Here is a 144,179-nt window from a genome sequence, read left to right as displayed (position 1 = left end):
AGGAATGGAAATGGGATTCCTATTCTGTCCAACCAAAAAGTTGGAATCGGAATAGCCCATTCTGATTTCGAGAGTATCACTATTTTGAACCTTGCTAAAACTGGATCTAGTCAGTGGGTTTAGTGGAGGCAACTGGCAAGTGGCAAGGATGCAAGCTAGAGGTGTAAATTGGGTTATTCTGCCCGTGGCCTGGCACGATGGCATGTGGGCTGTGTTGGGCTGGGGGTTTCAGGTCCATGGGCTGCCATGGCATGGTGTTGTGCTTCCTACGGGCCCGCAGCAGGCCGAACACGGCCCACTTGTGGGTCTGACTATTCAGTCCAAACAGACAGCCCATTGTAAAAATGCCAATAAAACCCATCACAATGAATAACGAAAGTTGCTTATGTTCACAAAAAAGTGGGGAATGAAAGGGATTAAAGGAGTTTGTGACTTTGTGTATGAAAGCAGGATTTTTTTTCCTCTATAAGAGAGCAATCTTTGCAGCCTACATATTTGATGAGGGGTGATTTGGCCCAACCTAGTAAGTAAAGGACACGTGGACGCGGCCTACCAGTAGGATGACAACTCAGCGTGAAGTGCCATGTCAATAGATAGGGGAGCTCGGGTGCTCAGTCGCCTTGGAGCCAAAACCAGTTCGGTACCCGTATATGCCGAGGTGCTAAGTAATTGATTCTAAAAGCTTCTTAGCAGACTCTGAACTACCCGGGATCACGTTGCGTAATCGTAGGCCTTATCTTCTCCCCGTCTGAATCGAAAGGAAACGATAAACCTCATTAATTGATACGTTACTCCCCTACCAAAGCGGAACGAATCCCAACATCACGGGCCAAAGATTCCAGGAACATTTCGAGAGACCTACGGCATCCCAACATCACTAGCTTACTAGCATATAGACTTTTAGCTTGTGCAACCCAGTACTGACTTAAGCATTGGAGCGACCTCCTCGGGTTAGCCACCTCGGATTCTCTGATCCTCTGTCTTGTAGCTTGGTTCAGATTGCTATACGACTAAGGTCCATGTCATCTTCTAACTAGGAGCTTATAGATCGTGCACAATCAATTGGCGCCGTCTGTGGGAAATGATCGAAAGTTTAAGTACTACATCTCATTAACCATCGCATTCTTTCTCAATGGCATCATCCAGCAACACTAGTAAGGTCACTGACATGAAAGTGACTTGGGGGCAAGATCACCAAACGTCACTCCCTCAAGGCCTCTCAGTGACCATCAGGCAGCTCACCATCCCCCTGATTGCTTCGAGGATCCCCTCTCCGTCAGTGCCATAGTCAACTCAATAGATAAATGTCCCATTGCCCCAGGTGAACACCACCTTTTCGGAGCCTTCTGTGATCCCTCCCAGGGTTGGGCATTCTCAGTTCGACGATCTCATTCAGAGCATCAGGTCTATGCAGATCTAGATGCAACAGATTCATTAACTCCAACAATTCCAGTAGTACTATTTCTACCAACAATATCAACAGCGGTTTCCATCACTGCAGCCAAGCCAGTAGCAGTTTTCACCGCAACCAATAGGTTAGTATCAAGCATAGAACCAGAACCAGAATCAACATAGGGCCCACCAGAATGTCCACCAATCTCCCCATCGGGTTGAGGGAACCTTGCAGGTACCGGTCCCTCCTAGGGGTCAGACCCCACCTCGGGGTAGGACGGATAGGAAACACACTCCCCCAGTTTCTCAAAGGGGGAACCCGAAGGACAGGCCCAAAGTTAGCCCTTGAGAGGAACAGTCAGCAACAACTTTCATGGTTGGAGAACAACGGATCACGATGCGATGATCGCCAGCTTAGGGCCCGAGGTGCGGGCTCAATACAAGACCCCTCGGTACCCCACAGCAGCTAGCGCTAGTCTCAAGACCAAGAAGAAGCAGTAGCAAGGGACCTTGATCCACTTTGCAATAGTGATCAGGAGTGAGAGCTGACCAGAATTGAAGTGCCTGACCATACAGAAGTTAGCAACACCAATGCTAAGCCAATAAAGCAACAACGACGGTGTCACAAGACTCTCCATTCCTCGGCCAGGAACGGCCCGCCGGCGAAGAACAACCAACCGTTGGAGTAGAGCAAGAAAAGGGAAGAGGTAAGCTCGGTAACTACATGAGTGGCTCCAACTTTGTTGAACTAGTCGTCTCCCCTATTCCCTGAGCTACTAGCGGTCTCGATGCCGAAAGACTTCAAGGTACCTCCGTTAAACAAGTACAATGGGTCCTAAGACCCCAGCGACCATGTAGACGTGTTCCAATCTCAAATGTATCTCGTCTGTGCAGACGAAGCGTGTATGTGTGTGGCTTTCTCCACCACTTTCAAAGGATTAGACTAGGCTTGGTACAGGAACCTTGCACTGGGCTCCACCAGAAGTTGGGGACAATTCGTAGATATGTTTACAGCCCACTTCATCACTAGTAAGAGGTGCCCGAAGTCACAAGAGGGCTTTCTGAATGTGGTGCAAAGGGAAGGCAAGTCGATCTTGATCTACATCAAATGTTTCAATGAAACATGCTTACAGATGCCAGAGCTCAACTCGACAGTGTGCCTCACCGTAGCTTAGAAAGGAGTTACACACAAGGAGTTTAGGTGGTACATCGAAGTGAATCGGTCGGAGACTATTACAAAGTTTCTCGCGTTAGCCGAGAGATTCATAAGCACTGAAGAAGAGCTCAGCCAGAAACTGGAAAGCCAGCAAGGTGAGAAGAGGAAGAGAGAAGAAGAAGGTATGAGCAACGACAAACACAAAAGGAAGAAGAGCAAGTCACCAAGGAGAAGAAGTAAGTCACGTCGTTCAAGGAGTAAGTCCCCCTCCCGATGCTAAAGGTCGGGTCAACAATCCAGGACCCCCTTGTAGAGAGAACCAACTATACTCCCCTCATCGTGATGCTAGGAGAGATCCTGATGGCAATTAAGGACTCCTCCTTTCTCAAGTGGCCACCCAGTCTATGGGGAGGTCCAACGACCAGGAACCCGAACGTCTACTGTCACTTTCATCAAGACCATGGTCACAACACAGAGAACTGCTAGAACCTTTGCGATGAGATCGAAGAGCTCATTTGCCGCGGATACCTAAAGAACTACATCTTATGTGAAGAGAAAGGACAAGGGGACCAGCAGGGAAAACATAGGAGAGACGCTCTAGAGTCAAGCAGATAGAACGAGCAACCACATTGGCAGCTACCAGAAGAAAGACTGATTTGCGGGGTGATCAACATGATCATTGACGGGTCCATTATAGTGAGGTGTACTACAACAGCAGGGAAGACCTCAGTCAAAGAACTGAAGCACGAAGCAGAAAATTCACCAAAACAACCTTGGATGGAAGAGCCTATCTATTTCACTGAGGACAATGCGCGTGGGATACAGTACCCCCATGACGATGCTCTTGTGGTGAAGCTCGTCATTAATGACTTTGAAGTGAAATGGATTCTGATGAACTCAGGCAGTTCGATCAACATTCTATTTAAAGGGACTTTCGATAGGCTACAGCTGAAGCAAAGTGACTTGGAGCTAGCAAACACACCCTTAGTGGGTTCAGTGACGAAGAAGTCATACCCCTTGGTCGAATCATGGTACCAGTAGAGGCAGGAATGTGGCCGAAGATAGTGCAATTCGAGCATACATTTCTGGTGGTCACGACTTCGTCCCCCTACAATGTGATCATAGGTCGGCCCATCTAGCACATTTTACGTGCAATAGTATCGACATACTACCTAACGATTAAGTTCCTAACGGATTATGGAGTAGAGGTTGTCTAAGGCGATCAGCTCAAGTCGCACAAGTGCTACATGGCTACATTGAAAGGAAAGGCAAAACTGGCAAAAGATGTCGAGTTAGAACATCCAGCGGACTACACCGAGGAGCGAGCTACCCCAATGGAGGAGGCATTTCACATACTAGTTTCCAAGACCAAGTAGACGAAGACTCTCCAGATTGGCGCCCTGATAAGCGAACCGCTCCAAACACAACTAGTATGTTTCCTACTTAATAATTTAGATGTGTTTGCCTGGTCCATGGTAGAAATGTCCGACATCGACCATAGTGTGATTTCTCACAATTTAAATGTGGACCATTTAGTCAGGCCATTTAGACAAAGAAAACGCAACTTTGCCCTGGAGCGGCGAAGGGTAGTCGATGAGGAGGTCAAGAAGCTTCTCACCGTAGACTTTGTCAGAGAGGTCCATTACCTGAGCTGGGTGGCCAACCCCATGCTAGTGAAGAAGGCCAACAGAAAGTGGCGCATGTGCGTCAACTACAATGACCTGAATACAGCCTGCCCAAAGGACTGCTTCCCCCTTCACAGAATAGACCGCTTGGTAGATGCGACCTCGGGGCACAAGTTGCTGAGCTTAATGGACGCTTACTCTGGTTGCAACCAAATTAGGATGGACATAGATGACCAGGACAAGACTACCTTTGTAACCGAGTTAGGGTTGTTCTGTTATTTAGTCATTCCCTTTCATTTAAAAAATGCTAGAGCAACTTTCCAACGATTTGTAAATAAAATTTTCATAACATTGATTGGCAATAAGATTGAGTGTTATGTTGACAACATGGTCATGAAGACCTAGTTTTCCAGCTCTTTAATTGATGACTTAAATTCAGTTTTTCAAATTCTAAGGAAATTTAACATGAAACTTAATCCAAAAAAGTGTATCTTTGGGGTCACATCGGGCAAATTCCTCAGTTACATAGTGAATTGATGTGGAAATGAAGCCAACCCTGATTAGATTAAGGCCATTTTAGATATGACACCACCCCAAAAAATAAAGGAGGTATATAAAACATCAGTCAACGTGGGACTCCTAGTCCCCATCAGTAGCTCCAGTAGGTGGGTCGGTCTCCATGTGGTCGTCGGCTACAGCGTCTCCATCTCCCTCTTCCACTATCTCTTCGCCAAGGAGGTTGTCGTCACTCTCCTCCTCGGAGTGTGGGTCATTAGTAGCCTCCCTAGCCATCTCCTTAGTAACCTTGGAAGTGGTGATAGTGCTGAGGTCGAGCTTGGGGAACTCTGATAATCCTACATTTTGATGCCTAAAGGGCTTCAATTCAAGGGTATTTTTAGCCTTAGAGTAGTCAAAGTGCACCATTTTTCTAGTTAAAATCATTTATGTGACCTTTGAGGGTTTCTGTGAAAATTATGTAGAAAACTGGGAAGTTTTCATGGCTGAAGTGTAGTTTTTGGGAAGCTGGTGTGAAGTCCAACTGAGAGAGGGGGTGTTTTTGTAAAGAACTGAGAATAGGAGGGTGCCTCCTATTTGCTAAACCCAGTTGGCCCCCATCCTTCTGTATTACCATGCTCCCCTCTCCTTAGAAAACCCTAGGGAGCCTTTTAACCTAATCTTTTCTCCTTAGCTAACCCTAACCGCCGTAGATGTGAAATCTCCACCATCCACTCCTTCTAATCTCCACCATCCATTTTAGGACTCTCCTTTGTAGCTTTTAAAACCTAGGGCCCCACCTATTCTGCTAATCCTCACCATTCAGCTCCCCACCATTAAATCTCAGCCACTCCCTCCATCTTATATCTCAGCCATTCAATCTAGGGCACCACCTATTCTTTTAATCTTAACCCTTCAACTCTAGATGTTCTAATCCACACCCTTCATTTCTGGGTGCCCAAATCTCAGTCCTACATTATATTGGGCACCCTTTCCTTCCATTCTTAGTCATAGGGTCACCCCAAAACCATCTTAGCCATCCATTAGAAACCTTAGGGCGTCCCTAACTTTGCTAAATCCCATCTGTCGCCCCCATCTTTTTCCCTATTTCCAGTTGTGTCCACCATTCTCTATAAAAAGGGTCATAGGGGCCCTGTAGAAGGAGTTGGTCAATTCACCCAAGTAAGAAGGAAAGTTGATCTTGAGAAGTTGAAGGGTAGAGGAAGAGGAGGACGCCCAAGCAAGAGGAAGGGTTCCTACTTGCAGTTTGCCAACACCACTACTGCCACTCTGGACTTGAATCCCAACCATTTTTTCTTTAGTTTTAAAATTACTTTCTATTCTTTAATTTCCAGTTTCTTTTTTCTTTCTGCAAATTTTACTTTTATTATATTTAATATATACTTTATTTCTTTTCTGCAGATCTAAAATTCGGCCAGGTAAGACGGAAGGCCTAGCTCAAGAAGTTCGAGGATCAATGACGAGATCCAGAGACTACTACCTCATGCACTTTCATTCCATTATTTAGTGTATGACATTCTAGAGCATGCATCATATAGGTTTACTTATTTTTTGAAATTATTATTGTTAGTTGTGAATGTGTTAGGTGTTCTTTTTAGTATTTTCATTGTTCCTTTTTCTTAGTTGCTTGCTTTATTCTTTTAGGTTTAATTGTTGAATTGCATCTTAGAAATAGTTGTTCATGCATTGTAGTTAGTTGCATTTTGTTGTGTTTATTTTGTCTTTCTGTTAATTCATGTAAAGGCATCTAACCTAGATAAGATAAGGTGGGGATTTCATCACCCTTCCTTGGCCCAAAATCACCACCATTCACGTACGGTTCACCCTAACCCTAATTTAAAATTTAGATAGAAAGATCCTTTAGCGAAGCCTCACATTTGGTTCAAAGGTGTGTTGAATTTTAGGAGAGCTTGAAATTATTTTCCATAATCGGCGGTTGGTGTCTAAGGAAAGGGGTTAAGCGGCTAAGCCTAAGCGGGTTTTGTGGTTACTTAATTAGGCCCTTGCGAGAGCAAGGGAATTCTCCCACAACCCCACCTCTTACCTGGCTAACCAAAGGAAGTGGTATAATTCCAAGTGAACCTAAAAGGATTCACATTGGTTGAACCATTAGTTTAGGAAACCCTAGGTCGTGTGGTTGATTTGCTTGCATTTAAAAAAAAATCAAATTTGTATTTAAATTTCAGGAATTTAAGTTTCAAAATCTAAATTTGAATTTAAATTTCAAATTTCAAATAAAAAAAACATAAAAATTTAAGAAAAATGAAAATAAAAAGTTTAAAAATTTACAATTGAGTTTAAATTGCAAAATTTAAATTTCAAAATCTAAATTTGAAATTAAAATTCAAAATTTAATTTTTAAATTTCAAAAAAAAAAAGAAGAGAAAGGGGGTTAAAACAAAATAAGAGAAAATGAATTCAATGGTTGGAGTTTGTGGAATGAGAAACTACTTCCAACCTGAGCCACAAATTGATTGGAACCACGTGTCTCGACAACTAGACAAGATTAATGGTATGGACCAAAGATTTGACAAAGTCCTTGCACATCATCAACAATGTGGCCCATACCCAACCTTGTCATCCTATCCATCATGTTCCATCCGTGCAAGCTCGGCCCACCATGTCAGTCAGTGCCTTGCGGCGGGCCCATGTCAACCAGTCCATCCAAACCAAATACATGTGGCCAACAGTTTTTTCCAACCCAAGGCTAACCTGTTCTCTAGTCCATATAACCCTAGGTGGGAAAATCAGCCCAATTTCAATTATAGGGCCCAAATCCAAGAAAACCCCCTACCAGATATGCACTCTTAGTGGTCTGAAGCACAGACCCACTACGAGTACACTGATTACCATGGGACTCAACCGGCTCAACCATGTCAAACCTATACATAGTCCCAATACAACCTATCTAACTCCATGGCCCACCAATTTCAGAGGCCACAAATGCAAAGACAATTCTAGCAGATGCATCCTAGGAACCAACCGGCTCAACCTTATTAGGCTTACCCACAACACCTTCAAGCAAAATAGTAGATGACCAATTCATGCTTTTTCAGCAGTTGGTCCTAAATCAGCACTAGTCCATTGATAGATTAGAGAGCGAAATAGGACAGTTAGCCGAAGCCAAGGCGAGGAGAGAAGTAGGAAAAATACCGAGTGAACCGGTTGCAACTCCTAGAAATCAGCCACCAGGTTTTCCTCCACAATAAATTCAGCTACCTCCTAAGAACCCTCAGTGTGAAAATACCAAGGCCATTACAACCTTAAGGAGTGGAAGGATTTTGGAAGACCCATGTGAGAAAAAGAGAGTTAATGAAAGGGAGCAGGAAGACCCTAATTTGGGGGGAGAAGAAGGAAATGAAACTTTAGAAGAAGAGCCTATAGTAAACCAACCCGTAGTTCCCTTTCCAGCCGCACTCACAGTTGGGCTAGTGGTAAAGAACAAAGAAACTCACAATGAGGAGAGCTGGGAAATCCATATAAACATCCCTCCCCTCAATGCGATCCAACATGTCCCGGCCTATGCCAAGTTCTTGAAAGAGCTGTGTACTCAAATGATGAACCCACAATCAGCCCCACAAAAATTGATGGTCTCGGTAGATGTTAGTGCAGCTCTCCTAAATCAACTCCCCCAGAATATGAAAGACCTTAGCGCTCCTCTAATAAGTTGTGTCATCACTGGAATCAACTTTGATCGGGCACTAGTGGATTTTAGGGCCAACATAACTCTGCTTCCATCCATTTATGATAGGTTCAAGATTGGCGAGTTAAAATAAACCCTAAGAATTCTACAACTCGTTGATTGGTCAGTCAACACTCCTTGAAGTGTTATGAGGATGTCATGGTCAGGGTAGAGGTTTTTCACTTCCCATTGGATTTTATCCTAAACATGACCTCAATCGAGGAATTGGACCATATTCCGATAATCTTAAGGTGTCTGTTTCTAGCAATGGCCAATACAAACATCAACCGTAAATCGGGAGAAATGAACACTTTATTAGGGAAGCAGAAAGTCCAGTTAAACGTTTGTAGTGCCCCTAAGTATCCAAACCTAGGGGAAGATGAGTTCAAGGTAGATATAGTGGATAACATTTTAAATGAGCTATTTACCCCTTGGTTAGCCCAGTTTGAAACCTGTCTGTCAAAAGATGAAAGTGAATTAGAGAGTGTAGATGGAAAAAGTGCTTGAATTTGTCCAGCTGAAGACATTAAACTTAGCGCTGATTGGGAGGCAACCCAACATAATTTTCCATTACTTTTAGGATTAGAAATATTTTTTTTTATTTTCTTGATTCAAGACTAGGTGGCATACCTTGAACCCCTCAAGAAACCCTATTCATTGTTCCTGTTGGCCCAAATCCTCTTTGCATTAGTCTAGTCATGCCATTGGCGACAATGGCATTTAAGTTGGGGGGTGAGGAAAGAGAGAAAAAAAATGAGAAGCTAAGCCTTTAAATATGTAGAATTAAAATTTCACTAAAAATTTTAAATTTTTTTCCATTAAAAGAGATTCCCAAACAGAAAGGTTAAAGAAACTAATAAAAGAATATTAAATTTTGTAGAAGTTGGTAGCAAATGATAGGAGTAAAAATTGGTCTTATTTGAATATTGTCGAAACCGTTTAAAAATTGGAATGTACTTCCAAGTTTGCCCCTGTAAGAGAGAGAGAGAGAGAGAGAGAGAGAGAGAGAGAGAGAGAGAGAGAGAGAGAATAAAATGTCAATGGACACCCTAGACTTAGTAACTAGGTCTCTTCACCTAAGTCAAGTGATGAGATTCGTGTCAAACAGAAAAGGGAAAGCCAAAGACACTTACCTAACACTTAGAAACCGAGTCTCTTCACCTAAGGCAAGTGTCAAGATTTGCGTAAAACGGTGGAAGGAAACAAAAAATTAGTATGCATATCAAGTTTAGGGGTAGAAATCCATTGTCAAAAATGATAAGAAGAATACCTATCTGATTTTAAATCAATCTCATTTTATCAAGACAGTCTACAAATGGAAGGGTAAATAAGATTTTTAAGCCATGTTTCTGTAATATTCAAAATAAGACAGTTTTACCCCTAAAACCCAATGCCGATCTATATAAAGTTTGAGAATGTTTGAATCAAGATGCTTGATTAATTTTGTTAGGGATGACCTTGTAATTGGAAAGATCTATATACTCGGTGTAATTTTAAGGCTGCATTTTTAAGGGACTAGCAATGGTTAAGTTGGGGGTGTGATAACCCTACATTTTGATGCCTTAAGGGCAACAATTCAGGAGTATTTTCGGCCTTAGAGTAGTCAAAGTACACCATTTTTCCAGTTAAAATCAATTATGTGACGTCTAAGGGTCTTTGTGCAAATTATGTAGAAAATTAGGAAGTTTTTATGGCTAAAGTGTAGTTTTTGGGAAGCTGGTGTAAAGTCTAGCTGAGAGAGGGGTGTTTATGTAAAGAACTAAGAACAAGAGGGTGCCTACAATCTGCTAAACCCAGTTTGTGCCCATCCTACTGTATTACCATGCTCTCCTCTCCTTAGCAAACCCTAGGGAGCCATTTTAACCTAATATTTTCCTCCCTAGCTAACCTTAGCCGCCCCAGATGTGAAATCTCCACCATCCATTTTAGGGCTCTTCTTTGTAGCTTCTAAACCCTAGGGCGCCACCTATTTTGCTAATCCTCACCCCTCGGCTCCCTACCATTAAATCTCAGCCACTCCCTCCATCTTATATCTCAACTATTCAATCTAGGGCACCATCTATTCTTTTAATCTTAACCTTTCAACCCTAGGTGTTCTAATCTACACCCTCCATTTCTAGGCGCCCAAATCTCAACCCTACATAATATTGGGCGCCCTCTCCTTCCATTCTCAGCAGTAGGATCACCCCAAAACCATCTTATCCATCCATTAGAATCCCTAGGGCATCCCTAACTTTGCTAAATCCTAGTTGCCACCCCCATCTTTCTCCCTATTTCCAGTTGTGTCCACCTTTCTCTATAAAATGGGTCCCAGGGGCCTTGTAGAAGGGGTTGGTCAATTCACCAAAGTAAGAAGGAAGGCTGATCTTGAATAGTCCAACCATTTTTTTCTTCAGTTTTAAAATTATTTTTTGTTCTTTAATTTCCAGTTTATTTTTCCTTCTAGCAAGTTTTACTTTTATTAGATTTAATTTATACTTTATTTCTTTTTTGCAGATATGAAATTTGGCCAGGTAAGATGGAAAGCCTAGCTCGAGAAGTTTGATGGTCAATGGCGAGATCTGGAGACTGCTACCTCTGATTGAATTGCAGATTTCTTCTTTTTAATTTATGTTGTTTATTTATTTCTATTATTTATTTTATTTCCAGCAGTGTTCGAGCTCCATTTTTATTTAATTCCAATTTAATCAATGGAAGTTTTGTGATTTTGCAAATTTCCTTTGCATTCTTTTATCCGAATTAAGGTTTGTAATAATTTTTTTCCTTCGCTTCCCTATGGATACAACCCATTCTACCATTTACTACATATATAGTTGCTATGAGAAACGAAAAAAATTTATAAATATTAAAACTGGTGTTTCGAAGTATTTAATGATGCGCTTCCAGACACACCAAACTGATGTCGTGTCCACCACCTGCTGACACAGCTTGAGCCTTAGCGTCCTTGATCACATCCTTGAAGATCTCCATGCACTCCTTCACGAGCTCTTCGAGGTTCTCTTTTTCCGTCCAGAGGGCCTCCCTTTCCTTCTCCTCCCTATAACACAATTAGCTCCTTTTGAGCTTACGCATCCTTCTCCAGCTTATGAATCTCACCGCGAGGTAAGTCCAGTTCGCGCTGAACACTTCAGAAGGTTTCTCCATCTTGGAGGGCCCGCTTCAATGGCACCTTGGATTGATAAGCAAGAGCATGGATTGCAGAGTTCACCTGCCAAGGAAGAAACAAATTCTAAGTACCAAGAAAGAGCAATAGAGAGTATAGTCCAAAGATTAGGTATGTACCACCATGTAGTGAGTTGTCGCTCTGGCCTCGAGCTGAGCCACCGGTAGGTCGGCCCAATGCACGACCTCCTCGGCGAAGACCGAGTCCTTACTCTTGAGGAGATCAAACTTCAGAGTCAAAATGCTTTGAGCTGCCCGAGAAGTGTCATCTCTTGAAGGGGTGGCTGCCTCGGGTAGGTGAGACAGAGAAGCCCTACCTTGGTCTTCCAAGACCAAGTCAATAACCGAAGGGTGCTCGAAAACCGGAGGATGCTTAGGGGCGGAAGTGGCGGCCTAATGGAGATGGGCCTTTTTGGAGGCCTTCCTCTTCTTCCCCTTCTTCATGCTACCGAAGAGCTCCACAGCATGGATGTCAACCATGGCTCCTACAAAAAGTAACGAACAGATTAATTCCCAAGATCAAGATAAACTGTGAAGAAGAAAACAAGTATGACAATCAAGGTGGCGACCTAGCAGGAGGACTTAGCCGGGCTTATATGAGCTTTTCTTCGGTCATGAAGTTTTCGAACTTCAACCCAAGCTTCTCCCAAGATCAGACTTCCTCCTTTGTCCGGTCCTAAATGGCAGGTCTCCAGTGGGATGGAAATGGCCACCCCGCAGCATTATGAACTATGAAGTAGTGCCTCTTCTAGGCCGAGACTTAATTGGGAAGGTCATGCAAAAATTTTGTAACTAGGACGAGGAGATGTGTAGTAGCTTTGCCTATGCTCGGGGAGAACATAGGCGGAGTTCTTTTTTATAGAACAGATCGACAAGAAAATTTCAAGGTTCAAAGGTCGGTTGTAGTCATGGAAAAGGGAGATGGTACCTACAATATTGCGGCTCGAGTTGGGGTCGAGCTGATCTATGGCAATGTCAAATAATTTGACGATCTCGATTATGAAAGGGTGAAGCGGGAATCGCAGCCCATCTCCAAGTTGCTCCTCAAACACCACAATCTCGTCATGACCATGATCCCAAGGAAAACTACCTAAGGGAATGTTGTATATGAGGTTATCGGGCAGCTTGTACCGAGCTACCAGGGACAAAATCTTGTCAGCCGTCATCGTAGAAGGGCCGAAGCTATCCAGTCCCCGAGCCTGACGCAAAGTGGAGGCCCCCTTGCCGGAAGCCTCGCGCTTCTACCGAGGTGTGTCCACATTGGGCGGGTTGGAATTTGCACCCTACACTGAGGCATCCACCTCGACAGGGTGAGACTCTGCGGCCTGCGCCAAGGTGCCCACCTCGGCCACTCTCATAAAAAAGTCTATACAAACTAACACTAGACATACTGAACTAAAGGAAGAGGGCAATAGGAAATGGAAACAAGAAGAGACGAACTCACCAAGAAGACTGAAGGAAGCGAGAAGACCTCGGATGCAAAGGCAACTGACACCAACCTAGAAGACTGAAGCGCGACCTCAACACACTTGAGCATGCAGTTTATGGCGAGAAAAATGGGCCCCTTTGGCCCCTATTTATAGCCACCACGATCAGTGTTCAATAGTCGAGATATGCACGATCCAACAACTCCTGTGAAAACCGGTTGCACGTCACCTGAGGTCGAAACTGGTTGAGCACGCGTTTTGATGTATGTAGAGTTTATAAATGGTGTGATGTCTATTTGTACCTAGTAGGCGATCTGGGTCATTTTCGATCGAGCCAAGCGGCCGCGCAGGTCCAACCAATGAGCCACCCTTTCTACCATTTGGAAATCATGCCAAATCCACCTGGGTTCTTCATGAACTCCCTGCACCGGGTTGGGGCCCCTGGCACGGGGTGCGTGGGGCAATTGATGAGGGGTGATTTGGCTCGACCTAGTAAGTAAAGGACACGTAGATGCGGCCTACCAACAGGACGACGACTCAGCGCGAAGTGCCATGTCAGCAGATAGGGGAGCTTGGGTGCTCGGTCGCCTTGGAGCCAAAATCACTTCGGTACCCATTTATGCCGAGGTGCTACGTAATCGATTCTAGAATCTTCTCAGCAAACTCTGAACTACCCGGGATCACGTTGCGTAACCGTAGGCCTTATCTTCTTCCCGCCCGAATCGGAGGGAAACAATAAACATCATTAATTGATACATTACTCCCCTACCAAAGCGGAATGGATCCCAACATCACGGGCTGATGATTCTGGGAACGTTTCGAGAGACCTACGACATCCCAGCTATATAAGGGCATCAACCTCCAAGACTCAGGTAGCTTACTAGTGAGCCACCCCGGGTTCTTTGATCCTTTGTCTTGTGACTTGGTTCAGCTCGCTACATGACTAAGGTCCAGCTAGGAGCTTACAGATCGTGCACAATCAATATTGATCTCCAATTTTAGATACACACTTTTCTTTTTTAATTTATTTTCAAAATTGATCTCCTATCCTTCCTTTGTAGTTTGTATTGACTAGGAGAGTGTTTGGTACTATGGTCGTTTGTTCAATAATGTTTTGTATTATATTTATCTTGAAAAATGAGAAATTGGTTGATAAATGTTTATTTCAGGTTATTTGACAATTAGGTGAACAGTGAATGAACGGTTAAGTGATGGGAGAAACATTAAAATGATGTTCTCAAATGGTTGGTTCTCGCACAAATAAAAAAAAATGTTTTTTTTAATAAGCAGTCTAATTAAGTTTGCGTTTGTAAATGATGCTAATATGTGTAAATGCAAATATGTAGAGTGCAAAACGGTTCATATAAATTGTAAAGTTGGGTTAGTTTTATATTGACAAATTTACATTTTTACCAAAAAGATTTTTAGCTTAATGGGTGCAAACATGGATTCTAATAAAAAACATAGGCTTGAATGCAAATTTACTTTTACATCTTATTATCAATATAAGTATACATTGAAAAATATATTTTCTATCATTTATCAATACATAAATGTAATATTACCAAATACAGACAAAAATAAACCAAAATACAAATTTAGCCTGAACCACGATTTACACCCCATTTATATCATTATCAAACGCAGCCTAAATATCATTTATAGCATTTCGGAATAAATGTGAAGTGGGACAAATTTTCAAATAAAAGGCTAGATAATCAGAACACATTGTAGATCTTCGGTAATAGAGTCTTCAATAAGTAATTAATAACTTCCGGATCTCTAGTCAAGATAGCATTATTTTTGTTAATGATGCTTCTGTCTGTCAGTCTGTGTTCTCATTGATGCAAGACCAGAAGGTCCAAAACATGCTAACTTCATTTACTTTTTGCGTCAAATATGACTGCGTTTGGAGTGGAGGTCACGTCCAAAGGTTGTCGTGGTTTGTGAACTACAGTTTTTATTTTGTCTACTGGAATATAAAACGTTTGGCTTTACCCTGCACTTTCACCTAACTTGTATATTGACTAGGTCAAGACTTGAGTGTAAGAAAAGAGTCCAATTTCATTGGCTGTGGAAACAATTGGTCTTTGTCCAATCATACTTAATTCATGGACATAAGGGCACCTTGTTTTTAAGCAAATATAGATCACGGATATGCTACAACAGTTCACTACCAACACAGCTAACATGATTTATGGCCACTTATTAGCACAAGTCTGCAATTCATCGTTCATCATAAAATAGCCATAGATCATGTTAGGAGTTGTGTTGGTAGTAGGGGTGAGCAAATGGGTAGGTTCTATATAGAACTGAATGGAACCTATTTCAAATTAGTCTTGAACTGATCTTACCTAATTTGTTATAGGGTAGGGTCTGGTTCCAAATTCTTAGAACCGATCCCTACTTAGGCTGGTTCTAGGGCCTAAAGGTTTACCCTATTGGAACTGACCTGATGAATCGACCTTGGTTGGACTTGGTAGAACTGATCTTGGTGGAACCTGCCTTGGACCAAACTTGTTTTGAAATAAACCCCAAAATACTTTTGGGATGTGAAGATTTAAACCCAAACACTCATGGTTACAAATGCCATGGTGTCACTTGGCTATTGAGTTACTTAATTATTTAATCATTTGTTTTCATTTTAATATTTGAATATATACAATAAGTAATGTAAAAGGTAATATTTACAAAATTTAAATGTAAATTATAAGTTTTGAACCATATAATGATAATCTACATATTAAGTTACTCAATTTGATCAATAAAGATAATATAAGTTTTAAACTATATATTATCTTTATTGGAAACCACATTTTTAAAGAACATGTTTCCTTTTTCTTTATTATTATTATTATTATTTTCTTTTGAAGAGTGAGTAAAAAAAGAACAGGTTCCACAGATAGACCTAAACGGATCCTGGATCCATCGTACCAAGGGCAGAACCAACTTTCATAGGGTAAGTTTCATTTCCAAAATCTTGGAACCAACCCCTATAGGGTAGATTCTAGGTTTTGCCATGAAACTGAACCAAACCAACCCATGCTCACATGTTCACCCCAAGTTCGGTAGTATGTTGTTGGAAGTAGATTGGTACTTGCAAATATATGCCATGTGGGATGCTAGCTGTTTTGCTTGATAAAAAAAAATAAAAAAACAAGAGAGAAATAAAAAATTGGGAGAAATGCAAAGTAGGAAAGTTCTTAACTTTCTGATTCTCGTCCTTATGCCAAACCAGACACAGCTTAAGGGAGGAAAGTTATCTTTTTAAAATGATTATACTGTTTCAATCACCTATTATTCTTTGTCTTTTAAGTAGCAAAACGCGTTAATTGGATTCAATACTGGATGGACATCTTTTTAATACAGTTGCAGTAGAACCCTTCTGTTAGAATCCTATAAGGATAAAAATGTCCAAAATATGGTTGCAATTACTTTTGACTAAAATGTTTATTTTCTAAATTTTCTCTTTATATCAATTGCTATACCAAACACTTTCAATCTCTTTTATGAAATTTATTTATTTTTCAAATTTGCCCCTTTATATCAATTACTCAGGCAAAACTGCATTTTTAAAGTTTGTATTGTTTTTTATACTCAGTAAAAACTAGCCTCAATCTGTATGGGTATTTTGGACATTTTTCCGTGTATATTGTTAGAGGATTTTAACAAAGGAATTTACTTGAAACTGTGTCAAAAAGTTGGGTGTAGAATTTCAGCAACTGTCAGATACTTTAAGAGAGAGGTTTCACCAATTTACCCCTTTTTTCTTGCTAAAAATTAATATTCTCTTCTTCAAAACTGTATTTACACTTCAGGCCTTCAATTATGTGTATTGACCAATTGGGTGTCTGTCAATGTCAATCATCAGAATTCTTATAAATGGTCAGAATTGCAGCAACTACCATCTCAATAACCTAGCTTTGTTATTCTCGAAGTCCCAATGAAGCTCCAGCTTCCATTAATGATTTCAACAATCCTATTTAAGTCATCTACTGTGTATGTCATTCTTGCCTTGTTTACAAACTTCGTAGTTTCAGAGTGTTCCACTTCCACCATAGCCACCTTAGGAAACCAGAGAGACAAGCAAGCTTTGCTTGAGTTCAAGCATCAGACAACAGATCCCAAGGGAGTACTGAGTTCATGGAACGACTCCCTCCATTTCTGTCAGTGGCGAGGGGTCACATGTGGTCGCCGGCATCAGCGAGTTGTCATATTGAATCTAGAGGGCCACCACTTGACTGGAACCATATCTCCTCATATAGGTAATCTCACATTTCTTCGTTACATCTATCTCCAAAACAATAGTTTATACGGTTCAATCCCCCAGGAGCTCGGCCGTTTGTTCCGTCTGCAGTATATCAGTCTATCCAACAACACTCTGGGAGGAGAAATTCCCAGCAATCTGTCACAGTGCAGCAATCTTAGAGTGCTGAGGTTACTGAACAACAATCTGAGTGGAAATATTCCAATTGAACTGGGATTTCTGCCCAAGCTTTTTCATATCAACCTTAGCAAAAACCAGTTGACAGGACGAATCCCAGCTTCCTTTGGCAACCTCTCATCACTTGAAGATCTATTTCTTTCATATAATCGCTTAGAAGGAAGCATCCCAGAAGAACTAGGCCACTTGACAAGCTTAACAAGTCTAGTAGTTGGTGCAAACAATTTGTCTGGTGTGTTCCCCTACTCACTGTACAACCTTTCATATCTCAGTGTCATAAGCATTCCATTCAATCAAATCCATGGGAGATTTCCAGTAGACATGGGTCTTAGGCTTCCAAACCTCAGACAAATCCAGGTTGCATATACCCTTTTCACTGGACAAATCCCAGCTTCTCTGACCAATATTTCAGGACTCGAAATATTTACTGTCACCGGTAACAGCTTCGTAGGACCAATTCCTCAGAACTTTGGGGCTCTGCAGAATCTTTGGTTGTTTGCAATTGCTAATAATCGATTCGGAACAGGGAAAGATGACGATTTGAGTTTCCTCTCTTCTTTGACAAACTGTAGTAGCTTAGAGGTTTTAGACATATCCACTAATGGGTTTGGAGGTACGTTTCCAAGCTCTATAGCCAACCTCTCAACCACACTTGAATATCTGTATCTGGGAAGAAACCAAATATCTGGAACCATTCCTCTGGGGATTGAAAATCTTATCAACTTAACTTTACTGTCCATGGGGGAAAACTTATTATCAGGCAGTATTCCATCTAGTATTGAAAAACTTGAGAAGCTGCAAGCATTGGACATGCATGGCAACAGACTCTCTGGAGAGATACCATCCTCCTTGGGCAATCTCACATTTTTGTATGAACTTTTCTTAAACCATAATGAACTGACTGGAAGCATTCCTTCTAGCTTTGGAAATTGCAAATCTTTAAAACAAGTAGATCTTGGTTCTAACAATCTTTCTGGCCCCATTCCAAGAGAAGTCTTTGATCTTTCTTCCCTATCCTACTACCTCGATCATAATTCTCTATCTGGTTCCTTGCCGTCTGAGGTGGGTAACTTGCAGAGTATCTTGGTATTGGACTTCTCAGCAAACAAATTGTCTGGTGAAATCCCTTCAACAATTGGTGATTGTCTGAGTTTGGAAGACCTATATATGAACAATAACTTGTTTGATGGAACAATTCCTACACCTCTAAGTTCATTAAAGGATATTGAAGAGATTGATCTTTCACACAACAATCTATCAGGCCAAATTCCGAAGAATCTGATCGAACTTGGGGGTTTGCAGAGTCTGGATCTATCTTTCAACAATCTAGAGGGTGAGGTACCAACCAAAGGAGTATTTAGAAATTCAAGTGCAATTTCATTGCAAGGAAACAATAAGCTTTGTGGGGGAATTCCTGTACTACACTTGCCCATCTGCTCCACTCACAAGAAAAGAAAGAAGTCTGCCATGTCCAAAGTATTAATTGCCATAATTGTTGGTTTTCCATGTTTTCTGTTGATTTGCTGTCTGCTTGCTCTCTATTGGATAAGAAAATCTAGAGCAAAACCTTCATCAACATCTCCATCAGTGGGCGACCAATATCCAAAAGTTTCTTACAAAGAGCTCCTTCAATCTACTGGCGAATTCTCTGAAGCTAATTTGATTGGTTCGGGTAGCTTTGGCTTTGTATACAAAGGAATTCTTAGTGAAGATGAAAAAGTTGTTGCAGTGAAGGTGCTCAACCTTCAACACCCAAAAGCTTCAAAGAGCTTCATCGCTGAATGCAATGCACTGAGGAGCATTCGCCATCGGAACCTTGTTCGGATCTTAACTTCATGCTCGAGTCTGGATTCGAAGGGCAATGATTTCAAAGCTTTGGTATATGAATTCATGCCCAACGGGAGCTTGGAGGAGTGGTTGCATCCAAATAGGGATGACCATGAGAACGAAGCCTGCAGAAACTTGAACATTCTTCAGAGGCTTAACATTGCGATAGATGTGGCATCTGCTTTGGATTATCTTCATCATCATTGCCAAACGCCAATTGTTCATTGTGACTTGAAGCCAAGTAATGTTCTTCTGGACAAGGATATGACTGCTCATGTTGGTGATTTTGGTCTAGCGAGGCTACTTTTACGGGCCACAAAGGACTCTTCCCGGAACCAGACCAGCTCATTTGGATTAAAAGGAACCATTGGCTATGCAGCTCCAGGTAACACTTTACCTCTGATTTTCTTTCCTTGCTTCCTAAATATAAGTTTTCCTCTTTTAATTATTTCTTTCAACTGCCTGCTTATTTTGTATTTAGTAGCGAATCATCCAATTTGCGCAGTTTATTTAAGAGGGGAACTGAAATTTTACATAATAAACTGAAGAACATGTTCTCAATTAAATTAAAATGAGAAATTTGACTTGCTTTAGAACATGGGTTGGGTCCAAACATATGATCCACACATAGAACGATTGGGACGGTCAATAGGTGAACCCACACAGGTGGGACAATAAGCATGACCCACATACAGTTTTGAAAGAAAACTGCAGGACCCATATGAGGGACGACCAACATGTAAGAGTGAGACCCACGAGTCCGGATCTTTTCCCCAGTTCTCACAACATGTCCTATGCCCTGGCTGTACATCGAAAATATCTCCCATTTTTATATTACCAATATAGGGTGGGATGTGGCTGAGGGTGATGGCTGCACAAAGTGAATTATTGGAACCCTTTTGCCCGTCAAAATAGGTGAGATAGAACCCTGGTGAGAGACGAATCTTTAGGTGGGGCCCACATAAGGCACTATTGGTGTCAACTCATTTCTGTTTTTTCTCCTGTAGCGAAGGCAAATAAGAGGTGAGTGGAAACTGAACGGTGGCCACTCAGCAATTTTTTTATTAGATAGGTGCGATGACATTATAGCCTTGGAAATTATATTTTATATATGTAAATTGTAATAAAATGGTAAAACTGATATATTTAAGGCAAATTGCAAGTTAATTTTACCAAGGGACCAACAATCGGGTCTTAATCTTTGTGGCCTACTGAAGTTGAGATAATTACTTAGAAGTCGATCAGCATCCATTGAGGCAGAGGATCAAACACAATGAACTATACAGGGCTGTAAAAAATGTATATTTTAAGCAAAACCCAAGAAAGTTTATGAGATGGATGTGCGATGTGGTGTTCCCTATTCTCAGGCACTTCAAACATCGAGTCGAATTGTAAGAAAGTGGTTATCAATGTTTGGGTAGTTTGACTTGGGGTGAGCACTCCGATGCTTAAGTTAACGATTTGGTAGTTATTTGCAAGAGAACTAGAGAATTGAGAGAGGTAATTTGTGCATACCTTGTGAAGTTGGAGGTGAGGTCTTTATTTAGGTGAGTTATCATGAGTCTCATTAAACGCGTCCCGGATCTCTGGCCCGTCTGATTCGGAGGTGGTTTCACGCTTGAAAGTGGGTAACGTTTATTCAATCCTGCCCGAAGTGGGTGGGGCGATAACTGGGTCTTCTGACAAACTGTCGTAACATTGGGGAATTTGGAGGCAACAACCTACTTAAGGGGGAAGCCTCTTGACAAGTCAGGTAGGTTGATAATTGGAGTCGGGTTGGATCAGTGGAAGCAAGTTGCCTCTTACGCCGACCTGAGGTCTTGCCTGGCTGTTTGCAGTTTGGTCTACCGAAGTGATGTTGAGGTTGTTGATGTGGTTGTGAAGTGTCTGAAGTACTCCTAGGGTCTGCTTATGTGGTGCCCAGATCTCACTCTACTATTTTGCCATGCTACATGTCATGATATCATTGGAGGACCAAATTACCCCTCATCAATTGCCCCCCAGTCCCGAGTCCGGTGAGAGAGTAGTCTTAACTCGAGGTGATTTGGTCTGAGTTTCATCCTTGATCATAGTCCATCCAATGGCTTGGGATCGGGTTGGTTCGACCAATTCGGCCTAGGCATGAGGTAGCATACCGAGGACGCACGAATGCCACGCAACCATTATGTCATGCGGATGTCAAAAGTGTGATAAACTGATTTCACCTCGGAATACGAACTATCACATCCTTGTGAACCATTGGATCCAACCGATCTCAACCGTCCATAGTTCAATTTAACTATCTATAAATAGGACCCTCAGGGGCCCACTTCACTCATCCCTAACCTTGGAGTTATGGTGCATAGTGAGGTCACAGAGCTCGGCGCTGTTGAAGTCGTTGGTGAGATTAGTCTTTTCATTCTAGGTGAGTCATCTCCCCCTTGATCCATTCTTTGCTTTTATCATGTCGAGTGTCGAGTCCGGGGAAGAGAGGGGTCCATCCTACCAAGCCGAGGAGGGGTCCTCGGTCTAGGAACGACGAGGTTCCAAGAAGGGAGCCTCATCCTCCCATCGTCAACCCAAAAGTAAATCTGAGTTTGGTTCCACTGAGCTGGCTACTTGAATGTTTACGAGCTTGTAGACCGGTATAGGATACCAGACCAGTAAAAAATGTACATTGTGTCTTGGGATATTATTTAAAATTCATGATATTGTAAGCAAAACCCAAAAAAAAAAAAAAAACTAATAAAATTTTATGAGATGGACTATGATGATGTGCGATTTGGTGCTCCTTGCTAGCAGATAGCTCAGATGCAGGACTAAGTAGGTTGCTTGGTCGAGCTACAAGAAAGTGGTTATTAGAGTGTCTGGGTAGCTTGACCTAAGGTGGGCACTCCAGTGCTTAAGTTAGCGAATTGGTAGTTATTTGCAAGAAAGCAAGAGAGCTAGAGAATTGAGAGAGCTAAATCGCACGTACCTTGTGATGTTGGAGGAGAGGCGTTTATATAGGCGAGTTACCGTGAGCCTCATGAAATGCGTGACTCAGGGTGGGCACTCTGGGTAGGAAGAAAGTGGTTAACAGAGTGTTTGGGTAGCTTGACCTGGGGTGGGCACTCCGATACTTAAGTTAGCGAGTTGGTAGTTATTTGCAAAATAGCAAGAAATCTTGATAATTAAGAGAGCTAAACCGCACGTACCTTGTGAGGTTGAAGGTGAGGCGTTTATATAGGTGAGCTGCTATGAGCCTCATGAAACGCGTCCGGGATTTTTGGCCCATTTGGTTCGGAAGTGGTTTTAAACCTTGAGGTGGACTCCGTGTAAACAAGTAATGGTTATCCAATCTCGCCTGAAGTGGGTGGGGCAATAACTAGCTCTTCTGATGTGGTGTCATGATCTTAGGGAATTCGGAGGTGATAGCCCCCTTAAGGGGGAGGTCACTTGGCATGTTAGGTAGGTCGCTAAACAGAGTTGGGTTAGATCGGTGGAAGTAGGTCATCGATGCGGTTATGAAGTGCTAGAAGTGCTCCTAGGGTTTGCTTATGTTGTGCCCAGATGTCACTCTATTATTCTACAATGCCACATGTCGTGATATCATTGGAGGACCAAATTACCCCTCATCAGACTGAACTCTAAAGTTTTCATTAGTTTTTTGAAATCTTCAAAGATACCCTTTTTGTCACATTTCCCTATGATTTTCGTTAATTCACCATTAGTGATTATTAACAGAAGTTATTCACATAAGCATTTGAGTATTTTACAAGACCGAAATATTCTTGAAGCTTATTAATACTTTTCATAAAAAAATTACCTTTAACTTGAGCCTGGGCCCACACTAGTCAGGGGAAATTTTGTCACAGAAATATTTAATAAAGGTGACTGATCATTCAAGGGTAGTTTGGTTACATAAAGTGGTCAAATGCATACGTAGGCAACTTCCATTAACAAAAAGTGAGATTTAGGTGGGGTTTGATAAATCTGAAAACTCATATCTGAGAAGTTAAAAAGATATTAAAAGTGTCTGAAATCTGAAAAGAGGCATAGATGCTTTTCTACTTTTTAGAGGATCTGAATCCATAAGTTTATTTGTGTTGGATCAACCATTTACCATTTGAAATTTACTGATTTTACTATTTTACCCCTAAAACATACTAGTTGAAAATGTTGAGTTCAATTTGTATTATCTCATAAAAAATAATTTTCAACCTCAAAATAATATTGAAACAATATAAATAAAAAATAATAAATTAGTAATTTACACAAATAAAAATTAAAATAATTTTTAAAAATTAATGAAAAAAATAAAAAATAATAGTTTATAAAAATAATTCATAATTTATAAATAATACAAGTAAATTTAATAAAAAATAATTAATGTTTAATAAAAAATTAAAATAATTAATAAAAATACTTAATAATTAATAATTAATAAAAATATTATTATTATTCACCAAACCACCACTGATGCATCTTGTAGTGGTGGTGGGAAGACAGGAGAGAGAGAGAGAGAGAGAGAAACTTGAGCATGCGAGATGATAGGGGTAGTGTGCATCATTTCCAAAATATTGTAAGGGTAGCTTCGACCTTGCATTGGCTTTGAAACGCATTTGAGCACATTAAGAGCTAGCCCAAGGTCTACAATTTTTAGATCTGAAAATATGATTCAGATTAAATTTAAGAATAGAAACCAAACAAGTTTTTGGATCTCAAAAACAATGTTTTCAGATTTACACATTTGAAAAGTGCAATCAAAAGAAACCTTAGACAATAAAACTCATTGACAAGGGCTCTATGAAAATTTTAAACAGACATGATGAATTTAAGAGAAATAAAAAAAAAATATGGTAAGTTTTGCATAATATCCTTTATTTTATCTTATTGTATTTTATATTATATTTTCACAGGATATAGGCCTATTTAAAATATAAAACCATCAATTTTTAAAAGTTCCTAAGTTTAAGTGTTCACATAGGCCCCATATGGCATGATACATCTCAATATCTCAATCTGGGACAAATCGATTGAAACATTGAGCCTTTGATACAAGCCAGACTGCTTGATTTGAAGAATTTTAACTACATTGGGTTTGGGTTAGTGTTTGGACCCATTTTGAAAATTGAACAAATGCCCAATCTGACCCGACGCAAGTTGCAACCCTCCACACGATGGCCACTTGCCTCAAGTGCACCTTACTCTGTTTTTACTACTGAACCTTTTGTAATGTGTATTATTTATCAATAAATAAATAAATAATAAAATAAAAATAATTGGCCCTTTTCCATAAAATGTTCAGACCATCTAATTAATAGGGTGTTGTCGAACACCTCCTTGAATCAAACGAAAAATTTGAGACATGAGCCGGGTGATAACTTTTGCGATTATTTCCTTGGGAACCTCAATTAATCATGGACATTTCAACAATTTTGTTAAAAAATCAAAACAATTTCCTGCTATTCAGTTTAATGGGTTGTATAACTATTGAAGCTGAAATTGGGTTGATCACTATACTCTCAAATATTGTAATATCTGATTATTTTAAAGAGCACAATAAGGCAAAAACTCAACTCACAATTTTCTTTTTTCCTTTTTCACATAATCTCGTTATTTCTGTCATAGTTCTCATAACTAATGAGAGGTGTATAAATCTCAGAATATGGTACAAATGGTGAGGTATCAACTTATGGAGATGTCTACAGCTATGGAATCCTTTTGCTAGAGATGTTCACAGGAAAAAGACCCACACATGAGATGTTCAAAGATGATTTAAACTTCCATAAATTTGCAAAAATGGCTTTGCCTGAACAAGTGATGGAGATTTTAGACCCAATACTCCAAGAAGAAGATGAAACAAATGAGGAAGCTAGAATCAACTTTGAGGATCTGAGTCACAAAAAGGAGACAATGCAAGAGTTTATGACTTCATTAATAAGAATCGGAGTCGAATGCTCAGCAGAACAGCCTAGAGAACGAATTGACATGAGCCATGTTGTTAGAGAATTGAATTTGATCAGAGAAAAGTTTCTCGGCATTGGAGTTGGGGTTCACCAAGCAAGATGAAGGAATATTAACAACAGGTCCCGTTATAATAACATTGTTTTTGTTGATATGATAGTTGTTTTCTTTTAAAAAACAAAATTGTGAGGGCTTAGGAATAGGGGTGTCCATGAAAAACCGAAAAATTGAACTGAATTGAGAAAATCAAATCACAAAATGTGGTTAATCGAATCGGTTGGTTCGGTTTTGGTTTGAATTTTTGAAAAATCAAAGGACTGGTTTATTTTTTGGTTAACCTATAAAAAACCGATAGTTAATTGAACCGACATGTATATATATTTATATGTATATTTTATATATATTTTTAATATATGTCACATATCTTCTATGTATTTTATATAAATATATACTTATATTATATTTATAATAATCTATTTATAAATATATTATATATTTTTAAAATATTTATAATATGTTATATATCATTTATTATTTATAATATAATATTATACATATATTTATATAATATATATTATAAATATAAAAAACCAAAGAACCAAATCGGTCAAAAACCGAAATTGGTGGACCAGTTAACCGGTGGTACCGGTTCAGTTTTGGTTTAGCAAAATAAAAAAACCAGTGCCACTGGTTCATTTTACAAAAAGGGGCCATGGTTTGGTTAACCGAACTGTGGACACCCCCTACTTAGGAATTTACTGTAGCATAAAGCGTGGGTTGGTTATCCCCCGCCCCCCTAGTCCTAATCACCTGCCAATAATATATATTCCAACAATCCATCAAGAATGTGATATACCAAACTCTATTTATTGGTCAGTTGTTTTTCCGATATCATATCTTTTCCGTATTATAGTCGAACCTTTTTCCATATCTAGATCTAACAAATTGTGGGTTGGTTATCCTTTCCCCCTAGTCCAATTCGCCTGCCAATAATATACATTCCAACAATCTACCAACATGATCGAACACCACACATCTCATACATAGCAGGTTCCACTTTTATGGTAAATCTAAAAAAAAAAATCTAATTGTGGCTTCTAATTCTTTCTGTAATATGGAAACGTGACAAATAATTAGGCCCAGGGCCACATAAACCTTTGACCCATTACCCATATAGATGAAATAGACCACATAAAGATTTTAGAATTGTATCTACATCAGATCGGGACATCTAGTAATTTAAGGAGCCAATTTAGCTGAGCTAGGCCTTCTAAAAAAATTAGCTGAGTTATGTTCAAGACTTCAAGTGATTAATATTTTTCTATTTAAAAAGGATTCATTGTCATAAACATAAACCGAATTCCCCATCAACTGATTTTTCTTGCATCCTGTATAACATTTTCTTTGTTGAATATGACCATTGCATTTGATGTTACAGTAGACTCTCTTCTCATTCAATGTTTTATTTTCTGATTTTCTCTTAAATAAAAACCAACAACTAAGAGATGGACTATTATATAATTTGTGTAACAACTAAGAGAGGGTCTGCTGAATTAATCTGTATATAATAGAGTTAAAGGCCAATGACCTAATCCCTAGATCATAGAGAAATCTTATGAGTATACTAATATAAATTAATCCCCAGAATTTAATTCCCAAGAACCAACAACGAAATAACACAATAAATCAATGAATTAAAATGAACAAAAGCGTAATTAACCAAATAAATAAACACAGGTATGTATTCGACTCACACAAGCATCTGATACGCTCAAGTTATCTAACAAGAGGGAGAAGGATCTAGAATAAGGAGAAGAGAGAGAGAGAGAGTTTGTTTGTAGAAAAGCCAATGCCAACTCCATTCATTCCGGCTATATTTATAGCCTTATGGTGCTACAAACTGGGAGTAGAAATAGGAACTACTGCCCCTTAATCTTAGGAGCTTATCAACAAAAAAACAGAATGCACTTATCTAGGAATAGAAATTGAAGACTTATCTAATGCACTTATCTAGGAAACAGAATGCACTTATCTAGGAGTAGAATTGAAGACTTATCTATTCTAACAGAATTAAAACTGAATGGATAAGGCTTATCCCAATTAAGAGCTAACATGACCGGGTCTTCTGCTGCTATCCACTTTGACCGGGTCTTCGGCTGCTGCATGCATGCACGTATCATTCTCCTCCCCCCCTGAAGGACCCTTGTCCGCAAGGAAGTCGGGATAAGCTTTTCTGAAGCGCCATTCATTCTCCCAGGTTGCATCCTCAGCTGGCGCCCCAATCCATTTGACCAAGACTTCGGATTTTGGGCGGTATTTGCCCTTGTGAATAATACGGCGATCCAGGATTGCTTCCGGTTGGGGTAGGATGGTCGAAGTATCCGAGATTGGAGGAAGCTGAGTGGAAGTAGGGGTGATGGGTCCCAAGTGCTTCCGCAACAAACTGACATGAAACACATTGTGGATTTGAGAGCCGGGGGGCAAGGCTAAGCGGTAGGCTACTGGACCAATCTTCTCAATGATTGGGTACGACCCAAAATAACGTGGGGCGAGCTTCATGGAACGCCGAAACGCCATCGAGGTCTGCCGGTAAGGCTGTAGCTTCACATACACAAAGTCACCTGCTACGAACGAGACTTCTCGTCGGTGCTGGTCCGCTTGACATTTCATCCGGTTCCGGGCTACCTGGAGGTTATGTTGTAGCTCGCGTAGGATGATGTCCCGGTCACGCAAGTATTCGTCAACTGCCCCTACTCGAGCTGTACCCGGTACATAGGTCAGGAGACTAGGGGGTGGGATTCTGTAGACTGCTTCGAAGGGTGTCATTTTGGTGGAAGAGTGAGTGGAGGTGTTGTAGCTGTATTCTGCCCAAGGAACCCACTCTACCCATTTTCGCGGCTGGTCACCTGCAAAGCACCGTAGATATTGCTCCAACGTCCGGTTAACAACTTCGGTTTGCCCATCGGTTTGGGGGTGGTAACTGGAGCTCATACACAATTTCGTCCCATGCATCTGAAAAAAAGTGTCTGCCAGAATGAGCTGATGAATACCTTGTCACGGTCGCTAACAATGGATGTTGGTACTCCGTGTAGGCGGACAACGTTGGCAACAAATGCCTTCGCGACTGTGGTGGCAGTGAATGGGTGTTTTAAGGGAATGAAGTGGACATATTTTGTCAACCGATCCACAATTACCATGATAACCGTGTACCCATTGGAGGAAGGCAATCCTTCGATGAAGTCCATGGAGATGTCTGTCCACATTTGAGTAGGAATTGGTAATGGCTGAAGCAATCCCGTTGGTCTCATGCAATCTGTTTTGAAGCACTGACATACGTCACATTGTTGCAAGAACTCCTTCACCGTCCGACGCATGTGGGGCCAAAGGAAGTTGTGCTTGATGCGAGAGAGGGTCTTATGAAACCCAAAGTGTCCCCCTACAGGGGATGAGTGGCAGTCCGCCACCACCTTTGAAATCAAGGTGGAGGTGGGGCTCAAATAAATCTTGTCCCCCTTGAACCATACCCCATCCCGTTGAAGCAACTTGTGGGAGGGTCGCTTTTTCATCAATTCCCCATAAAATGTGTCTTGTTTGACCTCTTCTTGTAGCATCGGCCACCAGTCTGCGTGTGGTATAGAGATGGAAAGAAACTGAAATTCAGCCATACGTGACAAGGAATCCGCACCTTGGTTCTCAGCCCCTTTTTTATACTCGATCTCATAGTCGTAGCCCAGTATCTTTGGCAGCCACCGCATTTGTGCCGGTGTGGTTATCCTCTGCTTGAGTAAATATTTAAGACTTTTTTGGTCGGTGCGGACTGTGAATGGTTTCCCAAGCAGATATGGGCGCCTTTTCTTAACGGCTTTGACAATAGCTAACATCTCCTTCTCATAGGTGGATAATGCCAAGGCTGAACCTTTCAATGCTTCACTGAAGTAGGCCACCGGTCGGTTTTGCTGGATGAGGATGGCGCCAATCCCGTTTCCACTCGCATCGCATTCAATCACAAACCGTTGGGAGAAATCTGGTAGACGTAGGATTGGCGGTGAAGTGAGTGCCTTCTTCAATTGCTGAAAGGCCAGCTCTGCTGCCTCGTTCCATTGAAATCCCCCTTTGGTCAACAGTTGGGTTAAGGGAGCTGCAATGCTTCCGAAGTCGTGGATGAACTTCCGGTAATATCTTGCTAACCCGAGGAAGCCACGGACCCCCTTTGCTGATGTCGATGTAGGCCATGCGAGAACAACTTGTATTTTGGCTGGATCAATGGACACGCCTTGTTCTGAAATCACATGACCCAAGTACTCGACATGCGAAACCCTAAATTGACATTTTGACATTTTTGCAAATAATTTGTTAGAGGATAATACAGTTAGAACAACTCTCAAATGAGATAGGTGGTCTTCCCATGATTTAGAATAAACCAGAATGTCGTCGAAGAAGACCAAAATAAATTTCCGGAGGTATGGGCGGAAGAGGTCGTTCATGAGGCTTTGAAAAGTTGCAGGTGCATTCATCAAGCCGAACGGCATCACTAAGAACTCGTAATGCCCTTCATGTGTTCGGAAAGCCGTTTTAGGAATGTCTTCTTCTTGCACTCGAATCTGATGGTATCCCGACCGTAGATCTAGTTTGGAGTAAAATTTGGTGCCGTAGAGCTCATCTAATAATTCATCAATCACGGGAATGGGATACTTGTTTTTAATAGTGATTTCGTTCAGTGCTCGGTAATCCACACAAAACCGCCAAGCTCCATCAGCCTTCTTCACTAGCAAAACCGGCGATGAGAATGGGCTATTGCTTGGTCTTATCAGCCCTGTCTGCAAAAGCTCCTTCACCATCTTCTCTATTTCGGTCTTCTGGTAATATGGGTATCGATATGGCCTCACACTCACCGGTCCTTTGTCGGGAAGCAGTGCAATCCGGTGGTCATGTGGTCGTTTAGGAGGTAGGCTTGTGGGCGGCTCAAACACATGGGAAAATTCGGTGAGAAGGTGGTCCATCTTGGGTGGAAGAAAACCTGGTTGGCCGCTGCTATGTGAAGGAACTATTTGAAAAAAAATCCCGTACCTTGTAACCCATTGCATTCCTTGTTGGTTAAGGCTTCGATGCTGGCTCATCCTAATCCTTGGAAGGTGCAAGAGAGTCCCTCCTTTTTGAACGTCAAGGTTAGTTGTTTGTAATCCATCTCGACGGGTCCAAGCGTCTCTAGCCACTGTACTCCCAACACCAACTGGCATGCTGTGACGGGAAGAACATAATAGTCAGCGGTAACGGGGTGTCCTTGAATGGCGAGGGTGAGAGATCGGCACTGCCCCATACACTCGATCTTTTCACGGTTGGCCACCATAACTTGAAATTTCTTGTCTCGGTTCAATGGCAACCCGAGCTTGGAGACGATGGCTTGGTCAATGAAGTTGTGGGTGCTGCCGCCATCAATTAATATGATCACGTTCTTGTTTTTCAGTTTCCCAAGAACACGTATGGTTTGCGGGTGCTCAGCTCCTGCAATAGCGTGGAAGGAGATTTCAGGGATGGCTTCTTGGTTTTCCTCCTCTGATTCGACAGTCTCCGCGTCCGCCGGTTCCGGATCCTCAATCATGAACAGTTGTGGATGTGCACAACGGTGGCCGGAGGTGAACTTCTCATCACAGTAGTAACACAGCCCCTTCTCACGACGTTCTCGCGCCTCCTGGTTGGTGAGTCACCGGAATGTTGAGGAAGGAGCACTGGAAACCTGGTTCGCGCGCGAGCTTGGTGGAGGCCCAAGTACACCGGCCATGGGGTTGGGCGACGCCTTCTGGGTTGTCATGGCTGATGGGGATCCAATTGGTTGGCTAGCTCTCCGCTGTAAGTGATTTCATTCCTCAATTAACCGGGCCACTCCAATCGCCTCTATCAAAGTTCGAGGCTGCTTGATCTTCACATCTAAACGAACGTCATCACGAAGTCCTGCAATGAAACAGCCAATGAGAAAGCTCTCGGGCAGGCCGTCAACTTGGTGAGAGAGCCTCTCGAAGGCTTCTTGATAAGCCGTCACAGTGGTGGTTTGCTTTAGGTGGGTTAATGCCTCTGATGGGTCCTCGTAGTCGGTGGGGCCGAACCGTTGTAACACCGCTTTGGAGAGTTCTTCCCATGTGAGCGGTCCGCGATGCTTGGTCAACCACCTGTGCCACTATAAGGCGATGCCTTCCAAATGGAAGGAAGCTAGCTGCACCTGTTGGTCTGGAACAATATTTTGAAATTCAAAATACTGCTCCGCCTTGTAAATCCAACCGCTCGGATCATCCCCATTAAATTTTGGGAATGACAGCTTGACGTGTTGATGAGGGTGGTCATGGGTGGAGCTTGAACGGGAAGTATGGGGCTGTGAGGATTCTTCATGGGCGAAGGGGTTGGTCTCGGGAGTGGTATTGGGAGTGGTTCGTGAGGCTCGAAGGGCTTGGAGTTCAGTTAACACTGCTTGCAAGACAGTGTTCATTTGGTCGAAGCTCGACTCATGCCGTGCTAAGGTTTCATTGACCTCATTGCGGAACTCCGCGTTCGTCTTTCCACGGGTGTCCATGGTCGAACCGGCTCTGATACCAATGATACGCTCAAGTTATCTAACAAGAGGGAGAAGGATCTAGAATAAGGAGAAGAGAGAGAGAGAGAGTTTGTTTGTAGAAAAGCCAATGCCAACTCCATTCATTCCGACTATATTTATAGCCTTACGGTGCTACAAACTGGGAGTAGAAATAGGAACTACTGCCCCTTAATCTTAGGAGCTTATCAACAAAAAAATAGAATGCACTTATCTAGGAACAGAAATTGAAGACTTATCTAATGCACTTATCTAGGAAACAGAATGCACTTATCTAGGAACAGAATTGAAGACTTATCTATTCTAACAGAATTAAAACTGAATGGATAAGGCTTATCCCAATTAAGAGCTAACATGACCGGGTCTTCTGCTGCTATCCACTTTGACCGGGTCTTCGGCTGCTGCATGCATGCACGTATCAGCATCACTGCGAAAATAATCTACTGGAGTCACAGAAACAGGAATGGAGTACTAGGAGCGAAACACTATGTAGTCGAGTGAACTCTCTGGCTTCAATGCAATTGCTCTGCCTTCAAATCTTCTTTTGAATCGGTTTGTGGCTGGCTTTCAAGGCAACCTCTATTCGCGTTTTCAAATCGACTTCTGTTCTGAAGCAATCGAGTTTTCAAATTGACTAAAGTTCTGAAGCAATCCAGTTTTCAAATGGACTTCTGTTCTGGCTTTCAAGGCAACCTCTGCTCTGAAGCAATCGAGTTCTCAAGGCAACCTCTATTTGTGGCTGGCTTCATAATTCTCTAAATCGATGGAGATCATCCGTGGTTGTGGCTTCCTTTGAATCGGTGGAGAAATTGGCGAAGAAGAAATCGATGGAGAAATTGGCAAAGAAGAAAGAAATAACACGCGAAGAAGAAGAAGATGATGTGTTGCTCATTGTGACACTAGCAAGTGCACTAGCCGTTCAAGTAATAAAGTAGAGAGTGAAGTATCGTTCCCACGAGGATTTAGGAAACAATTACCAATACTAAATTTAGCACTTCTTATCTGATCAACAAATAAATCAAAACTCTAATGAAAGCTAAGAAATCCTAAATTAAAATCTATCTAAATCATTGGCCCAATTGCCTTCAATTCAGGTTAGAAGAGTAAGCAGTAAATGTCAATCTCAGAATTCAGCAATCTATCAATTTGGATCATTCGAATGAATCATGATTGAGCCTTGGTTTGGTGAAACCCTAAGGTCATGAACAGCCTCTCTCAAGCGCATGTTCATCCTATGCATGAGTGACGGTTCTTCTATCTCTAGCAAGAATCTAATCCCCATGCATGCATTTCTTCAAACACTTCTAAGGCATCAATTCAAATCTGAATTGATCACCAACTGAATTGTGCAAGTTATCTCTAACCTTGCACTCAATTCAGTTCTTGAATAGTAGATCTGAATTCCTAGAGTCTCTCTCAAGCACTCTAGGAATTCCAAGCTATAGATTAATTCGCCCAATCTGAAAATTGCAGATCTGAATTCTGTTTCAAGCAATTCAGATCTTGCAATCTCAGATCTGAGAATTCAGATCTGAGTTTTGAAGGTTAGTTGGCCGAATTAATCTACAATCACACCCTTATTCAAGAAACTTCAAATACAATGCATGACCATTTGAATGAATCAAAAAGAATTAGATTGCTGAACTGAAATTTTACAAGCTGAAATACATCAAGGAAGAATGGAAACAAGGAGAAAGAAGAAAGAACATATAACTAAGAAACTGAATTCAAATCAAAAGAGATTGAAACTACAAATGATTTATTACAGAAGATCTTTGAATCACAAACTCTCAATTCGAACTCACCTTCTTCTTCTAGCTTGCTTGTCTTGAACTTCCTTCAGCCCTTCTTCTTCTTCTTCCTTGCGCCTAGCCTTCTTCTCTTCTCTCAAGGTGGCCGAACCTCTAAGAGTGGGAGAGCCTTCCTCTCAAGCAATTGAACAACTTCTCCCCTCCTAGAGGCCTCCTTATATAGTTTTTCAAGGGGGCTCTTGCCCCTTCTTGAAGCCTCTAGAATGGGGTGTATTACACCCCTCATGAACCTTCTAGAGTGCTCCCTCCTTCTCTTCAAGAAACTCCTAGAAGTTGCCGCCCCTAGCTCCCTTTGGGCTGCTATTTGGGCTACAACTTTGCTTGCTTTTGAGCTCATGTGGGCTACACTCTAGGCTGTTATTTGGGCTAAAAATGGGCCTTCCTTGCTGGGCCGAATTCTCCTCATAGCTAGGCTTTATTTTCTTGGGTTTTCTCAAAGAATTCACTTGCTCGTTTTGGGCCGAAGTGCTATCTCTTGCTTCCACGACCGGGCTGGACTGAAATTGGTCTTTTTGAACCTTCTTTTCTTGCCTTTTTCCTTCCTTTTCTTGGATTGATTATCCCTGAACCTATTCTTAGCATTAAGCTAAATTAAGGCAAAAATTAATAAAACCGGCATAAAAATCCATGCTAAAGTCCTCAAAAATTATAGATAAATTGTAAGTTCATCAGAAGATAATGGCGGTATTCCTGTGACTCTAAGAAATTGGCGAGGGTTTCATCGTTTGATATTAACGAATGCCTTCTTTGGCGCGAGCCGTTTTTGCGGGATCCCCGCTAAAGATTTTTTAATTTTTTTATTGTTTTGAAATAAGAAATGCCGGGAGGTTACGTGACCGTTTTAGTTCAACTGTGACCGCCGGTGAAAACCAAATTTCTTGTAGTGCTTCTACTACTTTTTTTTCATAAAAATAATCTCGCTATTAGAATTTTTGTGCCTTGTTTTGTAACTACTAATGATTAGATGGTTCTTATAGTTTCGGTCTGAAGCCTTTGAGCAATATTTTGCCCATTTTACAGTATAAATGTTGTTTTCCTCACTCACCATTTCTATCAAACAAATAAGCTAAGTTTTTTTTTTTTTTTTTCTTCTCTCTATTTATAGATGAATAATTTCGGCAAGAATATTTACAACCATTTTATAGAGATTTATTTTTTTTCCTCCATCATTTCATAGAGATTAAACAGAGAAAGAGCAAGTTGTTACATGCCTAATTTTGATAAGGAAGGAGGTAAATCCAATTAACTTGTATTGTTAAACATGACCACATATACCAATCAAATGGGATCTAAGCTAAGATTTTGATTGTTTGTAAGCAAAGGCTAGAGAGATTGACATCTAATTGCAAATATCTCCCATACATCTACATTAATTAAATTCTTTGAGAGATGTTCTCAATTTTCAGTTGGATACCCATGCTTTCTGAGTGTTTGCAGAGTTTTTTTCTTTCAGGATGTACCTCGTTACTTCCATGGCACATCTTCAATCATTCGGACCATAGGTTTGTAGTGATAACGGCCTAGACCCAAAATGTTCTACCATATGCATCGTTGGCTTCTCGGAAGAGTAGTATAGCATCTGTATAAAGCGAATGAGTTAGGAATTCATGGGAATTACGAATTCTAAAGCCCTTTAAGTCAATAGCATAGAGAGTAAGGGTGTCCAAAATTAATTTGGACGGATTGGATGGACCAACGAGACATTTTGGATTGGACCTATCTCGTCTAAAATATTTATTAGATTGGATTGGACCTAGTCCATTTGTAACAAATTTATATTGAATTGGATTGGATTAAGCCAATATCTGGTCTATTAATATAAGATAAGAATATATGTATCAATGTTTGGACGGTCCAAACATTGAATTGGACCAGTCCAAATCATTCATTGGATTGGATTGGATTGGGTCGGTTTACTGAGATTTTTTCAACCGATCCGACTTGGTTGGGTTACCTGAAATTGAAACCAAAATCGACCCTATGTTAAGCAAAACCGACCTGGTCGATTTGAGTCAGGTTGGGTCAGTTTCGGCTTTAAATTCAACCATGGTAATAAATTGATAGATTGGATATAGTAGTATCATCATTCATTTCAATGTACTTTTTTGAACTGTTCATAAGAAGACCCAACCCGATTAAATCGATCAATTTGGACCGATTCAATCTGAATCGGCTGGGTTTTCTTTAGCACCAGTTGGTTTCGGATTGTAAAATATCATAAACCGACCTGAACCGAACCGACTTAATAGTTAGTAGTTAGTAGTTAGTTCCTAGTTAGTATTTACAACCTACGTAGTTCTTACTTAAATAAGTTGTCTCTATCCTAGTTATAACCTAATTTAATTTCTACTCTTCTAGTTAGGAATGACATTAATGGCAAGTATTGTAAGACAATTTGGCAAAGAATTTTTTTGGAAAAGTTTAAAGAAAATAATCAAAGGATGCTAATTTTTATGGTCTTTTACCCAAATAGGCAACCAATTACAATTAGAATTAGGTGTCATTTTTTATTTAGATTAGAAGGTTTCTTGAAATATACAAATTTCAGTCTTATTTCTCTAATACAGTTTGACTTTCTATTTTCTTGATAACTTCTATTCTAACTTAATCCCTCCCCTACCAATTTTAGTATTCTTTCTCTAATAGAATTAGGTGTCATTTTTTACATCAAATTTCAGTATTATTTCCAAAGAATATGTCAATACTAACATCGAGTTTGCCCATATGCATAATGAAGATCCTAGTCACCTCTACTTGTTGGATAAGGAACTTTAGCATTAATTAGATTGGGTTTCTTTCTTTTAAGCACTCAAAGAGCAATGTCGTGAGTAAATAAAGACGACATTGACCACATGATAATCCCACTACATGTACATAATCATAGAAATTCCATTTACGTTTCAAAGTTATCATCTTTACTCTTTCCTTTATCAACTTTATCAATACCCGATTTTTGTTCGGTTTGTCTTCTAAACCCTTAATTCGATCCTGAACATTCGATTTTGATCTTTTAGAAACACCAAAAAACCTTAAAAATTCAAAATTTAGCTCAAAGACCCCTAAATCCTCCATTAAACTCACTCGATTCCAATCTGATAGCCCTGATTAATTCCAATTAGACTAAGATTCTATTTCGAGCCCTCTGATTAATTTAGACACATACAATCCAAATCTCCTTGATCTTAACAATTCTAAACCAATCAAACCATACAATTGAACCTAAAGCACACAAAACGATCTATCCATAAAGTTTGAACCCAAAATTCCCACATTTACCTCTTTGAACCAATCAGATATCACCATTAGGTCTAAAATATCCTAAAATCCTTACCTACAAAATTTTATCCCAAAATTTCTTTGTTTTTCCCTCCATCGTACTAAAATTCCATTTCAAAGTTTTGGATTAATCGAATTGACCCCTTCTAAAATGTGCGATCTAAGCTTAGTTGGGCCAATTTGATTCTATCAATCAATCCAAAATGGTAAAAAAACCCACCTTGTCAAATTTAAACAAAAGTTACCTTTGTTTATCCCTCTGTCGAATAAATGTTTTATTTCAAAGCTTTAAATTAACCAAATCAAGCCCCTTCGGATCCGCTTAATCTAGATCCAATTGGACCATTCTGACCCTACCAAGTACCAACCAACCCATAATGTTCAAAACCATGCTCTGCCAAATTTCAATAAAAAAGACCCATATTTACCTCCTCAACCAAAATGGAATCATTTTGGCTAATTTCCACACACCCCACTCCATACTTTGTCCTACGACTCCACCATTACATTAAATTGGAATTTCGGTTTGACGCTCTCAAACTCAAAATTACAAAAATAGTTAATTTAGAAGAGATCAAATCAGCGCCACAGCACATCTTTTCTAATACACGCTGGGATGATTTGAACTCAATTTAGAAAGAACTGTTCATCTCTTCCCCGGAAACCGCGACGGACGGTTAGCCCGATCTCTTCTTCCCCGTTTCTCTCTCTCCTCCCCCTCTCTATATATCTCTCCCTCTCTATTTTTTCTTCCCTTCGTTCTCTTCTTCTTCTCCCCAGTTCTGCTTCCCTGTTCTCCAACGCCACCGCCGCTGCGATTCTTGGCAGCGGCGGTTCGGCCCGTTATTCTCCCTATCCATTCCCTCTTTTTCCCTACCTCTCTCTCGTTTCCCTCAACTTATGAAATCCGTGAGCGTCACCCCTGTTCGGGTATCTCAGCCATAACCAGAGCCGAAATAAACATTCCTCCGACACCTGCGACGTTGCTACCCACTCGAACCTTGGCCAGACGCAAGCTGATATCAACTCGAATCCCCTCTGTAAGAAGCCCATCCCAAAACTGCAGTATCAATCTCTTCTTTTAAACAACACGGGCCAGAGATTCCCCCTAGTTCACATTCTATCTGAATATCAAGGACAAGAATGGACGGTCGTTTCTTCCTTCGGGCATCGGTCTTCGATGGATACTTTCAGTAACGCCGGCAAGGACGACCTCAGTCCAATTCGCATCGCGAAACAGAGACTGTGAACGAGAACTGCGGCTTTCAAATGGGCCATTGAACTCCAACCAAATGTACTGATCTCCACCGATCTGCTTTCAAACGTTATTGGCGATCAGACTCCAATCGAATCCATCGTACACGAGTCAAGGTATGAACCCGTGATGTTGGTAAGCTCTCGGTGGAGCCAGTGTTCTTGTGTTGTAGAGATCGGTACCATCTCCCAAACTCTGTTGCTGTGTTGGCATTGAACCTCCCCTCTTTGGGCTACATTACACACAAGGTGAGCTAGTTCTTTTATTTATTTATTTTTGGCATCGTTTTAACATTCGGACATCTATTTTGATCTGTTTAATGTTGGTTTCTCACCATGAATTCAGGCTATTTTGATCTGTTTAATACTGGTCTTTTTAACATAGGCATAGGCATTGTTCGGCACCGCATTCATCTAGTGGACGGGATCATTTTCGAACAATCTATTTTGATCTGTTTCAGTCCCGTCTATGCGATGAAGACTCGTCCATACCACACTCTAATATATCGTGAAAGGAAAAAACTCGTTAGTCCCCTCTAAAGTTTATTTTTGATCCCATGCTTCAAGGAGCAAGGGTCAAAGGTTGTGTGATATAAGACATACTGCATGTGTGATCTAAGACATACCGCACAAAGATATACCTTTAGTTTTATCTCTGAAATTCCTACAATTGCATTTTGACTATATGATCTAAAGTATTAATTATTTTACTTAGTTTTTTAAATTTTATACAATTTTAATGTTTTTACCAACAAAATAGTATTTTTAAAAACTAAAAATACATTTTTTAAAATTTTAATTATTTTACTATTATTTTATAAAAGAATTAATATTTATTGGTTAATATTAATTCATTGATGAATTTTTTAAAACATTTATCATATAAAATGTAAAAATTAGATATTTATAATTAACTTTATATGTCATTTATAAAACATATATGAGATACATGCAATCAAAAAAGTGTTGACACCACGCTACAGAATGCAATGTAGATGTGAACTAATTCAATCCACACAATTTGTTCCCAATTTAAACAGCTGTGGACTATAGTATAATATGGATTGGTCTATACTTCAAAACAACCCCATAGATTAGATACAACATTTAAATACTTATAACTCATGCCGACTTTTATCCCTATGAATTAATTTTCTTGGCTGTATTGAGATAATTTTGAGGGAAGAATTAAAATTGATAAATGAATTTTCTTTTTTCTTTTATTTAGAAATGCAGAGGGACTAGATTAGTTTGACAGGGGTCTTCTCTTTTTGCCCCTTTGCAAAGCGGAAAATAAATAACCACCCAAACACGGGGAAGATTCATTACATGCTCGCTAATAAAGGTTAAGTCATCACGGTTTGCGTCGATTTTCAATTACTAATTAAAACCCTAAATATAAAAAAATTAATAAATAACAAAAACGAAATTTCAAAAAGTTGATGGTCTAACTGGTGCCTCACCACTTGCAAGAATCAACAAACAAAAAGAATGTAGTATTTGATAATGCCCGGCCACCAATGAGAATTGGCAAGTTTACAATTAGTTCCTTTCAACTAAGCTAGAAAATATTTTGTCTAATATTTTATATAAGGATTTGAATATGATATATATATTCTATAGTTTCTTGATATGTATCATTTTTTAAAAGAAAAAAATAACCAATGCAATAGTATGTAATGAGGATGAATATCCACAACTCAATGGTTTCCGTTTTAGAGATTATATATCAAGGTGAAAACTACATATGATTAAAAGAAATCCACTAAGTAATAATTTAATAAAATGATTTGGACATCAAAAAATTGTTACAACTCTAGTGTTACATTCCAAGTTAGATTCTTTATAAAGGTTCATTATAAGCTAGTTTTTGACACATTCAATCTTCTAGGTATGAGCCATTAAATTGGGTGTGTTGACCCTCAATAACATGACTACTCTAAGGTTTAATTGTAGAATGAGAATTTTAAAAATACTTTTCTTGTTAGTTACCCTTTTTACAACACTACTGAAAGATAACCTTTATGATCCATGGATATATAAGATTTTGCATCATATTTCATTTTTTATTATTTATTTTTTGGGTACCTACAGTAATATCTGTTTCTTAATAATAATTATCAATCTCTTCCATGCATGTGTAGGTGGCATTGTTCCAAGGGACCAACCTAGCTCTTTGCACCAAATAACACATACAAATGGAGTTAAACTTCACCACTAGAGTCTTGTGCTTCATCCTCTTTTCCTTATTTTGGATTTGTTTGGCCAATGCCTTTGTCTTCCCAAAAGAAGCCCTTCCCACCCAAAGTGGCTACCTTCCAATCAACCCAAAGTCTACTTCTAGCATGTATTATGCATTCTATGAAGCGCAAAACCCGATTTCAACTCTATCTCAAACGCCTCTCCTCATTTGGCTCCAAGGTGGCCCAGGTTGTACTTCCATGGTTGGTAATCTTTATGAAGTTGGCCCTTGGATCGTGGATTTTGAACACCCAAGCGAGGAAGACTTTATGCAATTTAACCCAAGTTTAAAACCAAATCCCGGTGCTTGGAATCGTAAGTTTGGCTTACTTTTCCTTGATAATCCAATTGGGTCTGGTTATAGTATCGCTGCAACACCTGAAGAAATACCAAGGGATGTAGATACTGTTGTCAACCATCTTTTTGTTGCACTCAATGCATTTATGTCCTTAAACCAATTATTTAAGTCTCGCCCAATTTATATCACTGGTGAGAGCTATGCTGGAAAGTATATTCCCGCAATCGGGTGCTATATTCTACAACAAAATTCCCTTGTATCTACTTACCACAAATTGAATTTAAAGGGAATTGCAATTGGTAATGGATGGATTGACCCTATTAACCAATTGACTTCAATTCCCAATAATGTATATTTCTCAAGTTTAATTAATGAAAAACAAAAGATCGAACTTGAGGCACTTCAAGTTGAGACAATAACACTAGTCGGAGAGGGAAAATGGAGACAAGCAACTCAGGCAATTAAGGATTTCATGCACAAGTTGCAACAAATGACAGGTTTAGCTACTCTTTTTGATCTTAGGAGGAAGGATCGCTATTTAAATGAATGGGTTGGTGAATTTCTTGCCGAAGAGGATGTAATGATGGCTTTGGGTGCAAAGAGTTTGATTCAAAAAACATGCAGCAGGGACGTAAGCGAAGCTTTAATAGAAGATTATATGCAGTGTGCAAGATACATGATAGAGGAATTGTTAAATAAGACTAAGGTCTTGCTATACCAAGGAGAATTTGATTTAAAAGCTGGGGTGGTTGCCAACAAAGCATGGATAAATCAAATGAGTTGGGATGGTGTAGAAAATTTCCTAATGGCTAAGAGAAAGATTTGGAATGTAAATGGATCACTTGCAGGTTATGTGCAGCAATGGGCGAGCTTGACTCATGTTGTTGTTTTAGATTCTGGGCACATGGTACCTACTGATCAACCTGTGAATGCTCAAGAAATGATTGAAGATTGGATCCTAGAGCGTGGTATTTTTGTAGATTAGAAACAGGCATAACTCAATGAAGTCCAAATTTAGAGGACTCTCATTGAATTCTTGTCATGTTTGTTTTGTTCGAATGCAAGTTGTACTAAATGAAGAGATGTTTTGGGATATTTCTATTATAAAAGCACTATATGTTGTCAATGTTGAACACCTTATGTGTGAGATGATAGTGGCCTTGACATGTAACATCTCATCCATAACCTAGTTGTATATGTTTTACAATTTTACAATTTATTGTGCTTTCTCAATAAAAAAAAAAAGAAAACTTATATAAAAGAAGAAATGTTTAGATAGGCTAGCATGACAAAGAATTACCTCTGTGATATATTGGAGAAAGGTTGCAGCATATATTGATGTCGTAAATTTGTAATTCAATGATTCAAGAGGTAAGAAGTTTGATTTAGTGTAGTTTTTCAGATGGTCATAACTTATGAATGGTAAATAAGGTTTGGAAGCCTATTTGCTTCTAATTTAACTTTATCAACTTGCATGGTCATAATTGTTATTTTTGTTCATTTTTCAGCCATAATAGGATAAATTACTTAGATATACTCTAAGGTTTGTGCTGAATACTAAAGTATAACCTATGGTTTTGTAAATACTTGTATATAATCCATGAAAACATTCTACTATTAACATTGATGGCATAGGTTAAAGGACAGAATTTACCTTGATTGTTCTTTAAACTTCCAAAATAGTCACAATGCTTAAAAAATTCAAAGAACTAAATCCCCTTATTGAATATTGGGTTCTTCTCCAAGTATGCCCAAGTTCAAAATATTCAAGAAACAAATCCCCTTCCCCATAAAGAAAGAGGAAAATAAATGGAAAAAGAAATTGATTGATGAATAATGGATATGTACATTACGGGCTAGGAGGTGGTGTGTTTCATGAAGATTTGCGTATGCTAATGGCTATGATCGACATTGTTATATGAATAATTGTATGGTTTCAGTATGATTCAAGGTTTTTAAAATCGAATTGGACAACGAATTAGTCAAGGGCCCAGTTCTTGGGTCGAATGGTCCAATCGAACGGACAGTCTGTTCTGAAAAAAATTAAAAAAATTAATAACAGTTAAAACTGTTGAATAGTTTGAACAGTTCGAATGGTTCAACTGCCTGGGTCAGCAGTTTGCTGACCAAATCAATGTTTTTTGGCAAAATTCTGATTTTGGGAAAAAATGGAATCGGTCACCTGATTAGTTTCTGGTTTTTCTGGTCCGACCGTTTGGTCCAACCCAGTTTTGAAAACCATAATTGATCTGAATTTAATGGTCGATAATGGTAGAAATAAAAGAAATGCAGAAAATAAATGAACAACTCTTTTGCATTTCTTACATGGGCATAAAAATTTACATCTAAGTCACCCAAATCCTGTAATGTTATTATCTTACATGATAATATATTATTATGGTCTTCAATTACTAACCTAACTATCTCAAGCATAGTTTTTAAAACCGAACGGGTCAGAGGTTCCTTTATCGGTTCGAACGGTCTGACTATTCGATTCAAACAGTCGATTCATTTTAACAAAAAAATAAAAAAATTTTAAAAATTAAAAAGCGGTCAAAACTGTTCAAACGGTTTGAACAGATAATTGGTCGGTTCAGCAGTTTGCTGACCAAAATCAACGATTTTGGGGAAAATGGACCGGTTCCCGATTTTTCCGTTTCAACCATCCAGTGTGGTCCGATTTTGAAAACCATGACCCCAAGCATTAAGTGGTAAATCCTCCCTCCCTGTGGATAATTTTTCTCTCTCCTCCCTATTCACTTTCGTTCCAGCCTTTGATGGAATGAACGTCCTTCTTCAATTTTTCTGATTATTGGCGTTCTACCTCTTGGTATTTGTAGTAGCATCGTTCGTCGACCTTTGCTCTTTGCACAAACGTAGACAAAAGATTGACGACGAGGTGAACATTCTGTTCTTCCTCGAACTACACTCAAACAAGGTATTTCAACTAAATTGGCAGCTTGAAGTTCGTATTGCAATGCTAAAAAAATGGGCAATATCTTGCTACCTATTGCTTGTTATTGGAAGAAATAACTGATGCTGAAATTTCTGTTGGATTATGGAGATTAGTTCTTGCCTGCCTACAATTGTCTATCGAAAAAATTAGTTTTTTGTCTAGAATCTTGGGTTTGCTTGAACCAACCCAACATTCCAGTGTGTATTCTGTAACCCACACTCGCATTCAAACCCCATTCACTCCTAGTCCATGTTTTTGCATGTTCAGTATCTTGTATTCATGTTTTTTTGTTCTTTGACGAATGTTTTGTGTATTTACAATTTCATGAATGTGAATATTTTGAAACCAATGGCATCGAGAGGAGTTTGCACCAGCTGTTCACCAAAACACTTCAACGACTTTATTTCAAAGTTGTCGTTAAGGAGAGAGCACAATGAGGCTCTTAATAACACCCCCTTTGGACATCTACGGTGGGACTCAGAGACCACGACATTCAATTTAGGTGTGAGTATGTATCATTTACCAACTGGGACATTGCACTAATATTGGGACTGAGGTTAGAAGGACGTCCCGTGATCACGAACATGGACTCGCCTGCACCAGAGTTCATTAGTCGTTTGTTTGGAGTTAGTGCTGATTCCTCCATGAAACTGCTCCTGAGCATGGTGGAAGATAAGGTCGTTAGTATAGTGCATGAGGAGTTAAATGAATCAATAAAAGATGTGGTGAGGTTGATTCTTTTGCACCTTTTTGGTTCGATTTTGTTTCCACAGGGGGGGTCGTGTGAGCTTTGTTTGGGCTAGTTTTATCGATGATTGGCATTATCGGAGATGAGCGGAAGTGGCGGCAACAGCACTGGTGGATGGTGGTTATTATGGTTCACAGGGCTGGGGAGGAATTGGTTTGGAGGAAGAAGATGAATAGTATTTTTGCTCTTATTTGATATATTTTTTAAAAAGTTAACATATTTTAAAAATTATATTAAAATGATTATTTTTATTGATATTAGGGCCCAAAAATTGTCCTTATCAGCCATAATCCTTTTTGAAATTAATTTGGACTATTGACGGTTTTTGAGTTCTTATTCAAGGGTATGATCAAATTGGGTCATGGTTCAGCCAGTTCTTATATGAACCGAGTGGTCATGTATTTTTATTACTCACTTATTAATAATTAATAAATAATAAAATATTTATAAATGGTTGGGCAACTATTTATTAATAGTACCATATTGATGCTATTTATTAATATTAATTCATTAATAATATATTAATAACAATAATTATTAATTAATAATAAAGTACAAAATATTAAATAAATACAAAACATTACTACTTAATTATTGATAATAAACTAAAATAAAATGAAATTATATACTAAATAGTTAATTAATTATTGATAATAATCAAAATAATATAAAATTATTAGTTTTTATTTCATAATACGAAATATTAATCACTAAAAACTAATTAAATAATAGAGCTATGAACTAATTGCGTAAATAGAAGGATTTGGGGATATACCCAGTAGAAGGTTTTGGGCTTTTTTTAGAGGGATGACCCCATTGAATTATGGTTCAACGGATTCGTAGGTGGACTGGCGGTTAGATGTTTTGTATCCAAGGACTGATACCAGCTTCTTTTGAAAATCATTCATCACTAGAAGTTCTTGCAATATCAAATACTGGTTTGGAGGGAAATTAAATATTCCAGAAGATTTAGGCCGACTAACACCCTTAACTTTCATTTCTATGGGTTTAAATAATCTCTCAGGTATGTTCCCTAACGCACTCTACAACATATTACCTACCTTTGGAGATTATTGTTGCCACCACCAACCAATTGTATAGGAGCTAACATTCCATCAAATATTGGTCTCACCCTTCCAAAGCTAAAAGGTTTTGTTATTCATTCAAACCATTTTATTGCAAGGATTCCTGTTTCCTTATTTAATATTTCGATCAGGAATGAAATATTAATTTGATATTGGAAATAACAATGATGATGGAGCAGTCCCTAGTAATTTTGGTATCCTTCAAAATTTTGATGATTTGAGTTTCCTCACTTCCTTGACCAATTGCACACAGCTTCGAAAGTTATCCATAATAAGCAATAATATTCTCAGGGGATGTTTTTTTTCTGGATTTTGAGAGGGGGAAAATTGGTCAATGGGATTTTGATTCCTATTAAACAAGAATCTGATGTTCTTTTCTCATATTAAGGTGAGGACCAGGGAAAGTTTATTATCCTGCATATCACTTATCCAGGTAAATAATACCCATCTCCTAAGTGGGTAAATGACTTTCCCACCTAGGGGAAAATTACCAACACTTGAATGGGACAAAAATGTCCCTTTTAATAATGAATTTTTTATGGCTAAAATGAGTATTGCCTTATTTATATTGAAAATAAAAGGACATGGTTAAATGCATTCACCCGGGTAAGTCTTTCCTGGGAAACATTAGGGTAAATACATTTGCTAGGGTAAATAACTTATTGAAAAGTAAACGAGGCCTCAAAGGTTCATTGCCAAGTTCCATAGCTAATCTCTCAACTAAGCTTGAATACCTTACCTTGGGAGCCAACCAAATATCAGGTAGAATCCCCACATCAACTTATTACAACTGGGCATGCAAGAAAATTTATTGACAGCCTGACAGGTAATATTCTTGCTAACATTGGAAGACTCCAAAAGCTTGGACAAAAATTACTGTCCCACCTAGGGGGGAATTTCCAACACTTGAATGGGACAAAAATGCCTCTTTTAATAATGGATTTTTATGGCTAAAATGGTCATTGCCTTATTTACATTGGACATAAAAGAACATGGGTAAATGCATTTATCCGGGTAAGTCATTCCAAGGAAAAACTTGGGTAAATAAATTTACCCAGGTAAATAACTTACCGAAAAGCGAACGGGGCCTCAAAGGTTCATTACCAATTCCATAGCTAATCTCTCAACTAAGCTTGAATATCTTACCTTGGGTGCCAACCAAATATCAGGCAAAATCCCCACATCAACGTATTACAACAGGGTATGCAAGAAAATTTATTGATAGTCTAACAAGTAATATTCCTGCTAGAATTGGAAGGGTCCAAAAGCTTGGACAAAAATGACCATCCCACCTAGGGGCGAAATTTCCAAAACTTGAATGGGACAAAAATGCCCCTTTTAATAATGGATTTTTATGGCTAAAATGGTCATTGCCTTATTTACATTGCAAATAAAAGAACACGGGTAAATGCATTTACCCGGGTAAGTCTTTCCTAGGAAACATTTGAGTAAATACATTTACCCGTGTAAATAACTTACCAAAAAGCAAACGAGGCCTCAAAGGTTCATTGCCAAGTTCCATAGCAAATATCTCAACTAAGCTTGAATATCTTACCTTGGGAGCCAACCAAATAACAGGTAGAATCCCCACATCAACTTATTACAACTGAGCATGCAACAAAATTTATTGACAGCCTGACAGATAATATTCCTGCTAGCATTGGAAGGGTCCAAAAGCTTGGACAAAAATGACCATCCCACCTAGGGGGGAAATTGCCACCTATGGCTAAAATGGTCATTGCCTTATTTACATTGCAAATAAAAGAATATGGGTAAATGCATTTACCCGGGTAAGTCTTTCCTGGGAAATGCTTGAGTATATACATTTACCCGGGTAAATAACTTACTGAAAAAGCAAACGAGGCCTCAAAGGTTCATTGCCAAGTTCCATAGCTAATATCTCAACTAAGCATGAATATCTTACTTTGGGAGCCAACCAAATATTAGGTAGAATCCCCACATCAACTTATTACAACTGGGCATGCAAGAAAATTTATTCTCAGCCTAACAGGTAATATTCTTGCTAGCATTGGAAGGGTCCAAAAGCTGGGACAAAAATGACTTTCCCACCTAGGGGGAAAATTGCCAACACTTGAATGGGACAAAAATGCCCCTTTTAATAATGGATTTTTATGGCTAAAATGGTCATTGCCTTATTTACATTGGAAATAAAACAACATGGGTAAATGCATTTACTCAGGAAAGTCTTTCTTGGGAAACACTTGGGTAAATACATTTACTCGGGAAAATAACTTAGTGAAAAGCGAACGAGGCCTCAAAGGTTCATCGCCAAGTTCCATAGCTAATCTCTCCACTAAGCTTGAATATCTTGCCTTGGGAGCCAACCAAATATCAGGCAGAATCCCCACATCAATTTATTTCAACTGGGCATGCAAGAAGATTTATTGATAGCCTGACAGGTAATATACCTGCTAACAATGGAAGGGTCCAAAAGCATGGAGAAAAATGATTGTCCCACCTAGGGGGAAAGTTGCCAAAACTTGAATAGGACAAAACCACCCCTTTCAATAATGGACTTTTATGGCTAAAATGGACATTGCCTTATATACATTGAAAATAAAAGATCATGGGTAAATGCATTTACCGGGTAAGTCTTTCATGGGAAACACTTGCGTAAATACATTTTTCCGGGTAAATTACTTACCGAAAAGTGAAAGAGGCCTCAAAGGTTCATTGCCAAGTTCCATATCTAATCTCTCCACTAAGCTTGAATAACTTACCTTGGGAGCCTACCAAATATCAAGTAGAATCCCCACATCAACTTATTTCAACTGGGATGCAAGAAGATTTATTGATAGCCTGATAGGTAATATACCTGCTAACATTGGAAGTGTCCAAAAGCATGGAGAAAAATGACTGTCCCACCTAGGGAGAAAATTGCCAACACTTGAATGGGACAAAACTGCCCCTTTCAATAATGGATTTTGATGGCTAAAATGGGCATTGCCTTATTTACATTGGAAATAAAAGAACATGGGTAAATGCATTTACCCGGGTAAGTCTTTCCTAGGAAACACTAGGGTAAAAAAATTACCCAGGTAAATTACTTACTGAAAAGCGAAGGAGGCCTCAAAGGTTCATTGTCAAGTTCCATATCTACCTCTCCACTATGCTTGAATATCTTACCTTGGGAGCCAACCAAATATCAAGTAGAATCCCCACATCAACTTATTACTACTGGGCATGCAAGAAAATTTACTAACAGCCTGACAAGTAATATTCCTGGTAGCATTGGAAGGGTCCAAAAGCATGGAGAAAAATGACTGTCCCACCTAGGGAGAAAATTGCCAACACTTGAATGAGACAAAACTGCCCCTTTCAATAATGGATTTTGATGGCTAAAATGGACATTGCCTTATTTAGATTGGAAATAAAAGAACATTGTTAAATGCATTTACCCGGGTAAATCTTTCTTGAGAAACACTTAGGTAAATACATTACCCGGGTAAATTACTTACTGAAAAGCGAAAGAGGCCTCGAAGGTTCATTGCCAAGTTCCATAGCTAATCTCTCCACTAACCTTGAATATCTTACCTTGGGAGCCAACCAAATATCAAGCATAATCCCCACATCAACTTATTACAACCGGGCATGCAAGAAAATTTATCGACATCCTAACAAGTAATATTCCTGGTAGCACTAAAAGGGTCCAAAAGCTTGGACAAAAATGACTTTCCCACCTAGGGGGAAAATTGCCAACACTTGAATGAGACAAAAATGCCCCTTTTAATAATGAATTTTTACGACTAAAATGGTCATTGCCTTATTTACATTGCAAATAAAAGAACATGGGTAAATGCATTTACCCATGTAAGTCTTTCGTGGGAAACACTTGGGTAAATACATTTACCCGGGTAAATAACTTACCGAAAAGCGAACGAGGCCTCAAATATTCATTGCCAAGTTCCATAGCTAATCTCTCCACTAAGCTTGAATATTTTACCTTGGGAGCCAACCAAATATCAAGCAGAATCCCCAAATCAACTTATTACAACTGGGCATTCAAGAAAATTTATTGACAACCTGACAGGTAATATTCTTGCTAGCATTGGAAGGGTCCAAATGCTTAGAGAAAAAAGACATTCCCACCTAGGGGGGAAATTGCCAACACTTGAATGTGACAAAAATGCCCCTTTTAGTAATGGATTTTTATGGCTAAAATGGTGATTTCCTTATTTACATTGGAAATTAAAGAACATGGGGAATTGCATTTATCCGGGTAAGTCTTTCCTGGGAAAAACTTTGGTAAATAACTTTGCAAAAAGCAAACGAGGCCTCAAAGGTTCATTGCCAAGTTTCATAGCAATCTCTCAACTAAGCTTGAATATCTTACCTTGGGAGCCAACAAATATCAGGTAGAATCCCCATATCAACTTATTATAATTGGGCAAGCAAGAAAACTTATTGACAGCCTGACAGGTAATTTTCCTGTCAGCATTGGAAGGATCCAAATGCTTGGATAAAATTGACCGTCCCACCTACGGGGTAAATTACCAACACTTGAATGGGACAAAAATGACCCTTTTAATATTGAATTTTTATGGCTAAATTGGTCACTGCATTATTTACATTGGAAATAAAAGAACATGGGTAAATGCATTTACCCGGGTAAGTCTTTCCTGGGAAACACTTGGGTAAATACATTTACCTAGGTAAATAACTTACCAAAAAGCGAACAAGGCCTCAAAGGTTCATTGCCAAGTTCCATAGCTAATCTCTCAACTAAGCTTGAATATCTTACCTTGGGAGCCAACCAAATATCAGGTAGAATCCCCACATCAACTTATTACAACTAGGCATGCAATAAAATTTATTGACAGCGTGACAGGTAGTATTCTTACTAGCATTGGAAGGCTCCAAAAGATTGGACAAAAATGACTATCCCACCTAGGGAGGAAATTACCAACACATGAATGGGACAAAAATGCCTCTTTTAATAATGAATTTTCATGGCTAAAATGGTCATTGCCTTATTTACATTGGAAATAAAAGAACATGGGTCAATGCATTTACCGGGGTAAGTCTTTCCTGGGAAACACTTGGGTAAATACATTTACCCAGGTAAATAACTTACCAAAAAGCGAACGAGGCCTCAAAGTTTCATTACCAATTTCATAGCTAATCTCTCATATAAGCTTGAATATCTTACCTTGGGTGCCAACCAAATATCAGGCAAAATCCCCACATCAACTTATTACAACAGGGTATGCAAGAAAATTTATTGGCAGCCTGACAAGTAATATTTCTGCTAGAATTGAAAGGGTTCAAAAGTTTGGACAAAAATGACCATCCCACCTAGGGGGGAATTGCCAACACTTGAATGGGACCAAAATGCCCCTTTTAATAATGGATTTTTATGGCTAAAATGGTCATTGCCTTATTTAAATTGCAGATAAAAGAAAATGGGTAAATACATTTACCCGGGTAAGTCTTTCCTAGGAAACATTTGGGTAAATACATTTACTTGGGTAAATAACATAGCGAAAAGCGAACGAGGCATCAAAGGTTCATTGCCAAATTCTATCACTAATCTCTCCACTAAGATTGAATATCTTTCCTTGGGTGCCAACCAAATACTAGGCAGAATCCCCACATCAACTTATTTCAACTAGGGATGCAAGAAAGATTATTGATAGCCTAACAGGTAATATTCCTGATAGCTTTGGAAGGGTCCAAAAGCTTGGAGAAAAATGACTGTCCCACATAGGGGGAAAATTGGCAACACTTGAATGGGACTACACAACCCCTTTTAATAATGAATTTTTATGGCTAAAATGATCATTGCCTTATTTACCTTGGAAATGAAAGAACATGGGTAAATACATTTACTTGGGTAAATAACATAGCGAAAAGCGAACGAGGCCTCAAAGGTTCATTGCAAAATTCTATCGCTAATCTCTCCACTAAGCTTGAATATCATTCCTTGGGTGCCAACCAAATACCAGGCAGAATCCCCACATCAACTTATTTCAACTAGAGATGCAAGAAAATTTATTGATAGCCTGACAGGTAATATTCCTGATAGCATTGGAAGGGTCCAAAAGCTTGGAGTAAAATGACTGTCCCACATAGGGGGAAAATTGCCAACACTTGAATGGGACTAGACACCCCCTTTTAATAATTAATTTTTATGGCTAAAAGGATCATTGCCTTATTTACCTTGGAAATAAAAGTACATGGGTAAATGCATTTACTTGGGTAGGTTTTTCTTGGGAAACACTTGGATAAATACATTTACCCTGGTTACTTACTTACCGAAAAGCGAAGGAGGCCTGAAAGGTTCATTGCCAAGTTCCATAGCTAATCTCTCCACTTTGCTTGAATATCTTACCTTGGGAGCCAACCAAGGCAGAATCCCCACATCAACTTATTTAAACTGTGCATCCAAGAAAATTTATTGATAGCTTGGCAGGTAATATTTCTACTAGCACTGGAAGGGTCCAAACGCTTGGACAAAAATGACTTTCCCACCTTGGGGGAAAATTGCCAACACTTGAATGGGACAAAAATGCCCCTTTTAAAAGTAGATTTTTATGGCTAAAATGGTCATTGCCTTATTTACATTGGAAATAAAAGAACATTGGTAAATGCATTTACCCGGGTAAGTCTTTCTTGGGTAACACTTGGGTAAATACATTTTCCTGGGTAAATTACTTACTGAAAAGCAAAGGAGGCCTCAAAGGTTCGTTGCCAAGTTCCATAGCTAATCTCTCCACTAACCTTGAATATCTTACCTTGGGAGCCAACCAAATATCAAGCATAATCCCCACATCAACTTAATACAACCGGGCTTGGAAGAAAATTTATCGACAGCCTAACAAATAATATTCCTGGTAGCACTAAAAGGGTCCAAAAGCTTGGACAAAAATGACTTTCCCACCTAAGGGGAAAATTGCCAATACTTGAATGAGACAAAAATGCCCCTTTTAATAATGAATTTTTATGGCTAAAATGGTCATTGCCTTATTTACATTGCAAATAAAAGAGCATGGGTAAATGCATTTACCCAAGTAAGTCTTTCCTATGAAACACTTGGGTAAATATATTTACCCGAGTAAATAACTTATCGAAAAGCGAACGAGCCTCAAATTTTCATTGCCAAGTTCCATAGCTAATCTCTCCACTAAGCTTGAATATTTTACCTTGGGAGCCAACCAAATATTAGGCAGAATCCCCACATCAACTTATTTCAACTCGGCATGTAAGAAAATTTATTGATAGCCTGACAGGTAATAATCCTGCTAGCATTGGAAGGGTCCGAATGCTTAGAGAAAAATGACTTTCCCACCTAGGGGAAAATTGCCAACACTTGAATGTGACAAAAATGCCCCTTTTAGTAATGGATTTTTATGGCTAAAATGGTGATTGCCTTATTTACATTGGAAATTAAAGAACATGGGTAAATGCATTTATCCGGGTAAGTCTTTCTTGGGAAACACTTGGGTAAATATATTTACTCGGGTAAATAACTTAGCGAAAAGCGAACGAGGCCTCAAAGGTTCATTGCCAAGTTTCATAGCTATCTCTCAACTAAGCTTGAATATCTTACCTTGGGAGCCAACCAAATATCAGGTAGAATCCCCAAATCAACTTATTACAATTGGGCAAGCAAGAAAACTTATTGATAGCCTGACAGGTAATATTCCTGCTAGCATTGGAAGGATCCAAAAGCTTGGATAAAATTGACCATCCCACCTACGGGGTAAATTACCAACACTTGAATGGGACAAAAATGCCCCTTTTAATAATGAATTTTTATGCCTAAAATGGTCACTGTCGTATTTACATTGAAAATAAATGAACATGGGTAAATGCATTTACCCAGGTAACTCTTTCCTGGGAAACACTTGGGTAAATACATTTACCTAGGTAAATAACTTACCGAAAAGTGAACGAGGCCTCAAAGGTTCATTGCCAAGTTCCATAGCTAATCTCTCAACTAAGCTTGAATATCTTACCTTGGGAGCCAACCAAATATCAGGTAGAATCCCCACATCAACTTATTACAACTAGGCATGCAAGAAAATTTATTGACAGCCTGACAGGTAATGTTCTTGCTAGCATTGGAAGGTTCCAAAAGCTGGGGCAAAAATGACAGTCCCACCTAGGGGGAAATTGCCAACACTTGAATGGGACAAAAATGCCTCTTTTAATAATGGATTTTTATGGTTAAAATGGTCTTTGCCTTATTTACATTGGAAATAAAAGAACATGGGTAAGTGCATTTACCCGGGTAAGTCTTTCCTGGGAAACATTTGGGTAAATACATTTACCCAAGTAAATAACTTACAGAAAAGCGAACGAGGCCTCAAAGGTTCATTACCAATTCCATAGCTAATCTCTCATATAAGTTTGAATATCATACCTTGGGTGCCAACCAAATATCAGGCAAAATCCCCACATGAACTTATTACAATAGGGTATGCAAGAAAATTTATTGACAGCTTGACAAGTTATATTTCTGCTAGAATTGGAAGGGTCCAAAAGCTTAGACAAAAATGACCATCCCACCTAAGGGGGAATTCCATCACTTGAATGGAACAAATGAAGGGATAGGAAATCCATCACATGGACGCCCAAAGATTACGGAATAAGGGGGCGAATTTCAAAAATTTTTCTCTCCCTTCAACTGGGAATCGAATTCCCCATTTAGAAAATCATATTTTCAAGAATCATTCTTGGACCATAAACTGAACCAGATCTGAACCAAAAGGAGTAGTGAGAGATAATACCTGATACAGAGAAGTAGTATCTCCCAATGGAGGTGTTCACGCCCAAGGAAGGATCCAAAATCTGCTCCCACTGAAGTTGGCGCAGTGCAGGGTGGAGCAGAATCAGCAGTGTTCGTCCAAAAGAACTTGATCCTTTTCAAGAATCACCTGGACGGTTTGTGAATACAACTCCCATCAATCTTTTCTCCAAAAGATTGGAATCAAGATCCAATCTTGATTTCTCCCAAGAACTGGAGATCGAACTGTTGTAGGCCGCGGCTGTAGGAAGGAGGCGGCAAGAGAGTATTTGTAGGGTGCAGATTCTCTCTTCTTGTGACTTCAGCTCTGAAAACAAAAATGTGTATTGCTTGCTTGTTGAAAGGCTGCCGCCCCCTCTTCCTTTTATAGACTTAAAAGGGATCAACTCCTAATCCCATTAAGAGTTGCTAACCCAAATCATATTTAGATTAGAAATCCCTTTAAGTGATAAGGGATTACCCTTATCTTATCTGCAAATTAGATCAACCATCTCCTAATCTAATTAGGAAGTTTCCAGATCTAAATCTTATTTAGATCTTGGATATTCTAAGTGGATAGGGTGTGGGGCCAATCCTATCAGCTGATCCATCTCAGAATTTGCCCCTAAAGTGACTAATCAATGGGGCCCTTCTTCCTCTTGTAAATCCATTTGCCACCGATTGCTTTTACCCCTGAGGGTGGATCTACTAGAGTCCAGACTCCATTGGTCTCCATTGAGTCCATCTCTGCTCTCATGGCCTCCACCCACTTCTGGGAATCTATGTCCAATATAGCTTCCACATAAGTCACGGGATCCTCCTCACTAGTCAAGGTTTCCACCAGGTAACTATCCTGGTCATAACCATAATGGACTGGTGGCCTGGATACCCGAGTGGATCTTCTAGGTTGGTCACTACCTGGAACTTGTGGGACATCCCACTGCTCCTGAGCTCTCCTCATCAAGAACAATTTCCTGACGATGGGTGTCCAGGATGTAATCGGTCTCCAAGAATTGGGCATTTCGATTGTAGAACACTTTCTGCTCACTTGGGTCATAGAATAGGTAACCTACAGAGCCTTTTGGGTAGCCTACAAATAGGCAACGACTGGTCTTGGATTCCAACTTGTCTGCACTTGTTCTTTTAACGTGTGCTGGACAACCTCAAACTTTAAGTGTTTGACACTTGGTTTCTTTCCGGTCCAAAGTTCATATGGAGTGTTTGGAACCAATTTGGTTGGAACCCGATTCAGCGCATAAATCGCAGTCTCTAATGCATAACCCCAAAATGATGTGGGTAACTCCGAGTGTATGAGAAGTGACCGGACCATATCCAATAAGGTCCTATTCCTCCTCTCTAAAATATCGTTAAGTTGTGGTGTAGTAGGATGAGCTAATTGTGATACTATCCCATTGTCCTTTAAGTAGTCCCTGAATTCGTTAGAGAGATACTCACCACCTCGATCAGATCGAAGGGCTTTAATTTCTCTCCCCAACTGTTTCTCGAACTCTTGTCTAAACTCTTTGAACTTTTCAAAGGATTCAGACTTGTGTCTCATTAGGTACATGTAACCATATCGTGAGAAATCATCTGTGAAGGTGATGAAATACACGTGTTGATTTAGTGTCCTAACACTCAGGGGACCACATACATCAGTATGTATTAGGTCAAGTGTGCCTGTACATCTTTCGGGCTTACCGTTAAATGGCGGTTTTATCATCTTGCCTTGTAGGCAAGGCTCACAGGTGGGAAGATATTCTACAGTTAGAAAATCCAAAGGACCATCCTTTACCAACCTTGTGATTCGGTCAACACCGATCTGGCCAAGTCGGTAATGCCGCAGACACGTGGGATTAACTGTATCATGGGCTCTCTTCTTGGGGATTTCAGCCGACGTAGTTTCGGTTATGTTAGTTTCTAAAGAAGGATGTAGAACATAGAGACTGTTCTCCAGTTCCCCTTATGCGATGGATTTGTTATTTCTTTTAATAGTAATCGTATTACTAAAGAAGACAGAATAACCATCTGCACACAGTTTTGAAATAGAAATCAAAATTCTCCTTAAATTTTGTACATAAAGACAATCTTTCAGTACAATTTTTCCTTCTCTAAAAATTAACTCCATGGTTCCTATTGCCATGGCTACAACAGTTGCAGTAGTCCCCAAGTAGAGTGTAACTTCTCCTTCACTTAGCCTTCTGCTTACCTTGAACCCCTGCAGCGAGTTACACGCATGAGTTGAAGCCCCAGAGTCAATACACCAGGACGCAGAAGCTACCAATAAATTGGTTTCTATAACACAAGATTCGAAATTACCTCTCTTGGATTCCAGGTAGGCAGGATAGTTCCTTTTCCAGTGGCTGGTCTTCTTGCAGAAGTGACAAGCATCCGATGTTTTGTCATTCTTTTGACTTTTGGGTTTGGCAGCCTTCTTCTGGGGCTTTCTCTTTGCCTTCCTTTTCTTACCCGATTTTCTAGTTTCAACAAGCATTGAAATGGACTCATCCTTTTTAAACAATTCTTCAGCTCTTTGCAACATATTGCTGAGCTCTTGCAAGCTGATGTTCAGCTTGTTCATGTTGTAGTTCATGATGAATGGATTAAAGGATAGAGGCAGAGAGTTGAGAATAACATTGATCTGTGTTACCAGATCCAGCCCTAATCCAAGAGCCTCCAGTTCCTTGATATAACCCATCATCCGGAGACAATGGTCGTGAACTTGTTGGTTCTTGGACATCTGCGCGGTCATGAACTGTTTCAAGACCTTTTGCCAAGTAGAACGATTCCGCTCTTCATACATTGTCTTAAGACTATCCAATACGTCTTTGGCAAGTTTGATCTGATCGAACTGCCTATGAATTGGATTGCCCAAAGAGGCAATGATATAGCAGCGGGCAAGGGAGTTTTTCTCCTCCCATTCTTGGTATTCTCGTCTACCGGCCTCAGAAGCCCTATCTCCCAGACGATCTGGGGTAGGATTCTTGTCTACCTTATCCAACTTTTCAGAGGTTAAGACCAGCATAAGGTTCCTGTACCAGTCAGCATAGTTTGGGCCCTTAAGCTTGTTATTGTCAAGAAGCTTTGCAAATGATCCGTTTTCCATTTTCTGATAAAAGAGCAAACATCAGTCCGCAACCTAATTTGATTCATGTTCATTTCATAGATATGGATTTTAATCTATGATCCATTTTCATTTATTCATCTTTGAGATTACCCTCCTATCTCAGTGATGGAGACTATGGGTTGTCTCTGGAAATGTGGGAAATCACATAGGGTGCATGGAGCCAACTGTTTCAGCTGCATAACCCCACCACCTTTTTGTGAAGGATCATATCCACTCATCATATGAGTTTTCCCTTTGGCCTCTGTCAGACAAGGTTTAGAGCCGTTTTTATGTAAACCTTTCTGTCCAGCGAGTGCTTACCCATCATGTTCGTAAACGCCAAGGTACCGTGAGAGAGTATTTTCTGGTGAAGCCCCTCCCACATCGGTCTATGATGCCTCTATCATCTTATGAAACACTTAGACAAGCCCAACAACAAATGGATAGCCCATTTTCTGGTGCATTTCCTCATTACTGAAGGACCCATCCTCATGCTAATGATGGAAGGCCTTTAGAGAGTTCGTCATATGAATCTCCCTATCACTTGCACTCATATTAGCTGGAGGGAACAGTTAATTACGCCCTATTTTGCTTTAGGTCAAACCAAAGTGGCTCCCACTGACTTTCATGAAGTCAGATTTCGGTGGGCCTTAAATCGGCTAGGGTTCCGCACATAACCTCTTGATGAGGTGTGGGGCTCACCACTGAAGGAGGTCATCCAATGACCCAAAGGGACACCATGGAAATGATGTGCATTCAGCCATGGTGTATGTAAGAGCCACTGTCGAATAAGCATGGGCCAAGTACTTATGGACCATGTACGTAGCACATCACACATCCAAACATCTCATGCAGGGATAAATTGATCCAATCAATTAATTATCTGTAAGGCCCATTGGAAGCCCGTTGAAAATCCATAATATTAACCATTAATATTATCTAGGTATATGGACTGAATTAGGGTTACCTAGTTCGGCCCATATAGCTTTATCCTTTGAAGTGGGCTTTTAGCAGTTTTAACTATTTAAAACTGGGCCTTTACAGGTTGGGCCGAATTAACCATTTAATTAAATATCAATCCTCAGGCCCATTAGTGGGAAAATTAGGGCTGACTTTTAGCCTTGATTAAACCCTAGATTTGGTCCAAACAGTTTTGAACCAATCTTGGTTCGAATGGGTCTAGGGTTTGATCTTTAATTAAATCCTTAATTCAAGAAAATAATCTGAAATTAAATAACTAATAAAAGAAAATCAAGAATCTGTTAATCTGGGCTGTTCGCACACTCCATCCTACAAAACAGAGGTTAGATCACAGATTGTAGTTTCACAAACTGCAAATCGTAGATATCGAATGTCCCATCTTCGATCCAAAATAAAATTAAATAGAAATCCTATTTCTATTAATAGTTACATCAGATCGAATGCCTATACATTGAGTCTAAAATTTAAAAAAAAAATTATTTATAGACCAAATGTAATAAATAAATTCAAGAAACTGCAAATCTTGTAGCTCTCCTTGCGCAAACCAAGAATTCGATCTCCTTCTTGTATGAACAGCCCATAAATCAAGAAAGTTATAAAGAACTATTCTAAATAATAATCAAATTTATATAAAATTAATTTCAAATTATTTGCCCATCAGTTTTGGGAACAAATTTCCCAAAACCCATATCTCCGCAAATTGGGTAGAACGCCTTCTCCCTATTTGCGCAGGTTTAGATCTGAAACAGAATGGTTTAAGATTTGAACCATGGCTCTGATACCACTGAAGGGATAGAAAATCCATCACATGGATGCCCAAAAATTGCGGAATAAGGGGGCAAATTTAAAAAATTTTTCTCTCCCTTCAACTTGGAATCAAATTCCCCATTTAGAAAATCATATTTTCAAGGATCATTCTTGAACCATAAACTGAACCAGATCTGAACCAAAAGGAGTAGGGAGAGATAGTACCTGATACAGAGAAGTAGTATCTCCCAATGGAGGTGTTCATGCCCAATGAAGGATCCAAAATCTGCTCCCACTGAAGATGGCACAGTGCAGGGTGGAGCAGCATCAGCAGTGTTCTTCCAAAAGAACTTGATCTTTCTCAAGAATCACCTGGACAGCTTGTGAATACAACTCCCACTAATCATTTCTCTAAAAGATTGGAATCAAGATCCAATCTTGATTTCTCCCAAGAACGGGAGATCGAACTGCTGTAGGCGGCGACTACAGGAAGGAGGCAGCAAGAGAGTATTTGTAGGGTGCAGATTCTCTCTTCTTGTGACTTCAACTCTGAAGACAATAATGTGTATTGCTTGCTTGTTGAAAGGTTGCCGCCCCCTCTTCCTTTTATAAACTTAAAAGGAATCAGCTCCTAATCCCATTAGAAGTTGCTAACCCAAATCATATTTGGATTAGAAGTCCCTTTAAGTGATAAGGGATAACCCTTATCTTATCTGTAGATTAGATCAGCCTTCTCCTAATCTAATTAGGAAGTTTCCAGATCTAAATCTTATTTAGATCTTGGACTCTCTAAGTGGATAGGGTGTAAGCCCAATCCTATCAGCTGATCCATCTCAGAATTCGCCTCTTAAGTGACTAATCAAATTAGCCCAGTTCGAAATGGGCTTAAGGCCCATTTAAGGTTATGTATTCATTTAGTCTTCCAAACTGTTGCCCAGTTGGGCTTCCTTGTATGGCGTGGGACCCAAACATTGATCTACACATCAGCCACATGGGTTCAGCCCAGCCTTTGTTACAAAACCTGGCCGAATACACTGTTATGGATAGTGCACCCCCTGAAACCCATCTCATGAGCTCTATGGGCCCAACACTTACCTTAAGTGGTCCCTAGGCCAAGCCACCTTGTAACACCCAAGGACTGTGGGCAGATGCAAGATTAGCCCACCAGGTATTATCCTCAATGGTCTTACACTTAACCTCTCAGCCCATAATGATCATACATTGCCCGACAAGAGAGGACCTCTCCCTCAGCTGCAAGGAGCAATGTTGCACTCTCTGCTTATATGGATCCCGGGAATTGAAACCTTTTGCAAACCTTTTAAAAACCATAATTTATATACTTTTATATCTCATATAAAATATATTTTGCAAAACAAATATCAACGATTGAAATCGGTTGCTGGGAGTCTTGGTTTCCATCAGTGAGAGTGCATCCCCGATCATTACCTTTGTCCGACAAAGGGGCTGATCCTGTCACTATGATCGCCCAATCAGATGAATTCTTAGACTGTCCCAACATACCCAGGTTTTGACCCCCGCTAAGGATCTCACTGATTGGTACATCAAAGACAGCCCAATCCGACACCTAGTGCAGTATCATAATCGAGTCTAGGGGTCGGGTGTAACTTTCCTGTTTTGCCCATCAATCTCCAAGGTCTAGGGCAATACTGGAAATCTGGTCCAGTTCAAAGATTCAATTAATCCTACACTATATGTGCCTAGGGTCTCACCCCGGTAGCTGAGACAAGCCACCCCAACCGACTTGGTGGCGCCACAGTGTCAGCATTGTCAAGATAGGTCTCCCCAGACCGACCCACTGGCTGTGAACATTCTAAACTAACACGAGTCTCATTAAGTGTCTAGTTTAACGGTAATACACAGAAACATACCAAGGGAACATGAATCAAATATGCACTTTTATTCATTTACAATAAACTCATAAAATACATCATTTTTATTGAAGCTAAGGGCATACAAAACTGTCTAACAACAAAAATGCCCCTTTTAATAATGGATTTTTATGGCTAAAATGGTTATTGCCTTATTTACATTGCAAATAAAAGAAAATGGGTAAATGCATTTACCCGGGTAAGTCTTTCTTGGGAAACGTTTGGATAAATACATTTACATGGGTAAATAAATAAGCGAAAAGTGAACGAGGCCTCAAAGGTTCATTGCCAAATTCCATCGCTAATCTCTCCACTAAGCTTGAATATCATTCCTTGGGTGCCAACCAAATATTAGGCAGAATCCCCACATCAACTTATTTCAACTAGAGATGCAAGAAAATTTATTGATAGCTTGACAGGTAATATTCCCAATAGCATTGGAAGGGTCCAAAAGCTTGGACAAAAATGACTGTCCCACCTAGGGGGAAAATTGCCAACACTTGAATGGAACTAAACAACCCCTTTTAATAATGAATCTTTATGGCTAAATTGAACATTGCCTTATTTACCTTGGAAATAAAAGAACATGGGTAAATGCATTTACTCGAGTAAGATTTTCTTGGGAAACACTTGGGTAAATACATTTACCCTGGTTACTTACTTACCAAAAAGCGAAGGAGGCCTAAAAGGTTCATTGCCAAGTTCCATAGCTAATCTCTCCACTTTGCTTGAATATCTTACCTTGGGAGCCAACCAAGGAAGAACCCCCACATCAACTTATTTAAACTGTGCATGCAAGAAAATTTATTGATAGCCTGACTGGTAATATTCCTACTAGCATTGGAAGGGTCCAAACGCTTGGACAAAAATGACTTTCCCACCTTGGGGGAAAGTTGCCAACACTTGATTGGGACAAAAATGCCCCTTTTAGTAATGGATTTTAATGCCTAAAATGGTCATTGCCTTATTTACATTGTAAATAAAAGAACATGGGTAAATGCATTTACCCGGGTAAGTCTTTCCTGAGAAACATTTGGGTAAATACATTTAAACGGGTAAATAACTTAGCGAAAAGCGAACGAGGCCTCAAAGGTTCATTGCCAAGTTCCATAGCTAATCTCTCCACTAAGCTTGAATATCATTCCTTGGGTGCCAACCAAATATCATGCAGAGTCCCCACATCAACTTATTTCAACTAGGGATGCAAGAAAATATATTGATAGGCTGACAGGTAATATTCCTGATAGCATTGGAAGGGTCCAAAAGCTTGGACAAAAATGACTGTCCCACCTTGGGGGAAAATTGCCAACACTTGAATGGGACTAAACTGCCCCTTTTAATAATGAATTTTTATGGCTAAAATGGCCATTGCCTTATTTACATTGGAAATAAAAGAACATGGGTAAATGCATTTACTCGGGTAGGTTTTTCTTGGGAAACACTTGGGTAAACACATTTACCCTGGTTAATTACTTACCAAAAAGTGAAGGAGGCTTGAAGGGTTCATTGCAAAGTTCCATAGCTAATCTCTCTACTTTGCTTGAATATCTTACCTTGGGAGCCAACCAAGGCAGAATCCCCACATCAACTTCTTTAAATTGTGCATGCAAGAAAATTTATTGACAGCCTGACTGGTAATATTCCTACTAGCATTGGAAGGGTCCAAAAGCTTGGACAAAAATGACTTTCCCACCTTGGGGGAAAATTGCCAACACTTGAATGGGGCAAAAATGCCCCTTTTAATAATGGATTTTTATGGCTAAAATGGACATTGCATTATTTACATTGGAAATAAAAGAACATTGGTAAATGCATTTACGTGGGCAAGTCTTTCTTGGGAAACACTTGGGTAAATACATTTACCCGGGTAAATTACTTACCGAAAAGCGAAGAAGGCCTCAAAGGTTCATTGCCAAGTTCCATAGCTAATCTCTCCACTAACCTTGAATATCTTATCTTGGAAGCCAACCAAATATCAAGCATATTCCCCACATCAACTTATTACAACCGGGCATGCAAGAAAATTTATTGACAGCCTAACAAGTAATATTCTTGGTAGCACTAAAGGGAAAATTGCCAACATTTGAATGGGACAAAAAAGCCCCTTTTAATAATGGATTTTTACGGCTAAAATGGTCATTGCCTTATTTACTTTGCAAATAAAAGAACATGGGTAAATGCATTTATCCAAGTAAGTCTTTCCTTGGAAACACTTGGGTAAATACATTTACCCGAGTAAATAATTTAGCACAAAGCAAACGAGGCCTCAAATGTTCATTGCCAAGTTCCATAGCTAATCTCTCCACTAAGCTTGAATATTTTACCTTGGGAGCCAACCAAATATCAAGTAGAATCCCCACATCAACTTATTTCAACTGGGCATGCAAGAGAATTTATTGACAGCCTAACAGGTAATATTCCTGCTAGCATTGGAAGGGTCCAAATGCTTGGAGAAAAATGACTTTCCCACCTTGGTGGAAAATTGCCAACACTTGAATGTGACAAAAGTGCCCCTTTTAGTAATGGATTTTTATCCCTAAAATGGTGATTGCTTTATTTACATTGGAAATTAAAGAACACGGGTAAATGCATTTATCCGGGTAAGTCTTTCCTGGGAAACACTTGGGTAAATATATTTACCCAGGTAAATAACTTAGCAAAAAGCGAACGAGGCCTCAAAGGTTCATTGCCAAGTTCCATAGCTAATCTATCCACTATGTTGGAACATTTTACCTTGGGAATCATCCAAATATCAAGTAGACTCCCCACATCAACTTATTTCAACTGGGCGTGCAAGAAAATTTATTGACAGCCTGATAGGTAATATTCTTGCTTGCATTGGGAGGGTCCAAAAGCTTGGACAAAAATGTCTTTCCCACCTTGGTGGAAAATTGCCAACACTTGAATGGGACAAAAATGCCCCTTGAATAATGGATTTTTATGCCTAAAGTGGTCATTGCCTTATTTACATTGGAAATAAAAGAATATGGGTAAATGCATTTACCCGGGTAACTCCTTATTTACATTAGCTTCTAATTGGGTTCCATAGCTTATTGTACACGCCTTAACTGGGTTTTTTCTCCTTTTGAAAAAAAGAAAAGGAGAAAGAGACGGCTGGTATCTCCATCTTGCTTCCAATGTGCATGTAGACCACAGAAGACCCATGTCAACAACTTCCCTAGAGTTAGTCCATTGTTCACACCTTGTTAATTTATATATAGCAGATTTGGAGACCGGAGTCCTTGTTAGAAAGATAAAGCCAGCATAAACAGGCAAGAAAGTCAGAATTCTTTTGAGCTGGGCCAACCCTGGAAACTTATGTGCCGGGTGAGAAATAATCACTAGTCAAATTCAACGAAGACTACAATGACAGAAAATTCAAATGAAGACAGAAAATTCAAATAATCACCACTAGTCAGAATTCTTTTGCCTTATCATTTACGCGTAGAAGAGCTATCAAATTCAAATGAAGTCAATTTTGTATTCTTCACCTTCAAATTTTACCTCTTGTATTACTGTTTTAGCACCTTGTGCAAATTGAATTGGCCATTACATATTTGGTGACGATCCGGCTGTCAAGTGATAATGACTTGTTTAATTATCTCAGAATTAATATTGAAAAATCGACTAAATTAAAAGAAGATTTGAACTCCTTCGTCTCACAAAACTTATTTGTGGGAGTACTACATTGGTCTCTGCGTCTCTGCTACGTTGGAAATGCAGGTTCTCTGCGTTGTGAGTGCCAGTGGTGGCCTTCCCTTGATACGCCTTTGCTACGCTAATAAAGTAATAATCCCACTATCCTTATCCAAGGTGGAGCCTCAATGTAAAACCTGGGTCGGGGTTTTTATGATTCGGTCCACCCCTAGGAAATCCTAGTTCCACCTAGGGTGGATTGAATCTTGTCCGTGGATTAATGTTAAATTCATGGATAGGATCTGGTGCGGTTTGGGGGGTAAGAGGGAGCTACAATATTGCAGTACACTAATCCCAAAATATAAAGGCAATAGCCACATCTCTTAAAAGTGGCAGTCAATGATCAAAACTAAACTGACAGAAAAGAAATTTGAATTTGACAGTCAGTGCCATTTAGTCATTCCAGGTACATAATGGTCACAATTGAGCGTCCAAGAAGCCATTGACCATCATTATTCTTCTCTTCTCTGAATCATGGCAATATCAATTTGTGTTTAAATAATCAGGTATATGCTTTCAATTAATATAATTAAATCAATCCTTCCAATTCTCAATGATGCTTGCGCTTCCTCTGATGAGTTTAACCATATTCTTTTCATTTACCTTTCATGCCTTCCTCTTGTGTTTGAGTTTATTGAGTTCAGAATGTTTCACCATCACAACTGTTGCCACAACCAAATTAGGAAACGATACAGATAGACTAGCCTTGCTTGAGTTCAAGAATCGAATCATTAATGGCGATTCCCTTGGAGCACTTCTGTTCTTGGAACGATTCTCTCCATTTCTGTCAATGGCCTGGTGTCACATGTGGTCGTCGTAGGCATCAACGAGTTACTGTCCTCAACTTACAAAACCTTGATCTTCTTGGAACTATATCTCCTTACATTGGGAACCTCACTTTTCTTCAAACTATCAACCTCCAAAATAACTCCTTCCATGGCGCCATCCCCCAAGAGGTTGGTCATTTGTTCCGTCTACACAATATCTCTGTTAACAATAATACTCTAGAAGGAGAGATACCAACTAATCTGACCCACTGCTACAACCTCAGAGTCCTCGATGTGAAGTATAACAACCTCAACGGAAAGATTCCTAGAGAACTTGGGTCTTTGTCCAAACTTACTTCTGTCTACCTACGTCGCAACTACTTCATCGGACCGATACCAGCTTCTTTAGGGAACCTTTCATCGCTTCGAGATCTTGCGATATCAGAGAATGGTTTGGAGGGAAATGTTCCAGAAGATCTAGGCCGACTGACACACTTGACTTTCCTTTCTATTCATTTAAATAATCTCTCTGGTATGCTCCCTAACTCACTTTACAATATATCATCTCTCAAGATCATTTCTGCTTCAGACAATCAAATGCATGGGAGCCTTCCACCAGATATAGGCCTCACCCTTCCAAATCTCAGTTTTTTCAGTATTGCTTCAAACCGATTTACCGGAGGAATTCCAGTTACCCTGCTTAACATTTCAAAACTTGAAACATTTGATATTAACGATAACCGTTTTGGTGGAACAGTCCCCACTCACCTGGGTGTCCTTCGAAATCTCCACTGGCTAAACATTGCTTATAATGGATTTGAATCTGATGAATTAAGCTTCCTCGCTTCCTTAGCCAACTGCTCATATTTACGAGTATTGAACGTAAATGACAATATGCTCAGAGGTTCATTGCCGAGCGCTATAGCCAACCTCTCCATCCGGCTTGAATATTTAGCCCTTGGAGGCAACCAAATATCTGGAAGTATCCCCACAGAAATTGGTAATCTCATCAGTTTATTAGCGTTTGGCGTGGAGGAAAATTTCTTAACTGGTAAAATTCCTCCTACCGTAGGAAAGCTCCAGAATCTAAACGAATTGAGCTTGAGGAATAATAGATTCTTTGGACTGATTCCATCCTCCATATGCAACATCACTTTTCTCTATAAACTCGACTTAGGAGGGAATAAACTTGGTGGAAGAATTCCTTCTAGCCTTGGAAATTGCCAAAATCTACAAGCATTGAAACTTGATTACAACAATCTTAGCGGTACCATACCCAAACCCATATTTGGACTTTCTACCCTATTGACGAACCTTAGCCTAGCTCATAATTCTTTTTCAGGTTCTCTACCATTGGAAATAGGCAAGTTACAAAATATTGGATTTCTGGATGTCAGCGAAAATAAATTATCGGGTGAAATTCCTACCACCATTGGTGATTGTTTCAGTTTAGAATACCTTTCTTTGGAGGGTAACTTCTTTAATGGAACTATTCCCCTAACACTGGGTTCATTGAAAGGTATTCGAATTCTAGATCTTTCAAGGAACAACTTATCAGGGTGGATACCAGAAGATGTTGAAAATCTCGCCTTTTTGGAAAGTATGAATCTATCATTCAACAATCTTGAGGGTGAGGTACCAACTAAAGGAGTTTTTGCTAATCCAAGTATAATTTCAGTGGTTGGAAATGATAAGCTTTGTGGGGGTATCACGGAACTACATTTGCCAATTTGCTCATCAAATTCTACAAAAAGAAGAAAGTCTTCTAACACCAAAGTACTAATCAGTATAACTACTGTGATTCCTTGTTGTTTCCTCTTGCTACTATGTTTCCTAATTATTCTTTATTGGAAAAGAAACTCCAAAAGGAAACCTTCGGATACACCTCCCATGAATGATCATCAACTTCTAAAGGTTTCTTACAAGGAGCTCTTTCAAGCTACCGGTGGATTTTCTATGGAGAATTTAATTGGCTCGGGTAGCTTTGGCTTTGTGTACAAAGGAATTCTCAGTCAAGGAACAATTGTTGCAGTGAAGGTTCTCAATCTTCAGCGACCAAGAGCTACCAAAAGTTTCATGGCTGAATGCAATGCATTGATAAACATTCGGCATCGAAATCTGGTTAAGCTTTTAACTTGTTGTTCAAGTTTGGATATAAAAGGGAATGATTTCAAAGCCCTAGTTTTTCATTATGTGCCCAATGGAAGTCTTGATGAGTGGTTGCATTTGGATGTGAATACACACAGAGGGAGTCTAGACATTCTTCAAAGGTTAAATATTGCAATTGATGTAGCCACGGCATTGGATTATCTTCATCACCATTGTCAAACACCAATAGTTCATTGTGATTTGAAGCCGAGCAATGTTCTTCTTGATAATGATATGACCGCTCATATTAGTGACTTCGGTCTAGCAAAGCTACTCTTACAAGCCAGCAATGATTCTTGTTCGATCCAAACTAGCTCATTTAGATTGAAGGGGACTATTGGCTACACTCCTCCAGGTAATTTACTATTCTATACCCTTTTATCAATGACTATTAAATTAATACATTTTTCATATTTCTTAATTAGGGTAATTTGCTAAAACTTCCCCTCTTTCGTAATTGCAATCACCTCCCCTGAACTTTCTAATACAGTTGCAAGTAGACCCCCTTTGTTAAAATCCTCAAAAAGTAGGCATGAGAATGTCCAAAATACCCGTGCAGTTATTTTTACCAAAGTCTTTATTTTTCAAAATTTCTCTTCATATGAATCGCTAACCCAAACCCTTCCAATCTTGTTTCTGATGAAATCATTTTTTTTTTCAAATTTATCTTCATATCAATAGCTCAAAGGTAAAGCTGAAACTTTAAATTCTCTACTTTTTTTGTTGTTTATAAAGTTTGTATTGTTTTTTTCTTTTATGTAGAAACCTGCTTCAATAGAAATTGCATGGGTATTTTGGACATTTTCATACCTCTTGTTAGAGGATTCTAACAAAGGGGGCCTAATTGCAATTGTATTAGAAAATTCAGGGGAGGTGAGTGCAATTATCAAATTTCATGGAAGGTTTCAGCAGATTTGTTAGAGGATTCTAACAAAGGGGGTCTACTTGTAGCAGATTTGGAGACATTTTGTTGCCTCTCTCTCTCTCTCTCTACCCCTACATGATTAGTAATGTAAGGTTGTTATTAATTAGGTAAATTAGGTTAATATGCCATCAATTTAAGACGAGTTATACTTCATCTATATATACTAAAGTAGTTCAGACCACATCGGATGGCCTCTCCTTTCTCCCTTTTCTCAACTTAGAGCTCTTGACCCCTTTTTGCTATAACCTTCTTTGATCTCTCATGAAGTCACCTCAGCACTTTCCTCTCCCTCTCTCAAATTGCCACCTCAACATATCTCTCTCTCTCTCTCTCACTCACTTTCCCATGGCCACTTCATTCACACTCAATTATGATTGTGCCTGGTGAAATAGTAGGAAACTTGCTAAACAATTGTTTGTTGCATCCTAATACATTATGAAACTTAAAAATTCATTTTGGACCCTAAACAAGGGCTCCGCCTCCATTCATTGTTTGGTTTGTACATAAGAGAAGAAAACATTCTTCTCTCCTAGGTAAATCTCTATCTTCTTACATCACAATGTCTCTAAATATTTTAATCTCCTTTAATTAAGAGAATGTTTGTTGTCATGGATGTTTTCTAAGATGATGTTTATACCTTCAAAATGAGAGAAGTGAATAGTTGACTTTAGATACTTTTTTATAATTTAAGCCAGCTAGGTGCTATTCAGCATGTAAAACATAGACAAAAGAAGGAAAAACATTAGTACCTAATGAAGCACGATCTGGTGCTCCCTACTGGTGGACAACTCGAACACCAAACAGAGTAGGTCACCTAGTCGAGCTACAAGAAACAAGTGATCAGAGTGTCAGGGTTACTTTACCCAGGGTGGGCACTTTGATGCTTAAGTTAGCAAACTAATAATGTGTTTTCAAGAATGCAAAAGAGCTAGAGTGTGTGAGAGATAAATCGCACATACATTTTCTATGAATAGGGATGCCTTTATATAGGCAAGCTATCATGAGACTCACGAAGCACATTTGAGATCTCCTGCCCATCAGATTCGGAGGTGGTTTCATGCTCAGAGATTGACTCCGTGTTAAAGGGTAGTGTCTATCTAGTTGCGCCTGAAGTGGGTGGGGTAATAATCGGCTCTTCCAACGTGGCGCCATGATCCCAGGGAAGTTAGAGACGATAACCCACTCATGGAGGAGGTCGTCTGACACATCAGGTAGGTCGCTAATCAAACACATGCCAGGTTGACAGAAGCATGTCGCCTCTTACACCAACCTAATATTTCGCTAGGCCATTCACACTCCGGCTTGCCGAAGTGGTAATGAGGTCATCAAGGCAGGTGTAAGGTTTTCGAGGTGCTCCCGGGGTTTACTTATGTGGTGCTGAGATATCGTTTGGTTGTTTTAAGGTGTCACGTGTCATCACGTCATTGGAGGGCCAAATCTCCCCTCATTAATTGCCCCCCTCCTGAGTCGATGTTGGTTCGATGAAGGGAGTAGCTCGCTGTCAATCTCTGGCCCATGGTGACTCGTTCCATCGATTTGCAACTCACCCGACCTATCTGCCCGACTCTGCTTGAGGGTGGACTAGCATACACAGAAAATTCAAATTTCAAATTTTAAATTGGGCATGCAAATTTTTAAAATTCAAATTTTCCTACAAGCGGTGTAACCTTCTCGATTGTCGATCTGTCCTTGCGTCACCTCATTTGTTGATTTTCTGCGCCCATATCTATAAATAGGGCGCCCTTGCGAGGGTCCCATTTATACTGTTTTGAGTTTTCTGGTAAGGAATTGAGGCAAGAGATTGGAGGTGAATGTTGTTGGGAGGTCACTATTAGTTTGGTGGGCTAAATTCGGTCAGGCAAAGTCAATCTCCTTTCCCATAAAGCTAGTGAGTCATTTTCCCTCTTCTTTTAGTTATGTCTTCGAGTAAGTTTGAAGGGGGGGTTCTCCTATTCTGCTCAGGCTGAGGAAGGGACTTCTATGTGAAATTGACAAGGTTCCCATACAGGGACATCAACTTCTTAGCGAGAGCCGTAGTCGAGCTTCCTATTTGGTCCCATCGAGCAGAGCGGGGAAGAAGTTGTTAGTCTGGTGTCTTCTTTCCACATCTTGAATGATTTCAATTGCATAATGCTTGGCCTGGACCAATTCCCATGGAGCCATGGCCGAGGCAAAGTCTATGTTTTCGAGGCATTTATCGTCAGCCTCCGATTTCCTCTACCTACATCCATTCATTGTCAAAGTGCTCTCTCATTATGGTATTTCTTTGGGGCAACTCCACCTAGATTTCATTCAGACCATCGTAGGAACAACGCCTTGTACTTCAGTGGTTAATGATAGATCAATTCTTGGTCAAGCCTATGCTTATTAAGGTTGGCCTGAGTCCTATAGGTAGGTCAGCATAATTGTCAATTGTCTTTATATTGAAGGATACCTTCTAGCTTAGTTAATTCACTTTTCTTTTCTCTATGTTTCCTTAGAAATGGCGAGTGTTGCTTCCCTCTTGGTAGTAGCCAAGAGGCCCTCACAAAAGAAGAGAAGGGTGGCTGACTCCTTATTTTGCTTGCCAATGTAGGGAGGGTTCATTGGCCGATGCCGAGGAGAGGTCTGTTGTGTGCATGCCTGAGGTTGTTGACCTTGAAGGGGGCAGCGATCCCATATCCGTAGAGCCCACTTAGGTCGCCATAGGTCTAGCTGCCTCGTCGCACCAGGTCATCCCAGAAGAGTGCATCACCAACCCCTCTCACTCTGACATACCTTGATTTGTCCCCAATATTGACCTTTGGATTACTGATCATCTAACGAATCCTCTGGTTGCTCTACAAGTGGGGTGGGGGATCAATCTTCCTGAAGATTTCCAATACTATAGCGGGCATGATCCTGCTGACGTCGGCACGAGGATGACTCAGTGCATCCTACAAGTGTGTGTCCATTTCTTCTAATGTCTACTTCTCTTTCCTTCCAAGCCTTACTGCTATTGTTTCTTCTTTCCAAGCAAACTCGATGGGCCAAGTCTTGCTAAATCATGTCGTCGTGTCTAAGCATGAAAGGCGGGAGATGCAAGCAAACATAGAGGCCTTGCAAGCCCAACTAGAGGGAGCTCTCTTAAGCACTAAGGCAGCCCATCACAGTGCAAAGGAGGACCATAAATGCTTTTATAAGCTTAGTGCCAACAACCTACGCAAGTTAGAGGAGACCAAAGGGACCATCACCACTCTAACTAACAAAGTGCAAACCAAGGATCATCAGCTAGAAGAGCGACAAACTAAATATACTAAAGATATTTATTGTGTCGAGGTTACAGTCGTCGGGCATTTTCTCTTGTCATGAGAGTATGAGAAGGACAAGATTGATTAGGTCTTCTAACTTTAATTTCGGTACTCTATCGATTAGGTCCGTACCGGACGAGTTGGCCACACAAGTTGACCAAGAGCCTCTAACTCTGGATGAGGAGGTTGGTGAGGTTAGCGATGTGGAGGATGAGGTTGACGACGGTCTGTAGGGCGATGAAGAAGAGTAGCTGCTGGTGAGGAATCTTTGTTCATGTCTTCAGAAAATTACTATGCTTGGAGCTTGTGTGCTCTTGAATGTTCATTCGTTTCTTTGCCTTCCTTTATTTTGAGTGGCTATGTACCCTCTTTTCTTTTGTGAATGAATAGATCAGTCTTTCTGTACACACTGTGCCTTCTTTCTTTCCCTTTATTTTCCTTTAGTAGAAAATAGGCTAAGTGTTAAAACACGATCCGAGGTTGTCGAGGTGCACCTATGCCTAGATCTCAAAGCGACTAGGCTTAGATTTCAACTAAGTCAAAATGTTGTCGAATTGTATATCTTCTCGACTAAGTCAAAACGCTGCTGAGCTGCCAAGCTGTCAAGTTGTCAATATCTTCCAAAGTTGGCATAGGGGGCCTTAAAGATGAAAGCATTTTGGCTTCCCCTTGTTCACTTGACCAGGTCACCGTAGCGAGCATCCTATACTTTTTCTCTTGTAGATGCAACTTAAAACTTCCAAACTCATTGGTAGTACCTCCTTAGGCTATCAACATTCCACACACGGGGTACCTACTTCCCCTCCAATGTTTTGAGCTTGTATGTGCTTTCGCCGGTCACCTTGAGTACTCTATAGGGGACTTCCCAGTTCAGACCTAGCTTTCCCACGCATGGCTCAGGTACCATAACCTTCTTAATACCAGGTCACCAACGCAAAATTGGTGTCTCTTAACTCATGTGTTGTAACACCGAGCTATCCATTGTTGGTACACTATGGTCCGAATGTAGGCTAAGTCACGAAATTTCTCCACTAGGTCAAGGTTAGTTTGCAGCTCGTCCTCGTTAGCCTCCTCGTCATACATCTCAAACTGCAAAGTTGACACTTCAATCTCAACTGAGATGACAACCTCCATCCCATACGTATCGCCAGCCGCCATCTTGATAGTAGTTCGGTTGGCCTAGAGAACACTAGCAACTCGTTCACCCACAAAACCTTATCTTGGCACACCAGTTCTAAAGCTCAATGCCCTCGAACTGCTTGGCACACCAATTCTAAAACTTAAAGCCCTGAAATTGCTTTCCATTGTTTGACCTCATCACCTTGGGCAGTCTGAATCTGTAGACAATGTTCCTCTAGAAGAAATTCTGGACATTGCAAGATGTGGTGGATACTCGCGGCTCGGCTTCCACCCACTTAGTAAAATATTCCATCGTGACCACCAAGAACCTCCTCTACCCAGTCGTAGGTGGAAAGGGACTAAGGATATCTATCCCCCACTACGTGAATAGCCATGGGCTAGTAAGGTACCTTAGGTCGGCGGTAGGTTGGTGTGGTATGTTAGCATATCCCTAACACTTGTCACACTTTTGAACTAACTCCACTGCATTCGACTTCATTTGACCCAATTGTAACCTTACTGTAAGGCTTTCTAGGCTAGCACCCTACCCCAAGTGTCCTCCGCAGAGACTTTCATGGATCTCGCATAACACTTGTTTCACTTCTGTTGGATGCAAGCAGTGAAAGTAGGGGATCGTGAACGACCTATAGTATAGCTGCTTGTCAATGATAACATAGCAAGCTGACTGCCACTCTACCCTCTGAGCTGCGTTGCACTTTGTTGATAGGGTCCTATGGTGCAAATAGTCAATGAGTGGGTCGATCTAGCTTGGTTCCGCAGTCAAAACAGGAGTGACCTCTTCAACCACCCTTTCTATGCTAGGTCGTGGCAAGTCTTCAATGTAGATCATTCTCTTCATGGTGTCCGTTGCACTAGCAAGCTTCGAGAGCATGTTAGCCTCAATATTCTTAGACCTTGGAACTTACTGAAAGTACTAAGAGTGGAAGTTGGGTAGGAGATTTCCAACCTTGGCTATGTAGGCCAACATGGTGGGCTCTTGAACCTCATACTGCCCATTCACTTGGTTCACCACTTGTTGGGAGTCGCTGCACAACACAAGATGTTGCGTGCTGACCTCCTTTACCAATGATAGCCCGACTATTAGTGCCTCATACTCACTTCATTGTTCAAAGCTTGAAATGTGAATCAGAGAGCATACTACAGCTTCACCTTGCTAGGTCCATAGAGGATTAGTCCAGCTCCACTTCCGCACTGATTAGACAGTCCGTCCACATGGAGGATCCAAGGCTTCTCATCCCAATTCGGGTTAGGCATCGCCCTAGTAGATTCCTCTGAGGTGGTCACGAGCTCGACAACTTCATGGATCGGCATGCTGAACATGCACACGATGACGAAGTCTACTAGGACCTGGGCCTTGTTTGTTGGGTGTAGCTCAAACAGGATGCCATACTCATTGAACATGCCATACTTAGAGGTTGATCAGTTAGGACCACAATGGTATGGGCTTAAAAGTAAGGGCATAGTTTATGGGCTGCTAACACCAACAAGAAATCTAGTTTTTTGATATTCGAGTACCTCGTCTCGACGGCATGTAGAACTCTACTTACATAGTAGACAGGTCATTGCACCCTATCCACCATGCGAATTAAAACCGAGTTGAATACCTCATCACTCGTTGAAAGGTAGAGTTTTAGCTTGTCTCCAGGCTTTGGCCTAGTTAGCAAGGGTGGTGAACATAGGAACCTTTTCAACTTGTCATACTCAAGCTGGTAGTCTTCAGTCCACTTGAAGTCTTGGTTCTTTTTAATGACTTTAAGGAATGGAAGGCACGGCCCTGCTGATGTAGAAATAAATTGGTTCAGGTTGGCTATCCGGCTTATTAGCCTTTGAACTTCTTTAATCGACCTAGGGGGCTTCACATCTGGGATGGCCAAGATTTTATTCGGGTTGGCATCAACAACGTGACTCCGATGATGCACTTGTTTGGGTTGAGCTTCATGTTATAATTTCTCATATTGTCAAAAACACAGTTATGTCATAAATTAAAGAGCTCAAAGATTGGGTTTTAACAACCATATCATCAACATAAGCTTATATTTTACTTCCAATCAAATCAAAAAAAAAAATTCAACAGCTCGAACCCTGAGGTTGCATCTGCTAGGCGAAATATCTTAGGGAGTAGGAAGTTGTCCTTTGGACAGGCTCTATTGAGGTTGGTGTAGTCAATGCACATGTGCCACTTGTAATTGGCTTTATTCACAAGCATGGTTGTTATCTAGCTCAGGTACTAGACCTCTATAACAAATTCTATCATGAGGAGCTTCCCTACCTCCTTGTCCACTATCCTCCACTGTTCTTGGGCGAGGTTTCTTTTCCTCTGTCGGACTAGTTTAACTAAAGGGTCAACATTCAACCTATGAGTTATGACAGAGGGGTCTATGTCGGGCATTTTTTCTTTCGACCTAGTGAAATCGTCTAGATTATTAATTAAAAACTTACCAGTTTAGAGTGCAATGGTTCCTTGAAGCAGGCTCCAATCTACACTATCTTCGTGGCCGGTATCTGAGATTGGCACCAGGATAGTGCCCTCCATGGGGTGAGCTCTCTCATCGTCATTCTTTAGGGGCAGCTCTATGTTGACGTCAATGACCTACTTCTCTTTCCCTTTCAGCGTGGCCACGTAGCAATTAAAAGACTCGAACTGATCACCTCACACTACTCGCACTCCGTAGTCCATCAAAAATTTCATCAACAGATGGTAGGTCAAAACCACAGTTCTAAGGGCATGCAGAATCAGTCAGCCCAAGATGGCATAGTAGGGCGAGGGAGTTTCTACCACTAGGAAATCGTGGTCGAAGTAAACTTGGTTTGGAGTTGAGCCCTCTATCGCTTATACTCTCACTCGGCCTAGAGGCTACACCACTTCTCCACTGAACCCAACCAGGGGAACGTTGGCCCCTAGAAGGTCCTTCCTCTCTAGCTCCATCTGCTCGAGTGCCACCAAGAAGATGATATCTATCTAGCTATCAGAGTTGACAAGAATCTGCTTTACCTCGAAATCATTTATCACTATCTTGACCAAGAGGGTATCATCATGTGGATACTAAATCCTATGAGCATTATCATCGGTGAAGTAGATTACTTCTTCCACACAAGGGCGCTTAGGTGGGTTCTCGTCCTCATGCATGAGCTCCTAAACTGAGTTCTTCCCGGCTAAGGTGTTGCATCCTACTACAATGGACCCGTCTGTCATCAGGTTGATTACACAATAGATGGCCGCTTTACTGGTGGTGGGTCTTAGGGAGGTTGGTCCCTGTTTTGGTCCTTGCTCAACTATGACACTTCTCTAGGCTGGTCGACAGGTTGGTGGCGGTCTTCCTACTTAATTAATTGCTTCAAGTAACCTCGATGGATCAGCTCCTCAATCTTGTTCTTGAGGTTACAATAATTTTCTGTGTCATGGCTAATGTCCCAGTGGAAGTGGCAGTACTTATTCGGCCTATTGGTAGGGTCTCCTCTCATTCAAAGTGGCCATCTAACATACTTGATTGTCATTATCTGCATTAGGATCTCCCATCTCTTCCCATTCAGTGTAGTGTAGTTCTGGTTCTGAACGAAATGGGTGGAAGAACATTAGATTGAAGACCTACTCTATAAGGGACCTACTCCTCCATGTTGACCTACTACGCCGGTTACTAGGGGATTGACTGCGCCTTGGAAACTTACTCTTCCACTTCAACTTACTACTCCCAAACTCGTCTTCTTATCTCTTTCATAGAGGTCGAAGGGTTCAACTCAACCTCCCAATGGAAGTCAGGATGTTAGACACTATTAACTACCATGGTGAGTTGTACGGCCAAGTTGAGGTTGGGTATCTGAAACCGTTCCTAGTTGAACCGCATAATGTAGCCCCAAAGCTTTTCATCTGTTCATTGGACCTCATTCATAAGACAAGTCATTGACTTTGAACATCGCGAAGTGGGTGGTGAAGAGGTCAACAAACTGGCTCTACCTCTTAATTGAGCCTGCAACCAGTCCCGAGTACCACATCTAGGTTGTGTCCTAGAAAGTGGTTAGAAGGCCATTCAAAGGCTTGCGTCGTTGGCCCCGTGTAGCTGCATCAGGGCCTGGAAACTCTTGAGGTGGTTGACTAGGTTGGTTGTTCTATCGTATGGTTCCATGCTAGGGGCCTTGAAGTCCTTAGGTTGTGGGCCCATAAGGATTTCAAGAGCCAGTGATGAAGTGTGGGACACTGGCTACGCTGATAAGGTGGCAATCTAGCTCACTTCTTTCTTCTCTTCTTCCTTCATTTCTGCCTCCTCATTGGCCTCAGATGTCATAGCTTGGGTTGATTCCACAGTGGGAACCTGGTTTGGGTTATCATGATGGTGAGGTGGGTCTAGTACTTGATTCTGGTTTTGGTTGCCAAGCTATTGAGTCTGGTTGACGTTCTTCCCGGTGACCTGATATTGTTAGTGCCGTTGCTATTGTTGCATCCCTGCTAATGCAACAAAATGGCCTTCCCACATTCTCTTCTACAGGTCTATCTCGCAGATGAATTGCAACAGCTCGTGAAACTAGCGGCCACCAATCGCAACAAGAACCGTGGAGGGCTCGACCGTTGGAAGAGGCGCGTTCATGGTAGGCAAGGGGCGGTTAGGATTCTATGTGACAAATGGCCTCTCCTTTCTCCCTTACCCCAACTGAGAGCTCTTGACATCTCTTTGCTATAACCTTCTTTGATCTCTCATGAAGTCACCTCAACACTTTTCTCTCCCTCTCTCACATTGCCACTTCAGCATCTCTCTATCACTCACTTTCCCATGGCCACTTCATTCACACTCAATCACGATTCTACATGGTGAAATAGTAGGAAACTTGCCAAAAAATTGTTTGTTTCACCCTAATACACTATGAAACTTAAAAATTCGTTTTGGACCCAAAATAGGGGCTCTACCCCCATTCATTATTTGGCTTGTACATAAGAAAAGAAAATATTATTCTTTCCTAGGTAAATCTCTGTCTTCTTCCATCGCAATGTCTTAAAATATTTTAATCTCTTTGAATTAAGTTTGGTGTCATGGTTGTTTTCTAAGATGATCTTTATACCTTCTGATGATGCACAATCTGGCTGCTCCCTCGTGTCTTGTGACTTCGCTTGAACAAGGTTCTAATTTAGCAGTGCTGAGCTGATGTCTTTGTGTCTGAGCTAAAGCGAGCTGCGAAGAGAATAGGATGAGAGTGCCCAGGTAGTTTTACCCGGGGAGAACAACCCAATGTTTAAGTTAGTATTGGAATCTCTTGAAAACGTGTGAGAGAGCTAGAGTATATCAGTGCACATACCTTTCTGGATGGATCTGGGCGTCTTATATAGGCCCTTGGATTCAGGGGGCTCAGGGTAACTGCCTTGAGCTATTTGTGGAGTCGTTTCCCTATTTTCAGGCACATTAAGGTGTTAGTTGAGAGATCTTCGCAGGAGTCATGATTTGTTCATGTAGAATTTGGCATACGGTATGGCAAACTGTTCTAAAGATCACGTTATCAATGCCTTTGGTAGCAAGCTACTAGGAACGGTTAGCGAACTCTTCCTCACAGGTCGCCTTAGGTCCTCTCAGCTCGACTGGCTCCTAGAACAAATCACCGTAATCTTATGGGTCTGCCAGCTCGGCCTTGCCAAGGTGGAACTGCAAGGGGTGGTTAGCAAGCTCTCCTTAGCAGGTCGCCTTAAGTCCCTACAACTTAACTAACTCCAAGGACAACTCGCTGTAATCCTATGGGGTCAACTAGCTTGGTCTCGCCGAGGTAGAGGTCGGCCTAGGTGAGATGTTAGTGTGTCACTGGCACTGGCTGGTGTAGGATGTTGGTGTGTCACTGGCATTTATCACATCTCAGGACCAACTCGACCGCATCTGCTTTAATTGTGGGCTAGTAGTACCTTTGTCATAAGGCTTTCTAAGCAAGGGGACTAAATTGATGAGGGGTAATTTGGTCCTCCCAATTGTATAGCGACACCTCGGCGCCAAGTCAGCGAGCTAGCTCAATAAAATTAGCTCAGAGCATCTCACCTGGGATGACCTCTACCTTGGTGAGATAGAACTAGCTGACCCATAGGATTACAACGAGTTGTCCTAGGAGTCGGTCGAGCTATTGGAACTTAAGGTGACCTACTAAGGAGAGCTATTCTAAGAGTTGGCCTAGCTGAGAGGACCTTAGGCGACGTGCGAGGAAGAGCTCACTAACCGTCCCCAACAACTCGCTACCAAAGGCGCCAATAGCACGACTGTTAGAACAGCTAGCCATACCGTATGCCAGATTCTACTTGAACAAATCAGAACTCCCGCAAAGATCTCTCAATAAACACCTTAACTTGCTACCAAAGGAGCCAAGATACTGATGCAGATCTGTGATCGCAGCTTCGTCCAGTGGCCAGAGAAGATGAAGTACCAAAACAACAAAAGAAATTAGGAGAAATACTGTGACTTCCATCCAATCCACGGCCACGAGACTGAAATTTCCATGATCTGTGCCATCACTTGGACGACCTCGTCCAACATGGATACCTCAACGGGTTCGTGAACATCAAGGAGCATAAACCAAAAGAGGAAGAATGTTGCCCCGATGCACCACTACCCCGAGCTCCCCCAATGAGAGTCATCGTTGTCATCTTAGGCGAGTGACTTCTGGGGGGAGAGTAGCTCGGCCAACAAGGCCTATGCTAGATTGCATCAAGTCGAAGACAAGGAATAGAAAATACGGAGATAGACTGATCCTTTCACTTTTACCGATGACAACCTCAAGGGGTTCCAATTGACACATTACAATGCCCTCGTTATAACTTTCGAGGTCGCCAACTTCGAAGTCTGATGCATACTAGTAAACACAGGGAGCTCAGCCGACATCCTCTTTGAAGAAGCTTTCGAATAGCTCAACATCAGCAAAGATAGTCTCACGCCAGTCAGCACTACCTTTGTGGGATTCTCCAGGGGATCCCTCATGCCCTAGGGGAAAATCACCCAACCATTGCTTATAAGCGATGATCCCATCACCACTATGACAATAGTCAATTTCATCATAGTCCATGTCCTTTCCCCTACAATGCCATCCTCAGTCGACCGATGTTGAATGCCCTGCAGGCCTCAGTCTCCACATACACCTGGTCGTAAAGTTCCTAGCCCTGTATGGAGTAGGCGTAGCTCATGGAAAGTAGAAGATATCATCCATGTACCTCTTTTTAGTGAAGACCCCGAGAAGATGGTCTAGCTTGGATCCCTCATAGAAGGCCACCTTCGGGATGACATCATGCAACTCCTCAAGGACAACATTGACGTGTTCACCTAGTCGGTGGCAGACATGCTAGGGATTGACCCCAGGGTCACCCATTGCCTAAACATCGACTTGCACTACCGACCCATGAGGCAAAGGAAGAAGAGTTTTGCCTCAGAGTGGTAGAAAGTGACAACAAGGAAGTACAGAAATTGATCGACATTGGCTCCGGGAAGTGGCACCCCCAAACTGGCTAGCGAATGTAGTGATAGTCAAAAAGGCCAATGGCAAGTGGGGAATCTGCATCAACATCACCAACCTGAACAGGATCTGCCTAAAAGATAGCTTCCCTACTAAGAATCGACTAGCTCGTTGATGCAACGGCGGAACACAAACTCCTAAGCTTCATAGGCACCTTCTCTAGTTACAATCAGATTTAAATGCATCCAGACGACCAAGAGAAGATGGCTTTCAATACTAACTGAGGACTACACTGTTACAAGGTGATGCCCTTCGCTCTGTAGAGCGCTGGCGCTACCTACTAGTAGCTGGTGATTCACATATTTAAGGAACAACTTGGCTGAAATATGGAGTCTTATGTAAATGACATGCTGGTGAAAAGTAAGATAGTCAAGCAGCATCTAAACAACCTAAAGGAAGTCTTCTGCACCCTTAGGAATACCAAATGAAGTTGAACCCAATGACGTTTGCCTTCGGTGTTAGTTCCAGTAAGTTCTTAGAATTCAAGGTGATGTAGAGGGGGATCGAGGCAAACATGAAAAAGATTCAAGCCATCCTCGACAAGCAATCACCACGTACATACAAAGAAGTTCAATACCTCACCAAACGAATAGTCATACTGATCAGATTTATGTCGAAGTCTATAAACCAGCGTCTACCCTTCTCTAAGGCATTAAAAAAGGTGAAGGACTTTCAATGGACCAAGGAGTGTGAATTGTCATTCTAGGAATTGAAGAGTTACCTGAGCTCTCCAGCTTTGCTCACAAAGTCGAGCACAGGAGACCAACTCTTACTCTTCTTATCGGCCAGCGACGAGGTGGTCAGCTCGGTCCTAGTAAAGGAGGAAGGCCAGACCCAAAGGCCAATCTATTACACCAGTAGGGTCCTCACAGGCGCAGAGATGTGGTACTCAAACCTGGTGTGAGCATTGGAAAATGACTCACTTTGTGCTGGATTTGGAGTTGCCACCCATCAATTATAGAAATGGAGGTGATGAGAACTTCGAGAATGCTTTTCAAAACTGTTTTGTTTTAATAGTAACTACAATAGCCCGAGGCACTAGCTAAACTAGTCTAGGTAAGTCTCAGATGGGAAAGGGAAGGGGTTTGCACCCCTTTCCCAGGTCCAATAGGTGGGGCCCACATGGTGTCTTAAGTGAGCATAATTACAAGTACATTATTAATAAAAAGCAGCAATGATAAAGAAAGTAACAAACTAAAAATAAACCAACAAAGAAGACCTATTTAATTTAATTAGTATATTTTTTTATTTTTCCTTTTTTTATCCTTTTTTTTTTAATTTTCATCCGAATCAGAGACCTGCATCCTTCATCGGCTCAAAAGGATGTTCCCTTCCATACTCACAGGCCAATCCCCTTTTAGACATAGGGGTCTGAGCAAAAGGGTGGAAGATTACTCCCTCACCCCTTTTCTATCAGAGCCCCTACCATCGAATTCAATGGAATGGTTTGAAGAGAGAGGAAGTCCAAACCTCTTGAACTAAATCAGGCAAACATTTCAATTCGAGTACACCCAATCATTTAACTAAAGCATCCATAAGGCACCATGTTTAATCTGATCTGAAGTTCACTGGATTCCTTGTTCAAAGAAGACTTAATCTCTGAAGAAAAGAAGAATCAAAATAAAAATGAAATGCAATAAAATCAATCGAAAATGTACAATAGCAATCGGTCCTTCTTTAACCATTACTGACATGCCAATGTGCCCAGATCTATATGAGCAATCTATTGAACATCCCCAATATCCAATCACAAAGGTTCCATTATCACCTATGATGTCTACCAAAAATTGTAGAGACTGGTTCCATAGGGATTCACTATCATTCCCATAACCCAAAAGCTAGATGAAAAAATACCATTAATGGGGTGTTCTTTTTTTGGATTTAGAAAGGAAGGAAAGTTGGTCAATGGGATTTTGGTTCCCATTGACCAAGAATCCCATGTTCTTTTTTCAACTTCTTGTGGGGGCCAGGGAAAGTTTATTTTCTTGGGTATCACTTACCTAGGAAAGTGATACCCATCTCCTAGGTGGGTAAATAACTTTTCGACATAGGGGGAAAGTTGCTAACACTTGAATGGGACAAAAACACCCCTTTTAATAAAGAATTTCTATGGCTAAAATTGTCATTGCCTTATTTACCTGTGAAATAAAAGAACATGGGTAAATGCACTTACCTAGGTAAGTGTTTCCCAAGAAAAACTTACCTAGGTAATTGCATTTACCTAGATAATTAACTTACCGAAAAACGAATGGGGCCTAAGAAGAAAAGAGTGATTATAAGTGAGAATCGAGCTTATGTTGTTTATATTTTGGCTTGAATGAATGGTTATGCCATAATAGAGACTAGATTTGGCCAGAGGAGGATTAAGGAAATTACCACCACTAATCCAGTGCCGACAGAGGCGAATAGTAGATCTCATTCGGTTGGTGATTTTCGCCGTCGTTGGTTCGTCAGTAGAAAGGAAGAAGACGATGAATAGTTTTCCCTCTTCACTCCCTTCTCAAGTTCTGTGGTAATAGAAAAGGTAGGTCAAAGAAGAAGAACAAGAAGAAGAAGAAGAAGGAGATGAAAAAGGGAAAGAGAAAGAGATGGAAGAGAATGACGAAGAGGGGGTGCCACTACCGCCTTTGGTTTTAGATCCGTCACCGCAGCCGTCGAAATGGAAAGAAACAAGGGGAAGAAGAGAAAGAAAGAGAAAAAAAAGAGAGAGAGGGTGGCCGGAAGTGGAGTGTAGAACGATGAAGAAGAGAAGAGGGATGATGAGATCACCGCTACCAAGAGTTGAAACAACTACCGAAAACAGAGGAAGATTTCGAAGAAGAAGAAGCAAAAGAAGAAGAGAGCGAGAGAAGGAGATTTGGGTCAGAGGTAGGGTGCACCACTGTTGGTTGTCGTTCGAGGGAGGCAAGGCATGAACAGTTCATTCCCCTTAATTAGAAAGCTTAGGTTTGTATTTACAATAGGGCTAGTGATAATTTGGTAATTTTGTATAAGTTTAAGGGTATTATTGTAATTTTGAGAAAATAAGTCAAACCTGGTGTAGGAGAGGTTCAAACTGGGTATTGTGGTTCAATGGAAGGGAATTTTGGGCCAAAAAATGGAGGGTTGAGATGGGTTTGACTGCGGAGTGGGGTAGTGCAAATGCGGGCTAGTGTGATTGGCCAAAATTGAATCTTTTTTTAGATGGAAGGGTAAATGTGGATATTCTTGGATGAAATTTCATGGGTTGGGGTTTTCGGATATTCCAAGTTGATTGGTAGGGTTGGATTGGCCCAAATAAGTTCGGATTGGGCAGAACTGGAAAGGGTTTGATTCAGCTAATCTAAAGCCTTAAAACATAATCTTTGCATGATGGAAGGGCAAACAAGTGAACTTTGGGCTGAAATTTTATAGGTAGGTATTTAATGACAGTTTGAGGTGATTGGTAAGGTTATATTGGGCCAATTAGCCCCAAATCGGGCAGATTTGGAATTTGGTCAATCTAAAGCCTTGAAATAGAATCTTAGTACAATTAAGGGTACATGGAGGTGTTTTGAGCTGAAATTTCATATGTAGGGGTTATCTGGAATTATGGGGTGATTCGCAAGGTTTGATTAGTTTAAATGTGTTTAGATCAAGTGGATACAGGTTATGTGTGCGAGAGGTGTCGAAATGAAATCTTTGTGTGAAGAGAGGGTAAATAGGGGTATTTTGGGTTAAAATTTTATGGGCAGGTGTTTTCGTGTGTTTGGAGTCTAATGATGGCATCTGGTCGGTTCAAGGGGGTCAAGATCATAAAAATTTGGGTCAACGAGATGTAAAATAAAATCTTGGTCCGAAAAACAGATAGGTGGGAGAATCTAGGGTTAAAACTTTATGGGTAGGTCCTTTGATGTGTTTAGAGTTTAATGGTGTGCTATGATTGGATTGGATGTGTTAAGATGAAGGGGATTTGGGTATCGAGTGTTTAGGCTAACAAGAGACGTCGGAATAGAATCTTCGCTTGATGAAGGAGAAACAAGGGAATCTTGAGTTGAAATTTCATAAGTGTTTTGGGTGGTCCTGGGTCTGATGGTGGTGTCAGATCTATTAGTTGAGGTGTAAGTAAGGGTCGATCAAGGACATCGGATAGGTATTGGGCAGGTTTAACAGGGGATCTGAGGGCTCTCGGGCTAAAATTTGGGTTTTTTGGGTTTTGGGGTGTTTCAAAGAGATCGAAAGCTAGCTATTGATACGATTGTGGACGCACTTGAGTAGGCACCCTAAAACAAGGATTAGATGGAGTTTGTGACTACAAATCTAGCTGGGTGGGCAGATATGAACTGTACTTCACTCCCTCCTTGATGCTTGGTTCCTGACCTTTTTTGGCTTAAAGGTGGTTACCCCTACTCCAATCATCAGTTGCTTAATTTGTCTATGCCTAAGAGATTCTTCGATCCTGACAGCTCCTTTCACCACTTCCCTAAAGTCCTTAAGCGGTTTTGCAACCAACAAAGTATGGTATGGATCTTTCAAAGTCTTGATGAAGAGTAAATATTTCTTCCTTGGGCATGGGGTGACACAGTTTGGATGCCATTTCACACCACCTATAAGCATAATCTTGGAAAGATTCTCTAGTATTCTAAGGCATGGACTCAAGATCTACTCAATCTAGTACTAGTTCCATGTTGTAGGAAAGACAGTCAAAGAATGCTTCAGATACTCGTTTTCCATGATTTATTTTTTTCTTCCTCAAGATTAGCAAACCACAATCTAGCACTCCTAGTTAGGCTCTTCTGAAACATTTGGATCAAGAGCTTCATTAAAACCATATTGAAACATATCCATACAAAAGACTTTAAGTGAGTTTGCGGACAACATTTTCCATCATATTTCTTAAAATCAGGCATCTTAAACTTCTTAGGCAACTTGGCCTCCAAGTATAAGCATAACTCCTTAAAATCCGTGATTCTCAAATTACGCACTCTTGTTCACTTCCCTCATCTCTTCTTTCAATCTCTCCACATGATCCTTTAAGGGGGTTTGGAATGAAGGATGTGGTGTATTAAACTTGGGATTGTCTTCGCTGAATAGGGTCAAAGAGAGCTGGGAATAGGGCTACCCTAGAAAGTTGGAGGTTGGTAGTAGGACTGTTCTGCAAAGTTAAAGGCTGATTGGGGTGGAGGCTAGCTGTAGGACTGTTCTATAAAGCTAAAGGCTGGTTGGGGTGGTGGTTGGTGCGGCGAAGTGGTGAACACAAGGGGAAGGGGTGTAAAGGTAGTATGGGGTGTGGAAGATGCCAGAAATTCAAACGACATTAAAGGTGGAAAAGGAGTTGATGTATTCAGAGGTCCGCGTTTTCAACTGGGGTATGAGAAAGAGAAGATCGATTATGTAGTTCCTTCTATGAAGAAGGGATTCATGCTATGCCGCAGCTTCCTCAAGTCCTTGCATTCTAACTTCGATTTTGGTACTCTATCGATTAGGTTGGTACCAAACAAGTTGGTTGTGCAAGTTGACAAAGAGCCTCTAACTCTGGATGATGAGGCTGGCGAGGTTGGCGATGGGGCGGAGGACGAGGTCGATGACAGTCTGTAGGGTGATGAAGAAGAGTAGCTGCTGATGGGGAATCTTTGTTCATGTCTTCAGAAAATTACTGCACTTAGAACCTATGTGTCTTGAATGTTCTTTCCTTTCTTTGAATGAATAGATCGGTCTTTCTTGTACACACTGTGCCTTCTTTCATGCCCTTTATTTTCTGTCACTAGAAAATAGGCTAAGTGTTAAAACACGATCTGAGGTTGTCGAGGTGCACCTATGCCTAGATCCCAAAGTGACTAGGTTTAGATTTCGGCTAAGCCAAAACGTTGTCAAATAGTATATCTTCTCAGCTAAGTTAAAGCATTACCGAGATGTCGAGTTGCCGACATCTTCCAAGTAGGCATGGGGGACCTTAGAGCTGAAAGCATTTTGGCTTCCCCTTCTTCGTTTGACCAGGTCTTATACTTTTGCTCTTGCAGATGTAGCTTGGAACTTTTAAACTCATAGGTAGTACCTCCTTAGGTTATCAACATTCCATGCATAGGGTACTTGCTTCCCCTCCAACATTTCGAGCTTGTACGTTCCTTCGTCGATAACCTTGAGTACTCTGTAGGGGCCTTCCAAGTTCAAACGTAACTTTCCCACGCATGGCTCAATTACCATAACCTTGTTAGTACTAGGTCACTAACTCAAAATTGGTGTCTCTTAACTTGGGTGTTATAATACCAAGCTCCAAGCTACCTGTTGTTGGTACACTATGGTCCAAATGTAAGCTAAGTCGCAAACTTCCTCCACTAAGCCAAGGTTAGTTCGCAACTCGTCCTCGTTAGCCTCCTCCTCGTACGTCTCAAACTGTAAAGTTGGCACTTCAATCTCGGTTAGGATGACAACCTCCATCCCGTACATCTCGCCGCTTGCAATCTTGATAGTAGTTCGGTAGGCCCAGAGAACACTAGGCAACTCGTTCACCCACAAAACCTTATCTTAGGAAAATTGAGCTTTCAGTTCACGGAGGATCACCTTGTTCGTCACTTTAGCCTGACCGTTCGCCTGGGGTGAGCCACTGAGGTGAAGTTCTGCTGGATTCCCATCTTGGCACACAAGTTTTGAAACTTAACACCCTCAAACTGCTTTCCATTGTTTGACATTAGCACCTTGGGGAGTCTAAATTTGTAGACAATGTTCCTTTAGAAGAAATTTTGGACATTGCAAGATGTAGTGGATACTAGAGGCTTTGCTTCCACTCACTTAGTAAAATATTCTACTGTGACTAGCAAGAACCTCCTCTACCTAGTCGTAGGTAGGAAGGGACTGAGGATATCTATCCCTCACTACGCAAATAGCCATGGGCTGGTAAGGTACCTCAGGTCAGCGGCAGGTTGATGTGGTATGTTAGCATGTAACTGACACTTGTCACACTTCTGAACTAACTCCACTGCATTTACCTTCATTGTGGCCCAATTGTGACCTTATTATAAGGCTTTCTAGGCCAGACCCTACCCCCCAAGTGTCCTCTGCAAAGACCTTCATGGATCTCTCATAACACCTATTTCACTTTTGTTGGACGCAAGCAGTGAAAGTAGGGGAGCATGAACGACCTACAGTATAGCTGCTCGCCAATGATAACATAGCGAGCTAACTGTCGCTCTACCATCCAAGTTGTGTTGCGCTTTGTTGATAGGGTCATGTGGCACAGATAGCCAATGAGCAGGTCGATCCAGCTCAGTTCCGTGGTCAAAATAGGAGCGACTTCTTCTACCACCCTTTCTATGCTAGGTCGTGGCGGGTTTTCAATGTAGACCATTCTCTTCATGATGTCTGTTGCACCGGCAAGTCAGCAAGCTAGCTTAGTAAAATTAGCTCAGAGCATCTCTCCTGGGCCGACCTCTACCTCAGCGAGACTGAACAAGTTGACCCCGTAGGATTACGATGAGCTGTCCTAGGAGTTGGTCGAGTTGTAGGGACTAAAGGTGACTTGCTAAGGAGAGCTCGCTAACCACCCCTACAATTCCACCTCGATGAGGCTGAGCTAGCAGACCCGTAAGATTATGGTGACCTGTTCTAGGAGCCAACCGTGCTGAGAGGACCTAAGGCGACCTACGAGGAAGAGCTCGCTAACTGACCCTAGTAGCTTGCTACCGAAGGCACCAATAGTAAAACCGTTAGAACAGCTCATCGTACCATACACCAGATTCTACGCGAACAAATTGTAACTCTCGCGAAGATCTCTCAACTAACACCTTAATGCACCCAAAAATAGGGAAGCAGCTCAACAAATAGCTCAAGATAGTTACCCTGAGCCCCCTGAGTCCAAGGGCCTATATAAGATGCCCAAATCCACCCAGAAAGGTATGCATGCTGATATACTCTAGCTCTTTCACACGTTCTCAAGCGATTCCAATACTAACTTAAGCATCAGAGTGTTCTCCCCAGGTAAAACTACTTGGGCACTCTCACCCTTCCTCTTCGTAACTCACTTCAGCTCAGACACACAGGCATCAGCTCGGCCGTGCAACTCAACACTGCCAAATCGGAACCTTGTTTGAGCCAAGTCACAAGACATGAGGGAGTGGCCAGATTGCGCATCATCACCTTCAAAATGAGGGAAGTGAGTAGTTGATTTTAGATACATTTTTTTTTATAATTTAAGCCAGCTAGATGCTATTAAGCATGCAAAACATAGATATAAAAAAGGAAAAACATTAGTACCTGATGAATTGATGATGCACAATCTATCCTTGCTGATGGAAAGCTCGAACGTGGGACTAAGTAGGTCACCTGGTTGACCTACAAGAAAGAAGTGATCAGAGTGTTTGGGTTTTTTTACTCGGGCTGGGCACTCCGATGCTTAAGTTAGCAAGTTTGAGATATTCGGACCGTTTGGTCCGGAGGTGGTTTCACGCCTAGAGATGGACTCCACATAAGTGGGTAGTGTCTATCCAGTTGCGCCCGAAGTAGGCGGGGTGATAACTGACTCCTCCGACGTGGCATCGTGATCATGAGGAAATCGGAGACGATAACCTGCTCATGAAAGAGATCGCCCAACACTTTAAGCAAGTTGCTAACCGAACTCAGGTCAGGTCAGCAGAAGCAGGTTGCCTCTTATGTCCACTTGATGTTTTGTTGCTGAGATGCTATCTGGCCGTTTTGAGGTACCACATATCATCACGTCTATGGAGGGCCAAATCGCCCCTCATCAATACCATTGCAAATCGGACCTGGTTAAATCATGTTGAGATCAGACCTAACCCAACTGAGCTGTTGAACTCCAACCCTAATCCTATCTCATCCCTAAAACTGTGGTTGGCATTACGTATAAAAGAGCATAGATAATTTTTCCCCAAACACTGATATGATGTATACATTTTTAACCTTAATTGTTATTATATCAGATATTGGGTTTGAAGCACGGGTCATACTAATAGATGACCTTGTAACCTCTTGTATGCAGAGGCATAGACATGTGTTTGAGGTAGAAGCCTTCTAAATGTGAGGACGTGCATGTACACCAATTAGGCCGAGGGGTTTTTGATTTTTCAAAGCTCTTCTGGTATCCTACATTTCTGCAAATCGTAGAATGAACCCCCCCCCCCCCCTAGTGAACATTTTATAAATAAATGATTCATAATTTAAATAAAATGCAACCAATCTTTTTTACGAACCTTGTTTCCATTTCATAATATTCAGGAAAGAGAACGTAGGCTCATTGTTCTTGCCAATTCCCAACTAATACAATATTATCCCATACTGAGCATATCCTTAATTTTGTGGCTGCAGTTTTTATATGTTCATGGTTTTTTAATTATAAAAGCATGCATATTCAATTGTATATATATATATATATTGATAGGAGTATTTTGACTATTCCCCAATTCTTAGATTTTCTTTTTTTTTCATTCTTAATGAGATGCCTATGTTTCAGAGTATGGTACAAGTGGTGAAGTATCAACACATGGAGATGTGTACAGCTATGGAATCCTCTTGCTAGAGATGTTTACCGGAAGAAGACCAACAGATGAAATGTTTAGAGATGATTTTAACCTCCATAAATTTGCAAAGACGGCTTTGTCTGAACAAGCTGAGATAAGGATTCTGGATCCAACATTACTCCTAACCAACCATGTAAGAGGAGAAATAGAAGATGAAGCCACAACGAACTTTGAAAATCTTGGTCACAATTACGAGGTGGATAAAACGCAAGAGTGTATCACTTCAGTACTGAAAATTGGAGTCCAATGCTCCGCTGAATCTCCCAGAGAAAGAATAGACATGAGTGATGTTGTAAGGGAATTGATCAAAATCAAGGAAATCTCTCGTGAAACCGGCGTTCATTAATATCAAGTAACAATATCTCAAACTTCTCAATTAAAAGGTGCGACCACAAGGTCTTGGTTTATTTCTCTCTCCTGTCTTGTTGTCTATTTCATGTTTACACATCTTACAACCCACCAAAGGTTCAATTTGTCAATCAATAGTCGTATGGGCCTATTTAATTTTGGTTTAAAGAATGGAGTTGAACAGAGGAGCGTCATGGTACTTCGGTATATGCAATTAGTTTTTTAATGGCAAATGTTGATAGGGAGGGGTGTAGTGTTTGGAAGTTTCAAAAGGTTAGGGTAAATTTAACAGAAAATGATAAAAGTGGAAGGGTGTTTCAGATATATCTTTTATTTCATTTCAACTTAATCTCTTATTCTATTAGGCCCCGTTCGTTTTCCGGTAAGTTGTTTACCCGGGTAAATGCAATGACCTGGGTAAATTTTTCCTAGGAAACACTTATCCGGGTAAGTGCATTTACCCATGTTCTTTTATTTCTCAGGTAAATAAAGTAATGACCATTTTACTCATAAAAATTCATTATTAAAAGGGGCATTTTTATCTCATTCAAGTATTAACAACTTTCCTCCTATGTGAAAAAGTTATTTACCCACCTAAGAAATGGATATGCAAAAAAATAAACATTCCCTATTCCCCACATTAATCTTAAAAATGAACTCAGTATTTTTGATCAATGGAAACCGAAAATCCATTGACTAACTTTTCCCCTCTCAAAATCTAAAAAAGAACGCCCCCTTAATTTCTCTTGTTCTATTAGCTCCATCCTGCTAACCCATATATTACTTATAATCTATATTCAGATAATTACAATTGAGAACCTAATTATATTTGAAATCATGTCAAGGCTATTGTGGCAGCATCTCTGCATTATTATCATTTATCACATGTTGGTAAGAACATAGTTGCAGAATTAACTTTTTTTGTCCTTTGTATTTAATTACGATTTCCTACTTTTTGTAAACCTAACTATTACCTTCCTAATTGCAGGAAGATAGTATATCGAGACAATCAACTTCAATCTTGTTTGCGAAGCTTGGCGTCATATTGTTAAGTAGGGTTCTTCAATCTTCTATGTATTTGTTCTTGCAGTTTGTTTCTTAGTTCTGCTTTGGTTTGTAATTTCTCCGCTGCTGATAGTTCTCTATTTATAAGGATATATGGATCTCAATGTAGAATGTCAAGAATATATTGGTGGTAATAAGAGTACCCGGATGCCATGCTAGTTATTAATGAGCTCAGATCTCCTATCTACAAGGATCCTATCCACACATACCCACAGGAGACTACAACTATAAGGCATGCTTCACACGTGCCCACAAACCATCTCATTCGTGTATTGAGATTTTCTCTCCATGACAAGTATGGGAGATGTTCCCAATGCATGCTGAGATGTGCATGTAGGAGTGCAATGTGTGGAACGTCAAAGTGATAGTTGTAGTGTTTGGTTGGTAGGTATGGGTAAAAGATCCGGATTCGTTATTAATGGTGTGTTAGGATAAATGTGAGATCGTGTCAGAATTGGATTGTTTTATTCAGCTATTTAAATTTAAAAGTGAATCTAATAATGCTGCAAATTTTGACCAATGTTCTTAGACAAAAAGGTTTTTCCTTCAAACATATGGCTAAGCATCTTACACTGAAAAGATGTTGTTTGGGTCATGGTTGAGTTGGCCAAGGATGCCTCGTGGCAGCTTCTGCGGCCATCTTCTCTCTCTTTCGCCATGTCAGCATTACGCATGACAAATGATCATGACTAAGAAGGAGTGTCTTGCATGGACAAGGAGGTGAACTTCGCCTAGGAGGAGGAGACATCCCGAAGACCTCAGCAAGGAACCTTATCCGGATGACCCCGAAAGCCTCATCCGTTTAGAACACAAACATACAAATATAAATAGGAATCTCTGCTCAAGGTAAGGGACTTTTGGAAGCACACTCTGAAAATACCTCTATGCTATCTCCTCTATTCGGACCAGCACTTTTCTCGCTTGTTCAGCTCGACCACTTCATTCTCTATTCAACTGACTTGAGCATCAGAGTACCTATTCAGGGAATAACTCTTCGAGCCTCTGACTTTATCTCCTAGTTGCAAATCCTAGTGAACGGCTTCATCCTTCTACCTTCGCTTCTTCCAATTGGTAGGATTATATGATTTTGTCCTTGATTTGGAATACCTCGGGTCGGACAACATCAGGTTGGCACCCGTATGTGAGAAATTCACAAAAAGCAATTTCCAAACCTCCTTTCGCAAACTCAAAACAACCATGCCTAAGAATACATCTGACCGCTTTGGAGCTCGTCCCCCGTCTTGGGGATTTTGCTACCTTCTCAGTTCTTCGCCCCGGGAGCCCCAACAACAGACCATGATCGACCCCACAATTCCAGGCAATGCAACAGAAAGTTGACCACATCCTTGCAATGATGGAGACATTAGGACAACTAGCTCACACCCCTCAGATCGCTTGCCCTGCCGCACAGGCGCTTACCATGACTAATCCTCAAAATAAGGACCCCAAAAAGCACCGCACAAATAGGCACAGGGCCCGGTCCAACCATGAAAGCCAGTAGGCATCTAGAAGACCTAACTCCCTAGTCTGGTCCCGTGCACACGATGCCCACAATAGATCACATCATTCTGCCCAAGTACTGGCAAAGGAATGACTTGGCCAATGTCTACTGCAACCACTGATCTCAATAGCCGAGTCTAGTTCGGTTCGAGACCAACCTACATTCCCAAAAGGAGAAAAGCCTATGGATGTGACCCTGGCCGATAGAGACACAGAGATTAGGGAACTGAGAGAACAACTATTCGAACTAAAATGCATGCAAGTAGACAGAAGCATGGCTCCTCCAATGGCCTGGTCCGCAAAACAGCATTATATCTAGCTCGCGAAGGCACTTGTCTTCGTTCAAGAGATCGTGTATGAGCTCTTACCAGTCAACTGGCAACCTTCTCAGTTCTAGAAGTACAATGGAGCCTTCGACCCAAATGACCACATCGAAGGATTTAAGACTGTGATGATGTTGCACGGCTCCTCCAAAGGTCTCATGTGCAAGGCCTTCATCGCCACTCTCCGTGGAGTTGCCAGAACTTGCTATGCCTCCCTTCCTCTACGGTCCATATCCTCTTGGGAGCAACTAGAGATGCAGTTCTTAGTATAGTTCATCGCTAGTCAGAGACACTAGAAAACACCAACCAACCTCATCTAGGTGCAATAAATGAAGGGAGAGACCTTGAAGGAATACTTGGTGAGGTTCAACGCCGAGGCCGTCTAGGTTCGAGCCTTCGACCCATCAGTAGTAGTGATAGCAATCATGAATGGTCTACACTCCTCTATGTTCAACTTCTCACTATAGAAGAACCCTCATCCCAACTTGACGGCTCTCAAGAAGCATGCCCAAAAATATATGAATGCTGAGGAAGGTCAAGCACTGCAAAGGAGCTAGGAAGACTAGTATGACCAGAAGCAAAGAGATCATGAGGAGTATAGGTCAGACTGAGAAAGAAAAAGGTAGGACCGATGACCTGACCATAGACCGAGGACCCTACCGCCGACGTATAGGAACTTCACTCCCCTGAATGCACCGTGAGTCAAGATACTGATGCAGATTGGCGACTGCAGCTTCGCCCAATGGCCAGAGAAGATAAGGTTCTAGAACAATAAAAGAATTCGGGAGAAATACTATGACTTCCATCTAGACCACGACCATGAGACCAATAGTTGCTGCACTATGTGCCAGCACTTGGAATACCTCATCCAGCAAGTATACCTCAATGGGTTTGTGAACATCAAGGAGCACAAACCGAAAGAGGAAGAATGTCGCCCCAATGCACCACTAGACCGATCTGCCCTAGCGAGTCATCGCTGTCATCTCAGGCGGGATGACTTCTAGGGGGAGAACAGCTCGGCCAATAAGGCCTATGCCAGACTGCATCAGGTTGAAGACAAGGAATAGAAAATACGGTGATAGTATGATCCTATCACTTTCACCGGTGACGACCTCAGGGAGGTCCAAATGCCACATGACGATGCCCTCATGATAACTTTCGAGGTCGCCAACTTCGAAGTCCGACGCATACTAGTAAACACAGGGAGCTCAGCCAACATCCTCTTTGAAGAATCTTTCGAACAACTCGACGTCAACAAAGATCATCTCACGCTAGTCAACACCCCCTTGGTGGGATTCTCTAGGGACTCCCTCATACCCTAGGGTAAAATCACCCTACCACTACTTATAGGCGATGACTCCATCACCACTATGACAATAGTCGATTTCATCATTACCCGTGTCCTTTCCCCTACAATGCCATCCTTAGTCAACCAATGTTGAATGCCCTACGGGCCTCAGTCTCCACATACCACCTGGTTGTAAAGTTCCTGGCCCCGTACAGAGTAGGCGTAGCTCGTAGAAAGTAGAAGACTTCGTCCATCTACCACCTTTTATTGAAGACCTCGAGAAGATGGTTTAGCTTGGATCCCTCATAGAAGGCCACCTTCGAGATGGCATCATGCAACTCCTTAAGGACAACGTTGACGTGTTTGCCTAGTCGGTGGAAGACATGCTAGGGATTGACCCCAGGGTCATCACCCATCTTCTAAATGCCAACTTGCACTACCAACCCATGGGGCAAAGGAAAAGGAGTTTTACCTCAAAATTGTGGCAAGTGACAACAAGGAATTACAGAATTTGCTCGACATCGGCTTTATCCGGGAAGTGGCATACCCAGACTGGCTAGAGAATGTAGTAATGGTCAAGAAGGCCAATGGCTAGTAGGGAATCTGCATTAACATCACTAACCTGAACAGGGCCTACATGAAAGATAGCTTCCCTTACTAAGGATCGACTAGCTCATTGACACAACGACGGAACACAAACTCCTAAGCTTCATGGATACCTTCTCTAATTACAATCAGATTCAAATGCACCTAGATGACCAAGAGAAGATGGCCTTCATCACTGACCAAGGACTGTACTATTACAAGGTGATGCCCTTCGGTCTGAAGAACGTTTGCACTACCTACTAGTAGTTGGTGATTCACATATTTAAGGAACAACTTAGCCGAAATGTGGAGTCTTATGTAGACGACATGCTGGTGAAAAGTAAGAGAGTCAAGTAGCATCTAGCCGAAGTAAAGTTAGTCTTCTACACCCTTAAGAAATACCAAATGAAGCTGAACCCGACCAAGTGTGCCTTCGGTGTTAGTTCCAGTAAGTTCTTAGGATTCAAGGTGACATAGAGGGGGATCAAGGCAAACTTGAAAAATATTCAAGCCATCCTCGACAAGCAATTATCGCATATGTACAAAGAAGTTCAATGCTTCACCAAATGAATAATCGTACTGAACAGATTTATGTCAAAGTTTACAAACCATGTCTGCCCTTCATCAATGCATTAAAAAAGGTGAAGGACTTTCAATGGACCAAGGAGTGTGAGTGGTCCTTCCAGGAATTGAATATCTACTTGAGCTCTCCACCTTTGCTCACAAAGCCAAGCCCAGGAGATCAACTCCTGCTCTACTTATCGGCCAGCAACGAGGTGGTCAACTCAGTCCTAGTAAAGGAGGAAGGTCAGACCCAAAGGCCAATCTATTACACCAGCAAGGTCCTCACAAGCGCAAAGACGCGGTACTCAAACCTGGTATAAGTGTCAGAAAATGACTCACTTTGTGTTGGATTTGGAGTTGCCACTCATCAGTTACAAAAATGGAGGTGATGGGACTTTCGAGAATGCTTTTCAAAAATGTTTTGTTTTAATAGTGACTACAATAGCACGAGGCACCAACTAAACCAGCCTAGTTAAGTCTTGGATGGGAGAGGGAAAGGGTTAGGCACCCCTTTCCAGGGTCCAATAGGTAGGGCCCACATGGTGTATTAAGCGAGCATAATTGCAAGTACATAATTAATAAAAAGCAGCAATGATAAAGAAAGTAACAAACTGGAAATAAACCAACAAAGAAGACCCATTTAATTTATTTAGTATATTTTTTTATTTTTCCTTTTTTTATCCTTTTTTTTAATTTTCATCCGAATCAGACACCTGCATCCTCCATCGGTTCAAAAGGATGTTCCTTTCCATACTCACAGGCCAATCCTCTTTTAGATGTAGGGGCTTGAGCAAAAGGGTGGAAGATTACTCCCTCACCCCTTTTCCATAAGAGCCCCTACCTTCCGGATTCAATGGAATGATCTGAAGAAAGAGGAAGTCCAAACCTCTTGAACTGACTCAGGTAAAAATTTCAATTCGAGTACACCCAATCATTTAATTAAAGTATCCATGAGGCACCATGTTTAATCTGATCTGAAGTTCACCGGATTCCTTATTCAAAGAAGACTTAATCTTCAAAGAAAAGAAGAATCAAAATAAAAAATAAATGCAATAAAATTAATCGAAAATGTACAACAACAATCGGTCCTTCTTTAACCATTACTAACATGCCAATGTGCCCAGATCTATATGAGCAATCTATTGAACGTCCCCAATATCCAATCACAAAGGTTCCATTATCACCTATGATGTCTACCAAAAATTGTAGAGACTGCTTCCATAGGTATTCACTATCATTCCCATAACCCAAAAGCTAGATGAAAAAATACCATTAATGGGGTGTTCTTTTATTGGATTTAGAAAGGAAGGAAAGTTGGTCAATGGGATTTTGGTTCCCATTGACCAAGAATCCCATGTTCTTTTTTCAACTTCTTGTGGGGACCAGGGAAAGTTTATTTTCTTGGGTATCACTTACCTAGGAAAGTGATACCCATCTCCTAGGTGGGTAAATAACTTTTCGACATAGGGGAAAGTTGCTAACACTTGAATGGGACAAAAACACCCCTTTTAATAAAGAATTTCTATGGCTAAAATTGTCATTGCCTTATTTACCTGTGAAATAAAAGAACATGGGTAAATGCACTTACCTAGGTAAGTGTTTCCCAAGAAAAACTTACCTAGGTAATTGCATTTACCTGGATAAGTAACTTACCGAAAAGCGAACGGGGCCTAAGAAGAAAAGAGTGATTATAAGTGAGAATCGAGCTTATGTTGATTATATTTTGGCTTGAATGAATGGTTATGCCATAATAGAGACTAGATTTGGCCAGAGGAGGATTAAGGAAATTACCGCCACTAATCCGGTGCCGACAGAGGCGAATAGTAGATCTTAGTCGGTTGGTGATTTTCGTCGTCGTTGGTTCGTCAGTAGAAAGGAAGAAGACGATGAATAGTTTTCCCTCTTCACTCCCTTCTCAAGTTCAGTGGTAATAGAAAAGGTAGGTCGAAGAAGAAGAAGAAGAAGAAGAAGGAGAAGAAAAAGGGAAAGAGAGAGAGATGGAAGAGAATGACGAAGAGGGTGTACCACCACTGCTTTTGGTTTTAGATTCGTCGTTGCAACCATCGAAATGGAAAGAAAGAAGGGGAAGAAGAGAGAAAGAAAGAGAAAGAGAAAAAGAGAGGGGGCGGCCAGAAGTGGAGTGAAGAATGATGAAGAAGAGGAGAGGGATGGTGAGATCGCTGCTTATAAGAGTTGCGACGACAACTGAACACAGAGGAAGATTTCGAAGAAGAAGAAGAAGAAGAAGAGAGTGAGAGAAGGAGATTTAGGCCAGTAAAGGTAGGATGCACCATCGTTGGTTGTCGTTCAAGGGAGGCAAGGCATGAACAGTTCATTCCCCTTAATTAGAAAGTTAAGTTTGTATTTATAATAGGTCTAGTGGCAATTTGGAAAATTTGTACAAGTTTAAGGGTATTATTGTAATTTTGTGAAAATAGGTCAAACCAAGTCTAGGAGGCTCAAACTGGGTATCATAGTTCAATGGCAAGGATTTTTGGGCCAAAAAATGGAGGGTGGAGATGGGTTTGACCGTGGAGTGGGGTCGGGTAAATGCGGGCTAGTGTTGTTGGCCAAAATGGAATATTCTTTTAGATAGAAGGGTAAATGAGGGTATTCTAGGATGAAATTTCACAAGGTGGGGTTTTTCAGATATTCCAAGTTGATTGGTAAGGTTGGATTGGACCAATTGGGTTCGGATTGGGCAGATCTGGAAAGGGCTTCGACTAATCTGAAGCCTTAAAACAGAATCTTTGAGTGACGAAAGGGCAAACAAGGGTATTTTAGGCTGAAATTTTATAGGTTGGTATTTTATGATAGTTTGAGGTGATTGGTAAGGTTATATTGGGCCAACTAGCCCCGAATCGAGCGGATTTGGAATTTAGTCAATCTAGAGCCTTGAAATGGAATCTTAGTATGACTGAGGGTACATGGAGGTGTTTTGGGCTGAAATTTCATATGTAGGGGTTTTCTGGAATTTTGGGGTGATTAGAAAGGTTTGATTGGTTTAGATATCTTTGGATCAAGTGGATACAGGTTGTGCATGCAAGAGGTGTCGAAATGAAATCTTTGTGTAATGAGAGGATAAATAGGGGTATTTCGAGTTGAAATTTTATGGGTAGGTGTTTTGGTGTGTTTGGATTTTAACGATGGCGTATGGTCAGTTCAAGGGAGTCAAGATCATAAAAATTTAGGTCAATGAGATGTAAAATAAAATCTTGGTTCGATAAACGGATAAGTGGAAGAATCTAGGGTTGAAACTTTATGGGTATGTCCTTTAATGTGTTTGGAGTTTAATGGTGTGCTATGATTGGTTTGGATGTGTTAAGATGAAGGGGATTTGGGTACCAAGTGTTTAGGCTAACAAGAGATGCCAGAATGGAATCTTCACTTGATGAAGGGAAACAAGGGAATCTTGAGCTGAAATTTCATGAGTAGGGGTTTTGGGAGGTCCTATATCTGATGGTGGTGTTGGATCTATTGGTTAAGGTGTAAGTAGGGGTGGATCAGGGACATCGGATAGGTATCGAACAGGATTAACAAGGGATCTGAGGGCTCTCGGGATGAAATTTAGGTTTTTTGGGTTTTTAAGTGTTTCTAAGAGATCGAAAACTAGCTATTGATACGATTGTGGACACACTAGAGTAGGCACCCTAAAAGAAGGATTAGATCGAGTTGTGGCTGCAAATCTAGCTAGGTGGCTAGATATGAATTGTACTTCTCTCCCTCCTTGATGCTTGGTTCCAGACTTCTTTGTCTCAAAGGTGGTTACCCCTACTCTAATCATCAGTGGCTTAATCTGTCTATACCTAAGAGATTCTTCGATCCTGACAACTCCTTTCACCACTTCACTAAAGTCCTTAAGCAGTTATGCAACCAACAAAGTATGGTATGGATCTTTCAAAGTCTTGATAAAGAGTCTAACCATTTCTTCCTTGGGCATGGCGTGACACAGTTTGGATGCCATTTTACACAACCTATAAGCATAGTCTTGGAAAGATTCTCCAGGATTCTGAGGCATGGACTCAAGATCTACTCAATCTAGCACTAGTTCCATATTGTAGGAAAAGTGGTCAAAGAATGCTTCAGATACTTGTTTTCCATGATTTATTTTTCTCTTCCTCAAGATTAACAAATCACATTCTAGCACTCCTAGTTAGGCTCTTCTGAAACATTTGGATCAAGAGCTTCATTAAAACCATATTGAAACATATCCCAACACCACCATCAGATATAGGACCTTTTTTTATGGATTTTATATAATACCTTTTTTATTTTCTAGACTTTGGAATTTCCCATTTTTTATATTTTGGATTTTCTTTCATTTCTTTTTTTCTTGCATTTTTTATTTCATATTTTAGATTTTTTGTTTCCCACCCCCCTTTTTTTTTAATTTTCCATTTTTATCTTTTGGGATTTTTCTTCCACTCCTTTTTCATTTGAGATTTTCCATTGTTTTATATTTAGGTTTATTCCTTTTTTTTGTATTTTGTGTTTTCCCTTTTTATTATTTTTTCATTTTCAATTTATTTATTTTTGTTATGGATTTTCCCATTTTTTGTATTTTGATTTTGCTTTTTCTTTTGGATTTTGGACTTTTCCGTTTTGTTTTTTTTTCTGCATCTTGAATTTTCTCTTTTTATTTTGAGTTTCCCTCTTTTTATGTTTTTTTTTTTGTATCTAGGATTTCCCCTTTTTTGAATTTTTGATTTTTTTTTTAATTTGGATTTTATTCTTCTTTCTTTTTTTTTATTTTGACATTTCCTTTCTTTTTGATTTTTTTCTTCCTCTTTAAAAGCTTGCCCTTTATGTTTCCTCTCATTTTATTTGTTGGATTTAGCATTATATTTTTTATTTTTTATTCGATTATAAATATATATATATATATATATGTATATTTGGGGAATTGTTTTTCTACTTTTCCTTCCTTTCTTCTTCTTTTATCTTACTCTTCTTTAATTTTTTGGATTTTAATGTTTTAATTTTTATTAATTTTCATTTATGTATATTTGTGCTTAATGAAACCTTACTACCCCTTTTGTATTTCTATTTTTTTTTACTTTTTTACTTTTTTTTTCTTTTTTGTTTTACTTTTTTCTTCTTTTTTTATATAATGTTTTTTGATCTTATATTTTTTATTTTTTATTTTTTGGACTCTTGATTTTCTTATTTGTTATTGACTTTTTTATCCTTTTTTTTATATTTTGATTTTATGTTATTATTTGGTGTGGGCCCCATAAGGGGCATTCAAGAGGTGGTTGGCACCCTAACTAATTAGGTTGACACGTGGAGTGTGATGTATGAGATTAGAGTGTGACACCTAGATCCATGGCTGAGGTCACCAGTCTACAAACCTCCATCCATACGAGCTTCTCATGTTGGTGACTAGCTGAGAGCTTTCCACTAGACTCTCTTCCAATGGGATGCTAAATCTAAGTGTAAGATGATGTGTGTAGAGTGTGTATGAGCCCTAAGTGTACCAGACTCTCTCCCAATAGGACGATGGGATGCTAAACATCAAGAGAGCAGTTATTATTCTAATAGAAGGAAAACAACATTGAAGCATGCAATATATATAAAAAAAATGGAAACTAAGCCAAATGGGCCCCATGTGGGCCCTACCTATGGTCCAAAAGTCCCTAGCAGCGTCACCAATCTATGAACATCAAAAAACGACTTACTTTGGGCTGGATTTGAAGTCACCACACATCAGTTATGGAAATGGAGATGGTGGGACCTCCAAGAATGCTTTCAAAACTGTTTTGTTTTAATAGTGACTCCAATAGCCCAAGGCACCAGCTAAACCAGTTTTGATAAGTCTTGGATGAGAGAGGGAAGGGGTTAAGCACACCTCTCCTAGGTCCAATAGGTGGGACCCAGCAATTACAAGTACATAATTAATAAAAAGCAACAATGATAAAGAAAGTAACAAACTAAAAATAAACCAACATAGGAGACATATTTAATTTATTTCTTATTCTTTTATTTTTCCTTTTTTATCCCTTTTCTAATTTCCATCCAAATTAGAGACATGCATCCTCCATACACTCATAAGGATGGTCCCTTCCCTACTTACAGACCAGTCCCCTTTTGGGCTAATATAGAGCCTAAAAAATGGAATCTTTATGTGATGAAAGGGCAAACATGGGTATTTTGGGCTGAAATTTCATAGGTAGGTATTTTATGACAGTTTGAGGAGATTGGTAAGGTTAGATTGGGCTAACTAGGTCCGGATTTGGCGGATTTGGAATCCGATCAATCTAGAGCCTTGAAATGAAATCTTGGTATGATTGAGTGTAAACGGAAGTTTATTGGGCTGAAATTTCATATGTAAGGTTTTTTTTAGGAATTATGGGGTGATTGGCAAGGTTTGATTGGTTTAGATGTGTTTGGATCAAGTGGATAGAAGTTGTGGGTGCAATAGGTGACAAAAAGAAATCTTTGTATGATGAAAGAGTAAATATGGGTATTTTGGGTTGATAGTTTATAGACAGGTGTTTTGGTGTGTCCGGAGTCTAACGATGGCATTTAATCGGTTCAAGGGGGTCAAGATTGTAAAAATTTTGGTCAACAAAATTTTGCTACATAGAAGCTTGGTTTGATAAGCGGAAGAATGAGGGAATCTAGGGTTGAAACTTTCTAGGTGGGTGATTTGATGTGCCTGGAGTTTAATGGTGTGCTATGATTAGCTCAGATATGTTAAGATGAAGAGGATCTGGGTTTTGAGTGTTTAGAATAACAAGAGACGTCGGAATGGAATCTTCACTTGATGAAGGGCTAAACAAGGGAATTATGAGTTGAAATTTCATGGATAGGTGTTTTGGAAGGTCCTAGGTCTGATGGTGGTATCAAGTCTATTGGTTGTTGTATAAGTAGGGGTTAATCAGTGCCATGGGATAGGTATTGGGCAGGTTTAACAGGGGATCTTAGGGCTCTTTAGGTGAAATTTGGGTTTTTTGGGTGTTTCGGGGAGATCAGAAACTAGCTATTGATACGATTGTAGACGCACTGGAGTAGGCACCCTGAAAGAAGGATTAAATGGAGTTGTGGCTGCAAAGCTAGCTGGGTGGTTAGATATGAACTGTACTTCACTCCCTCCTTGATGCTTGGTTCTAGACTTCTTTGGCTCAGAGGTGGTTGCCCTTACTATGATCATTAGTGGATTAGTCCTTCCATGCCTAAGAGATTCATCAATCTTGACAGCTCCTTTAACCACTTCACTGAAGTCCTTAAGCGGTCATGCAACCAACAAAGTATGGTATGGATCTTTCAAAGTCTTGATGAAGAGTCTAACCAATTCTTCCTTGAGCATATGGTGATGCAGTTTGGATGCTAATTCATGCCACCTATAAGCATAATCTTAGAAAGATTCTCTAGGATTCTGAGTCATGGACTCAAGATCTGTTCGATCTGGTACTAATTCCATGTTGTAGAAAAGTGGTCTAAGAATGATATAGATACTCATTTCCATGATTTCTTTTTCTCTTCCTCAAGATTAGAAAACCACATTCTAGCACTCCTAGTTAGGCTCTTCAGAAACATTTGGATCAAGAGCTTATCATCAAAACCATATTGAAACATATGGTTCCATAGGGATTCACTATCGTTCTCAAAACCTAATAGTCGGATGAAAAAATACCATTAAGATGAAAAAGAGGGATTATAGGTGAGAATTGATATTACAGGAGAGAGAGAGAGAGGGGGGTGGTTGGAAGTGGAGTGAAGAGCAACGAAGAAGATGACAGTGATGGTGAGATCGCCGTTGCAACTCTTGATAGTGGTGAAAGAAAATTGAGGATGATTTCGAAGAAGAAGGAGAATAAGTAGAAGTGACAGTGGGAGAGGGTGATTTGGGTCGGAGGTAGGGGTGCACCATCGTTGGTTGTCATTGAAGGGAGGCAAGGAATGTAGTTCATTCCCCTTAATTAGAAAGCTTAGGTTTGTATTTATAATAGGGCTAGTGGTAATTTGGTAATTTTGTACAAGTTTAGGAACATTTTTTTTTTATTTTGAGAAAATAAGTCAAACGGGTCTTCTGGTTCAATGGTAGGGATTTTTGAGACAATAAATGAAGGGTTGAGATGGGCTTGACTGTAGAGTGGGGTCATGCATGTGTGGGCCAATGAGATTGGCTAAAATGGAATCTTTTTAGATGAAAGGGTAAATGAGGGTATTCTTGTCTAAAATTTCATAGGTAGGGTTTTCGGACATCCCAAGTTGATTGGTAGGGTTGGATTGGCCCAACTTGGTTCGGATTGGGTAGATCTGGAAAAGGCTTGATTTGGCTAATCCAGAACCTCAAAACGGAATCTTTATGTAATAGAAGGGCATACAAGGGTATTTTGGGCTGAAATTTCATAGGTGGGTATTTTATGACAGCTTAAGGTAGTGATTAGCAAGGTTAGATTGTGCCAACTGGGCCCTGATCAGGCGGATTTGGAATCAGGTCAATCTGGTGCCTTGAAATTGAATCTTGGTACGATTAAGGGTAAATGGAGTTGTTTAGGGCTAAACTTTCATATGTAGGGGTTTAGTAGCATTCTGGGGTGATTGGAAATGTTTGATTGGTTTAAATGTGTTTGGATTAATTGGATATGGGTTGTGGGAGTGAGAGAGGTCAAAATGGAATCTTTGTTTGATGAGAGAGTGAATAGGGGATTTTGGGTTGAAATCTTATGGGCAGGTGTTTTGGTGTGTCTAGATTTTATCGGTGGAATCTGATCAGTTTAGGGGGTCAAGATCGTAAAAATTTGGGTCAAGGAGATATTGCGGAATAAAGTCTTGGTTTGATGGACAGACAAATGGGGAATTCTAGGGTTGAATCTTTTTAGGTAGGTGCTTTGATGTGTCTAGAGTTTGATGGTGTGCTATTATTGGATCGGATGTGTTAAGATGAATGGGATTTGGGTTTCTGAGTGTTTAGGCTAACATGAGACATCGGAATGGAATCTTCACTTGATGAAGGGGTAAATGGGGGAATCTTGAGCTGAAATTTCATTCGTAGGTATTTTGGGAGGTCCTAAGTCTGATGGTAGTGTCGGATCTATTGGTTGCAATGTAAGTAGGGATCAACCGGGGGCATCGGATAGGTATTGGGCAGGTTTTACAAGGGATTTGAGGGCTCTCGAGATGAAATTTAGGTTTTTTTTAGTTTTCGAATGTTTTGGAGAGATCGGAAGGGTCTGATTAGGTACCACGTGGGTCTGCATCAGCCAAAAGGGTCTAATTGGGTTTAATGGGGGAATCTAACGGAGCTTCAGTCGTGGATCTGCATCAGTATCTCAAATTGTGGTGCGTTCAGGGGTGTAAAATTCCTATACATTGGCGGCGGGGTCCTCGGTCTTTGTTTGGATAATCGGTCCTATCACTTGCCTTCTTATTCCCGCCTGCGTTTACACTCAATGATACCAAGATTCCATTTCAAGGCTCTAGATTGGCGATTGATATATTGCTTGGACATGCAGCCTAACGTACGTAGTGGATTGTTAGTTGGTTCCAACTTTGGGAGTTCACATCTGCTGCAATGGTGGATGCACTTTGTGATCCCAATTAATCGAGTCTTGGATCTACTGAACTGCTCATGCACTTACACACCTTATATCTCACAATTCTTCAATTTCGGTATTTCATAAACAATGGTCATTACCGCATGTTGGACCAGCAAAAGGATGGAAGATAAATTTTATCAGCAATGGGGATTGGGGTTGGGGATGGAAATTTAATTCAAATCGGAGTCGAGAATGGGGAATATGATCCCCGTTCAAATCAGTCCTGCTGTCATTCTTATCCATCAATCTAATATAATTCCATTACGGATGGATTAGATCCCATCCAATCTAATAAATATTTTGGATCATTAAATCTAGATTGGTCCAATTCAATATGTTTTATTGGCACTTGGCTGTGGGAAGTAAAGGTGTGAAACTCCAATGGAGTTCCTTTGTCAGTTATTGGTTGTATATATTTATTTTCTAAAGAAATAATCAGAAGATTTGTTGCACTTTTTTTTTGTTCTCCTATTGTTGCCAGAATAGACCACAGATATTGCTTAGGCTTTAGTTTGGAAGAGTACAAATAAAAATATATACAATGTAAATACATACAAAATAATACAAAATATAAGATTTTACATTTTATATATTTGTATCTGTATTCCTTCCAAATTTAGGAAGAATACAAATATAAATATATACAATACAAATGCATACAAAATAATATAAAATATAAGATTTTATACACTATATATATGTATTTGTATTCCTTCCAAACTGAGCCTTAGGTTTTGTATGGTTGCAGTGCAAATTTATTTGCACTAGTACAAATGCAAATGTAAAAAAATGCAAATTCTTATTTAATTTTGTTTTAGATTTTATTTTATTCTGCTTCATGTTTTAATTTACTTCATTTGTACTGTAATCAAACAAAATAAGCTCAAATTTGAAACTAAAATAGGTCAGAATTTACACTCAAATCATTTACACTGCCATGGTTTTGCATCAATACAAATTTATATACATTGCAATCAAACATAACCTTAGAAACAAACATAAAATAAAATAAAATAAAGGGTTCTGATTATTCTTTGATAACATGATTTTCTTTAAAGATGAAAGCAACTTTGTCAAATCCAGAGAAAAAAGTCTCCAATTTTTTATTGATGCGTGCATAGAGGGTAGCCTTGATTTGAACAAATAAATGGACTTCGATTGATAACTTTCCCATAAAAATCTCAAGTTCTGAAGTACAAATAATATTTCCACGCGTTTTGTTTTATGAAGCCCACTTTGATAGATTACCTAACCCACTTCAATTGTGTTTCTATTCCATCTGAACGGTGTGCAGTGCAGGGTAATTTAAAATATTTTTTATATATAAAAGACATGCATGATTAATTCAACAAGCTTTTACTTTTACTTTTATTATTTTTTAATTAATGTGTTTGGGTGGAGTCCTTAATTAATTCAACAAGCTAGAACAAGTTCAATATTTGTCATTCTTCTAGCTAGAACAATGTCCTTAATTAATGTGTTAAGCTGAACAGAATTGTTACTGAATTAAAGAAAATTTTGTGGAGTATATAAGCACCAGTACTTGACAGTTCAGCACATTCAGCAGTTCTCAACCGGCATCTTAAACGTTAGACCATTTTTATTAGGAATTGCTAAATTACCTGAAAACAACGAGAAAAACTTTAAAAAAAGAATGATAAAAAAAATATTTGTGAGAGAAAAGCAATAGGGACTTGGCTATGTGCAGTATGAACGCCTCTTTTAAGTTGTAGCAGTGAAGGTGTGAACCTCCAATGGAATTTCAACAGATAAAGTAGAAGGCAACCATCTAGTTAGTATTTGGTTTCTTGATTGTTATATTCATCTTAAGAAAAACTGAAATCTCCAACTTGCCTTGTGAATTATTGGTTGTGTAGAGTTTCCACTTGACTATTATAAACATAAATAAACTATTTTATGTATTATTTTCTAAACAAATAGCAAGAAGATTTGTTTCATCCTCTTATGAATTCCTATTGTTTTCGGAATAGAGCATGGACATCACTATTTTTTAGATTTTGCGAAGGGTGAAAGTTTGGGATCAAGGAAAATTTATTTTCTTACGTATGCCTATGGGTGGTCACGAGTCGAGCTTTACACGAGTTACTCGAGCTTGACTCATGAAAAGCTCAGCTTGACTCGGCTTCAATCGAGCTTTCAGCCAAGCTCAAGCCTAATTTACAGGCTCGTTTATTAATCGAGCTGAGCTCGAGCCTAATAAAACTCGATGTGTGAGGCTTGCGAGCCAAGCTCAAATAGCTACATACATACATACATACATGTATAATAATAATAATAATAATAATAATAATAATAATAATAATAATAATAAAATATAAAATTATAGAAAATAATATATAATAAAAAAATTATATATATAATACTTTTATTTTTATATATAATAATAACTTATTATTATAATTCTTAATTTTTAAATATCAAATAAAAAATATTATATATATATATATATATATTTATAAAACATTTTTCTCAAATCGAGCTCAAGCCTCATACTACCTTGTTGAGCCAAGCTTGAATAGCTAGTTATTCGGCTCAGCTCGGCTCAAATCGACCCGTAGGCATATCTATTTCCAAGATGGATAAATAACTTTCCCACATGGGGAAAGTTGTCAACACTTGAATGGGACAAAATTGTCCCTTTTAATAATTGACTTTTATTGTCAACACTTGAATGGGACAAAATTAACTTTTATTGTTAAAATGGTCACTATCTTATTTACATGACAAAATAAAAGAACATGGATAAATGCGCTTACCCTGAAAAACACTTATCCAAATAAGTGCATTTACCTAGATAAAGCCTTAGAAACAACCATGGAAGAAGTTCGAACTATTTCTTTGGTAACATGATTTTTGTTGAAGATAAGGCAACCCTTGTCAAATCTAGAGAATAGTCTCAATCATGGAAGAATTAAAAGAAAAGGACAATTTGAACTCCCTATTGGTGGGTCTCCAGTTATTTTATTGAGGCGTGCATAAAGGGAGGACAATAGCACTGGTGGAAAGGTCATAACTTTACACTCTTATGTGTATGTAAATTTTCAGAGGTCATAACTTTACACTCTTATGTTTAATTGAAGTGATTTTTTTTTATTTTATGTAATTTTTCAAGATATATGTGTCCCAAGGGAGACCAGATCTCCTCCTCACATAGGGTGCCTCATATAGCACATCCCACCATCCATTTGGAACATCTCCTGTACTTATACGTTTTTATACATGGGAGATGTTCTCAATATTGCATGGTAAGATATACCTGTGAGGTCGGTGTGAGGTGCCCCAAGTGAGGAGCATATCCCAATTCGTCCCAAAGTGCCCTGCTATTTGTGCAAAAAAGGTCCTATTTATACCTCAAATCATAATTTTTAATAATTTTTATAAATAAAAGGGTAAAATGTAAAAACCTCCCCTAAAGTTTCTGACAATCATAAAAACCTTCCCCATAGTCTCATTTTAGCAAAAACCTCCCCTCTATTTTTGACAAAATTAACAAGTAAAGAGATGATGTTTTTTCAAAATACCTATTTTACCCTTTCTCGAACACTGTTCATCTTCTTCCCCATTCGAACCTAGAAGCAAAGGCAGTGGTGGCACCCCTATAAATATTTCTGAACCAACACATAGATATGTCAGTTCTACCTTCTAGTTACGTGATTCATTCCATGGTCCTCATCTAAAGACAATGGCCTTTTCGAAAATCTTTTCTTCGCTCTTATATTTTCCTTGGGTTGAGAAGAGAAGAGAGAAGCAAGCAGCTCTCAACATGGACTCAATCTTCCCTAGCTTTTTCCCTTGAGCCCATTGAAGATTCTGGCTTTCGAAAGAATAGTCGTCATCCAAACTCCCTTCGCTGCTCAAATTAGTGTTGCTAAAAGTGAGGTTCTCCCTGTTCTTCTCTGACCCAACAACCCAATCAGATTCTTTGACGGAGACAACCCCTTTGATCAGGGCAACTATGGAGTTCTGACTGTGACTGATGGTCTTTGCGATGGCTTGCCGGAGAATCTAAATCAGAGACCCCTTTTTGGATCTTGGTCTAAATGCATAACCCCCATGACAGAAGCTCCTCTAAAACTGATTAGACCCTTTATCCAAAGGACCTGAAAACAAGCCACGCTCAAGAGGTCTAGACATGAAGCCTCTCTCAATCGAACCAAATAAAAATCCCCTGTCGAGGGGACCAAAACCGATAACTCCCCTGAAATTTCCAGACAATGGACCAGAATTCATGAGATAGCGAGGAATAGGTTGCAGGAGAATGGAAGCAAAGGAGGTAGAGCTTTCAAAAGCGGCAAGTCGATCAAGACTGTTATAGGAATAGAGATCAACAAAAGCTATAGAGAGAGGGGTAGATGAGTTAGCGCTTATAGAAGCGCCAGAGATGGATTGAAAGGTGGTGGTCTCCTCCGTGTATACCTAGGAGGAGGAGAGACGAGAGGGATAGGGGCCAACGTAGAAAGAGTGGCCAAGACCTTCATCGAGAGGCTCGGATACAATGACAACTATGTCATGACGGCGGCAAACTCCACCGGCACCGAGGAAGCAAGAGGTGCCAAGCTTCCTGCAACCGTTACCCATGGAAGATAACTGAGACAAAGAGAATTTCGGGCATTACAATCCCTAGAATCGATGTCATTGCCGATATTAAGTGTCCATTTTTTCTTGATGTACCTTTTATCTTTTATCGTTTGAGAAGAGGAGAAAGAAGCAAGCAGCTCTCAAATCAAGTAATAACTAATTAGAGGGGTGCCGCCACTGCCTTTGCTTCTGGTTTCGAACGGGGAAGAAAATGAAGTGTTCAATAAAGGGTAAAATAGGTATTTTAAAAAATGATCATCTCTTTAATGTTTTCTGTCTTGGTCATTGACGGAAGGGAGGTATTTGTTAATTTTGTCCAAGATAGAAGAGAGGTTTTTACTAAAATGAAACTATAGGGGAGATTTTTATGATTCTCAGAAACTTCAGGGAAGGTTTTTGTATTTTATCCTAAATAAAAAATTAAAAACATCAATTAAAAATAAAATAACATATATTACATAATATTATTATATGTTTCAGCTTAATCAATCTCAATTGTCAATGATGTCCATTGACTCCATTCTTCTTTGGGAGATTAAGTAGAGCATTGGACTCCATTTTTTGAGGATTGAAGTGATACACTTACATTCTGTCCATCACATTGTCAAGATTTTCAAAGGTTGTTGCCACTTCCTCATTCTATTTCTTCCCCTACATCTATGGAGTGTCTTTAGGTGGAGATCGGCTTCAATCAGTGCAAATTCCATTCGACCAGTCTTTACAGCCTTGCATTGAGAATATCTCCTTACTTTTATGCTTTAAGATAGGATCCATTGCATTGCATAGAGTTTCCGTACAGAAAAAACATAAAAATCCTTTTCTCAACTATATGCGTTCAGTTATGCCCTCTAATAACTGATAATCGTGTGAAGAACATTCTAAGTGATCTAAGAATTTGTCTTACCACTTTTTTATTGAAATTCATTTACCAATTTTCACTGTGTCTGAATTCTGATTATTGAATTATTTTATCTATTCAAAGAGGATAAAAATATTTTTTATCTCCCAAAAAACACTATAGACAATCCCAAATGGGACATATATACTGACAAATGTAAAAGTAAAAATAGAGGAAAGATTCAGCTAAATCTTTTGGTTGTTTAATAACAATGCAATATTTTTAAAATAAAAAAAGGAAAGAAAATAAGAATATATAATAATTGTAGTAATGTATGATAGTGGAAGACCTTAAATCAATCAAAACCTCCCATAAATTTTGATGAACACCACCTAATTGGTTAACACATGATACCAGTTGATTGGTTATAAGTTTTTTACAGTATCATGTCGATCATCTATCTAAAGTAGTCGAACCTTCAAATCTTCCCATCAGTTAACGTTTTAATAGATAGAGAGAAAGATGTCAAGAAATATATTTGATAGTTCATCTACCCAAAGAACAGTAATGGCTACACTAGGAAATAGCAACAGTTGACAGAAGCGATTTTTTGTTTTTATTTCAAAACATAAAAATAGAAAGGATAGCTTTGGTAATTCATAAAATTGAGAGTCAAAGTGATATGTGGATTTCGTAGTTCAGGAAGGACCTAGAGCTTTGAAGACCACTAAAGGGAGAGGAAGGGTGGGCAGAGGCAGAGCTCCAAAGTGATCTGTTGTTACTTTGTTAGGTACTGTCTGCAGTGTTTTTGTGGGAGTTGGGTTCTTGATGGAGTGAAGCTCGAGTCTCTCGTATGGGGGTCAGTTCCATTTTGTTTAGGTCTGGTTTTATGTGGGTCCTTATATGTAGGGTAAGGGGTGTCAATTGGATTGGATTTGGTCTAATCTGATAAGTCCAATGTGAGTCCATTACAGATGGATCAGGTCCAATCCAATCCAATGAATATTTTATTTTGGACCATTCTGGACTGGTCCAATTCATTGTTTGGACCATTCAATCTGTTCAAATTTGTTTTAATTTAAATTAATTCCTACCCAAACTTGGTCCATTGGCACATATACTCTTATTTTATATCAACGGATTAGATATTGTCTCAATCCAACCCAATTTAATATAAAGTTAGTACAGATGGACTAAGTCCAACCCAATCTAATAAATACTTTGGACCATTAAATTTGGATCACTCTAATTCAATATATCTTGTTGGTTCATCCAATCTATCCAAATTGATTTTAGTTTGGACGGGGTCCAACCCAAAACCGGTTCATTGACACCCCTACTATATGGAGAGTTTAGGCAAGTCCATATCTCCTGCCCACATAAATTCTGCCCATGTCTATCCACATAAAATCACAGTCACACATGGAGAACATCTCATCATCCTACATAGTGTTATGCAGGGGTAGATTTTCTCAATTCACAGGGATAGTATGTTGTAGATAGACATAGTAGACTTCTTGTGGGCATGTGATCCAGATTCAGTTTAAGGCTTGTTTCTGATTGATGGTGCTCAATCCGAGGTGGTGCACGAACTGAGGAGAGCAACCAAATAGTCCTTGCTGGCAAGACGAGACCGAGCTACAAGGACGAGGCCATGCTTCATGACCTGTGATCAAGGAAACAGAAGTCAGAGGCCCAAGGAGTTATCCCTGACTAAGGACTCCGACGCTCAAGTCAGTAGGACGTGATGGATGGCTGGGCCGAGCTATAGGGATGTTGGTCCGAGCTAATTAGTAGTATGGGTGTTAGAGGTTGGGAATCCCTTACCTCGAGCATGGAGTACCTTTTTATATCCAAAGATCTGTGTCTTGCTCGAATTGGGCTTCCGGGGTTGTCGGGATGAGATTAGCCGTCAAGGTATTCAAGATAGAGTCTCATTCCCCAGTGGAGACGTCTTTCCTTATTCCTACTTATCTGTAGTTGTACTCATCCATATGACATGTAGTTGACATGGCTGGAAGGATAAGATCGGGGGCCACAGTAATAACATAGCTCAACCAAGCTAGGCCTATGTGGCCGAGCTAGGCCCACGTGGCTGAGCTATGCCAACGTGGCCGAGCTATGCCGATGTGGCCTTGCTAGAATGATGTGGCAGGGTGATAGCTGTGCGGCCTCGTGTCTCGCAGGGCCAGTTCAGCCATGACCCGAACACCCCCACCCCCCGGGGCCTGAGGACGGTCAACCAAACTCCGCTCGTCTACCAACCAAACTTGGCCAGAGCTAGCCGAGCAACGGCTAGGCCTCGAAGGGCCCCAAAAGCTCCCGGGACCGAAAACTGAGCATCCCAATGACGAGAGCTCGGAATGCACTCCCGCTTCACCAGTTGGAGGTTAAAGATCTTGGCCAACCCGAACCTCAGCCAAGGCAAGGCCAAGGAAACAAAAAAAATTATTATTAAGTTAAAAGTATAACAAGTTGCACACAAGTTCGGAGTCAAAAAATTAAATTAAGTTAAAAATAGAGCTAAGCCATTACAATATTAACAAAAGGAAAAAGAAGAGACCCGCATCAGCTCAATCGGCGGAAGGAAAGTTGGTGGCCTCATCATCTCCACTTTCGTCATCATTGCCTCCGCCTTCCTCGCCAACAAGCTCATCCGAGGCCGGGGGCGTTTCATCATCGCAAGCCTCCCAAATCTGCACAATAGTGGCTAGCTCGGGACAGTGGCGCAGTGCTCTCTGTTGGAAGACATTGAAGCCTGCTTCATAGGAAGCCGAAGCATATTGATCCATATCCTGCTGAAGCTCCACCAAGGTCTTGTACCGTGCCACTGCCTCCTCGGTGGCCTCCTGCTTCAGCCATTCCCTCTCTGCCTTCAGTTTGGTGATCTCATTCTTTAAACCACGAACCAACTCTACTTGCTCGGCCAGCCGAGCTGACTTTTCCAGTTCAGCAGTTCACTTCCCAACTGCCTGAAGCTCAGCCAGTTGTGCCTTCAACTACAGGTACTTAGAATGTTCCTTCTCATACCACCGCCGCAACTCTCGAAGGAGGTCAACTACATCCACGGCCAAGCATGCGTTCTACGGACACCAAAAGTAGTGTTAGCACGAGGAAACACACTCAAAACAATAGAGATACTTAAGTATGAACTTACCTGAACCGCAGCCCGGATGAGCGAGCACTCTAATGTGCTACTTCTAGAATTCCCAACCTCTTCAGTGATGTAGGCAGTCATCGTCCCACGAAGCAGCTGCTCGGGAACTTCGGGAGTCTCTAGCCCGTCCCGACTATGAATCGTCCAATGCGGCACATGGATGTCTAAGCTGCTGCTACCCACCTCGACCTGTGTAGGGAAAGTCATCAAACGAGCTTCCTCGGGTTCCACGACTACCACATCCCCATCATCGTTCCCCCGCCACTGAGCTCTCTTCTGCCGGTGAGACACCCTCTCAGAAGACCTCGGGGGAGGAACTACCTCAGCATAGACCTGCAGTATCGTGACAGCTCGGCTCTGCCTCTAGTGATTCTCCTTCATCCGAAATACGATCTCCTCTTCACTAGCCATCTCTACACCTGCATTACGGAAGTGCGATAGTGAGTATGAGAACAAAGATGCAAAGAAAGTACAAGAAGACAAACCAACAAAAAAGACAGACCAACCACCCTGCACATCAACCCACCGAGCATCGGCATCTCTGAGCATGTATACACAGTTACGTCTATCTTGCGGATCATGCTCAGAGCTGACCTTTCCTCCCAAGTAAGCGCCGACCATTGAGGTTGTGGCTCTCTTGTTCTTGGCTCTTGTAGCACGGCCAGGAAGGAGAGACCCCTAGGACAGTGGACAAAGAAAAAAGTCTCCTTCTAGTGCTTCATAGAGGAAGGAGCCTCGACCAGCACTTTGACGTCCTTCCTAGTCGAGAAATAGTAATAGCCCTACTGATGAGGTTTGAGCTGAAGAAGGAAGCTAACCATACCCAAGGTCAACTCAATATCACGGATGGTGCAGTAGGACTGAAGGCCGACCAAAAACCTAAAGGAGTTCAGCATCAGTTGCAGTACTCGGTACCATGCAAGTACCTCGACAACCCCTTTGTTCAGAGGAAACCTCAGGTCGGCCTCCAAACTGTTCTCATACACATAAAGTTCACCGGGCCGAGCATCGATTGCCATTTCACCATGCTGCGGGCACCTCATTCGGAAATCCTCAAGGATGTCATACATAGCTCGGATCCGAGCCATATCCTCGAGGCCCAACGCACAGGGTGTGGTTCCAAATCGGCTATCAGCCCGCAGCGAAAGCTCGTCTTCTATGCTAGAGGGACCGACCTCGGTCTCCTCAACCTCGGCCCCCTCAACCTCGGCATCCTCAAAATCCCCAACCTTGGACTCATAATCAGACCCACTAGAACCAGTAGAGCTAGAAGCAGAAGAAGAATGGGAAGATGAGGAAGACATCTTACCAAACTTGAAGTTGAGGAATAAAAATAAAGCGCCGAGCAATGATGACAACACCCCACTGAGCTATACCAGCAACTTCTCTAACAAATGGAGAAGGGAGAATGCCCTTCACCCCTTCTTTTACCCATAGGGACGCAAATCAACGCCAGTTCTACAACAAAGATCATGCGCCACCCTAACAAAGCTCGGGAAGACCAATCGACACGACTGTTACCGCATGCGCGAAGCCTCAGAAATCGAAGCGGCAACCTTGACAAGCAACAGCGGGGGCATTAATTGCTTTGGCCCACCCCGTAGTAGCATTCCAACCACTGACGTGAGTACCGAAGGTTCGCCCAGACCCACCGGGTCAACTAGCTACCATGATTTCCTCAGGACACCCAACAACAAAGAAGGCCTCACTTTGTTCCAACCGAGCTTCCCACTCTTCGACTTCGGAACTGGGGAGTGGTGCTCGAATCCCAAAATTTCAAGAACAAGTTCCTTAGCCAAAGAGCATATCCTCAACTTCGAACCTCGACAGACCACAACCGAGCTTAAAAATAGCACGGTACCTGCAAAGCCCCCAACTTCGAAGCTCGGAAGACCACAACTGAGCATCATAATAGCTCAGCACTAGCGAGGCCCTTAGCTTCGAAGATCGGCAAGCCATAATCGAATATCACAACAACTCGGCACCTGGGAGGCCCTCAGCTTTGGAGCTCGGCAAGTCATAGCCGAGCATCGCAATAACCTCGGTCCCACAACCCAACAACCCCAAAGGAACTCTTCTCTGCAGCTCGGCGCCCTGTGGCCGAGCATCACAACCTCAACTCCGGAGCTCGGCCTTCAACCAGCAGAAAAAGGCCTTTCCTCGGCATACAACCAAGTTAAGCCCTGACTTCGGAAGCTCGACACATCATAGCCGAGCATTGCAGCAGCCTCAACTCCAAAATACTGACCCAACTCAAAAGCTCGGCACTCCATGGTCGAGCATCACCACGGCACAGAAGCTCGACTTCCACTTGGAATCAAAGTCGTTCCTAGGCTCCACCAAGACGAACTTGGAAGCTCAGTTCGACACCTTGGCTCCTTACCGAGCTACGCAACCGCGCAACACCTCGGGCCAAGCACTCCCCATCCTCGGCGGCAAAACTGGGGGATTGGTGTTCGAATTCCAAAGTTAGAGCTCTTAAAGTTCTACAGCCGACAATGGGAAGATTCCTCAGCCATTTTCCATATTGCCCGGTTCTCAAGATTGCGACAGGCACTGAGGAACACAAAAGGGGCCAAACGCCCATCTAGACATCAACTTGAAGTTCTTCAATTGAAGAACGAATTAGACTACTTCATTCCTCGACTTCAGAACTCGGGGAGTGGTGTTCAGGTCATGGCTGAGCTGGCCCTCCGAGACACATGGCCGCCCAGCTATCGCCCTTCCACATCATCCTAGCTCAGCCACATCGGCATAGCTCGGCCGATCTATGCTATTACTGTGGCCCCCATCTTATCCTTCTAGCCACGTCAACTACACGCCATAAGGATGAGTACAACTATAGATAAGGAGGAATTAGGAAAAACCACTCCGCTGGGGAATGGGTCTCTATCCCGAATACCTCGGCGGCTAACCTCATCCCGACAACCCCAGAAGCCCAATCCAACCAGGACATAGATCTTCAGCTATAAAAAGGTACTCTATGCTTGAGGTAAGGGATCCCCAACCTCTAACACCCATACTACTAAATAGCTCGGACCAGCATCCCTATAGCTCGGCCCGGCCATCCATCACGTCCTGCTGACTTAAGCCTCAAAGTCTTTAACCAATGATAACTCCGCAGGCCTCTGACTTCTGTTTCCTTGATCACAGGTCTTGAAGTGCGGCCTCGTCCTTATAGCTCGGCCCCGTCCTGCCAACAAGGACTATCTAGTTGCTCTCCTCAAATCGTGCACCACCTCGAATTGAGCAGCATCACTGATCCTACACACATTTTGATGGAGTGGATGTCTTTACATTCTTCTTTCATAACCTTTTATTTTTTTCATCATCTTTATATAAATTTTATTTTATCTTCGAAAGCAACAAATATTAAATGCAAGTTAATAGACTTCCGATTAATAACTTTTCCATAATTCTAAGTCAATCGGAATGGGCTATAAGGGTTAGGCAACTATCAAAAGTGAACACTCCCAAAGCCGCATACATTGTGGATTCCACACGGGTCTTCCTTGGCAACGGGGCGGAGCGGGGACGGGGAGTTTCTCTCCATCCTTCTCCCCACGAAAATCCCCATCCCCATCCCCGCTAACGGGGATAAGGTTATCCTCATCCCGTTCTTACGAGGATTCTCATTCTCCGTGATTTTTTTATAATGTTAATCATTTTGTTTTTTTATTTTTGTTTTTGTTTTTGTTTTTCATTGTATTTAAAAAAATGAAAACAAAATAATTAAAATTTACAATCCTAGAAAAGATTCAAACATATTCAACCATATTTTTAAAAATATTAATATATAGATTATGTGTACATATATACTTATACAACGTATACATACATATATACATATATTTTAGTGGGGATCCCACGGGGTAGAGATCGGGGTCCCTACGGGGCGGGGAATACTCTCTTCATCTCCACCTGTCCCTACTAACGGAGATGAAAATTTCCCCATTCATATCCCTACAGGAAGAAAATCATTTCCATCCCTACCCCATTCGGAGCGAATCCCCATGGATACCGGGGAAAATTGCCATCCATAGATTGACTATCCCACTGCTGATGCCTGATGGATTGCCTAGTCCACTTTATTTCCAGCCCATTGAACTGTATGTACTGTAGTATAGTAGTTTAGAATATTTTTTTATATATATTGACATGATTAATTCAACAAGCTAGTTTTACTTATTATTTTAAATTAATGTTTTTGGGTGGAGTGCCTAATTCAACAAGCTAGTTGTGTTCAGGAATCCACCTTGAACCCCAATTTTCATCCAAGAATGCTCTGGGCCATGTTGCTTCGCCTTATCTTAATCATACCATGGCTTCTGCCAATGACAAAGGCAGCAGCTGTGCCGACGTTATCCCAGACGAAGCCTGGCTGCCAGTTCCAATGCGGGAACCTCAGCATCCCATACCCTTTTGGCATCGGAGATGATCCAGACTGTTTCATGGATGCGGATTTCAGGTTGATCTGCAACACTACCTCCACCGACACCCCATTTCTGCAGACCTACGACCGCCAGCTTCCCGTCTTGAACATATCGCTGCAGGGCCAACTGACGACCTCCATTAACGTAGCCGTCCAATGTCTGGTGGGGAGCAACCTGAGCCAACCCTCTATACTTCAACTTCAGAAAGCGTACAGAGTCTCCTATACCAGAAATATCTTCGTCACTGTCGGCTGTGAGATTTATGGCAGTTTGTATCACCATCCGGGCGTGGAGGTGTATGTTGGTTGCAGTTCATTATGCTTGCAGGACGCGAAGGTGACGGGTTTACCTTGTTCTGGCCTTGGGTGCTGCCAGATCTCCATACCCAAGGACCTCAGCTCCTATCGGATAAGTACAGACAGCTATGGTACCGCAAAATATACCATGAATATCAGCAGATGTTCGTACGCCGTTCTGTCCGACCAAGACTGGCTCGGCTCACAGGTGTCCGACCTCTGGAACAATAGAGACAGCTCGGACTACCTTACGAAAACTAGGGTGAAAGCTCCACTGATACTTGATTGGGCAATTCGAAACAAGACTACTTGCGAGGAAGCACAGAGAGCAGCTGCTGATTATGCCTGCGGGAACAACACCTACTGCAGTAACTCAACGAATGGCCCTGGATATCTTTGCCATTGTTTGGAGGGTTACGACGGAAACCCTTATCTTCCCGGAGGATGCCAGAGTATGGTTTCATTAACTTCTGTATTTTCTTTTACTGTTTGAATTGATGTTCTCACCACTTATTAGGTAAATCATCGATCCATTCATTTCAGTACAGAGCCTTATTAACTATCTATCTAGCTAGCTAGCTTCCTCTTGTTCTCTCTTATTCTTCCCTGTTTTTCTTCCTCTTCATGGTTTCACTACCCTCTCTTATATCAATTCAGATATCCTCTTCCCCCTTTTCTAGAGCTGAAAAGGTACGGTACCTGACAAACTTTAACCAATCAGAAACCTTGGTTATCAAATTTTTTAAGGCATCATACCTTTTCAGTGCTATTATTTTTCTTTAATACCACTTAATTAGGGTGCAAGTGAGGTACTCAGTTTCAACAATATACAAAGCATCGCCCTAGGGCTGGGGCCATTCAAGCTATAGGATTATTACCTGAAACACCCATCTACTTTTCTGATTTTCAAAAGGACGCCCTGACCTTTTTATATTTCCCACATTCCCATACATTTTTCATTGAAAAACCAACAATTAATGATAGATGTCTTTCTATTCGATTGCATTATTTGAACCAGGCCAAAAGTCAAAAGATATATAGGCCCATCCATTCACTCAAAGTGAAACCATTGGTGGATGAGATCAACGGTTGGTGGACTATGAGGTGGATGAACATGAAATAGCCAAGAGTATATTTCTTATAGGAAACCTATAGTTAATAGGGTTCATTAGTTGGTCAAATTTAGTTTGTCATTAGAAAATAAAAATAGTACATTCTACCACTTCTATTTGTTATTCACATTGATTTGACAGAAGATATATATATATTATAAATAAAAAAAAAAAAGGATCATATAGGGGAGAGAGGTATAAACAAATTATAGTTAATTAATTTAAAATGAAATAAAAAAGTGAAGGGATTCAAGACAATAACTCCAATTTTTAACAAATCCTCAACCCAAACCTGTCCACCTTGTTGGACTGATCTTTGTTAGTAGTTTTAAACTGGTGAAGGTGTTTTTGTTTATTCCTCCTTTAAGATTTTATTTTACAAAAAAAAAATATTGCATCCTTAATAAAAAACTTGTCTGTCTACCATACACCTGATGCACATGATGACGACTTTTTTCCTTCAACTCTTTCTTTCCATTCAATATCTGTAAGGCATCTTACAGGTGTGTATATGAGAAAATACCTGTGATGGGACACACTGGTAGGTAGACTTAAAATAGTGAGAAAAAAATAATGAATCCTGAAGAGAGAAAGAGAGACTATCCGACAGGAGTGGAAAACATAGCCTCATGTCCCCATTTTATTTTGTGAAGTTTAAGAGTTGAAATGAGTGTGGACACCTGGGGCGAACACATCATACAGATTTTTGGGTCAACAGTTCGACCATTTGGCTTGAATGAATGGCTTATTGTAATTTTGAAAAAAATAAAAAATAATAATTAAAATAAAAATGGCTAAAAACTGTTATCCAAATTGAATGGATCAACGGTCCAATCACAGAAACCGGTGGGTTGTTGATTAAATCAACAATTTTTGGTAAGATCCTGGTTCAAGAGTAAAACAGAACCAGTTGATTGGTCAGTTTTTGGATCGAACCGTGCAACCGTCTGGGTGGAAAACAGTTGGAAACTCATGGGTAGGATAATGCCATTTCACCATCTAAAATGTTAACCCATGTCATGTGTGCAATTCCTCAATTTACTCCAACTAGCGCTATGCCTAATTAATCATTAATTTTCACCAAAAAATACCTAATTAATCATTAACTATTTTTTCACCAAAACATACTTAATTTACCATTAATATATACTGCATAATGATATTATCAGCTTTTTTTTTTTTAATGCCTTACAAGAGAATCTTATTGTGGGCATGTAGCATTTGACTGGTCTATTGTAAACAAGACCTGTGAAAAAGGAAGCACTAATTATGCATGTGGGAACAACACTTACTGCTCTTATTACAAAGATGGCCCTGGATATCTTTGCCATTGCATGAAAGGTTATCATGGGGATCCTTATCTCCCTGATGGATGCCAAGGTATGAATCACTTCACCTTCTCTCTTTCTATTTAACAAGGTATGATTCACAATAAAGGGATCCCCTTTTGCTTCAAAATGTAAATAGCTAAAGGTAGCCTAATCTTGCCAACTAAGCATCCTCTCTAGAGAACCCCACCTATTACTGCCAGGTGGAAAAAAGTTGCAGGCATTTTAATACACTCAGAACCAACTCTACTATTTATCAGTTTTGCAGGTCACACATAATAAGGCCCAGCAATTGTATTGCTAATAAGCCTTTGCCTTGTTGATTTGGAGAATGACAATTTTAGACATCTTGGGTATCAAATTGTTACATACACACAATCCCTGAAAAACATGCCGACCCAGAATTTGCAATACAATAATTGGGATTCAAAATGCCGACCCAGAATTTGCCCTATTAATAAGCAGGGCTTAGAATGCAAATTAACCTAGACCCTTTTTATCATGGTTCAATTTAGTGCAGCTCTGTCTGATTGACCCAGACCATCTAGTCATCTACAACCTTTTGTCTTTACTCCTGATTCCTTGAAGCCCATGGTGTTTTATTTAGTTAATTATGTCTCAACAATGCACAACACTTCTCGTTTTGCAAAAACAATTAGGATATTATATTGTAATGGTGATGTATATACATTGATTCAGACTTCAGCATATATAAAAGTTTTGTCATTTTGCCTCAACCTTTGAGCTAGGAATGATCATGGGCCAGCCGGGTTTTGAAAGAATACTAACAGCCTTGAACCCTGCCCGGGCCAAGCCCAACCTGCACCCGGAGCCTGATAATACATGCCTGGCCCTGGTCCCAGGCTGCCCCAGCACACCCACAAAGACACAGTCCACACATGGACCACAAAAACCCAGCCACATAGGTCTATAAAAGACAAATACCAAGCCAAGGATCACAAAAATACAGGCCGCTACAATCAAGCTCATTACAAACATATCTATAGAAAAAATACAAGCAAACAAAGGCGAGGCCCATCTACTTCTACCCCACCCCTGCCTGGAGCTTTTAGTTCCTCTTTTCCCTTTTACCAAACACACATCAACAAAGAAATCTCCGAGTTATTTAGTCTTCCTGTATCTTTGGGATACCCACAACAAGCTGATAGGTATGGACCTCATCGGTCACTTTGATAAGAAGAGGAGTCCTTGGAATCACTTGACTTAGCTGCATCAGAGTGTCTCTCTCCTCAAACAATCCATACCTAGAATTATCAGAAGGGCTTGGCATGGGATATACCTGATTCCAACTCGAAGATCATCTTACACCCAATTCCTCCCCACCTAGGAGGCTAGGACTCATAATCCCAAGTTCTGATTCATCTACACATCTTGAACCACTCGTTATTCCACAGTGAAAGAGAGTGATGGGGGCCCAAGGGGGACAAGGAGAGCATACGATTCCAAGATAACCACTCTTTATTTCATATCGGATATATGAAATTATACTATATATGTTATTCTAGCAGGGACCCATGTGATGCAGAGGCTTTGTTAAGTGAAAGCGAAATAATGGAAATACATAATAGTAATCACATTTTTATTTAATTATTAGTAATTTTTTGCTATTTTTATTAATTTTTTGAAATTATCATATTTTCCAAAAATATTAATAATCTATGTTTGTTTATTTTCTTGGTTAATTTCTTTTCATTTCTACTCATTTATGACAATTTTTTTTGGTAATTACTGATAATTTTCTGTTATTTCTATTAATTTTTTGAAACTATCATAGTTTCTGAAAATATTGGTAATTAATTTATCATATTCTCGGTTATCATATTATCTATTTCTATTAATTATCATATTCCTTAGGGTGAAATATAAAAACCTCCCCTGAGGTTTCTAACAATCATAAAAGCTCCCCTAAAATTTTGTTTTAACAAAAACCTCCCTTATAGTTTTAAAAAATTCTGCAGTTATCTCCCTTTCATCATTGTCCCAGCCATTGGCTTAATGCATTAGTGTTTTGAAAATATCCATTTTACCCTTATATCTATCAATTCAAATGGAGATTTACTAAAATACTCTCAAAAAATCTTATAATTTTTAAATAAAAAAAATCCTTAGGTGATTAAAAAGAGTAAAGTAATTTCATTTTGTAAGCTCATTATGATTGATTGAAGTCTAAAAGCGCAAATCTAGCATTTTGATTATAGTGAAAGATTCCCTAAGAAGTAGTAAGGGAAATTTTGTAACTTCAAAGTCTGTATTATGGAGATAATAATGTTTTTTTTTTTTTTTTGTAATGAATTGAGACAATAATAGAAGGGAGGTAAGTGCAGGTTTTTTCAAAACTATAAGGGAGGTTTTTTATTAAAACAGAGCCTCAGGTGAAGTTTTTATGATTGCCAAAAACCTTAGGGGAGATTTTTATATTTTACCCTATTCTTTATTATAATTTCTGTAATTATTTGATAATTTCTTATTATAAAATAAGTATACAATATTTTAACAATAATCCAACAGTTAATGGTTATATATGTTGAATTTTGGTAATCAATCATATTTGTTGGAAATAATGTTAATTCATTTTTGGTAATTTTTTGAATAATTTTTGGTAAATATTATCAACGGTTCAATTTTTGGTAATTCTTGTTTATTATTGGTAATTGGTAATTTTATGCTATTTCTATTAATTTCTGAAAATTATCATATTTCAAGAAATACTGGTACTTTATTTATCATTATTTTCTTGGATAGTTTATGTCCATTTATACTAAATTATGGCAATTTTTGGCAATTAAATGAAATTTTCTGCTATTTACAGCTTAAATTATATTTATATATAAATCAAATTGAAAATATAATTAATGTTAATCATAGTTTAAAATTTAATTATATTAATTATAGTTTTAAACATAATTTAAATGTAATTTCCATTAATTACAGTTTAAAAGGGTATTTGTTTTAAATAATAAAACTATAAATTATTCAAAATAATAATTATTTTGTAATTTTGTAATTTAGTTTTAAATATATAATTATACTTAAAACTTAAATTTAATTTAAAACATAAATTATATTTAAATATAATACAAATTTAACATACAATTTAAATGTAATTACTATTAATTATAGTTTGAACGGCAACTTATTTTAAATAATATAGTTTGAATGTCATTTTGTCATTTTATAATTTATTTTCAAATTATAATTCATTGATAATTAAATTATAATTGAACCATTGATAATATTTAAATTTAGAATATAATTACTGTTAGTTATAATTTAAAATATAAATATATTTTTAAATTAATTTAAATATAATTACTGCTATCTACAGTTCAAAACATAATTTAAATATATTTTAAAATTCAACAAACTTTAATTTTATCAATTATAGTTTAAATATAATTTAATTTTAAATTATATTTAAATATAATTTAATTTTAAATTATATTTAAATATAATTTATATGTAATTATTGTTTATTGTAGTTTAAATATAATTACAATTAAATGCAATTTAATTTTATATTTAAATATAATTTAAATACTTAAATCATAATATTAATTAAATCATTGGGTCTGGATCGACCAGATCAAGAAGATGATCCGGACCGATCTATGCCAAAGCGGATTCAAATCGGATCTTGGTCAGATGTGAAAGCCCGACCAATAAATCTCATTTCTTGACCCGGGTCGAGCTACATTGGTCACTCAATACAGCGACCACGATAGCCAAATAGCCTTTTTTTCACTTATTTAGGCATCCAAACCGAAGCAAGGATGTCGTCATCCAATCTTTGCATCAAAACTATCCAAGAAAAGCTAGATTCAGCCAATAAATTCTTTATTTTTGTTTCAAATTCCTTTGTTTCGTTCTAAATGTTTTCAAACAGAATCTATGTTCCTAAATTGATAAAAAAAACAAAATAGCTATTGGTCCAACATCAATAGTAGGGGATGCTGTTGTGGGGTGTATATGTGTTCGGGCTCCCTCCCTCTAACAGCTAGTTTTTAGGGGTGAATTCTCCTAAGACACATAATAGATGGTATCAGAGCCCACATTATGCCTCTCAGTTGCAATCGTGCGGTACAGGTGGTGACGTCGGTATTGCAATGTTTGGCCGGGATTAGGTGGACTAGGGCAAAGCCAACTTGGGTGAGCGTTAGGGCTGCGGAGCATGGTGGAATGTTACGATCTATTAGTCTCACATCGATAGTATGGCATACTGTTGTAGGATGTATATGTGTCTGGGTTCCTTCTCTCTAACAGCTAGCTTTTAGGGATGAATTTTTTTAAGGAACATAACATAGATGGTCGGAGCACATACCTTTCAAAACAATCCAGGAGAGAGAATAAGTGAGAGAAAGAAATCAATGGTGTCTTTCCACCCTCGCTTTTCAGCTCCTGCTTTTCGTCCAAATCAAAGTGATTAATAACAGGTTTAGAATAGAGCATAAAAGAGAGAAAAATGGGTAAAGAACTGAGAAAGGAGTTGTGGAAGGGGAATTTACCTATTCCGCAGTTTTCCGCTGATGCAATTTGGACCTTCAAGCCCTTATTTTCATCCAAAACAGAGAAAGATGAGGTGAATTATGATCGTGAGAATAATGAAAAGAAGAGTCCGAAAAGAAAAGAATGTAAATCAACCTGGTTTTTTAGTTTAACACGATTTAGGGACATCACATCTCCACCCCACAAGGGGCCGTCCCACAATGCCCCACAGCACATCCCCGCCGTGTATTGGGAATATTTCTTGATGATTATATCAGAATCGATGATGTCATCATTGAGAGGTATTTCCAATACACGGTGGGGATGTGCTATGGGGCGTTGTGGGGTGGAGATGTGAACTCCGATTTAGGAGAGTCCATGGATGTGGGCATGAGACATGATATAGCTAAGCAAATTTGATTAGAGTCAAAATAATGTGGATTTAAAATTTTGAAAAATCCAAAAGAACGGAAAAAAAAATTTCTAGACTTCCTTCTTTATCATATACATACAATTTCTGGGCCAGGCCAGGCTCAGAGGCCCTAGGGTTTGGCTGGCCTAGGCACAGCCCACTTCATGTGTGTGTCTAGTGCATGTGTAGTCCCGGCTGGACCTAGAATAAAAATGATTGCTCAGGCAGGGTCAAAAATGATAATCCCTACTTTGAGCCAATCTTGGTTTTGAAAACCGAATAGGACTGGATGGTTAGACTGGTTGAACCAGGATTCAATCATGGTTCTGGGTCCATCTTTGGACCCCAAAACTGCCTGACTGGGTTTCAGACCGGACAATTGAACCATTTGACATAAGAATCGGTGGTCAAAGAAGTTCCACTTCCGATCTGCTTTTCAAAACCATAGAGCCAATACATAAGTGACGCATGTGTTACCATTGGATTATCTTAAGATCGGCTTCAGTCAGTGCAAGGCCTCGTTCAAACAACCTTTAAAGCCTTGCATCGGAAATATTTCTATACTTCTATACTTTATTTTATGGGGAGATATTCTCAATGCAAGACTATAATGGGTGTTTGAACGGGCTTTGCACTGACTGAATCCGGTTTCGATTATCTTGCTCATCTCAACAAAATCAAACAATGCAAACATTTTTGTGAAGCCAAACGAGGTACTTTGATTGTTACAAGTACACCAAGTTTGTCTTCCTAGCCAGTAGAGGGCAGATATCCAGAGGGGACGGAGTCCAAGTAGGATTTTTACAAGCAGTGAGAGCCATCTTATCTTGATTACTAGCTCTAGCTCAGTAATGAATTAGATAATTAGGTAGTTGAATTTTTATTGATTAAGTATTCATCATGAAAGTTCCACACAGGGGCATCCAATAGAAGCATGATTACTTTTCGAGAGAATTTGAGTTGTTTTATTAGTTATGTCATATTATTATAGGAAAAATTCCCGATTATTATCCTGTATTTTGGGCCTAGTGCCACTTTGGTTTCTTGATTTTAAAATGGGATAATTCAGTATTGAACTTTCAAAATATGTCAGTCTAGTACTTGTTGTTAATCAATTCATTAACCAGTCATTAAGTGGCATTTGAAAAGACAAAAATACCCTTCGAGTGTCATCTAGTTCTCTTTATCAACCATCTAAATATTGACAAAAATGAACTGTCACAAATCCTTGCTTTTTCTATATATAAAAAGAAATCAAGATCACCAGGAACTCTTGAACAAAAAAGGCAAAGATTTGAAACTGTTCATTTTTTGTTAACATTTGGATGGTTGATAAAGAGAATTAGATAACATTAAAAGGGCATCTGTGACTTTTCAAATGCCACTTAACCGCTGATTAACGGAAAGTATTGGATTGACACGTTTTGAAAGTTCAAGGTGCTGAATTATCATATTGTATTTTAAAGTTCAAAGACCAAAGTGGCACTAAACCCAAAGTACAGAATACCAATCCGAAATTTTCCCATTATCTTTGGTTTTTACTTTGGTTATATTATGCTTTATATTTTCTTTGAAACCTTTTCTTTACAAGGGATACATTTGATTCACAAAAATAGGGGTGTAGATTCAGAATCATATTCTAACCATTTGGTTGGGCAGGGAAGAATCAGAATCCCGTTCCTGGTGTTATGGCATTCCCCCACTTCAGGGAATGGCCACTCCCCACCGGGAATGAGAATAAATTAATTTCAGCTATTCCGATGTCTAAACCAAGCATGTTCAGTTCCAAAAGACCCTAATATTCTTTGATTCTGATTTAGATTTCCATTTCGACTGTAAACCAAGCAGACCCTAATATTCTTTGATAGATAAAAGGCCATAGCAAATACTAAACAGAACTTATAGTGTTTCTCACCTATAATATAAAAGATCCCATTAACAGCTGGGAAGAATTGAAAAGGAAAAAACATCAAAATGCCTTGGAATGTCTTGTCTTGTTTTACCTCCTTTTATAAGCTACAAAGTTACTCCATGGTGATGAAATGATGGCAACAGCTCAATCGACATCACCAGAGACAAAGCCCGGCTGTCAAAACAAATGCGGGAACGTTGACATCCCATACCCATTTGGCCTCGACGGAGACGATCCAACCTGCTACAGAGATGATGAATTTAAGTTGTTCTGCGACACTGCATCTGATCCACCCCGACTGCTGGTCTATGATGATGATTATTTGAGTTATAGCGAGACGTTCATTACCCACATATCACTACAAGGCCAACTGAGGATGTTCTACACTTGGGCCGCTGTCTACTGTTACTTAGGAGACAACAGCAGCACTGGAATGTACAACACATTCATCAACTTGCCAGATGTATACAGATTCTCCAACACCCTGAACAAATTTACTGTTGTGGGTTGTAACATGCTGGCGGTCTTGACTGATTATGATGACAGTTTCCATATTGGATGCATTACATCTTGTCCTTATGCTATAGAATCGATGGAGCTACCTTGTGATGGCATTGGATGCTGCCAGACTGCAGTGCCAAAGGGTATTAATGCATTTGTTATACAACTCCGGATGTATGACAACAGAAGCACCTACACAGACTCCTCCAAGATTAACAGATGTGGCTTAGCTTTTCTGTCCGACCTAGAGTGGTTCAGTTCTAATGCTTCATATCTGTGGAATTTGAAAAACAATGTGGAATATGTTATAAACATAGGTTCCCTAACTCCAGTAGTACTTGACTGGGCAATTCGAAACAAGACTTGCGGGGAAGCACAAAGAATGGCTGATTATGCTTGTGGGAAGAACACCTACTGCACAAACTCCACTAATGGCCCTGGATATCTTTGTCATTGTATAAAAGGTTACCACGGGAATCCTTATCTCCCCAATGGATGCCAAGGTATGAGTTCACTTCTTAGAATCCTTTTCTGCTTATGAAAATGCAGCCAGACCTAGGAAAATATTAGGACTCTTCCAAGTAGAAGAATCATGGGACCAGTATGAACGTGTATTAATAAATCCTCTGGTCCAACTTGCGCTACCTGATATTGTAGTGAGATTAGCCATTAAAGCTTATAGAGTGTTTTTCTTAATTTAACAAGTTCTGTTAGTAAAGCATTATAGGGCAGTTTATTTTACCAAAAAAACTATAGGACCATTCGGTTTATGAGAATTGGCCATTCCAACTGTTTGGTTGAGCGGAATTAGAATTCTATTCCCCTTCCTGATGGAATGGCATTCCCCATTTGAGGGAATGGTGAGTGGTCATTCCCTCCCCCTTCCTTGAGAATCCAGCTTATTCCAATTTCCACTCCGATTCGTGTCTAAACCAAACAGACTATAGGAATAGACTGCGAACCAAATGGACCCTATAAAGGGAGAGCAACACTTGGGTCCTTTAGGGGTATTAGGCAATGCCAATGGGAGACCTTTGGGTGGTTTAGGCTACATGCCAAGTGTTTGGAGTGGCTAATGCTTTGTATTTTGCTTCTGCAGATGTAAATGAGTGTGAGGATCAAAGGAATAATCCTTGTGTAGGCATTTGTACAAATACAATAGGATCTTACTACTGCTCTTGTCCAAAGAATAGCTATGGTGATGGTAGAAAAGATGGTCAAGGCTGCACTTGGAAGAGTAAAGGCTTTCCTGTGATGAAGGTCACTCTAGGTAATCTTCTTTATTAATATCGGCCAATCTTGTTAATGGTGTTATCATCCAGGTATTTTAAATACGTGCATTATGTTTTGTTGTTAGGAGTGTTGTGTGCTAGCTACTATATTTTTTAATTATTTATAAAATAAACATTTTATTAAAAGAAAAGGCTGGAAGCACAAAAAGAAGCAGCCCAGCAAAAATTAGGCCAACAAACCCTAACCACCAACAAAACATACACAAAATAAGCATATTATGAATCCTTTACTCTTCTTCTAAACCATACTATGAATCCTCAGACAACCTTTATCTATTAATTAGTTTTAGTTTACTGCTCCATATTCCAAAAAAAAAAAAAGCAAAAAAGTAGGCCCATCTACTTACAAACTTGCACTTTTGTGTTCACCAGTTGCCCGATAGGGACTGGCTCTACCTCAACCCCATGTACTGCTGCATGTAATTTCTATACATGCATTCATACAGATCCCTTTCGAATGAATCATAATTTTAAAATTGATTTTCAGTTTCTAATGAGCAAAAGCCCTCCTTAGATGGACTAACATTTCAGTCATCCCTTGTATAGAAAACAAACTTTTTAACAGGTGGACCATTGTGCAGTAGGTGTTCTTCCCACAAGGCCCATTTCAGTCATGCTTGGGGGAAGAACACCTATTTTCAGTTTCTAGTTCCACCATTTCCGGTAACCATTAAAGACAAACTTTTTAACAGGTGGGAACCATCTCTATAAAGAGAGAGGACATCTGCTAAGGTGGAATAATGGATTACATTGAACTGCTGGCTTCGATTGGCAACTCCAAACCTCATTCACCCAATCTTGAATCTCCTAATAATCTGGATTTGCTTATCGGACAATGTAAAATGGAGTTCAGATCTGCGATGATTACATCATCAGGAGATGTTTCTAATACACGGCGAGGATATACTGTGGGACGTTGTAGGGTGCAGATCTGAATTCTGTAAAATGAAACTTCCCGTTCAAGCACCGCCCCCCCCCCCCACCCTAATCGTGCCATTAACCACTTTGATTGTTGCCTCCTCTATTACTCCTTGCACTATATCATTATACTATCCAAGATGAAATTTATGAATGATGATTGAATTTTATTTAATTAATGTGTGTATGATATCATGTATATCAAAAAGGTTTTTCCCCCAAATTTTACTCCAGGTGGAGGGATGACCATCTTAAATTTTATTAACCACTATCAGAAGGATAATAAAAAGATATAGGAGAGGACATAGCCTACATTGCCCCTATGCCAGAGAATAAAAAACTCTTCCTCACACTCTCTACCCAGTCCCATACAAGTCAGGAAAAAATAAACCCAAAACTAAAATAATAATCTAATTCTTGCATCTGACAAATGATTTCAATCCTGAATGACCAAATTTCAAATCCTCTCCAGGAGATCACTAATATGAAAATGAGTATGTAAGGATCCATTATCAATGCCTCCATTAATAAGGGAGTCCACTAACTGATTTGCTTCTCTATAAATGTGGTGGAAAGAAATCCTAAGCTGAGATTTCAGATCAAAAACACCAAAAGAGCCACACCATCATGATTAAGTGCACCAAAGGTTTGTTACACATTCCACCATAATATTATACCAATTGTCATGTAAGCTTAGTTTAAGACCATCACTTAGAACACAAACACCCTGCTTGTGACGCAGCATCCATAAAATATGAAAATTTAATATGAATATAATAATAGATGATATCAAAAATAGTTTTTCCTTTTCATGACACAAACATATTCCAAAAATTTAACTATCTTTAGAACAAACCACTATGCTATAACAGTGTCTAGCACCGTGTTGAAATGACATAATCAAAGTCTTTTAATATGTCACATCTTAAATTAGATGAAGTGATGTTTTGATGAGGTCACAACAATAAATGTAAGGCCATGATTTACCGCTTTAAGCCTGCATTAGTATACTGTTCTAGCAAAGGCCTTTCAATGGATGTAAGTTGTACTTCACATTTAGTCTGTTCCCTTTTGGGTAAGTTATTTAACTGGGTAAATGAACTTATTCGGTTAAGTGTTTTTTGAAAAACATTTATCCAGGTAACTTACCCATGTGCTTTTATTTTTTAGGTAAATAAAATAATGACCATTTTAGCCATTAAAATTACATTATCAAAATGAGCATTTTTGTCTCATCCAAGTGTTGGCAACTTTCCCACCTAGGGGGAAGTTGGCAACACTTAAATGAGACAAAAATGCCCCTTTTAATAATAGATTTTTATGGTTAAAATGGTCATTTCCTTATTTACATGGGAAATAAAAGAACATGGGTAAGTAACTTACTGAAAAAGCGAACGAGGCCTTAGTCAGATTAGATATTATCATGCACTAATAGTTTTTTAATAGTTTTGATCCTACATGCATTAGTGTCACAAATCATGGTAAAAAAACTATAATTTAATAAACACCTTATCTTTCAAAAAACCTAAAATAAAAATATTCTAAGTTTTAAGCTAGACATTTGGTCCTAATGTTTTGGTATTTAGATAAGTTGTTTCTTCTAGGATTTTTTGGCAGGTGATGGAGGCCCATCACAATAAAGCCCATCTCACCCCTAGGGGCGGCAACTCTAGGATAAGGATAAGGCAAGAAGTCAAGATAGAGAAAGAGCCAAGAACCCAAGATTATCAAGATTAGTCCAAGAAAGATAAGAAAGAAAAACTCAAAACTCCCAAGACTATCAAGCTTAGCAAGACTCCAAGCATCATCAAGATTTCCAAAGACTCCCTAGATTTAAGCATAGAGGACTACCAAGGAGATCGGACGGTAGAAGATCAAGCCCAAGAATTCCAAGAGGGTTCGACCTTAGCAAGACAACTCAAGAGGATCAAGATCAAGATTCATGTTCTTTCCTAATTATTTTATAATTTCTCAATGTATTATAAATACTGTTATTTCTCAGAATTATTAATCAATTCATACTTCAGATTTTCATAGTTTCTTCTAGTTCTCTTCTTTGAGTTTTCGCCATCTTTTCTCTCTCCTAGAGAATTCAGTGTTCTCCACTAGAAGCTAGTGATCGCCCGGTGCTTGCATAGCCAGCTCCGATTTCCATTGCTTCCACGCTGTGTCAGCAGGAGTGGGTGTGGCTTTCTAGTACTTCTTGTTTGGTCTTGTTGCTTTAGTTTCCTACAATTGTTTGGTTCCAGGTTTCTATCCCGCGTTAGGCTTTTTCAGAACATGTTTTTTGTTTTTTGTCTTCAACAGCATATACTTCTTGTGTACTCTACTCTTTTCTTTAATAAACACCTTATATTTCAAAAAATAATAAAATATCCTCTTAAGAAAAGAATCCTCACAAGCATATTAGGCAAAAAGGAAATGATCCCTCTCATGACTATGTTATATGATACATTTCTCCCCTACTCTTATACTCTACTAACTAATCATTAAATATTTTGCAGGTATAGGTTTTGGAATCTTACTTCTACTCATTAGTGGTTCATGGTTACACTACATTATGAAAAAACGCAAGCTCATAAGGCTAAAAGAGAAATTCTTTCAACAAAATGGAGGGTTTCTTTTGCAACAACGAATATCATTACATGAAGGTGGTTATGAGTTTTTAAAGATTTTCACAATTGAAGATTTAGAGTTGGCAACTAATAGATTTAATGAGGATTTCATCTTAGGTCGAGGTGGTCAAGGTACCGTATATAAGGGCATTCTACCTGATCAGCGAGTTGTTGCCATTAAAAAGTCCAAAGTAGTCGATGATGGCCAAATTGAGCAATTTATAAATGAGGTCATTATTCTTTCTCAAATTAATCACCGAAATGTAGTGAAGCTCTTGGGATGTTGTTTAGAGACTGAAGTTCCTTTACTAGTTTATGAATATGTCTGCAATGGAACCTTATTCCACCACATTCAAAGAAAGAGTAGCATTTCCTTGCTTTCTTGGGAAGATAGGTTAAGGATTGCAACAGAAACTGCCGATGCAATTGCTTATCTACATGCTGCAGCTTCAATACCAATCATTCATAGAGATATCAAGTCCACAAATATATTGTTAGATGATAATTTTACAGTAAAAGTTTCTGATTTTGGACTTTCAAGGTTACTTCCTATGGATCAAACTCAGATAACCACACTAGTTCGAGGGACCATGGGGTATTTAGATCCAGAATATTTCCATAGCAGTCAATTAACAGAGAAGAGTGATGTTTATAGCTTTGGAGTAGTTCTTGTGGAGCTTCTAACAGGAGAAAAACCACTTTCTTTTCAAAGATCACTAGAAGAAAGGAACCTAGCTGCATATTTTGTTTCTGCAATCAATGAGAGTCATCTCTTACAAATCATTGAGAGTGAATTATTGGATGATGAGTGTGTAATTGAACAAATTTTTGTAGTTGCTGACCTTGCAAAAAGATGCCTTAACATAATGGGTGAAGAGAGACCAACCATGAAAGAAGTTGCAATGGAACTAGAAGGATTGAAAAGGTTAAAGATATACACATGTGTTCAACAAGAAGAGAGTGTAAGTATACAATCTGAATCCCCAAGTGCCGTTCTTGTACCTCTAAGACACTATCCAGGTGATTCATCTGGGTAATATAGTTATCTTTGAAACTCTCACCTTAAGAAGGTCCAACACTTACATCAATGTAAATAATTTGTTTTTATTTTTTAAGTTTAAAACAATAAGATCTCTTTAATTATTAATGTACTCCTTTTTTTGTTGAAATATCATCAGTAAGCTTAACTACTTTTCTAAAGTACTTATATATTTTAATTACCAAAGTACCATGGTGTGAATGGGGATTTGCTCATCTCCACACTGACTTCATAGTACATATCCCACTGTATTGGGAATATCTCTGCATGAATAACAACACACAAGTACGAGATATGTTTCTGACGTGTGACTGAGACATGCTATGAGGTTGGTGTGATGAGCAGATACAGGCTTAGTGAATTGATGTTGTAAAATTAAGCGAATGATAAGGATCATTGCATTTCATGTTGCTAATTTTGTGCATTTAGTCTATTCACAACTTACATTGCAAACTAGTCATGGCAATGACTTGTCGTGCTTGTGTACAACATGTTAGTTCAGTTTCATCAAAGGAACTTACAAGCAGAGCATATTGGGGATTGGGTTTGAAAATCCCGCACTACGATCTAGTTACCATACGATTAGAAGGCAGATTAGAAGTTCACAATGGAGTCCCAACAGGTGAAGCTTGATCAGAAAAGGAGTCGGATACAGCATCAGGTGATGTAAGTACTAGAGGTGAAACTGCTAACGAAGAGGAAGTGGTCTCAAGTATTGGAGGCAAACCGAAAGAGAAACTGGGAGAAATACTCTCACTAGAGGGAGTGAGATCAGTATGCGTAAAGGGAAAACATTTCTCATTGAATGTCACATGGTGAGATATGTATATTCAACCTGTCTCTCTGTCCAAACAGTAGTATCCTTTGTGATTCATTGCGTATCCTAAAAAGATACAACTCTTGGAACGATTCTGCAACTTATGAGCATTATGAGGCCAAAGATAGGGAAAACATCCACATCCAAAGATACAAAGATGTAAATAAGAAGGAACCCAACCAAAGAAGAGTTGCCATAGAATCTTGAAATTTAGAGCACTAGAGGACAGAATATTCATAAGGCAAACCACAGTGTAAAAGGCACAAAACCAATAACATTATGGTGCAGATGTAGTACCCAATATTGTTAAGCCAAGTTTAACAACCTGGCAATGCCATCTCTTAGCCCACCCATTCTGAGGGGAGTGTGTGGGCATGATATTTGACAGATAATACCCTTCTGCGTATAGTAAGAATCAAATGGGAGAAACTCCTTTCCTCCATCAATTTGTAAAATTTTAATTCTATAATCAAATTGATTTTTAACTCTTGATTTAAGCTGAATAAAGATAGAGAGCGCCTCATATTTCTTAACCATTAGAAAAATCCATACAAATCTACTAAAATCATCCACAAAGATAATATAATAATTAAAGCCATCAACAGAAGGAACAAGGGACCCTAAATATCACAGTGAATCAATTCTAAGGGAGAAGAACTATTATGGAATACGCGCTGGAATGGAAGCTTATGACTCTTGCTAACATGGCAAGAGTGACATAATGATAATGAGCCAGGAACGATGGAAAGTTCATCATCATGAACTACTCTAGAAGTAATAGAAGCTGAAGGATACCCAAGGCGCTAGTGCAAATATCCAAACTAGCACGTTCTCCAACATATGTAGGGGGAGATGCCAATGCTGTAGAACAAGGGGCTAGAGTTCATACAATCCATTGTTATTTGTTCCCTACAGCAATGGCCTCTTGGTTTGTCGATCCTTCACAAAGAACTCAGAGGGATGAAAATTGAAGTAACAATCATTATTAGCAGAGAATTTGGCGACAGACAGAAGATTCAACTTAATATTTGGAACATGAAGTACATCCTTCAAATAAAGTGGATGAGAATCAGAAGAAATAATGGAGTGTCCAGAGTTTTTAACATCCAAACCTGATTCATCGCCAATATAAACCTTGTCATTGCCCTCATATGGAGAAAGAAGCTGAAGCTTCTTGAAGTCAGTTGTTAAGTAATGAGTAGCTCTAGAGTCTGGAAACCATGCATCCATGGACTGGGGTGTAGTAGTAGCATATGCAATGTGGATGACATAGTCATTAAAGTAAGGGAGAAAGAGGATCATTTTCCCCGACTTCGGGCCCGGATTTGACTTCTATGCAGGTCGAATCTGCCAAAGCCCAAAACATGAAAGTTGTGGCATTTTCTCTTATCTTTTTAGCCCAATTGGAGTTTGGATATGCGAGTTAGGCCCAGATTACTGAACGGTGCCGAAACTGTGAAAAATCATCCGATTTGCCTTTCTTTACTCCTGATGCCTTTTTTTCATGCCCTGAACCGAAATACAAGAGATATGAGTCCAATTAAGTACTAATTAGGTATGAAAGACAAAATATTTGGGGATAAAAATGTGATAAATTCTACTCTCATCAAATTCCCCCACACTTAAACCTTTGCCCGTCCTCGGGCAAGACAAAACTCAAGCAAGAAATAAAGCAAGAAAAAACTAACTTTCCTACCAATTTTTAAACTCAACTATCATTCCTCTTTCTTCACAAATATTCTAGGTTAAATATTGCAAACCATTAAATCAACACAACCAAGTTATACTCAATTCATCTATCAGCCAATCCAATTCTTGCTACTACAAATCAGGTAGTAAATTAGGGAAAACCTCTCTCTTTCCTTTTTTTTTTCGGGAGTGAGTGCATTTTATGCTTCGTCTCACTTTTGGATCACTCGGCCAGTAGGTGCATTTTATGCTCCATCCTACTGTTAAATTTGTTATATAGTAGGTGCATTTTATGCTTCATCTTACTATTGAATTGCTTGGTTGGTAGGTGCATTTTATGCTCATCCTACCATTGAATTACTTGGTTGGTAGGTGCATTTTATGCTCCATCCTACCAATTGTAGCAATGGTAAAACAACTACCCCATTTACTTAGACCTGAATTTAGGACTAGTTTAACTGGAAATGGCTTTAGATAAGTCATGTATCCATTGATCGTACTCATTACTAGGTTCACAAGAGTTTTCCTAGAACATTGTTTCAATTGATTTCAAAAGAGTTGAGGTTTTGATTTTTTTTTTGTATGAATCATAAAAAAATGACCTAAATCAAAAAATTCTAACCTAAATCCTAAATCCCCTCCCCCACACTTAAAACTTACATTGTCCCCAATGTGAGGTTAAATGCAAAGAAAGGGTAGCAAAACTAAACTAGAAATGTAAAAAAGAAAAAGGAAAAAAACAAACTTCCCTATCATGAATTAGATCCTCTAACTCTCGTAGTTTTAGCTTTCAGTGTGCTCCCCTTCCATCCATCGTGGGTGGGTTTAAATATGAAAAAGAGGCCTGCAAAACAGAGGGTAATGGTCTCTTATTAGAAATCGGCAACATAATATAATGAGCATTACCTTGTCCTTCTTGACCGTCCTCCAAATAGTTCAGAACCTCCTTAACTTCCTCATCCAAGTTATCTTTCAAAACTCTTTCAAGGTAAGGGAGAGGAAATTTAATAGCATCTAAACTCAGTTTATGTGTACTCCCTTCGATCTCCATTTGAGAATCAACTGCCTCAACTTCCTTGTCATCATTTTGGGTCTCATGAATGGCATTCACTTGCTCCCTTGGTTTCTTCTCTATATTTCTAGGCAATCATCCATCTCTTCTTTTCGACAACAGATTTACAATCTGCCCCACTTGAACTTCTAAGTTCTTGATTGATGCTTCATGACTTAAGAACTTCTTATCATGCTCTTGGAACCTTGCTTCAATAGCATTAATGAACTTAGAGATCATTTCTTCCAGATTACTCTTTTTTTCTTGTGGGGGTGGTTATTGTTGGAATCCCATGAGTGCCTTTTGTTGATTGTTGTTCCATGAAAAGTTTGGATGATCCCTCCACCCTGGGTTGTATGTGTTTGAGTAGGAGTTGAAATTCGGCCTGCCATCATGAGAGATAAAATTAGCATTCTCATATGAAGTAAAATGACTATCTAATGGACAATCAGAATTAGTATGTCGTATTTGACCACGGAAATCACATGGGATGCTAGATAATGTATTTATTGCTGCAATATTAAGAGTATCAAGTTTCTTATTCAGACTAGCAAGTTGAGCCAATATAGCAGCAAAGGAATCGATATGGTGTACTCCCCTTTGATTGGTTCGATCATTACTCCATTGGTAGCTATTTTACACCATCTCTTCTACTAGGTCATAGGCTTCCTCTAGTGTTCTTCTCATGATAGTGCCACCTGCGGCTGCATCAATAATAAATCGATTAGGGGGGCTAATGCCATTATAAAATGTCTGATTTTGATATCAAACTGTTATTCCATGGTGAGGATACTCCCTAAGCATCTCTTTAAATAAAGAAGGGCTCTTTCTATTTCAGGATTGAATCTTTCTAGTCCTTCTCTTCTAGTATGTGTCATGCACTAATAAATCTGAACACAGCAAGAGTTCCAACAAATAAAATAAAATAAAAATAAAAAATAAGGAACAAAACAGAAATAAAAATAAAAAAAAAAAACCAAATTAACCAAGGTTAACAAATTCCAATATTATTTTAGGATTAAATCCCCGGCAATGGCGCCAAAAACTTGATAGCTATAAATATATAACCCTAGCAAGTGCATTACTTATCAAGTAGTATAAAAATATCATTCCCATAGGGATTTAAAAAAATAAGTATTAGAACCACAGTCTTCCCTAATTATTTGGACAATCGAATTTCAGATTTGAGCAAGATCTACTAAAAATAAAAACTAGAGAAAGATAATAGAAACAAAGGTGATCACTAACCGAATATGCAATGGATGAAATCGCTAGGGCTTTTGGTCCATCTAACCAATGTTATGAATATTGATGGGTTCAATTAACCAAGATTATTTGTCATTCCCATAAGCTGAGGTCTTTCCAATGTTATTTAATATTTTCTCTCAAGATATACTAAACCTACGCCCATCAGGTAGCCCTTCGATCTCTCGAGTAGAGCTCTCAAGATGCGAGTGCATTAAGTCCAAGATAACCATTAAATTTAGATGAATCATGTATATAATATATATATATATATATACCATTCAATTCACACTATGAATTATTTAGTCGATTATGTGAATTCCTCTCTCGATTCATTCACATAACTCAAATCAATTAAGAGGTGGTCAAGCTCTTAATTGCATTAAGCACAATAATTCATAGACTATATAAAAATCACAAATTGGATAAATCATAAAAATAAAAATATATTCATTAACATGATTAGGCTTTCCTCAGCCCTAGTAAGAAACAAATCAGTTCATGATAGAAGAATTAAAGCAAACAAAGAGAGAGAAAGAACTCTTGGATTCGCCCATGGTGCTGAGATCTCCTCTTCTTGCCGCCACCTTCTTCTTGAAGTTTTTTGAATTCTTGATCCTTTCTTGACTGATTGCTTCTTGCTTCTTGATTCAATCCCCAAGATTGAGTGATGCTAAAGCTGGTCTGCCCCCTCCTTTATATAGCTTAAAGGGGAGGGGGTGGTCTCCTACTTCCTCTTGAAGTTGATCTTACAAGAATAGAAAGTCATATCCTAATTCTACTATTATCTCTTTATCTAATGAACACAATCCCTTTATCTCTCTAAGATTACATCAAGAATTTAGATCTGGGAGGACTCTTCTCAGTTTCTTGTTCTTGTGTTCTTATTAGACCTCCTCTACGAATTGGGCTTCAGCTAGGATTTTCTACAAGTTGGGCTTCAGCTACGGATTGGGTCTTCCTACGAATTTTCCCCGACTTTGGGCCCAGATTTGACTTCGATGCAGGCCGAATCTGCAAAAGCCCAAAACATAAAAGTTGTATCGTTTTCTCTTATCTTTCTAGTGGGTCTTGAATCAATCCAATCGGAGTTCGAATACGCGAGTTAGACCCAGATTACCAAATAGTGCCGAAATTGTGAAAAATCATCCGATTTGCCTTTCTTTGCTCCTGATGCCTTCTTTCATGCCCTGAACTGAAATACAAGAGATATGAGTCCAATTAAGTACTAATTAGGTATGACAGACAAAATATTTGGAGATAAAAATGTGATCAATTCTACTCTCATCAGGCAGCTCGCCACAGGCAGCTCACCATCATATAGCCTGTCAACTTAGACAACTCGGCACTGCATAGGCAACTCGCCACTTATGGGCAGCTCGCCTCCTAGTCAGACCAACCACCGCATGACAACCCCAAGGAGCTCACCACCGTACCCCTCATTTTATAGGATTGCGACTTGTAATGGCTATATTAGCTCACCCACTCCCCGATTTAGGCGGAAATGGGCAACCTTACCGGTTGGTGGCTTTATCTCCACCTAACATGAAAGCAGGTCCCATCACAGCGGGAATCCAGGAACTGCTCCACCAAACACATGAGGACTCTAATATATAAAGGCCTCACCCCCCAGGGTCGAGGAGGAGATGGTGGTAACCCCTACTCTCTAGTTCTCTCATTCTCTAATATCATTCTCAGCTCACTACTAAGTGCTAACTTAGCCATCGGAGTGACCTCGGCGGGTAAACACCCCCGTGTTCTCTAATTCAGTTCTTGCAGGTTCCTCAGCTCTCGTCGTTGCTGGTAGCCAGATCATCTCATGCAGGGAGGATGAGTTCATCAATTCCCGCCATCTACAAAGATGAGCAGATCATCTCCTGTAGGGAGTAGCCAAGTTGCACTACGCTAGGGAGCTCCACTTCAGCTCCTGAGTCATCGGCCACTTGGGAGCAGATGAGATGAGGAGGTACTTAGCCAGAAAAAAAATGATACGTGATCGGATTATGTTACATCACCATGGAATGTGCTATTGACATGCTTTATATGATATTGGATATACACCATTGCCAATTAATCAAGTTGCCCTACTGTCTTGTGTGTTTGATCCAATTTTATTTCTCCCTTGAGACAATGCACAAGACATTAGTTTTCTCCTATAGAGCCCAAAATACGATCATGAATGAGCTCCAATCTTCTGAACCCAAACATGTCCTAATGGTCTCTAACAACTACTTCAGCATCTGATCAGGTCCCCAACAGTCACAGCACTGGCACAAGTCTCTTAATGTAATCTAAAATACAAGAATGGATATCTGGTTCCAAAGGACAATTCCAGTCGAACTGTTGAGGCCTTTTCTTCTGCAAGACCTTCAGTTTAGAAAGATAAGTTAGTTCCCAAAGGCTCTACACTGACCAATAAACAACTCTTGAGAACTGCATTTTGTTATTTTCCATAATCGGTGAGTATGGCTACCATGAACCTGACAGCTCAGAAAACTAACTAGTTCCACTTTCCAATTAGTTGCATTTCACCAATAACTAGAATTTCTAATTACAGTTGGAAAACTCAAATGACCTGATAAGTAACTCTGCTTAGTTATCCCCTGCTCTCCCATTAGCCATGAGTTTTCCAACCTTATTTCCAACCATTTAGGCTTTGTTTGGTTTGAAGGAAAAAGTAGGGAAAGGAAGGGAAATGTAGGGAAACCCTCCCTTACAAACCTTCCATAGGTTTCCCTATGTTTCCCTTCCTTTCCCTACCTTTTCCTTCAAACCAAGCATATTCTTAGAATCCTGTCTCACTAAACTAGTAAAATCAATTAAAGGTTATCATAGAAAGAGATGGAGATGGGGAGGCTTGTACCAGAGAGAAATGGGAATTGATGGGATGGGTGAAGTTATATCACTTTGGGCTATTTATAGGATCTGAATAGGAAGTGAGTCCAAATGTCCAATTCAAAGCAGAGAGAACCGCTGAAAAGTGAAAACCAGATTTAATTTAATTTATTAAAATCTTGATAAATTGTTCAGTAAGGAACAAGGCCTTCATTTTATCCATCCGTTCCAGAACTCACAAATTGATAATATGTGGAAAGTAAAACTGGAGAGTGGGTTTGGCCACAACCCACCTTCCCCACATTATCAGTTTGACATTGCTACAAGAAATAGTTTGAACTTTGGAGAGGTTTCAAAGTTTTGACTTTATTAGGTCAATTGGGTAGTGGTCATGTAACAGCCCAGTACTGTTTTTCTTTGAAGGTTCATCAATTGCTCTCTGCTAGTGTGCCATGAGACATGATGATGAGGAAGATGAGTTGTTTGATTTCTATGTTTATTTCAGCACTACTTAAGCTAAGTAGCTCACTATTGGAGTAGACCAGTAACATGATTGAGCTAATCAAAATGGTGGGTTTGCAGCCGTGAACAACTGATGACCCTCTATTAAAACTTTAAAAGGTTGGTCTTACTCGTAACATTTGGGCCAATCTAGCTATTTCTTTCCCTTATTCTTAATCTTTATGTTGACTTTATGGACTCTCTCTCTCTCGGGGCTGTACTTTCTATACCTTGTGGTCCTTTAGGTTGGATCATATTTGCAGTAGAAAAATTAAATAGACTTGTATATCATAGGTTTTGTGTTTCACCTACCTTAATTTTTATGATTTGGTTTTGATTTGTGCTTTGGGTATGTATGTCTCAATTAATTTATATTACCCTGCTGAATGCACAAATTGTCCTGGTTTATAATATGGAAAATCTAAATCTTGGAATTACAGTCAATGCAAACCAAATTTTTGGTATCAGAACTTGGTTTATGAATTAGGTTGTTCTTCATGTAGGCTATGATATCTGGTGTGTTTCAGAATTTTGTGTATGACTTGTTATATTCTATTTTGTGTTATTCTTTCTTGGTCTTACCTTTTGGGTTGTAATTGACATGGGTGGGTCTTACCTTTTGGGTTGTAACTGACATGGGTGGGTCTTACCTTAAATTCTTATGGATGCATATTAGGTCAATTTGTCACCATGGTTCTATAACTAATTACTACATGATTTATGACTTCTATTAAATTTTAGTATGTTTTGTATTTGACTTTGACCCCCTACCCGGCCCCACCAAAATTAATAAAAGAATAGGGAAGTAACCACCTTGATGTTATGATTTCAGTTTATTGGTCAGTTATTTTTCTCATAGTCGAACCCAACAAAATAAGGTAGAAACATTAGTTATAAAACCACCAAGACGTGTTACTCACAGGAGTTAATATAACTACCAATTGCTTTGCTATTTGAATTGTTTTGGTCTTTAGTTAGTTAATATATTTAGTTGTAGAAAAATGTTAAAACAGAAGAGCTGGTTACCCCTGTATACAATTTCAGGTTTTTGGTGATATGAATGGTTCACTTATAAAATCTTTATGTTTTTAACTTACCCCTGTATACAATTGAAAGTCCAGTGCAGAACCATCAATCCCCACACTGACAGGCTGGTCAACAACAGCACAGAGAAGAGCACTTTCTTCTTCAGCTACATCTTCATAGCAATCTATAAACCCAGAAGGTCATTGCGCGCTCCTAAGAAAAATCCCAAGTTCCTGGATTGACTTGGTCAGCATCGGTTCAGCAAACGGCTAGCTATTTGTTGAAGTTCGGTTATTTCAGTTTCTGTTATTTGTTATGATTTGAATTTGTCAGCATTACTATGACTTTGTCAAGGTCAGTTAGCTAGTAATTAGGAATAAGTTGTTACATGGATTTTCTTTGAGTCTGTTTCCTAGAATCCAAGTCAATAGCTAACATTTAGGAGTAAGTTGTTATAGGAACTAGTATTTATGTAACCACTCTAACTGGAATGAGCAAGCTGAATTATTCTCTCTCAATTGGTCCATCTTTCACCAAAAGAAAGTCTTATTTATAGTTTGCCTTGAATCTGATTGGGACCTAACAATTGGTATCAGAGCCACAACGGCAACCAACAAAGAGCGAATTGAAATATTAGAGCAAGGGTTGGGAGGCTTACAGGATGAAGGGCAGTGGCTTGGGCTTGGAATGGGCGATCGAATGCAGCAGATTGAGGAGTCTTTGAGGGCTCTTTCTGATGCGGTTCTCTCCTCAAAGGCATCTACAACTTTGCACTCAGTAGAGCGGGGTCAGTCGCACCAGCACCAACAGGATGAAACAGACAACTACTGACTAAACGTTCTTCCTCCTCGAGCCAAAATTGAGTTCCCACGGTTTTCAGGGGATGATCCAATAGAATGGTTCAATCGTGTAGCTCAGTTCTTTGAATTTCAGAGAACTGCAGAGGAGCAGAAGGTGAGCTTGGCGGCTTTTCACTTGGAGGGTGAAGCGAACCAGTGGTGGCAATGGCTGAACCGGACATACAAAGAGGAAAACCAGTCGGTGACGTGGTCCATGTTTTCTGAAGAG

The 144,179-nt window shown here is 39.8% G+C and overlaps 3 protein-coding genes and 1 pseudogene across 5 annotated transcripts; all 4 read left to right on the top strand.

The window, feature by feature from the left end:
* Positions 1-16,845: 16,845 nt before the first annotated feature.
* LOC148874182 (LRR receptor-like serine/threonine-protein kinase EFR) lies at positions 16,846-25,496 on the top strand. Its single transcript, XM_088965372.1, has 2 exons — positions 16,846-19,616; positions 24,858-25,496. The coding sequence occupies exons 1-2, from the start codon at positions 16,904-16,906 to the stop codon at positions 25,262-25,264; spliced, it is 3,120 nt and encodes a 1,039-aa protein (XP_088821498.1). The 5' UTR covers positions 16,846-16,903; the 3' UTR covers positions 25,265-25,496.
* Positions 25,497-37,460: 11,964 nt separating this feature from the next.
* Positions 37,461-41,887, top strand: LOC148874181 (serine carboxypeptidase-like 50 pseudogene; annotated as a pseudogene). Its single transcript, XR_016104599.1, has 2 exons — positions 37,461-38,329; positions 40,225-41,887. The product of XR_016104599.1 is annotated as a serine carboxypeptidase-like 50 pseudogene (transcript).
* Positions 41,888-65,126: 23,239 nt separating this feature from the next.
* Positions 65,127-90,120, top strand: LOC148874180 (uncharacterized). Its single transcript, XM_088960080.1, is given in 3 exon segments — positions 65,127-65,330; positions 65,332-67,843; positions 89,708-90,120. Coding segments are annotated over 3 exon segments (3,129 nt in total).
* A 27,698-nt stretch (positions 90,121-117,818) lies between these two features.
* On the top strand, positions 117,819-134,077 carry LOC148874179 (wall-associated receptor kinase 2-like). 2 transcript variants are annotated; one of them, XM_088965631.1, is made up of 5 exons: positions 117,819-118,767; positions 120,646-120,807; positions 127,744-128,586; positions 129,183-129,353; positions 132,798-134,077. In XM_088965631.1, exons 1-5 carry the CDS (start codon positions 117,867-117,869, stop codon positions 133,943-133,945), a joined length of 3,225 nt encoding a protein of 1,074 aa, XP_088821757.1. In that variant the 5' UTR covers positions 117,819-117,866; the 3' UTR covers positions 133,946-134,077. The 2 variants fall into 2 exon arrangements, with proteins under 2 accessions (XP_088821757.1, XP_088821756.1); XM_088965630.1 differs by having other exon boundaries at positions 127,726-128,586.
* Positions 134,078-144,179: the final 10,102 nt, after the last annotated feature.

The sequence above is a fragment of the Nelumbo lutea genome, chromosome 1, assembly GCF_056320005.1.
Source record: "Nelumbo lutea isolate HS-2025 chromosome 1, American lotus-T2T, whole genome shotgun sequence".
Lineage (NCBI taxonomy): Eukaryota > Viridiplantae > Streptophyta > Magnoliopsida > Proteales > Nelumbonaceae > Nelumbo > Nelumbo lutea.
This window is presented reverse-complemented; position numbering and strand designations above follow the sequence as displayed.

Coding starts and splice junctions, on each gene's coding strand:
- LOC148874182 (XM_088965372.1), top strand. CDS start 16,904: ATGAAGCTCCAGCTTCCATTAATGATTTCAACAATCCTATTTAAGTCA. Junction 19,617..24,857: donor CATTGGCTATGCAGCTCCAG/GTAACACTTTAC, acceptor TATAAATCTCAG/AATATGGTACAAATGGTGAG.
- LOC148874179 (XM_088965630.1), top strand. CDS start 117,867: ATGCTCTGGGCCATGTTGCTTCGCCTTATCTTAATCATACCATGGCTT. Junction 128,587..129,182: donor TCTCCCCAATGGATGCCAAG/GTATGAGTTCAC, acceptor TTGCTTCTGCAG/ATGTAAATGAGTGTGAGGAT. Junction 129,354..132,797: donor TGTGATGAAGGTCACTCTAG/GTAATCTTCTTT, acceptor AATATTTTGCAG/GTATAGGTTTTGGAATCTTA.